Source organism: Entelurus aequoreus, linkage group LG22 (genome assembly GCF_033978785.1).
Source record: "Entelurus aequoreus isolate RoL-2023_Sb linkage group LG22, RoL_Eaeq_v1.1, whole genome shotgun sequence".
NCBI classification, from domain to species: Eukaryota; Metazoa; Chordata; class Actinopteri; order Syngnathiformes; family Syngnathidae; genus Entelurus; species Entelurus aequoreus.
In genome coordinates, this window is record NC_084752.1 from 15424922 (window position 1) to 15549335 (window position 124414).

A 124414-nucleotide genomic window follows, 5' to 3' on the forward strand; every position below is an offset into this window, starting at 1 on the left:
AAACTCAACACAGCCATGACATTATGTTCTTTACAAGTGTATGTCAACTTTTGATCGCGACTGTATATGATGCGATGCATCCACATAGGTTATATGTGGAAAATACTCTGTGTCACGCGTTCACGTGGAATACATATTACTTACATATGTCGGATGAAAAAGTACATGAAGGACTGCCCTGTGGGACCTCTAACCTGCAGCTAGGGAATATGTTCTAATGTAACTGGAGATGTTCTTAAGTACATGCCAGCAACCTTTTCCATGTGCTGACAGAAAAAGAAAAAAAAAAACAATCTGATTTGACATGGATGAAGATAGACTCAATTGTCGTTGACATGCTTTATGTTGTGTAAAAAGACAGTAAGGAAATCACTTCTATGCCACAAATAAGCTCTCTATCAATGCTACTGTGCGGTGCGTCTCCCTCTCTGCGGAGTGCGAGTATTTGGTTTCAAATGAAGGCCACGCCTGCTCCGGACGAGGCCTTTTCACGCAAGTTTGGCTATTTAAATGTCGGAGGGACGCTGGACAGGAGAGGACGCACTTTTTTGGGGGGACTATCCGAACAACACGCAAGAGGGACATTCGTGGATTTGGCGCGCAGCCTTTAATGCTGCGCGTATTGCTGGTGCGTAAAGTTCCTGTGCGTAAACGTTCCATTCCGCAGAACTGTCACTGAGGTGCTTTTTAAACACGCTTTCATGGCAGCACGGAGGCTCTGCGTGGATGTACCGTTTGGATTGACACCATGAAGACAACTGGACTGGAGGTCTTCAATTAAACCCAAACTTTCTGATCCAGCAGCGGGGGAGGGAACTCATTCATTTTCATTCCTGATACGAATCAGCGGAGTATTCATGAATCAATATTTGAATTATTACAAAATGAGGCTGAGAACATCGAGGTTAGGTTATCTGTAAGTACAACGAAAACATACTAAATATGTAAATGAGATATGTTTCCTTCATTATGTGTATTCTTGTCTTTCACAGGTTACTCCAGTTCACAGCACTTTGCTTTTACGCACAGGTAACTTTATTTAGATACAATTATTTTCATATTTTTGTTCATTGGACTTTAAGCAGGGGTGTCCAAAGGGGCCATTTTATGGAATGCTTACAATGAAAACATAAGCCACCTTAAACAGTTATTATTAATGTTTCACAATAATTGAACAACTCTTTTAAGTGGCTTATGAGAACCAATTCGCAGTTCCGAGCAATTGTATTGCATAGGCACCAGAAAATGTTGGCTAATTTTAATTCTAATATTATGTATGTACATACACTGTAGACATATTATTCTTATTTATTATTTGTATATTTTTCTGTACATCTTACTGTACCACAAAGTTTTTTAGGTGAGGTAAATTCAATGCATGTGGGATATGGCACCATTTTATGGAATGCTTACAATGAACACATAAGCCACTTTAAACAGGTATTAATTTTTCAGAATAATTCCCAAAGTATACATTGTAGAAACAGTAAAAAAAAAAAAAAAAAAAAAGCTTAGTCCCCAAAAATGTTGCCATCAAAATAGAAGTGGGTGCTTTTTAGATTTAAAGTAGCGTAAAAACACAAATTTTACAGTACAGTTTTCGAATTTATAGTAACTCCATCCATCCATTTTCTACCGCTTATTCCCTTTTGGGGTCGCGGGGGGCAGTGGAGCCTATCTCAGCTACAATCGGGCGGAAGGCGGTGTACACCCTGGACAAGTTGCCACCTCATCGCAGGGCTTTATAGTAACTAATTTCACAATTTTTTTAACCATAAAAACATGTTTTTATAGTGTAGAGGAGTGGTTCTAAAACAGGGTTGTGAAACTCATTTTATATCGGGGGCCACATGGAGAAAAATCTACTCCCAAGTGGGCCGGACTGCTAAAATCACGGCACGATAACTTAAAAATAAAGACTTCAGATTGTTTTCTTTTTAGTTTTGTTTTTTTAGGTGAAGTAAATTCAAAATGTCAATGCATGTGGGATATAGCACCATTTTATGGAATGCTTACAATGAAAACATTGTACACATTAAAAATGTATTAATGTTTCAGAATAATTCCCAAAGTATACATTGTAGAAACACTAAAAAAATAAAAACTTAGTCCCCGAAAATGTTGCCATCAAAATAGAAGTGGGTGCTGTTTATATTTAAAGTAGCGTAAAAACAAACATTTTACAGTACAGTTTTCGAATTTATAGTAACTCATTTCACCATTTTTTTTTACCATAAAAACATGTTTTTATAGTGTAGACGAGTGGTTCTAAAACAGGTTTGTCAAACTCATTTTATATCGGGGGCCACATGGAGAAAAATCTACTCCCAAGTGGGCCGGACTGCTAAAATCACGGCACGATAACCTAAAAATAAAGACAACTTCGGATTATTTTCTTTTTAGTTTTGTTTTTTTAGGTGAGGTAAATTCAAAATGTCAATGCAAGTGGGATATAGCACCATTTTATGAAATGCTTACAATGAAAACATAAGCCACTTTAAACAGTTATTAATGTTTCAGAATAATTCCCAAAGTGTATACATTGTAGAAACAGTAAAAAAAAAATAGCAGCTTAGTCCCCGAAAATGTTGCCATCAAAATAGAAGTGGGTGCTGTTTATATTTAAAGTAGCGTAAAAACAAACATTTTACAGTACAGTTTTCGAATTTATAGTAACTCATTTCACCATTTTTTTTAACCATAAAAACATGTTTTTATAGTGTAGAGGAGTGGTTCTAAAACAGGGTTGTCAAACTCATTTTAGATCGGGGGCCACATGGAGAAAAATCTACTCCCAAGTGGGCCGGACTGCTAAAATCACGGCACGATAACTTAAAAATAAAGACAACTTCAGATTGTTTTTTTTTTAGTTTTAGTCTTTTAGATGAGGATATACAAATGAAAAATCTCACTGTCAATGCATGTGGGATATAGCACCGTTTTATGGAATGCTTACAATGAAAACATAAGCCACGTTAAAAGGTTATTAATGTTTCAGAATAACTCCCAAAGTATACATTGTAGAAACAGTAAAAAAAAAAATAGCAGCTTAGTCCCCAAAAATGTTGCCATCAAAATAGAAGTGGGTGCTTTTTAGATTTAAAGTAGTGTGAAAACAAAAATTTTACAGTACAGTTTTCGAATTTATAGTAACTCATTTTACAGTGAAATTCTGGGCACTGAGCAGCAAGTTTGGTTTTTTTTACCATAAAAACATTATTTTACAGTGTAGGGCAGTGGTTCTAAAACAGGGGTGTCAAACTCATGGGGAAAAATCTACTCCCATAGTGGGCCGGACTGGTAAAATCACGGCACGATAACTTAAAAATAAAGACAACTTCAGATTGTTTTCTTTGTTTAAAAATAGAACGAGCACATTCTGAAAATGTACAATTCATAATGTTGTTCGGTTTTTTTTACACATTTTCTAAAGACAAATTGCATTATTAGTGAGCTGTATTATTAGACTCAAGGAACTTTATTGTCATACCAGCGCGCATGAAAGGGCATGAAATGTGGTATTTATAATTATGTTTGTCGGCAATAACATAAGCATTCGACATTCAATATTGAAATATAGTTCAACTATAAATAAATAGCAATTAAAAAAAATATATTGAAATAGTTGAAAACATGGTAAAGTTAGATAATTGTGAAAATGTATCAATAAACATATCAATAAATCAATGTTGAAATTTTGACAAGATCTGATTGTGTTGAAATGATCAGTGTGATTTTTATTTATCTTTTTATTTTTAGCTTATATTTGGAAATATTGAACAAAATATATGTGAAAAAAAATATTTGTGTCACATTTACAGCTACTTATATTCTCCTGAGAATCACATTGTAAAAAGTGTCGTCGTAAATTCACAGCAATTTACTGGCTAATAATTGCATTACTTTTACAGCAACATTTACATTGATTTACTGTGAGCTGCCTTTACAGCAATTGACCGTAATTGCAGAGCTGTGGTTTTACGGTGAATTACAATAAAGTCACAATTAAATGCTGTAACTTCACAATTGTAATCACAGCATATACCGCCAGTTACTGTAAAAGAGTGTGCAACGTAATCCACCGAACCCCCTGAGGGTTCATTTGCAGTTTTTAGTTGTGATGTTACAGAGGACTAGGATTATGAGTTTACTTTGAAAAAATTAATTACTGTAAAATTGTATTTTTTTACAGTCATTTGCTTTAATTTTACAGTGAATTTTGATTGCAGTGTGGGAAAAATACTGTTAAATGCTGTGAAATCCTGATAAGTTTACACTGCAGTTGTCTTTTGCTTTGATAAATAGATCAACAACTAAGTTTGCGGTGGTTATTGCATGTACTGTATCACAAGTTAGTACACGCCTGACCCAAATAACATTGCGATAATCGGGTCTGATATTTGGATATTCCATACGTTGCATGCCTGTACATCTGCAGTGGGCTGCAATAATAATGAAGACATTTTATTAGGGGGGCTACACGGCAATTGGCAGAAATTCAAACATCTTGAAAAGTGGCAAGATCTCACTTTGACAGGTGATTGTTAAAACATATGTGGACCGCTGCATTGAAGGGGGGGGAGAAAAGTCAAGAAGGGGGTGAAAGATCACCGGCGGTTAAGGCAAATAACAAGCTGGGGAATTGCCGTCCCCGTGGAGCCCAAATCATCCTTAAAATTGGCCAACCCCACCAAGGACATCAATTAGTAGGATTGAAATCACACATAAAGGCAGCATTCCTCAAACGCATGTGTTTGCTGTTGCCCTGCAGAACACAGTGCAGTCTCCTCCTAATTTCAAGCACCATGTCACCGAGCAGAGCCGGCTGTCGGACCGGATGAGCCGCCGGTTAACGCGGACCTACCAACTGTACAGCCGGACCAGCGGCAAACACGTGCAGGTGCTGTCCAACAAGAGGGTCAACGCCAACGGCGACGACGGGGCGGCCCACGGTAAATGACAGCCATCGCATATTCATCCAGACTGCTATTTAATAAGTGTCAAATTGATATGGAAACATAATTAAGAGGATGTCAGTTCCCAATACTATTGGGATCTTACTATACTAAATATTGTTATATTCTGTCATGAGAACATATTACAAGTCAAATGTGGTATGTATTGTTTATAGCAGTGGTCCCCAAACTTTTTGATCCGGGGGCCGCATTGGGTTAAAAAAAATTTTGCCAGGGGCCAAGTAATATGTACATATATATATATATATATATATATATATATACATATATATACATTATTATTTTTATTATAATTATTATATATACTGGCCGCTCCAGTCGATGTATGTATATGTATATATATATATATATATATGTATATATATATGTATATATGTATATATATATATATATATATATATATATATATATATATATATATATATATATATATATATATATATATATATATATATATATATATATATATATATACACTACCGTTCAAAAGTTTGGGGTCACCCAAACAATTTAGTGGAATAGCCTTCATTTCTAAGACCAAGAATAGACTGTCGAGTTTCAGATGAAAGTTCACTTTTTCTGGCCATTTTGAGCGTTTAATTGACCCCACAAATGTGATGCTCCAGAAACTCAATCTGCTCAAAGGAAGGTCAGTTTTGTAGCTTCTGTAACAAGCTAAACTGTTTTCAGATGTGTGAACATGATTGCACAAGGGTTTTCTAATCATCAATTAGCCTTCTGAGCCAATGAGCAAACACATTGTACCATTAGAACACTGGAGTGATAGTTGCTGGAAATGGGCCTCTATACACCTATGTAGATATTGCACCAAAAACCAGACATTTGCAGCTAGAATAGTCATTTACCACATTAGCAATGTATAGAGTGTATTTCTTTAAAGTTAAGACTACCGGTAGTTTAAAGTTATCTTCATTGAAAAGTACAGTGCTTTTCCTTCAAAAATAAGGACATTTCAATGTGACCCCAAACTTTTGAACGGTAGTGTATATATATATATATATATATATATATATATATATATATATATATATATATATATATATATATATATATATATATATATATATATATATAATTATTTTTATTTTTTTCAATCTATCAAGATAAAAAAAATAATATCAAAATGAAATTACAGGATGTTATTTATGTAGTTTGCTCATTTTCCTCGACTGGTGCACTAATATCATGTGGTTTATTTATTTTTTTACACATGTAGCATCATCTACAAAGATACAAATAATTGCTATTGCGACGTCTAGTGGACACATTTAAAACAGCAGTTTATTTAATAAAAAAATGTCGGCTCATTTTTATACTTAACAAATGTATCCCATGGGCCGGATAAAACCTGTTTGCACGCCTGATCCGGCCCGCGGGCCGTTCGTTTGACACCACTGGTCTAAAAATATTTTTAAACCAAGTACGACCTCAGAAAGCATTCGGCTCTCCAAGTACCACCATAATGACCAACATTGAAATACAGTAGCGTAGTAGGCCTAAATATTAATTATAAACAAGAAAGAGGTTTTATTTAACATGTATATTTCATATTTTGGCCATTGTAACATTATATACAGTTAATGAAATGATTTGTTGGGGTACCACTAGATGGAGCCTGCGTACCACTAGAATCACTGGTGTAAAGAATATATTAGAATATATAATACCGTATTTTCCGGACTATATAATTGTATTTTTTTTCTCAAAACTCGACAGTGCGCCTTATAACCCGGTGCGCCTAATGTAAGGAATACGTTTGGTTGAGCTTACCCACCTCGAAGCAATTTTAATTGGTACATGGTGTAATGATAAGTGTGACCAGTAGATGGCAGCCAAACACAAAAGATAAGTGTAGGCTGCACTATGATGGCAATATGAGTCAATTAAAAACAACACCAACATTTTATATGTTCCATTGAAAATATAGAAAATTACACACGGCGCTCAAAAATCTGTCAAAATGTTTTAGTACGACTTTGGTAAGCTATGAAGCCGCACCGCTTGATGTGAGGAGTATTATTATGGTGTGTGAAAAAGGTAAGACATATTTGGCGTTTTGGTTTGCAATATTATGCAAAAGCAACTTTTCTTACATTCTGGTACCTGCTGATCTGTATTTGGGATCTGCATAAATCCTATAAAAAATTGCGCGCGTCCGCCTTTGTAGTCCGTAGCGACCCCGTAGTCGATAAGCTTCTTCTTGTTCTCTATCTTCTTGTAAAGTGCTTACTTATATCTGTCAGTAAACTCGCCATGAAAGCGCTAAAACATACCGGTGTAGTGAGTTTACATTATTCACCCAAGGAACTTTAGTTATTAGACGGACAGTTTTAGAACTAATTTGATCCACCTCTTATCTCATAACTTTTGCCAGTGATTGTCTCCTTGATTGGAAACACGTTACTTCTGAAAAAAATAACATGTATAATAACGAGCCAGTCCTTTGAAGGCTCTGAAGGGAACGATTCCTCAAGATCTGTTTCCCTTCTGAGCCGTAAATCCCGTCTCTAGTCACACCGCATTCACTGCAAATTTGCGCATGTGCGACACTAACACTACTTGGACAAACTGCCTGGAATGCATTGCCAGGAGTTTTGAATCATTCCGCACTCCAGATGGGTTAACTGCCTTCATACGTTCAATCAGATTATTAATGATACATCCGCATTAAAGCGTAATTTTGACAGCGCTAATATAAATGCAAACATGTCAAACCTTGCAGGGAGTATAAATGAGGTATTATTCCACCAGTCAAATAGGAACAGGGTCTCCCCTCCCTAGGAACCCTGCGATCCGAGCATGAAAAATGTCAATTAATAAAATGTTACCCGAAAATCATTCCTCGCCCTTTCCTGCTCAGTCACTGATAAGAATGTAATGACATTGCTACCATCCGACATGGCGCGCCGCGCTAGTGCTAGTCTTGTAAAGCAGTAGGGTTTGCTCCATCATTGGAGTTGTGTCAGAAAGGCTTGTAAATTTATGTTTTAACTAGGCGATGAGGTGGCGACTTGTCCAGGGTGTACCCCGCCTTCCGCCCGAATGCAGCTGAGATAGGCTCCAGTGCCCCCCGCGACCCTGAAAGGGACAAGCGGTAGAAAATGGATGGAGGAATTGCGTGTGAATGCTCCAATGCTGAAGTTGAACTAAAATCCTGGAATTTTTTTTTAGAATTGTTGAAGTAGAGCACACAATTCCTGAACAGGCTGAATATTTTGAAGTTGGAACAGTTTCAATCAGATGAAAAATGTGGCACTTTAAAGAATGTCTCATTGATTTTAATGGGAGTTTCCAAAAAATTTGGAAATTTCGGTAATAGCGGGAATTTTTTTGAAAATGGTAAACAACTTGAATGGTCTGAATGAGTTGATATGGTTGGTGTAGGAATTTTTCAAATCGGTCGAGAAATATTGAAGTAGTAACATGTTGAATTGAGAAATGGTATTACGAAATTCCTGGAATTTTGGGAAAACCGGGAATATTTCTGGTTCAAAAAACAACTTTGTTTTTTTGTCCTGATTAAGAGGAATGTTTTGATGGTGAAATGGTTGAAATGTGTTAGAAAAATGTGGGAGGAGTAGTGGCCAGAAAAAAGGGTGGAAATAGAGCTTTGGAAAAGCAGGTATTCTGGAAAATCCTAGAATTTTTTTGAACTGGGAAAAATGATAGTTTGAATTTCCAGAATGGTGGAATATGTTGAAGGTGGAATGGTTTGAATAGGTTGAAAAATTTGGAAATAGTGGAAGTTTGAAAAATGGCCAATTCATTTTGAATGGGAAAAATGTCCCGGAAAACCTGGAAATCTGGGAATTTTTGGAATTTGTCAAGGGAAAGCCCGCGATTCCCGAATAGGCTGAACAGTGTGAAGTTGGAACAGTTTGAATCAGATGAAAAATGTGGGAATCGTAGAACTTTGACGAATGTCCCATTGATTTCAATGGGAATTTCCCAAAAATTTGGGAATTTCGGGAAAAGCGGGAATTGTTTTTAAAATGGTAAAAAAAAAAAAAACTTGAATGGTCTGAATGAGTTGCAATGGTTGGTGTTAGAATTTTTCAAATTGGTCGAGAAATGTTGAAGTAGTAACATGTTGAATTGAAAAATGGTATTACGGAATTCCTAGAATTTCGAGAAAACCGGGAATTTTTCCAGTTCAAAAAACAAATTAGTTTTTTTCTCCTGATTAAGAGGAATGTTTAGACGGTGTAACGGTTCAAATGTGTTGAAAATGTGGAAGGTGTAGTTGCCAGAAAAAAGGGTGGAAATAGAGCTTTGGAAAAGCAGTAATTCTGGAAAATCCTGGAAAATTTTTCAACTTGAAAAAATTATAATTCTAATTTCCAGAATATTGCAATGTGTTGAAGGTAGAATGGTTTGAATCGGTTGAAAACTGTGGAAATGGTGAACGTTTAAAAAAAATGGTCAGTTCATTTTGAATGGGAAAAATGTCCCGTAAAACCTAGAAATCTGGGAATTTTTTGATTTCCTCAAGGAGGGGTTACCTACATATGCGGTCCTCTCCAAGGTTTCTCATAGTCATTCACCGACGTCCCACTGGGGTGAGTTTTTCCTTGCCCGTATGTGGGCTCTGTACCGAGGATGTCGTTGTGGCTTGTGCAGCCCTTTGAGACACTTGTGATTTAGGGCTATGTAAATAAACATTGATTGATTGATTGATTGAAAGCCCGCGATTCCCAAATAGGCTGAAGAGTTTGAAGTGAGAACGGTTTGAATCAGGTGACAAATGTGGAAGGTAGAGCACGGCAAAATCTGGAGAAGAATAGTAATAAGTTGAATAATAAATAGATTAATTTTGGTGTAGAAAACCATATGTGTGAATACTTTGAAGCATTCACACAATAATAATAATAATAATGATGAATTAGATTTATGTAGCGCTTTTCTCAGCACGCAAAGAACTGAGAACGCATCATTCATTCACTCCACATACACACTATCATGGTGGTAAGCGACATTTCTAGACGTTAAATGTGTTATTTTATTTCTTATGAATTAGTTTTAGTACAGAACATGCATCAAATTAAATTCAAGTTTGAATTTAAAAAAGCTTAAAAATGTTCCTATATAAATGAAAACATGTGTGGGAAAAAAATATCCTAATAAAATATTGCTCAGGACCCCAGCTTAGGTTCCTGAGTCCATCCAATACACAGTGTGGTAGAATGTCAACCGTAGAATCATTGTTTAGTGGATTTTGGCCGCTTGTGGAACAAACACAAGAGGAACAGTTCCTATATAAATGTAAAAATGTGTGGGGAAAAATCTCCTAAGAAAATGTTGCTCAGGGTCCCAGTTTAGGTTCCAGAATAGGAACCTGGTCCATCCAACACACAGTGTGGTGGACTGTCAACAGTAGAATAAGTTTTAGTTGATTTTGGCCGTTGGTGGAACAAACACAAGAGGAGGGAGTGCAGAACCAGAAGCTTAAAGTGAGGCGTCAACATCTTTTATGACTTTTGTGTGCCGGCGTTCCACAAATGGATCAAGTCTTTGACACCTACTTTGAAGGCGAGCTATTTCTGGCTGGGCTATTGTGGCAACACATAGGTTGCAGAAGTCCTGACCTCGACTTATTTAGGTGCGTCCTTTCAATAGCATACCAAGACTCAGCGTACTCTGCAGTGGACATTTATTTGTCCACTACAGAGGATGCAGGGTCTCAGGAGGTTGAGGTTCATTATGTAAGGAATTCTCATTGCATTGCTTCCGGACTCCATTTAAAAGAGCTGAGGTCAGCGTTCTCACCTCCTTGCCTCTTTCATGTAATCTTTTGTCTTCTTGATTTCCTGACCCGCTCACTAGTTCTCACACACACCTACTAAAAAGGTGTCGCTCTTGTAAACGGCCCAAATCTGCCTCGTTTGAAGACCATCACAGCACAACATGTAGGGAGACTTTGTTTATGTTTGTATGTCTTTTTGGATCAAAGGGCTCAGGAGATGGAATTGATCCTTGCAATTCTGATTCAGTGGATAGTAGGGTTGTACGGTATACCAATATTGGTATAGTGCCGCAATACTAATTAATCATATTCAGTACTATACCGCCTCTAAAAAGTACCGGTCCCGGTTTAAGACATGGCTAACTAGCTAGCGGCTAAAATCCAGCCGCAGTCTGCAGTGTTTTAGCTACTTCTAAATCACTAACCCTCGCCTCCATGGCGACAAATAAAGTAAGTTTCTTACAAGTACCATCCCTGCAGGACGAGGAATAGCTAAACATGCTTCACTACACACCATAGCTCACCGGCGTCACAATGTAAACAAACGCCATTGGTGGATCTACACCTGACATCCACTGTAATGATACCAAGTACAGGAGCGTATCTCGTCGATACTACTATGATTACATCTATATTTTTTATCGTTGCAAAATCTTTTTTTCTTTTTTTAAATGTATATTTTGTTTATAAACTCAGGAAATATGTCCCTAGACACATGAGGACTTTGAATATGACCAATGTATGATCCTGTAACTACTTGGTATCGGATTGATACCTAAATTTGTGGTATCATCCAAAACTAATGTAAATTATCCAAACAACAGAAGAATAGGTGATTATTACATTTTAACAGAAGAGTAGATAGGACATGTTAAAAGAGAAAGTAAGCAAATATTAACAGTAAATGAACAAGTAGATTAATAATTCATTTTCTACCGCTTGTCCTTAATATTTTTTACAAAATAATAGAAAGGAAAATGACACAATATGTTACTGCATACGTCAGCAGCTAAATTAGGAGCATTTGTTTGTTTATTTACTATTAAAAGACAAGTTGTCTTGCATGTTCACTATTTTATTTAAGGACAAACTTGCAATAAGAAACATATGTTTTAATGTACCGTAAGATTTTTTTGTTAAAATAAAGCCAATAATGCAATTTTTTGTGGTCCCCTTTATTTAGAAAAGTATCGGAAAGTACCGAAAAGTATCAAAATACATTTTGGTACCGGTATCAAAATATGGGTATCGGGACAACACTAGTGGACAGGATGTTTCATATATGTAGTAGAATACACCTTCATCACAGCATCCATAGTGTATTGATAGAAAGGAGGGCGGCGGTCATTGGCATTATTGTGATATCACACTATATTTTTGTCTTATCTTCGTTTTTTACGCCACCTTTTCTTATTTTTTAATCTCTTTGTGGTTGCAGCTAAACTAGAGGTGGAGACTGACTCTTTTGGGAGTCGTGTTCGCATCAGAGGGGTGAAGACCGGATACTACATCTGTATGAACAAGAGAGGGAAGCTGATTGGAAAGGTAATACGCACTGTATATATTTGTATATATACTGTATATACAGGGGTTGTCGAAATGAACAAATTAACCAATGTGATTCATCACAAAAAGTATCGCAATATTCATGTACACACTTAGATTAATCATGCCATTTTTTTGACAGTACAAGCTCTTTTGCCTTAACGGTCAGTGATCAGATTGTCATACGTCAGTACAAAAATGAGTGAGGAGACTGCGACTGTTCACTCCGAAATACACCCTGAGAGAACTTTTGATAAAATTGTTACCAAGTTATGTACGAATAAATTACATGTATTCTAATAAAACATCTCAAAACATTCCCGGATGACATTCTGACAATAAAATGGCTTATGGAGTCCTTAGTACAGGCCTGGGCAATTATTTTGACTTGGGAGGCCAAATTTAGAGAAAAACATTTCTGGGGGCCGGTATATCTGATGTTCAGGAACACTAATACAAAACCTCACAATAATTGATTGATTGCTAAAAAAAATGTATCACAGACTGCCTTAAAAAACAGATTTTTTTTTACTGAATGACACACCCAGAATGTACATGAAAATAATGAATGTGGGTTTTACAATATTGACTATGAACGATAAAACACTGAATATTGACAACATATGAACATCACACACCCTCGACATATTTTACAATCAAGCGAAACGCAACAAAAATGCAACAAACAAAGCGAAATATGAACGCGAAGGGTAAAAAAAAACCCCACCTACAATCTGATATATCTGATACATCACTAAGCTTTGGAACTTTGTTGTAAAAATATCCTTCCGCGTCTGTCCCTGACTCCCGCATTTCAGGCTGACACTCTCCACACCACACTGCTTGGTGCCTCGTCTGAGCTGCTGTGACTTAGATTACCATAGTAACTAGTTAGATTACCATAGTAACTAATTAGATTACCATAGTAACTAGTACATCATGCAAAAGCGCAGATTCCAACCGTTGAAATACTTTGTATAGTTCAAGACTCCCGGTCATTTGAAAACATCACTGCACATCATTATGGCAGCTACAGTTTCCATCTTAAAGACCAAAAAAAATGATTTGGGAATGTCGGGCAGGACAGGCGCAAGTCTGCCTTGGTAGGTTGCCGCTACTTTTGTGTGATGTCAAATTTGGTTGAGGTCAGGGTTCATGGAATTGCACTGAGTTTGCGAAAAGAACTCGAATTCATGACATGCCAGTTTGTTATTGTAGGCTGAGTTTACAGGGATGTCTAAAGTGCAGCCTGGGCACCTTTTTTTCGATCCTCTGCATATTCTAAAAATATCATTATTATTCGTAAATTAAATTTTTGCACTATATTATTATTTATTCAATATATAGGGTGGCCATAAATTTACAGTAGAACACATTTATTACAAAAGTAATTGAATTATATATTTTTTTTATAAAATAAGGAGTTGATATTGTAGTTATTTCCTCATTTAATACACATCTCTATGGATACCATTAGTTGATAGGCTCCAGCACCCCCACCCAAGACCCCGAGAGGGACAAGCGGTAGTAAATGGATGGATCGCTCTAATCAATGATGGCGATTGCATCGGTGATATTTTGCTCCAGGGCGTTGATGACCCCCCCCCCCCCCCCCCCCGTGTGAATTTAAAGTATCTCTCTTTCTAGCCATTGATCTTATTTTTGATTATCTTTAACATAAAGGGGACCTATTCTACATATAACACACTTCATTGTGGTCTAGATAATATGCATTGGATATGTTTTGGTGGAAATGTTGCTCCAAAGTCACTTTTATAACGATTTTTTTAAATCTATCAGCAAACCGTTTGTGTGTGGAGGCGTTCCCTTTCATTGCAATTGAGACCCTCCACACCCCACTCCTTTGAAAATGTTAGAGATTTGAAAATGAACACCATCGCTATTTTACTTTGTTTTATTTATTTATTTATTTTAATCACGGTTGCAAATTAATTGCGTAAATATGATTCACTGTAGATCCACCGGTCACAGTAGTAGGTATAAAATACAGGAAAAACCTGCACTCTCATAAAAAAGGAATAAAACAAAAATAAAGAGGTGCACGGTAAAAAGTGTACTTTAAGAAAAAGCAAGGCCAGCAACACAAGTGTCCTTCTTATAATATTAATATAAACAGCACAGGCGCTACCACACACAGACCGGTTTCGACAAAGTCTTCGTCAATGTGCAATTTTGTAACAGGAAGTGATGCACTTGAATAGTCACAGCTGTGGTCAATCAAGACAAACTTCAAAAATAAAAGTGCACAAATAGACTAATTGGAAAATTGTACAAAATAAATCAAAGACTCAGTACAGTATCATAGGTAAATAAAGTAATGAACACATTTTTTTTTTTTTAAATACATTTAATAAAAAAAATGTATTTATCTAAAAAATAAAAAAAAATAAAAATAATGTGTGGACAACCATTATAATAAACAGTAGTAGGTATACCTGCACACTCTGATCGATACAAAGCAAGTGTGTTAAGAAGCATCCAAAACTGTGCGCAATCTCACGTCCAAATTCATTAACCAATTAACAATTGATATTTATTAACACGAGTAGCCAACATTGTAACATTTTTTAAAGGTCAGAAAAGACAAAGTTCATCATAGGTCCCCTTTGGGTTTGGGCTGTTTAAAGGGGAACTGCATTTTTTTTTTAGAATTTTGCCTATTGTTCACAATCCTTATGAGACAAGAAGACCAAGGTTTTTGGGTTTTTTTGTATTCTAATTTGTAAAAAAAAAATTGCTTTTCCTAGGTGGCTAGCAAGGCAGCTAATGGGAGCAATCAGTTCTCCCTTTAAATCACTTTAAATATGCATTAAAAAAAACGCCAGCAATACTTTGTTTAAATTCTATAACCTGTGTCATATCCATACTTTAGCGAAATTGTTATTGTAAGAGCGAACACAGCGTAGGAAAAATATCTGCATGCTGCAGCATTCGCCATAAGTTAACTACGGCAAGAATTATGTTAGTTTCAAAGTCAGCAGCTGTATGGCTTTTATGCTCATAATGCATAAAACAATGCGATTGTACACCAATCTGTACTGACTTAAAAAGATGAACAATCATATTACAGTATCTGTAAAGTGAGACATAATGAATATTAAGGTAGTTTGTCTGGCGAAATCGAAGGATTGACGAATTTAAACGAAATGTATGAGTGTTTGTTTATTGTACACGCTATATCCAAATTACGCTGTACAGTATTGTGTTTTGCCATGCATGATGTGCAGCGTGTATCATGATCAATATTTTAGTGACTGACTCGATGGACAGTAATCTTTTTAGTCCAGCTGGCCGGGGACGTTTTTCCAGTTTATTTTGTGTAAGCACTCCAATTATGTCAAAACAGCATGACTCCAAGTTCCCCTTTTAATGTCTAACCCAGGGGTCGGCAACCCAAAATGTTGAAAGAGCTATATTGGACTAAAAATACAAAAAAAAATCTGTCTGGAGCCGCAAAAAATTAGAAGCCTTATATAAGTCTTATGATGAAGGCAACACATGATGTAAGTGCCTATATTAGCTTTATTAGCCTACTAAAGGCTGACACAAATCTTCATTACAGAAATGTTGCATTTGAATTTTTATTCTACACATTTTTGCAACATTGGAAATCATTAGTAAAATGGAGGCTTCTCACAGGATGAGATAACTTCTGGAAATTACTGGCTCAGAATGGCCAAAGGTATAGATGTGTGTGTCCAAGTTAAAGGAAATGGCAGGCTGTCTTCTTCTAATGGATTTATAACAATCTTTGCAAGATGTGTAACGTTTACTGTGGTCTGGAACAACATGGCACACAAACAACTATCATAAATGCAGCCAATATGACATACAGATAATGTGTCATGACACATGCAAATATAAATTAAATACACAGAGGACATAAGTAAAGGGAATTAAATGAGCTCCAACATACCTACAAACGAGGCATAATGATGCAATATGTACAAACAGCTAGCCTAAAACATTTGGTGGATAAAATAAGACAAAAGGGTGTGGCATAAAACACGTCTTTTTGTGGCAGTATCGGAGAAAGTTGTACATGTAAACAAACTACGATGAGTTAAAGGATCGCTTAAATTAGTAGGAAAAAACGGTGCTTGCCAATTACTCTCATCAGTGAAGCGTGTGTAACAAACAGTGGGATTTATAACAATTAGGAAGGTTTGTGTCATGTTTGTTCTCCTACAGAAAATATAATAAAACAAACAACCTTTTCACACATCACTGAAAGAGGTCCAGGGAGCCACTAGGGCGGCGCTAAAGAGCCGCCGGTTGCTAACCCCCGGGCTAAGTCAATGTCACGGCGACCTCTCTCTCTCGGCTTCTGTCTGCTCCGACGTTTCAGCCTCTATTTGTGCTGGCTTCTATAACCAACAGTTCATCCTCCGTATATTCAGGTTCAAAAAGATAAGGTTGTGAATCCTCATTTGTCCAAAAATAGTAGTCTTCGTTGTCTGTTACCAAGTCTGCCATGATTAGAACACACTCGCGTTTGTTTCCGGGAGTAGGAGCACACATTTGTTGCCGGAAGATGGAAGTGCGCTGCTATGGAAACGGAAATAAATACGCTGAGGAATTAAGTTCTTGTACTGCATAAAATGACCAAAATACTGTAAATATTGAACATATTACCAACCCCGTTTCCATATGAGTTGGGAAATTGTGTTAGATGTAAATATAAACGGAATACAATGATTTGCAAATCATTTTCAACCCATATTCAGTTGAATATGCTACAAAGACAACATATTTGATGTTCAAACTGATAAACATTTTTCTTTTTGCAAATAATCATTAACTTTAGAATTTGATGCCAGCAACGCGTGACAAAGAAGTTGGGATAGGTGGCAATAAATACTGATAAAGTTGAGGAATGCTCATCAAACACTTATTTGGAACATCCCACAGGTGAGCAGGCAAATTGGGAACAGGTGGGTGCCACGGTTGGGTATAAAAGTAGATTCCATGAAATGCTCAGTCATTCACAAACAAGGATGGGGTGAGGGTCACCACTTTGTCAACAAATGCGTGAGCAAATTGTTGAACAGTTTAAGAAAAACCTTTCTCAACCAACTATTGCAAGGAATTCAGGGATTTCACCATCTACGGTCCGTAATATCATCAAAGGGTTCAGAGAATCTGGAGAAATCACTGCACGTAAGCAGCTAAGCCCGTGACCTTCGATCCCTCAGGCTGTACTGCATCAACAAGCGACATCAGTGTGTAAAGGATATCACCACATGGGCTCAGGAACACTTCAGAAACCCACTGTCAGTAACTACAGTTGGTCGCTACATCTGTAAGTGCAAGTTAAAACTCTCCTATGCAAGGCGAAAACTGTTTATCAACAACACCCAGAAACGCCGTCGGCTTCGCTGGGCCTGAGCTCATCTAAGATGGACTGATGCAAAGTGGAAAAGTGTTCTGTGGTCTGACGAGTCCACATTTAAAATTGTTTTTGGAAACTGTGGACGTCGTGTCCTCCGGACCAGAGAGGAAAAGAACCATCCGGATTGTTATAGGCGCAAAGTTGAAAAGCCAGCATCTGTGATGGTATGGAGGTGTATTAGTGCCCAAGGCATGGGTAACTTACACATCTGTGAAGGCACCATTAATGCTGAAAGGTACATACAGGTTTTGGAGCAACATATGTTGCCATCCAAGCAACGTTATCATGGACGCCCCTGCTTATTTCAGCAAGACAATGCCAAGCCACGTGTTACATCAGCGTGGCTTCATAGTAAAAGAGTGCGGGTACTAGACTGGCCTGCCTGTAGTCCAGACCTGTCTCCCATTGAAAATGTGTGGCGCATTATGAAGCCTAAAATACCACAACGGAGACTCCGGACTGTTGAACAACTTAAGCTGTACATCAAGCAAGAATGGGAAAGAATTCTACCTGAGAAGCTTAAAAAATGTGTCTCCTCAGTTCCCAAACGTTTACTGAGTGTTGTTAAAAGGGAAGGCCATGTAACACAGTGGTGAACATGCCCTTTCCCAACTACTTTGTCACGTGTTGCAGCCATGAAATTCTAAGTTAATTATTAATTGCCAAAAAAAAAAAAAAAGTTTATGAGTTTGAACATCAAATATATTGTCTTTGTAGTGCATTCAATTGAATATGGGTTGAAAAGGATTTGCAAATCATTGTATTTCGTTTATATTTACATCTAACACAATTTCCCAACTCATATGGAAACGGGGTTTGTAGTATAGTACCGCGATACTAATGAATCATTTTCGGTACTATACTGCCTCTGAAAAGTACCGGTGCTTACTTACTTACTTGCTTACTTACTACTAAAAGACAAGTTGTCTAGTATGTTCACTATTTTATTTAAGGACAAACTTGCAATAAGAAACATATGCTTAATGTACCGTAAGATTTATTGTTAAAATAAAGCCAATAATGCAATTTTTTGTCGTCCCCTTTATTTAGAAAAGTATCGAAAAGTATCAAAATAATTTTGATACCGTAACAAAATTTTGGTATCGGAACAACACTAATCGGTATCGACCAATACTCAAGGCTCCAATATGAAAAAGTTGCATTCGGACACCCCTACTCATTCGCCAACGCGTGGGATTCCGTGTTTGGGCACCCGATTCCTGGGAATGATACAAAGGGAAATTTAGACTAGTTTGTTGAATGCAATGTGTGGCCGTACAATAACCAATAACCAACCAATGAAATTTAATCAAAAACCGTGTTTAGGGTTGTACGGTATATTGGTATTAGTATAGTCCCGCGATACTAATTAATCATTTTCGGTACTATACTGCCTCTGAAAAGTACCGGTGCTTACTTACTAACTTGCTTACTTACTACTAAAAGACAAGTTGTCTAGTATGTTTACTATTTTATTTAAGGACAAACTTGCAATAAGAAACATATGCTTAATGTACCGTAAGATTTATTGTTAAAATAAAGCCAATAATGCAATTTTTTGTGGTCCCCTTTATTTAGGAAAGTATCGAAAAGTACCGAAAAGTATCAAAATAATTTTGGTACCGTAACAAAATTTTGGTATCGGGACAACACTAATCGGTATCGACCAATACTCAAGGCTCCAATATGAAAAAGTTGCATTCGGACACCCCTACTCATTCGCCAACATGTGGGATTCCTTGTTTGGGCACCCGATTCCTGGGAATGATACAAAGGGAAATTTAAACTAGTTTGTTGAATGCAATGTGTGGCCGTACACTAACCAATAACCAACCAATGAATTTTAATCAAAAACCGTGTTTAGGGTTGTACGGTATATCGGTGTTAGTATAGTACTGCGATACTAATTAATCATTTTCAGTACTATACTGCCTCTGAAAAGTACCGGTGCTTACTTACTTACTTGCTTACTTACTACTAAAAGACAAGTTTTCTAGTATGTTCACTATTTTATTTAAGGACAAACTTGCAATAAGAAACATATGCTTAATGTACCGTAAGATTTATTGTTAAAATAAAGCCAATAATGCAATTTTTTGTGGTCCCCTTTATTTAGAAAAGTATCGAAAAGTACCGAAAAGTGTCAAAATAATTTTGGTACCGGTAACAAAATATTGGTATCGGGACAACACTAATCGGTATCGACCAATACTCAAGGCTCCAATATGAAAAAGTTGCATTCGGACACCCCTACTCATTCGCCAACTCGTGGGATTCCGTGTTTGGGCACCCGATTCCTCGGAATGATACAAATTTAAAAAAAATCAACAACACCCAGAAAATTAGACTAGTTTGTTGCATGCAATGTTTGGCCATACAATAACCAATAACCAACCAACACATTTTAATCAAAAACCTATGGGCCTACAAAAACTAAAACACCACTGTAGTTTAGTTGCATGACGGAAGCAATTTCCACTTTCTGGATGTACAAAACGCATTCATTTTATCTGCCTCTTTTTTTTTTTTTACCCAGAGGAAGGGAAGAGGCAAAGACTGCATCTTTACCGAGATTGTTCTGGAAAACAACTACACGGCGCTCCAGAACGCCAAATACGATGGCTGGTACATGGCGTTCACGCGCAAGGGTCGTCCGAGGAAGGCCTCCAAAACCAAGCAGCACCAGCGAGAAGCCCACTTCATGAAGCGGCTACCTCGGGGCCACCTGCTGAGCGAGCGACGTCCGTTCGACGCTCTCCCTCTCTCCGTCCTCCCTCTCAGCAAGAGGACTAAACATTCCCATCAGCAGCGCTCCGGGGGCCGCTGAGGGCGGACAAGGTGGACGAACCATTACATGGAGTGTGGACTGTTTGTTCTGGGTTCTATGTCTAATCTGGTAGTTATTTCCAACTCAGTGAGAAGATGTTAGAGGTTGCCAATTTTCTCATGAAATTAGTGGGAAATTGAATTAATAGCAAGACTTCTAAAGACTGTTTCAAGTACGAAGCTCGACGTGGCAGCTATCTGAGTTTCAGTGGATATTCTAATTCCCCTGAAAAAGGCATTTTTGGATATTTTATAACCACTTTTTTTTACATATATGAATATATTTTACTGTAAAATATGTAAATTGCATCAAATCGATATTTATTTTAGAGTGTATATTAAAACCACTAAAGAATCCATTCTAAAGCTTTTCTGTCATGTTGTTTTGGAATGGGATGCTCGCATACAAAATGTTGTTTGCCCCCCTCCCTAACTCCCGCCCCGACTTGGAGTCGGAGACCCAGATAACTGAGGGGCAATATCTGTGACAGGCCCCAGGATTCAATGTGCTCAGCAAGTGAGACTTGGGCCTGAATGGCTGCAGCTACGCATTAAAAGCGATGAGGTCAGCCCACCATTTTGGCCCAAACAAAGGTTACCACCATGTCGTTGCATTTCTCACGATCGCACACCGTAACCCTCTGATCAAATGGGCCTTTGTGAAAGCTCATATAAAAGGGCATGTTATACAATAGTGGGTTCGAATAATAACACAAGGAGGGGTCAGTTATCAAAAAGAAGCCAGTCACACAGGGAGGGGTGGGAGGGCGCAGAAAAAACATCGGGGCCTGTGTGGCGAAATGTGGCATGGACTGAAAGAGGGGGAATGGCTGGGAAGAGGCATTCGGGAGTGAAAGGGAGGCAGAAAAAGGAATCCTCTTCCCAGAGGCAGTTGAGCATGACCGTCAGAGGCCAAACGACAGGGGAGGAAGAAGACCCCCGAACACAAGGACCTGGCTGCTCTCACAATGCATGAGTTGGATGGCCAATTTGTTGGCGGCCCAAATAATCATCGAAATTGATGTTTATGGATCTTTTACGTCAAAGTCAAAGACAATCATCAGGAGCAATAACACTCTAAAAAATGATTCATGCCGTTAGTAAGTAAAGCTTGAAATTTTCTGCATTCAAAATATAAGTTGCAATAATTGGCAAATCCTTTTCAACCTATACTCAAATGGATAGACCGCAAAGACAAGATATTTAACGTTCAAACTGGAAAACCTTGCTGTTTTTTGCAAATATTAGCTCATTTGGAATTTGATGCCTGCAACATAATTCAAGAAAACCACTGTCAGTAACTACAGTTGGTCGCTACATCTGTAAGTGCAAGTTAAAACTCTACTATGCAAAGTCAAAGCCATTTATCAACAACACGCAGAAACGCCGCCGGCTTCGCTGGGTCCGAGCTCATCTAAGATGGACTGATGCAAAGTGGAAAGGTGTTCTGTGGTCTGACGAGTCCACATTTAAAATTGTTTTTGGAAACTGTGGACATTGTGTCCTCAGGAACAAAGAGGAAAAGAACCATCCGGACTGTTCTAGGAGCAAAGTTCAAAAGCCAGCATCTGCGATGGTATGGGAGTGTATTAGTGCCCAAGACATGGGTAACTTAACCTAAAACCAGTGAAGTTGGAACATTGTGTAAATCGTAAATAAAAACAGAATACAATGATTTGCAAATCCTTTTCAACCTATGTTCAATTGAATGGACTGCAAAGACAAGATACTTAACGTTCGAACTGGAAAACTGTATTTTTTCTGCAAATATTAGCTAATTTGGAATTTGATGCCTGCAACATGTTTCTAAAAAGCTGGCACAAGTGGCATACACCCCCATAAGTGGCATACACACATCCCTCAGGCAATAGTGCATCAAAAAGTGACATCAGTGTGTAAAGGATATCACCACATGGGCTCAGGAACACTTCAGAAAACCACTGTCAGTAACTACAGTCGGTCGCTACATCTGTAAGTGCAAGTTAAAACTCTACTATGCAAAGCGAAAGCCATTTATCAACAACACCCAGAAACGCTGCCGGCTTCGCTGGGCCCAAGCTCATCTAAGATGGACTGATGCAAAGTGGAAAAGTGTTCTGTGGTCTGACGAGTCCACATTTAAAATTGTTTTTGGAAACTGTGGATGTCGTGTCCTCCGGAACAAAGAGGAAAGTAACCAAGTGCAAGTTAAAACTCTACTATGAAAAGCCAAACTTTTGAACCATGCGTAGGTAAAAAAGTACACGTTTTGCTTCTTCCTAATTTAAAATTGTTGCAGGGTTGATGTCGATTTGACCAGCGAAGGCTGCATGGCTAAGGTGTTTATGTCTGTAACCGTGACTAAACACGTCACAAATATACAAACCCCAGAACCAGTGATGTTGGAACGTTATGTAAATCGTAATAGAATTCAACTTATATTTAATTGAATAGACTGTAAAGACAAGATACTTAACGTTCCAACTGGAAAACTTTATTTTTTGCAAATATTAGCTCATTTGGAATTTGATGCCTGCAACTTGTTTAAAAAAAGCTGGCACAAGTGGCAAAAAGTTTGAGGAATGCTCATCAAACACTTATTTGGAACATCCCACAGGTGAACAGGCTAATTGGGAACAGGTGGGTGCCATGATTGGGTATAAAAGCAGCTTCCATGAAATGATCAGTCAACATGTTTCAAAAAAGCTGGCACAAGTGGCATACACCCCCATAAGTGGCATACACACATCCCTCAGGCAATAGTGCATCAAAAAGTGACATCAGTGTGTAAAGGATATCACCACATGGGCTCAGGAACACTTCAGAAAACCACTGTCAGTAACTACAGTCGGTCACTACATCTGTAAGTGCAAGTTAAAACTCTACTATGCAAAGCGAAAGCCATTTATCAACAACACCCAGAAACGCTGCCGGCTTCGCTGGGCCGAAGCTCATCTAAGATGGACTGATGCAAAATGGAAAAGTGTTCTGTGGTCTGACGAGTCCACATTTAAAATTGTTTTTGGAAACTGTGGATGTCGTGTCCTCCGGAACAAAGAGGAAAGTAACCAAGTGCAAGTTAAAACTCTACTATGAAAAGCCAAACTTTTGAACCATGCGTAGGTAAAAAAGTACACGTTTTGCTTCTTCCTAATTTAAAATTGTTGCAGGGTTGATGTCGATTTGACCAGCGAAGGCTGCATGGCTAAGGTGTTTATGTCTGTAACCGTGACTAAACACGTCACAAAAATACAAACCCCAGAACCAGTGATGTTGGAACGTTTTGTAAATCGTAATAGAATTCAACTTATATTCAATTGAATAGACTGTAAAGACAAGATACTTAACGTTCCAACTGGAAAACTTTATTTTTTGCAAATATTAGCTCATTTGGAATTTGATGCCTGCAACTTGTTTAAAAAAAGCTGGCACAAGTGGCAAAAAGTTTGAGGAATGCTCATCAAACACTTATTTGGAACATCCCACAGGTGAACAGGCTAATTGGGAACAGGTGGGTGCCATGATTGGGTATAAAAGCAGCTTCCATGAAATGATCAGTCAACATGTTTCAAAAAAGCTGGCACAAGTGGCATACACCCCCATAAGTGGTATACACACATCCCTCAGGCAATAGTGCATCAAAAAGTGACATCAGTGTGTAAAGGATATCACCACATGGGCTCAGGAACACTTCAGAAAACCACTGTCAGTAACTACAGTTTGTCGCTATTAAATCTCTACTATGCAAAGCGAAAGCCATTTATCAACAACACCCAGAAACACTTCCGGCTTCGCTGGGCCAAAGCTCATCTAAGATGGACTGATGCAAAGTGGAAAAGTGTTCTGTGGTCTGACGAGTCCACATTTCAAATTGTTTTTGGAAACTGTGGACGTTGTGTCCTCTGGAACAAAGAGGAAAGTAACCAAGTGCAAGTTAAAACTCTACTATGCAAAACCAAAGTTTTGAACCGTGCGTAAGTAAAAAAGTACACGTTTTTCTTCTTCCTAATTTAAAATTGTTGCAGGGTTGATGTCGATTTGACCAGCTAAAGCTGCATGGCTAAGGTGTTTATATCTGTAACCGTGACTAAACACGTCACAAATATACAAACCCCAGAACCAGTGAAGTTGGCACGCTGTGTAAATCGTAACAGAATACAATGATTTGCAAATCCTTTTCAACTTATATTCAATTGAATAGACTGCAAAGACAAGATACTTAACGTTCGAACTGGAAAACTTTATTTTTTTGCAAATATTAGCTCATTTAGAATTTGATGCCTGCAACTTCTTTAAAAAAAAAGCTGGCACAAGTGGCAAAAAGGTTGAGGAATGCTCATCAAACACTTATTTGGAACATCCCACAGGTGAACAGGCTAATTGGGAACAGGTGGGTGCCATGATTGGGTATAAAAGCAGCTTCCATGAAATGATCAGTCATTCACAAACAAGGATGGGGCGAGGGTCACCACTTTGTGAACAAATGCGTGAGCAAATTGTCCAACAGTTTAAGAACATTTCTCAACCAGCTATTGCCAGGAATTTAGGGCTTTCACCATCTACGGTCCATAATATCATCAAAAGGTAAGCCATGATATTACGGACCTGGTTGCAGTTGCCAATCAGGCTGCTATTTATGCCTGCCTCGCCTGTTCCTCAGGGCTCAAGGATTGTGATTATGTTGAGAACCTTTACATGTATGACTGCTTCCTCCTATTTTGAGAGTAATAAAAACTCTTACCTGCACATTGTCCTCCTGTTTCCTGCATCTTGGGGTCACAACTACCGCAGCCATGAGAGTTGGCGACAGTTACAGGCACAATATATGCCATTCAAATATTCTCATTTAAATGAGACATTGACTGACCTTTTAATAAACAGTGATCGTAAAACCTAAATGTCTGTGTAATTTATTCTGATTTAAGATAAATAAGTTACTGCTACTCAAATAAATGGATGTGACAATTTGCATGGACATTTCTGAGTAGAATAAAAATAACTTAGTAAGTTTGAATAACTTACATTACATACTTTATACACAATTTAAATCAAGTTAGTTTAACTTAATTAATCATGTAGATGACAGGGAAAATCAAGGTCCTTGTATTAAAGTAATTGGGTTTGCCTAACTGGAGATGTTTTGGGGCATTTACTGAATAATGGCTAAGTTGAACTAACTTAAAAAGATCCATGAAAATTGTTACATAATTTATTTTGTAAGTTAAACCTTCATTTAGAGTGTAGAGAGGGATGATTGCAGGTTGTTTGCAGTATTGCTACAAGTCAGAATGTTATGATCCGTTGTTTTGTTCTCTTTGACTACCTCAGTCCTGTTTTCAGCACCCTTGGGTTTGTGTTTTGGTTTCCATGAGTGCTGATTAGTTTCACCTGCCTCTGATTAGTGTTCGGGACGCTCACCTGCTCCTGGACACTAATCAGAGAGCTACTTATTCCTATTTTTCGCCACACACTGTCTGGCTGTCTTATTTGCTTCCACGCAACAGTTAGTCTATTCCTACGATTCCAGAGCGAAGCTTTGCGTTTTGTTTGCCGGTTTTTATGCTAAGCTTTCACGCTAGCTATTTCCTTAGCTTAGCTTCTCGTGCGATCTGCACGCTAGTCTTTTTGTAGTTTTGCAAGTTTCATAAGACAATAAATCATTGTCTTACCTGCACCTTGCCTCCGGAGTTTCCTGCTGCGTCTTGGGAGAACGACTCGCGCATAACGATGCGACCACGTCGTTACACAGAAAAGACTGAGGGGTTCATCTGTGCTTTCGCTTTTGCTTTATATATTCAAAAAAGCGGCAATATCTTTATATTGTTTTGGTGTCCACATTTCCAGAAAGCAAAGAATCGTGGGCTAGGACTTCTCTCTTAACCATTAGTCCTATTTGACATTGGCTTTTGGTCTATTTATTTTGACAGAGTTACAGGAGCCCTCTGCTGTTTTTAAAGACCTTTTGCAAAAAAGCTAGTCAAAGATAATTTCTATGACAGCACTCAAGTGTTTTTTAAGAATTTGCTGGAAAAATGTGAGTCTGTCACAAGTTTTGTGAACTGAACTTGTGGGCCACTAGTTGAATAGCGCGAATGATGAAAAAGAGAGGACCTACAATCGAACCTTGAGGGACATCACTAGTATAACTAAAAAAGTTGAACAAATGACTGTTGACTATGTCTACAGCAACACCTTAGTTACAATAATCGCATTACGAAAAAAATGTGTAACAACCAAAATGGAGGGGACTTAAAGAGGTGCCTTGCGGAATGCCTAAACTATGTATGTAAGTTACAAGTTTGGACTCCAGTGTTCTATGTTTGCTAGCAAAATTAAAGGATCTGCCAATGTGTTTACACCAGTCCAAGTGCATCTATACAACAGGAGCACTCTAGTGTTTAGGAATTTGCTGCAAAATGTTTTGCTCCAAGTTCTGAACTGAACTTGGGGGCCAGTATAGTGTCATTTCCAGGCCGGACTTGGCCCCCGGGCCACTAGATGAATAACCCTGCTGTAAAGAATCAGTAGGAATGTTGCATATTTATAAGTCAAACCCTGACATAAGGCACTACAGCTCATAAAGTAGGGCTGTCAATGGTGTCTTGAAATATGTAATGAAAACTGTATTAAGAAACAAAAGGGTTTAGGGATGGGTACCGAATTTGCTACTATTATAGGCACCGACTCGGTACTACCAGGTATCGATATACGTACAATAATTCGGCGCCATATTTTGATATCTTTTTTGCACGTGACGTCACGTCCGGTTGCAGACTTATTCACTTTGCGGGCAAACAATCAATCAATCAATGTTTACTCATATAGCCCTAAATCACGAGTGTCTCAAAGGGCTGCACAAGCCACAACGACATCCTCGGATCAGATCCCACATCAGGGCAAGAAAAAACTCAACCCAATGGGATGACAATGAGAAACCTTGGAGGGGACCGCAGATGTGGGGATCCACACCCTCCCCCGGGCGATCGGTGTAATGGACGTCGAGTGGATCTAGCATAACATTGTGAGAGTCCAGTCCATAGTGGATCTAACATAATAGTGTGAAAGTCCAGTCCATAGTGGGGCCAGCAGGAGATCATCTTGAGTGGAGACAGGTCAGCAGCGCAGACGTCCCCAACTGATGCACAGATGAGTGGTCCAACCTGGGTCCCAACTTTGGACAGCTAGCGCTTCATCTGTGGTCACCGAATCTGTGCCCCCCTCTCCTTCGTGGAGAGGGGGGCAGAGCAGAAAAGAAACGGCAGATCAACTGGTCTAAAAGGGGGGTCTATTTAAAGGCTAGCGTATACAAATGAGTTTTAAGATGGGACTTAAATGCTTCTAATGAGGTAGCATCTCTAACTGTTACCGGGAGGGGCGAAAGGAAGTCCTCAGAGCACACTCAGCCAAACTGTCTTTAGTTAATGTTGCAATTTTTAATACCAACAAAGCAAGTAAGCATGATAAAAAAAAACACTTAAATGTACAGTAAGGCTCTATTTTACTAAATGCGCTAGCTTGATGCTAATTTACATTGGATTTGCCATAGACGTGCTACTGATTAGCATTAGCGATTTTATGAAAACAACTAAGAGGCATGTTAAAATCAAACAGCTGGCGTGTTATAAGTACAATGCTTCAACATAAACACTTTGTAGAGTGCAACAAAAGACTAGATACAACTTAATGGCAAAGACTACTCCCTGACTAGGCCACACACTGCAGCCTATACACTACCGCCATCTAATGTCTTGAAATTGTAACTGCATGCAAAGTATATAACACTTAAAATAATACTGTATAATACTTGAACCTGAGACTCAGAAGTGTAAGAAAACAAACTGTACAGCAGAGTTTTCATAATCAGCTCTCTGTTAAACATCAAAGAAAACAATGAAATAGGTAACTATTCTCAGTTCCGGATATCGATTCCCATGTAAATTAAGTTAAAGTACCAATGATTGTCACACACACACTATGTGTGGCAAAATTATTCTCTGCATTTGACCCATCACCCTTGATCACCCCCTGGGAGGTGAGGGGAGCAGTGAGCAGCAGCGGTGGCCGCGCCCGGGAGTCATTTTTGGTGATTTAACCCCCAATTCCAACTCTTGATGCTGAGTGCCAAGCAGGGAGGTAATGGGTCCCATTTTTATAGTCTTTGGTATGACTCGGCCGGGGTTTGAACTCACAAACTACAGATCTCAGGGCGGACACTCATACCGGGAATTGGTAGGCTGCCGTATCAATTCAAATGTGAAAAGTATCCATCTCCATAGCCATAACCGTGTAGCCTATTCACAATCCTCCAGAACATGCATCTGAATTTAGGTTCGAGTCAAATGATATTGTTGTTGTTAGTCTGGACCCCAGGATGCAGAGACAGCAGATGAAGTGCAAGTACAAACATTTTATTAGGGGAAAACAAAACAAAAATAAGGCAGCAGAAATGTGCACAAAAATCAACAAGGCACAGGGAGCATAAGGAAAGCTATGCAGCACATTGTGGTACAAGGCAACGCAATGTGATCCAGCACAGTTCAGAAAACAGGGCTGACATAGGAAGCAGCCTGATCGGCAAACAGGGACAGGTAAGGGAGCCAGCCCTCAGACTAAAGTGGTGGCAAAGAGAGAAAAACAGGATTTGGAAACAAAGTTAAGAGCGCTGGACAGGAAGTAAAACTTAATACTAATAACCGGCATGTGAGATTGACATTTTACAGTTTCAGAACAAATACATGTAGATTTTTTTTTATGGGGAATGCATGTGGGATTTGTGTTAATAGCATAAATGTAAATAAAGTGTCAACATTTTAACGTGTTCTTTTTTACATTACACATGTTTTCCGTAGCAGAACCTCCAGGTTCTGTAACAGCTTCTTCCCTCAGGCCATCAGACTCTTGAACGCATCATAATAATTCCCTCAATTCCCCCCCAAAAAACGGATTAACTCGCTGGAATACAAAGACAATATAACATACATCCATAAACGCATATGAAAAAGTGCAATATATTTATCTGTACAGTAATCTATTTATTTATATCTGCACCTTATTGCTCTTTTATCCTGCACTACAACGAGCTAATGCAACAAAATTTGGTTCTTATCTGTACTGTAAAGTTCAAATTTGAATGACAATAAAAGGAAGTCTAAGTCTAAGTTTTTTTCCAGATTTTACAAGTACTTTTAGAATGTGCCACAGGCCACAAACAGCCCTTGGGCTGCACTTTGGACACCCCTGCTTTAAATTGTCCATAGGCGTGAATGGTTGTGTGATTGACAGGTGACCAGGAGAGAATGCACCCCACTGCTGGCACAAAGTTGGGTGGGATAGGCTGTAGTTAACCCACGACTCTTAACGAATAGGTTGAATGTATGTAATGCTTTATTTTAAATAAACATTCATTTGGTTTGAACCAAGGTGGCGACTTGTCCAGGGTGTACCCCGCCTACCGCCCGAATGCAGCTGAGATAGGCTCCAGCGACCCCAAAAGGGACAAGCGGTAGAAAATGGATGGATGGATGGATGGTTTGAACCAAACAAACGCAAGTGCTTCCACAAAACAATACAATGCATGTAGCACATTTCAATCAATCAATCAATGTTTATTTATATAGCCCTAAATCACAAAAGTTTGTGTTTTGCTGTCATTTTAGGTTAATTATTTTACAAAATACACAAATAGGTTAGTTACATAACCTAAAACTATGTGGGTTTTCCACAAAATTCAAGAAAATGAAAGTGCATTAGTCCTCATCAGATGCTTGTAAAAACATCACACAGACAGAAATTGCTGTACCACGTGAACAATAGTATTACATCAATTTGGAACAAAGTCTCATATTGTCTTAATCCAAATTTGCATCAGTGATGTTGACCACAAGCCAGGCCTTACGAAACCTCAGGGGCAAAATGGGAACAGTTTGATCACCAAAGTTCCACTAATGGCTCTCAGGGTGGGCCACGACACGCAAGGAACACTAAGGTATTCAGTTAACACAAATGGGACGTGCTCGTAACAGTGACCCTGGAACGAACAGGGATGGGGCTTTGTGTGTTTTGAGTACTTTACAAGGCCATCAATGAAAGGAGAGCGGGTAAGAAACACAGTAAGGAGCCAGCGCAGGGGAAGCATGTAACATGAGGTCGAATCAGATATACTACGGCACTTTTTTAAAAAATCATATTTTTTGTGACAAAATCACTTTTCTACAAAAAAATGTCAATGGGGTGAAAAACGCAAACAGAAATCATCTATAGAGTATTTTATTCGAACAAAGATGAACTAAAAGTGTTTTGATGAACATTCACCCGTCGGAGCAGACTCTTTTTCTTCTCAGTCACAATTCACTGAGTTTTGCAGTCAACGTTCTCTTCGCTGGATCCCTTCAGCTTCTTCAGCTCCTTCATCAGGTTCTGCTCCAGGGTTAAAATCTCGTTGGATTTCTTGTACTGAACAAGAGGAACAAATGAGAAAAACTTAGATCTCGTCCAAAGTAGTCTTGTCCCAATACCCATATTTTGGTACCTGTACCAAAATTATTTCGGTACTTTTCTAAATAAAGGGAACCACAACAAATTGCATTATTGGCTTTATTTTAACAACAAATCTTACAGTACATTAAACATGTGTTTCTTATTGCAAGTTTGTCCTTAAATACACTACAGGCCAAAAGTTTGGACACACCTTCTCATTTCAATGCATTTTCTTTATTTTCATGACTATATTGTAGATTGTCACTGAAGGCATCAAAACTATGACACCTGTGAAGTGAAAACCATTTCAGGTGACCACCTCTTGAAGCTCACCGAGAGAATGCCAAGAGTGTGCGAAAAAGTGATCAGAGCAATGGGTGGCTATTTTGAAAAAAATAGAATATAAAAAATGTTTTCAGTTATTTCACCTTTTTTTGTTAAGTACATAACTCCACATGTGTTCATTCATAGTGTTGATGCCTTCAGTGACAATCTACAATGTAAATAGTCATGAAAATAAAGAAAACCCATTGAATGAGAAGGTGTGTCCAAACTTTTGGCCTGTACTGTATATGTTGGACATCATAAAGTCCAACCTGTGCCGTCCCTTGTTGAAATGCAGCACACAGATCTAATGTGTACCAACTTTTTGGGGCTATATAGAAGTGCGATCTAGACAACAGAACAAAACAGGATACTTTTAGCATCCTGAAGGTGCACTCTGATGCAAGAAAATTATTAAAATCATTTTTGTGCGTTTGGAATGATCCAGATGCAAGAAAATTCATATTGCAATAAAAAAAAATTTGCGTTTGGAATGAGCCAAGTGAAAGAAAATGCATAATGGAATTGTTTTTTTTCAAATTGGAGATATATTATAATCATATATTTGAAAAAACAAACACCAAAACAAATCAATTGCATTTATTTTAATCAGAAAATTATTAAAATCATTTTTGTGCGTTTGGAATGATCCAGATGCAAGAAAATTCATATTGCAATAAAAAAAAAATGTGCGTTTGGAATGAGCCAAGTGAAAGAAAATGCATAACGGAATTGTTTTTTTTCAAATTGGAGATATATTATAATCATATATTTGAAAAAAACAAACACCAAAACAAATCAATTGCATTTATTTTAATCAGCCCCTTAACTCATCCAGCAACTGTGACATTATAAAATGGCATTGCTGGTAGACAATAAGTACAATATTATTTGCTTCTGAGAGTCCAAATATGTTGACGCGCACAAAGGCGGCATAATCTCTCTCAATCATCTGTCTTTGTAGCGCAATCACCTCCTTTCTTACAGCCATTTGTGAGTAACTGTGCCAGTTTGCACGAACATTCCAGACGTGCTAAATATAGCCGCAAAACAGCAGACAGAAGTGAGCATTTTACCTGGTGCGTCACACTAATTTAAGTTTTGTCTGATTTTACTCACCCTAGTGCAAGTGTTTGCTTTATTGGTCTTTGTATTAGGTTTTGACAAGTCATTTTATAATGCCGTAATAAATACAATTTAAGACAATTTCACATTCATATTGACAAAAAGCACCAAAACATGAAGGAAAATTGGATGCCCAGAAACTAATTGTAAGTACCGTATAAGAATTAATTCACTGCTCTTGTACATTGGACAACAAAATTATTAACCCTGCTTAAAACAGGAGAAGCCTTCCTATTGTAAATTAAGGTTTGTTTAAAACGCTGAAATAAATATTGGCAACCGCCAACTGACGTTTTTCTTCAATCAATCCCTGTATAGCTGTGCAGGTGGTTGTTTGTGGTGTTCTGGCATAATTTGACAAGCAAAAATAAAATAAAGTAAAAATATTTTTTAAAGACATTTTATCATCGTATTTAAGACATTTTACGGATTTTTTTATAGACTCTAAAACATTTTAAGGCCATATATTCGAATGATTGGATTTTTTTACTTTTTTAAGACCCTACAGGTACCAAGTAGTTCCTATTCATATCATAGCTCTTTTAAACGATACGCCGTAAATCAATTTATTGTGAAAAAAAATTAATAAAAGTCAGCAAACCCCAGATCCCAGTTTGAGAACCCTTTCCTTTATCTGTCAAGTAAATGTTGAAGCCACAGGAACCAAACACAGAATTATAGTGCAGCAAGTCACACCTGTTGGAAACTAATCTGCTAAAATGAAGTCAACTTTTTGCATAAAAAAAACAAGATAAAGAGGCCAATTTGGTAGACATGATTAAAGCACTGGGATCAGACACTCATTAAGCATCACAGGAGGACTTCCTCTTCTTGTCCAAAGTGAAGCAAGATGCCAAACAGAGGGTCATTACAAACTACCTCTCCCAGTAAAGAATGTGCTGCTCAAAGGCCCGTGATGTAAACTTACGCTCACTATTAAAGTGTTGTTGGCATGAGTGAAGCTTAAGGCAGAGCTGTCCAATGGAAGTTGACTCCGATCCAGATCAGGAATATTGAACTTCTTGTAATACCTGGAAAAGTAAAATATGAACGGTTTAAGTCCAAATGTACAGATAACAGCGCCATCGACAGGAAAAGCCACGTGACTACAAGTTGCGTGCTGCTTGTTTGTTTAAATGTATTTGAAGTGGTGCAAATACACTACCGTTCAAAAGTTTGGGGTCACATTCAAATGTCCTTATTTTTGAAGGAAAAGCACTGTACTTTTCAATGAAGATAACTTTAAACTAGTCTTAACTTTAAAGAAATACACTCTATACATTGCTAATGTGGTAAATGACTATTCAGCTGCAAATGTTAAAAGTTAAAGTTAAAGTACCAATGATTGTCACACACACACTAAGTGTGGTGAAATTTGTCCTCTGCATTTGACCCATCCCCTTGTTCACCCCATGGGAGGTGAGGGGAGCAGTGGGCAGCAGCGGTGTCGCGCCCGGGAATCATTTTTGGTGATTTAACCCCCAATTCCAACCCTTGATGCTGAGTGCCAAGCAGGGAGGTAATGGGTCCCATTTTTATAGTCTTTGGTATGACTCGGCCGGGGTTTGAACTCACAACCTACCGATCTCAGGGCGGACACTCTAACCACTAGGCCACTGAGTATGTCTGTTCTTTGGTGCAATATCTACATAGGTGTATAGAGGCCCATTTCCATCAACTATCACTCCAGTGTTCTAATGATACAATGTGTTTGCTCATTGGCTCAGAAGGCTAATTGATGATTAGAAAACCCTTGTGCAATCATGTTCACACATCTCAAAACAGTTTAGCTCGTTACAGAAGCTACAAAACTGACCTTCCTTTGAGCAGATTGAGTTTCTGGAGCATCACATTTGTGGGGTCAATTAAACGCTCAAAATGGCCAGAAAAAGAGAACTTTCATCTGAAACTCGACAGTCTATTCTTGTTCTTAGAAATGAAGGCTATTCCACAAAATTGTTTGGGTGACCCCAAACTTTTGAACGGTAGTGTATATATACACACTTATAGTAATTTTGTGAATTATTTACTTCTTGTTTGATGTTTTTATGACAATACATCTCTCTGATGGCTGCACTGAAACATGAAAGACTTCTTTGGGATAAGGAAGGTTCCGGATTCTCCACTGAAAACTGGTCTTCGTATCTTTCCGCACTAACACTGGCTGTGGAAACAAAAGGGATTATAATTAGTACATAAATACACATGTTACTGTTTATACAGTATGTTTGTACAGTACGTGTCAGTAATGTGCGGTCAGGGGAGGCTGTCTCGGAAAAGAAAAACAATAATAACAAAATAAATACTAATATCTGTCCATTGAAGTGTGCTATTAATGTATTTTCAGATTAATTCCAACCATTTTAACATTTTCTTAATCATTGAATTGGCACATTTCCTGTTGAAATAAAGGGCAGAAATCTGAGACGAGGCGAATTGTTTCTGTTTGTCAGCATGTTGCCAATATAATATTTGCATAAACAGCTATAATACACCATGGCTTTATACAAGCCTGTGTAATGTTTTTATTTTAAGTATGACATCATTATTCTTGCGATTCGGACAATAACCTGCAGAGAAATGAGATACGGCGTGGCACACAGCTCACCCTGAAGAAGGCGTTGGTGAGCTGGCAGGTGCTTGTCGCTGCCATCTTTCTACAAAAAGGAAAAGCGGAACTAAAATACAACAAGGGCAATGTAACAGAGATTTTCCTGGGGAAGTCTAGTGTGTCTCTAATACACTGTATGAGTCCAACTGTGTTTGGAAAATGTCCTATACAAATAAAGGTTAGACCAGCCATGAACCTCACCGCACGTCACTGGTATGTGCTTGTGTGTGTTTAAACATATACCGGTATGTACCCAACTATTAGGCATATCTACACTATATTGCCAAAAGTATTTGGCCACTCATCCAAATGATCAGAATCAGGTGTCCTAATCACTTGGCCCGGCCACAGGTGTATAAAATCAAGCACTTAGGCATGGAGACTGTTTCTACAAACATTTGTGAAAGAATGGGCCGCTCTCAGGAGCTCAGTGATTTCCAGCGTGGAACTGTCATAGGATGCCACCTGTGCAACAAATCTAGTCGTGAAATTTCCTCTCTCCTAAATATTCCAAAGTCAACTGTCGGCTTTATTATAAGAAACTGGAAGAGTTTGGGAACAACAGCAACTCAGCCACCAAGTGGTAGGCCACGTAATATGACAGAGAGGGGTCAGCAAATGCTGAAGCGCATAGTGCAAAGAGCTCGTCGACTTTCTGCACAGTCAGTTGCTACAGAGCTCTAAACTTCATGTGACCTTCCAATTAGCCCACGTACAGTACGCAGAGAGCTTCATGGAATGGGTTTCCATGGCCGAGCAGCTGCATGTAAGCCATACATCACCAATTCCAATGCAAAGCGTCGGATGCAGTGGTCCCCAACCTTTTTTGCACCATGGACCGGTTTAATGTAGGCATTGTTTTCAGGGACCGGCTTTCCACTTGTGCCAGATAACTACAGTAAAAATAAGTGAATGAAAAATACAACTTACTATAACGCTGAATTAGTGGGAGCCCTGGACTTGTTTCTTTGCAATGAGATGCAGATGGAAATCAGCCTTTGGCTACAATCTGTCACATGTATATCTTGTATGTTCATTAATGTGCATTGTATCATGTCACAAAGTTATAACAAAAATGGAAATGGAAAATTCCCATGAGGAGTTTTATTGGGGACGGCGTGGCGAAGTTGGTAGAGTGGCCGTGCCAGCAATCGGTGGGTTGCTGGTTACTGGGGTTCAATCCCCACCTTCTACCATCCTAGTCACATCCGTTGTGTCCTTTGGCAAGACACTTCACCCTTGCTCTTGATGGCTGCTGGTTAGCGCCTTGCATGGCAGCTCCCGCCATCAGTGTGTGAATGTGTGTGTGAATGGGTGAATGTGGAAATACTGTCAAAGCGCTTTGAGTACCTTGAAGGTAGAAAAGCGCTATAAAAGTATAACCCATTTATCATTTATTATTTACATCTATAAACAAGCTTATTGGTGTGTCTAGTGCAGGGGTCACCAACCTTTTTGAACCCAAGGGCTACTTCTTGGGTACTGGTTAATGCGAAGGGCTACCAGTTTGATACGCACTTAAATAAATTGCCAGAAATAGCCAATTTGCTCAATTTACCTTTAACTCTATGTTATTATTAATAATTAATGATATTTATCTTTGTGGAAACACTGATCATCTTAATGATTTCTCACAATAAATATATATAGAAACAGATAAATATCAATATGCAACACTTTATTTTTATATTTTCTCTAAGTGCACATTTTTCAAATTGAACATTTTCAAATGATCACTTCTTAAACAGTCTTGTGAAATCACAATATCCCATTTTAACTAGCTAGCCACTGAAATTTTTTAACAAATCATGAATTACTTTGCACCATGTTTGTACAAATAATAACTCATGTAAAATACAAAGGTCAACTCTCCAATTTTTAAATAAATCATGTCACACTTTGAACTGATACCAAATCTGTTATCTGTTTCTTTGTCAGTTAGTGGGAAGCCTGGCATTGCATGCTGTTAACTAGTGTGTTGTACTCTGGTGTGTAACTTGACACTGCAACTCTGAGTGAGTCTTGCAGATGTGCATCAGTGAGGCATGTTCTGTGTTTGTTCTTGATAAAGTTCATGTCAGAAAAGGCTGACTCACAAAGATAAGTTGAACCAAACAGGCTTGCAACCTTCATAGCTGCTGCGCATACACCACTGTACTTTTCTGTGTCAACAAGGCACCAAAAGTTTGGTGCAGCCTGGTGGGCTTTGAGGTGGAGGTCATTTTGCAGTGTTACAATTTCCATCTCCACCTGTTCAGCATCCAGGCTGAATGTTGCACTTAACTGCTCAGCAATGCATGATATGTCCACGTTCATGAATGGATTAGAAATGAACGACACACATGGCTCAAGCTGATCCAGGTCACAAAACCTGTTCTCAAACTCTTGTCCAACTCTGTTTATGACCTGAGAGTACTTTTCTGCAACTTTGTCAAAAGCCTCAGATGCAGAAGCATTGTCTTTCAGCACCATCTGCACAGAGGGAAAGTGCAGCACTTTTTTTCTCTGTAAATGTACAGAGAACAGGTTCATCTTAGCTTTAAATGCATTTAAAGCACTTATCATATCGGCGACAGTTTTACCTTTGCCTTGCAGCTCACAGTTCAAACTGTTCAGTTTTCCAGTAATGTCCGTTAAAAATGCAAGGTCAAGTATCCACTCAGTGTCCTCCAGCAGCACGGTGTCCTCACCTCTGGACTGCATGAACTCTTTGATTTCACCCAAAAGTGACAAAAAACGTTGCAAAATTTGTCCCCTGCTGAGCCATCGGATTTCTGTGTGTAGTAGCAGGTCACCATATTCAGCTGACAGCTCCTCCAAAAGTACCTTGAATGTTCTGTGCTGTTTAGCTCTGGAGCGGATGCTGTTTATGATCTTTACGACGGGAGTCATTACGTGCTCAAAGCAGATCACTTTTGCACATAAGGCCTGCTGGTGTATGATGCAGTGGTACTGCAGAAAGTTTGGGAACTCTGGGTCAGCTTTACAGTGAGCAACGAATCCTGTGTGTCGGCCGATCATAGCAGGAGCCCCATCCGTAGTCACTGATACCAGCTTTTCCAGCGGCACCTTTTTTTCCACAAAAAACTCCTTCACTGCGTTATAAATGTCAACTCCCCTCGTAGTTGTCTTCAGTGGCAGTAGTGTCAGAAGTTCTTCTTTTGTGGAGAAATCATCAAACACCATCCGGATAAAGACCATCAGCTGCGCCGTACTGCTGCGGTCCACCGACTCGTCACACTGGATGCTGAACCACCGGCACCTCGCCAGATCACGGTCCAGCTGATCGGTCAAGTTCCCAGACATCGCCGACACTCTTCTTACCATTGTAGTTGCCCCGAGTTGAACATCGGAGAGACTGGAGAGTACATCGGTTCCATATTTCTCGTCTTCAAGCACAGTTTTAGCAATTATCATCATTGCTTCTTTGACAACCTCCCCGTCTGTGAATGCCTTCTTTTTCTTCATCAAGAATTGCGCAGCTCTAAACGAGGCTTCGGTTGCTTTGTGGGAGTTTTTAACCGGTCTAGTGAAGAAAGACTGCTGTTTGCACAAAGCTGCCTTTAACTCGCGGGCTTTTTCTGCGCGCAGTGCACTGCCCGGTGGGTAGTTAGCATAGCTTGTGTGACACATAGTGAAATGTCTCTCCACATTGTGCCGCTTTGCTATTGCCACAGTTGCCCCGCAAATTAAACACACGCAGGATCCTTTCACAGTGGTAAAAAAAAACTCTACCTCCCATTCGTCGTGAAAAATATATGTTTTCTTTCTTTTTTCTGACATTTTTTGGGGTAACTCTTCTCATATTCGCTGCGTTAGCTTGTTTGTAAGAGCGCAACAAACGCTACGTTTTGGTCATGCGCACAATACTGACCTTTGAACTATACTAGGTCAGAGGTAATTTATATTAAACACAAAACACTTTACATTTTAAGTGTTTGTTTGTTTATATATATATATATATATATATATATATATATATATATATATATATATATATATATATATATATATATATATATATATATATATATATATATATATATTGTCATTTGTAAGTTACATGTAAGTGTGATTTAAACAATAATAGCTAAATAAATAAATCTATATACGTATATATATAAAAAATGGGTATTTCTGTCTGTCATTCCGTCGTACATTTTTTTTCCTTTTACGGAAGGTTTTTTGTAGAGAATAAATGATGAAAAAACACTTAATTGAACGGTTTAAAAGAGGAGAAAACACGAAAAAAATGAAAATTAAATTTTGAAACATAGTTTATCTTCCATTTCGACTCTTTAAAATTCAAAATTCAACCGAAAAAAAGAAGAAAAAAACTAACTAATTCGAATCTTTTTGAAAAAATTCAAAAAAGAATTTATGGAACATCATTAGTAATTTTTCCTGATTAAGATTAATTTTAGAATTTTGATGACATGTTTTAAATAGGTTAAAATCCAATCTGCACTTTGTTAGAATAATAAGAATTAAAGTAAGAATTACAATTTATTAATTATTCTTTACAATAAAAAAAAAATTACTTGAACATTGATTTAAATTGTCAGGAAAGAAGAGGAAGGAATTTAAAAGGTAAATGTATATGAGTTTAAAAATCCTAAAATCATTTTTAAGGTTGTATTTTTTTCTCTAAAATTGTCTTTCTGACAGTTATAAGAAGCAAAGTAAAAAAATAAATGGGAACGACGCCGCAATCAGCATAAGGTGCGTGGAGCGCGCAGCTGTGGACAGTGCAATCGCCCTCTCGGACCGTATAAAAGGGCGAGAGACGTGAACATCAAGTGAGGAGACGGAGAAAGACGGCGGACGGGAGGAAACCATCCTCTGCTGCCACGCAAACGACGGCGACGTGCTGCTGAAAAGCAGACGGCGGACGGGAGGAAACCATTCATGTGCTCACGTGAGAAAAAAGGCAGCTGCTGTAAAGCAGCAAAAGACTCTGTGATTGAAATAATGAAGTCTAAATCATCTGACAATGTCTTCCCTGGATCGTCCTGAGAACCCGCGCGACAGTTAGGACTGTCACACTAGTAAATAAATAAAATTTAAAAAATAGAGGCAGCTCACTGGTAAGTGCTGCTATTTGAGCTATTTTTAGAACCGGCCGGCGGGCGACTCATCTGGTCCTCGCGGGCGACCTGTCGCCCGCGGGCGCCGCGTTGGTGACTCCTGGTCTAGTGGGACAGGCGAAAGTTAAGCCGGAGAAAATGCAGTCCTTTATAAATTATTTAATGTTTCTCACGGACCGGTACCGGACCGGTGGTTGGGGACCACTGGTGTGAAGCACGTCGCCACTGGACTCTAGAGCAGTGGAGACGTGTTCTCTGGAGTGATGAATCACGCTTTTTCATCTGGCAATCTGATGGACGAGTCTGGGTTTGGAAGTTGCCAAGAGAACGGTACATTTCGGACTGCATTGTGCCGCATGTGAAATTTGGTGGAGGAGAAATGTGTGGGGTTGTTTTTCCAGGAGTTGAGCTTGGCCCCTCAGTTCCAGTGAATATAACTTATGCTCCAGGATACCAAAACATTTTGGACAGTTCCATGTTTGGATGAACTTGACTGGCCTGCACAGAGTCCTGACCTGAACCCAATAGAACACCTTTGGGATGAATTAGAACGGAGACTGAGAGCCAGGCCTTCTCGACCAACATCAGTGTGTGAACTCTCCCCAATGCGCTTTTGGAAGAATGGTCGAAAATTTGTGAAAAAACACACAACCTTGTGGACAGCCTTCCCAGAAGAGTTGAAGCTGTAATAGCTGCAAAAGTTGGACCGACATAATATTGAACCCTATGGGTTAGGAATGGGATGGAACTTCAAGTTCATATGTGAGTCAAGGCAGGTGGTCAAATACTTTTGGCAATATAGGGTATATTCAAAAGAAAACCTACATTGGAACAATTCTCTTTTATCAAGTCAGCATCCAAACTGGTGACAGGACTAACAAGTGTTTCTCCAACTTCTTGCTGCCATTGGCCATGTGCTCCAAGAGTACTTTTGTGACGCCACTTTCGTACTGTAAAGCAGCAAATGTTCCATTAAATACCGGTACATACTCTCTTATGCAAAATGGATGGCTTTTGGATGACGTGCTACTCACTGCTTACCAATCAGTTCATCTGTTCTCAAGTCATACTCTTCTGCCATTTCTTTTCCATCCGTAAAGAGGTAGTGGATCTTCCGTTTGCCTTCAATTTGGAATAGAAAAATATGAAAATGTATTATAGTACTTGATCATTAATATATTTACATGACAATGAATGTATTATTTGTTCACAAATACTCTATATTATTATACAGTATATACTGTGTAATCGAGTGTCCATCCATCCATTTTCTACTGCTTGTCCCTTTCGGGGTCGCGGGTGTGCCGGAGCCTATCCCAGCTGATTTCGGGCGGAAGGCGGGATTCACCATGGACAAGTCGCCACCTCATCACAGGAACAACACAGATAGACAGACAACTTAAAAGATTAAAAGTGTTGTGTACCTATGTTTTTAAAATTGAGTTGTGTATAATGGTGTAGTACATATGTAAATTACAGTGTGTATGTTTGTGGTTGTCTATGCTCTGATTGCACAATATTAATATTACAGTATTGATAGAACAATGTACAAAGTAGGCTGTTTATTTTTTTATTGTGTTTTAATACTTTTATCTACATATTTTTACATTAATGTTTGTATTCACAATGTATTCTTTTTAGCACATACTGTCTGTAAATGTGCCAATTGAATATTTTCCTGCAAAATGGCAAAAACATTTGAGAAAGTAGGTAACATTATGGAGGTTAATTTGTGTCTTTATTACGAAATCTTCTTTTTTAACACTGAATTTTTTGCGCTTAGACTTTGTAAACTGTTTTTTTTACATCATATTATGCGAACAATTTTACCAAAAAAAATATACAGTAGCAATATGTTTGTGTTTAGAAATTAAATGTTTTAAAATTCAGTGCATAAATATTCAGTGTTTTAAAATTCAGTGTATAAAAATTATATGGTTTAAAATTCAGTGAATACAAATTCAGTGTAAAAAAATTCTGTGCAGAAAAATATGCTGCTTCAAAACGCAAGACCCACTTTCGGTAAATCAGGGCAAAACCAATTGATCCTGTCTCAGAACCAGCCAATGTGGTGTCAAGTTTGACGCCACATGACTTGGGTCTAGCAAAGCATAAAAAAGGCAGTTCACGAGGCTACCTGAGCATAAACATTTCCAATGTGGCTCACTTGATATTTCCAAACAAAATAAATTCTTCCAATGGTTAGAATATGCACTTTTGAGTGACATATGGGTTACTATGCAGACGAGACATGAAGCAGAGTGGGTGGGGTTTGTTTACACAGCAACAAGCCTGAGACTGAGAGTGTCAAACGGAGGCAGATTTCTACAAAATAATTTGTACAAAAGTGATATTATATCAAATATGTGGATGCTTTTTTACCCTTCGTGTTTATGTTTTGCTGTGGTTGTTGCCTCTTTGTTGTTCTTGCTCGATTAAAAAAGATGTCGAATAAGGAAGTGGTCTAGGATGATTACTTTTTCTTTCCTTTTTTTGCGGAATCTTGGGATTTTTTCACTGATGCACAGCAACTCCCACTGTTTAGTTCACAAAAAGGGATCCAAGCACATACAGCAGATTACATTGGCCTGTAGTGCTGCATAACCTGTCTCTTTGAAAGACCTGTGTCACATGACTGCAAACTTGACCCCTCATTGGCTGGTTCTGAGACAGGATAGATAGCTTCAGTCTTAATTTACCAGAAGTGGGTCTTGCGTTTTGAAACAGCACATTTTTCCAAGTACATCTATCTGCAGACCACAGACACTTTAAGTCGCACCCACTCTAACCCTTGATTTCCACAGGACGCATCACGGCTGTGTTGCGTAACTGCCAATGCAGACTCTTTCCTATTTTATTCAAGTCAATTAGTCCATTTCCACGGCCTGCAGTACTGCCAAGGCCGTTCCGGATATACACGCAGAGCTTCTGTTTTTGCCGGTCGCCGCAACACGGCAAATCAATTCAGCAAAAGTATGCGGCGTGGTCCAGCAACTTGAAGGTTCCAGGTTCGATCCCCGCTTCCGCGATCCTAGTCACTGCCGTTGTGTCCTTGGGCAAGACACTTTACCCACCTGCTCCCAGTGCCACCCACACGGGTTTAAATGTAACTAAGATAATGGGTTTCACTATGTAAAGCGCTTTGAGTCACTATAGAAAAAGCGCTATATAAATATAATTCACTTCACACTTCACTTATGCCTGTGTTGGACAGGAAGTCATGCACAATTACAAAATATATGACCCGGTTTACTTCCAAAATGAAATAGTCAGTGGTGATCACGCATCACAGCCGTGGCGCTTCTTGTTGAAATCAGGGGTAAACCGCACCCCCTAAAGACGCGGCCCCTTAAAGACGCGCCCACAGACAACAGAAGTGAAGCGTGTCTTAAACGGAAGTGAAGCTGAGGAGACAATACATAATACGGAAATCAGAAATAAATAAAACAAAAACAATACTGCTGAAAATAAATTAAGGTTGGGTTTTGGTTAGGGTTGTACATAATCAGGCATAAGAGCAATACATTCAACAACCGAAATAATAACAACCAATGGTGCATTTCATTAGCCATCTTGGATCACGTTACTAATCAAGTGTCCAACGCCACTATGGGCATGTCTTTAAATCACGGTTCACTTCCATTATTGTTACTCTTGTGAGCGCAACTTAAAGTGGGCACGACCGCAGCTATACCCTTCTCATCCCAACTGCACTTGGGCAGAAGGCAGGGTACAGCCTGGACAAGTCACCACCTCATCCCAGGGCCAACACAAATAGAAGACATTCACACACTAGGGCCAATAATAATGTTGCCCATCAGCCTATCTCCATGTGCATGTCTCCTGAGGTGTGAGGAAGCCAGAGTACCCGGAGATAACCCACGCAGTCACGGAGGAGATAATGCAAATGCCACACAGAAAGACCCCAAGCCTGGAAATCGAACCCAGGACCTCCTCGCTGTGAAGCACAAGTGCGAACCACTGTGTCACCATGCTGCTCGGGAAATCGAAAATAAAAAAACTGCTAAAAATAAGTTAGGGTTAGGGACCGGGTTCCATATAACCAACATAATAACAACCGTAAGCTGTTTATTAACCTTGTTTAGGCCAAGATTGGATAAATAAGCCATCTTGGATGAAGTTACAAATCCGGTGTCCACTCTGGCGTTGTCAGCGCCAATGTATGTCTTTAGGACACAGTTCACTTCCATTGTCGTCACCCCTGCGGGTGCAACTTTGAGTGGGTGCAACTTTCAGTAGGGGCGACTTTGAGTAGGGGCGACTTTGAGTGTCTGCAGCTCAACCAAGCCATCAAAGAATGGAATGGTCTCCCATACAATCTAAAGAACAACTCAAGTTTTCACAGCTTCGCACAAGCAGTCAAAGACTGGCTTTTAGACCACCAGTCCTGCTCACATTAGCAATACCAGGCAGGTCGTTGACTATCAGATGATAACCTGGCGGGAGCAGTCTGATGGCCGCCAGAGTACCATTCCAAATCTTGTAACATCGCAAACTTCTTTTTTACGTATGCAGTACCAATGGGGTATATGGCTGTTGAATGATACCCTTATGGGTATCATCTGATGGCTACTGCACTGTATGTGGACTTTGATAAACAACTGTTGCACTTTATATACTTCTGCACTTTAAATGAAGCTGCTAAAATACTGTAACTTGACCGCCCACTGATGTGTAACTCACATACCCTCTATGCATTGTACTTGTATTTTAAATTGTTTATCATTATGCAATTTCAATTTTGTTGTGTATTTTAAATCCTGTGTAATTTAATTGCGGATGTTAGATGCACCATAAAAGGACTACAGATGGAAATCAGCATGGTGCTAAATCTGGTGCAGCCATCTTCTTAATGTAACTCCTTGTCCTTCAAATAAACAAATAAAAACAAATACAAACAAACAAACCCATCTCTATTTTTCAGCACTGAATTTTTCAACACGGAATTGTCAGTGTCCTAGAGGTTAGAGTGTCCGCCCTGAGATCGGTAGGTTGTGAGTTCAAACCCCGGCCGAGTCATACCAACGACTATAAAAATGGCACCCATTACCTCCCTGCTTGGCACTCAGCATCAAGGGTTGGAATTGGGGGTTAAATCACCAAAAATTATTCCCGGGCGCGGCCACGGCTGCTACCCACTGCTCCCCTCACCTCCCGTGGGGTGATCAAGGGTGATGGGTCAAATGCAGAGAATAATTTTGCCACACCTAGTTGGAGTGTGACAATCATTGGCACCTTAACTTAACTTTAACTTATATAATTAATTGTTGATCTCTGAATTATTATACACTGAATTTGTACGCACTTAATTTTAAAAACACTTTTTAAACACATGCATTTTGCTACACTTTTTTTTTCACAGAAATTGTCAGCATAATTTGAAACTTGAAAATTAATTTTTATTAAAAAAAAAAATTATAAAATAAATTTTTTTACATAAATTCAGTGTCAAAAAAAAGATTTCGTAGTCAAGACCCAAATTGACCAAAACATCCAAATGCTTGTCGTGTTCAAACGTGTGAGCTTTGACAAGTAAACAAAAGGTAAAGTGTTGTGTTAAAACTATAATTTAAATTATTTTGGTGGTTGTTGTTGTTTATCTAACAGTATAGTCTCTTACCAATAATGTGTCCTTTTCCAACAAGCCCCGGTTGCTAACAGTGAGTCGGCGGGAGCAATTACAAGTTAAATACAATACCAATCGTTACCAAATATGGCTAAATCACAATTGCCGTTTTTACTAGGACACAGTTTCACCTAATTTTACTCACCATCGTGAATCAAAGCCGTTTTCTTTGCTGATTCTAGAATATCGATCCAGTTTTGCGAAGCCATGAGTGTGTTGTTATAAACGACTTCCGGAATCAAACAGTAAACATGACAACGATCCGGAAGTGGAAAAAAAGGACTTCCCTTTTAATAAAGACAGGAAAGTTATATTTTTACCCTAAAACGATTTTTTATAGCACAGATAGATTGTAAAAACCAACGTCACTTTGTTAGGTTACCAAAAAGTAGAGATACAAAATTGTTAATGTGAAAATTATACTCTCCTGTCCTCTTTTTTTCCAGCTATGAGTTTTTTGTCTTCCATGTTTGATACACAAGTGAACACTGCATGACAAGAAGACAATATAAAATAGGTAGACCATGTATATATATCTAAAGTTTACATTGTATTGCATAGATAGTACTTACGTATTCGTTACCAAGTAAAACAAAACAGAATGACCCGGAAGGGATTGCTTGTAGTACCTTTTGACTTCCGTTTTTAATCGTATGGGTCCGTCTGGAAAGGGGTAAGCAGCAAAGTACTGACAAACTAACTATTAATGTGGCTAACATATTTGCTTTTCAAATACAAACGTTTAAATTTGTATGTCAAAATGAATGAATATGGTGAAATGATTCCGCTTTATCTGGAAGCACAGTAGTGTGTGTGTAACGTCAACACCAGCGAGGTAGATAACGCAGATTGTAGCAGTAGCTTTTGAAATAGTCCAAATACTACTACAGTTTGTAGTGAATATCAATATCCTTACAATATTACATTTTAAGGACGAAGCTTTAAGAATTTACTATATGAAATGTTATATTATAAAAATATTATATACGCGAAGGGGCGTACACGGAAGTATATGTATGGTGACGAAAGTGTCGAAACACCTATTGTTCTGTTAATTCATCTATGCCAGTGGTTCTTAACCTTGTTGGAGGTACCGAACCCCACCAGTTTCATATGTGCATTCACCGAACCCTTCTTTAGTGAAAAATAAAATGTTTTGTTTTTTTCAAATTCAAGAAAAATTTATGTTTTTTTACTGGTGCACAAAATGAACCGTGCATGAACATCACCTTGTTCAAAGAACAAAACCAACCCAGTGCATGAACTCACAACAAATTACACACCTTACACACATTACCATGAATTGATTAACGTGGACCCCGACTTAAACAAGTTGAAAAACTTGTTCGGGTGTTACCATTTAGTGGTCAATTGTACGGAATATGTACTGTACTGTGTAAACTGTATTGTTTCATATAATGTATTCTCTTCCTTTGCAATCTGCTAGTAAAAGTTTCAATCAATCAATCAAAAAACCTGCAAATTAGATGGAAAATTAGAGGGAACATTGTTTGGGGGTATCCATAATACGCCGATAGGGAGAAGTTTTTATTTACACGATAATTTGGATGTGTCTATACCTCCGTGGCGGAGGCTCCGCCGAATCCCCTGAGGCCGACTCACCGAACCCAGGTTAAGAACCACTGATCTATGCTCTTAATCCACCTTGAATCTTAACCATACTTATAGCTAAAACATTTGGACATGCTGTGGATGGGTTTGGTTGAAGAACAAAACAGATGCAAACATTTCTCTACAAAATGGATAGGGGAATCTCCTATTCCTACTCAGATTATTACATCCATTCAGTTTCCATTACTGCAGTCCATTCTGTGTTTGTTTAGAAGGGTGCAGTAGCACTTAGGAGTCATTTAGAAGTAATATCGAACAGAAAACTTGCTTGAGCTGAATTGGTAAACTCTAGTGGTTTTCAATCAATCAATCAAAGTTTATTTATATAGCCCTAAATCCCAAGTGTCTCAAAGGGCTGCACAAGCCACAACGACATCCTCGGCTCAGATCCCACATCAGTGCAAGAAAAAACTGAACCCAATGGGATACAATGAGAAACCTTGGAGGGGACCGCAGATGAATCTACTTGTTCATTTACTGTTAATATCTGCTTACTTTCTCTTTTAACATGTTCTATCTACACTTCTGTTAAAATGTAATAATCACTTATTATTCTGTTGTTTGGATGCTTTACATTAGTTTAGGATGATACCACAAATGTGGGTATCAATCCGATACCAAGTAGTTACAGGATCATATATTGGTCATATTCAAAGTCCTCATGTGTCCAGGGACATATTTCCTGAGTTTATAAACTTACTTTTCAGAGGCGGTATAGTACCCAATATGATTCATTTGTATCACGGTACAATACTAATACCGGTATACCGTACAACTCTAGTATGATTCATATCGTATTGGATCAATATCAGTATCGGCCAATACTCAAGGCTCCAACATCCGTATTGTATCGGAAGTGAAAAGGTTGTATTGGGATGCACCTACAACACATGATTAAAAAACGAAAGGACGGTAGAGAGACCTTGCGCAATGGTCCAAAACAACTGCAGAAGCGTGTGACACAATGTCAGAGTGAATATGTGCTGTAATTATGGTCTTAAAGTCTGATGAAATATTAGTGTGCATGTGAGAACTTTTTTTGGTGTGTTTCAATAATTCACATTCGCTTTGCAGGCCCTCGGCTTGCCCCTTTTAGCCTGGACCATGGAACCTTGTCATGGAATTATGAAAGCTTTCCCCAAAGTTAAAAGAGCCAGAGTTTCTCAGGGAAAGGATTCTCCTCTTTTAAAGAAGAAAGCTGATCAATTTGATGTGACAGGTTGGTATAGTTATTCATCCATCCATCCATTGTCCACTGCTTATCTGCATTAAGGTCACAGGTAAGCTGGAGCCTATCCCAGCTGAATTCGGGCAAGAGGTGGGATACATCCTAGACTGGTCGCCAGCCAACCACAGGGCACGTACAGATAAACAACCATTCACACTCGTATTCACACCTATGGACTATTTACAGTCTCCAATTAACCTAACATGCATATTTTTGGAATGTGGGAGGAAGCCAGAGAAAACAAGTATAGTTTATAGTAGTATATTTTTTGCATGTGTATTGTACTTGTAAATTACCATTAATCGAAGGATAGTTTAAAATGGCCGTGTTTCCCATACATTTTCTTAGGGAACGAGGAGGTATTCTAGAAATTAGGTTAAGTAAAAATTCTTATTATGCGAAGCCTGAGATCAGGGAAATACAGGGTTTTCCGTTCCAAAAAGAGAGGAAAGTCCAACTCTTTAAGTCCGTAACCATGGTCATTTACTCTATCAACGTACTCTGCATCGCTGGCAGGTTTTCTTGAACAAACCCTGAGTTATTTTAAACTGACCTCCCTCCTGATAAACGTTAAGCAAACTGTCAGACATCTGTATGTTCCTTTGTAACCAGTAGATCCATTCATCCATCCATTTTCTACCGCTTTTCCCGTTCGGGGTCGCGGGGGGTGCTGGAGCCTATCTCAGCTGCTTCGGGCGGAAGGCAGGGTACACCCTGGACAAGTCGCCACCTCATCGCAGTAACCAGTAGATGTTAAACACAATTAATTCCTGAAGGATTATGTCAGAGGATTTTGAGGTCATGGTTAGTTAGATATACTATCATTATACCAAACAATATATTGTTCATCCCTTTAAATATCCTCGATTCTAGATATTTAATATTAATTTAATTGGTTTGGATTAAAAAAACATTTAACAAAATATAATGTAATGTAATATAACGTAACTGTAACCAAAACCTGTGATTTATCCTATACCAGGCCTGGGCAATTATTTTGACTCGGGGGGCTAAATTTAGAGAAAAAAATGTGTCTGGGGGCCGGTATATCTGATTTTTTGGAACACTAATACAAAACCTCACAATAATATCTGAATGCTAAAAAGGTTATGACAGATCGACTTAAAAAACGGAATGGAATTTTAAATTTTTTTACTGAATGAGACACCCAGAATGTACATGAAAATAAAGAATGTGTGACTTACAATATTAACTATGAACGATAAAACACTGAATATTGACAACATATGAACGTCACACACCCTCTCGATCGACATATTTTACAATCAAGCCAAACGCAACAAAAATGCAAAATATGAACGCGAAGGGTTAAAAAAAACGCACCCCACCCACACTGCTTGGTGCCTCGTCTGAGCTGCTGTGAGGTAGATTACCATAGTAACTAGTATATCATGCAAAAGCGCGGATTCCAACCATTGAAATACTTTGTATAGTTCAAGATTTACGGTAATTTGAAAACATCACTGCACATCATAATGGCAGCTACAGTTTCCATCTTAAAAATCCCAAAACATTATTTCTGAATGTCCGGCAGGCCTTAATTTGCACAGGTCTGTCCTATACTGTTAGCAAAAAAAGAAATGTATATTCTTTAACTTGATTTCAGATATTTATTCTGTCATAATTACATTTGTAATATTTTTTTTATTAAAAGTAGATTTTTGGGGGGTAATTCATCATTGTAAATATGAATAATGTGTGATCTGTATTATTTACAGTAAGCAAAGTAATCTGCTAACAAACCAATGACACTTTGGATTATTCTTTTTTAATAAGTATATCTTAGATTTTAGTACATACAGGATTCAGAAGGATGCTTTATTATTGTCCATTCTTAACATGTACAAGACATATAAGAACTGAAATTACATTTTCGGCACATAGAAATATGATAGACAAATTGTTTTAAAAGAAAGTGCCTTGTTAGAAAAAAATATATAGCCTCTCAATGATATTTGAATTGACTTTATGTGTCACATATAATTAAAACAAATTTGAAATATTATGTTTTTGCCTCCTCTGCGTATGTTATTTATTTTTTTTACTGGTGGGATTGCACTTAAATGAAAATTATATTTAATCCATATCATTCCTCCACTTTTTTTTTTTTACCTGTGGGCTAATAAGAAAACATAACGTTAAATCAATAAACTCTTGCAGTAATTACAGTTGTGGTCAAAAGTTTACATACACTTCAGTGTTTCCCATAAACTGCCAAGATACTTGTGGCGGTGGGGGCGTGGCTATGGGCGTGGTCACCATGACATCATCGAGTAATTTGCATAATTTACTACAATGATATGATTTTCTCTAAAAAGGCTCAAAAAATTTATACTTACTAATTAATAATAACAGTTTTGTTTTAAACGTCCATCCATCCATCCATTTTACAATATAATTACAACACTTTATGTACATATTTATATACAGATTTGAACAATAAGTTATTCACTGAAATATATTTATTAATTGTGGTTCTTACAAAAAATATGTCTTATAAAATATAAAAGCTAAAATGTCTCTTAAAGCTCTGCCCCTTTAATTAGTGCATACTAAATAATTTAACTTTAGCCTACTACTACAACCATATTATTTACCAGCAACATAAAGTGAAACAGAGGCAGAGGTGTCCTGCCACAGTCAGTAACAAATAAACAGAAAACAGTAGTGGTCAAATACAAATAAGGCAACAAGAGAAGTATTCTACACTTCTCTTTTGTAAAGTAAATCTAAAGAGCCTATATGGGCATCTACATCAACTTTATGATTTGCCTGAGAAGCTGGACAGGACAAAAATAAAAAAAATATTTTATTTTATTTTTAATTGTTTTATTTGTGGCGGACGTAATTCTTTCGTGGCGGGCCGCCACAAATAAATGAATGTGTGGGAAACACTGCACTTGTTAAGAACATAATGTCATGGCTGTCTTAAATTTCCAATAATTTCTACAACTCTTATTTTTTTGTGATAGAGTGATTGTAGCACATACTTGTTTGTCACAAAAAACATTCATGAAGTTTGGTTCTTTTATGAATTTATTATGGGTCTACTGAAAATGTGACCAAATCTGCTGGGTCAAAAGTATACATGCAGCAACATACATTATACATTTTGGTGATGTAGAAAAGTTAAAATCATATCAAATTAGCTTCATGGCATGACCTCTTAACTTCATGTGAGTGACTATGATTGACGTCCAAAATGTTTTTGCTTTTTTTACTTTTCATACTAACTTACGCATTAACACTTTCATTTCCAGTTGGGTAAAGAAAGACGACCTTTTCTGTCTCCAGTTGCTATGGTGAATCATAGAATGAGCGCTTCATTGAACATGGCTTATTTTTTTTGTCTTAATTCAGAGTCAACATACACAGGATTAAGTTTCCCATTTTAATGTAAATCAACTTTGTCAACTTTAGGTTTAAACTCAGTGTTTGTTGAACACCCGACCTTGAATACCCACTTGGTCTGCCAGAGAATAAGACGTAGCGTGAGGGATCAGTGTTGCCAACCAAGCAAATATGTAACTATATGGTATTCAGACCGACAAAATGATAGAAAGTGGGAAATCTAGCAACTTGTTCTGGTTTTATTGGACATGTTTGGAAACTTAAACGAAAGCACATCTCAATAGTAGGTGCTGCCCTAGTAGGCCTTTCCTTATCTAAAAGCACTATGTCTTGTTTGTGACCCTTTTGTCGTCCCCTTTTTCAGGAAATACATTTAGAAGCACCTCAGTCTACATCCTGCCTGCTGGAATCGGAAATGCGAGATGTGAAATCTTCCAAAATCAAATTCAACAGAATGGAGGCCGGACAGAGAGGTCGTTGTGTACAGGTGTCACTCATGTTGTTGTTGATGACAACATGGAGCAAGACCGAGCTCTGCGCCTCCTTAAGGTGGATGCAATGCCCCCTGGCGTCCATCTAGTGAAATGCAGTTGGCTAAGCGGCTCTATTAGTGAGAAGCAACTCTTGGAGGAAACAAGCTACAGCATCATTTTATCAAAAAGGTACATGTCTAGTATTTTTTTTTTTTACTGATTTGGTATAACTATCTGCATCAACGCAATTCTATCTTAATATGGCTACAGTCGGATTTAGATCTAGTATAACAGTTGCAAATATTATCTATATTGCAAACAGCCATCTCTCCTTTTATTAGGTCATGTGTTATTGTCTGTCTATGATTGTATATGTTAATATATATATGTATATATTAATGTGTGTATATATATGTATATATATACAGTACAGGCCAAAAGTTTGGACACACCTCCTCATTCAATGTGTTTTCTTTATTTCCATGACTATTTACATTGTAGATTGTCACTGAAGGCATCAAAACTATGAATGAACACATGTGGCGTTATGTACTTAACAAAAAAATGTGAAATAACTGAAAACATGTTTTATATTCTAGTTTCTTCAAAATAGCCACCCTTTGCTCTGATTACTGCTTTGCACACTCTTGGCATTCTCTGGATGAGCTTTAAGCACACCTGGGAAGTGAAAACCATTTGACAAACTACAGTGTAAATAGTCATGAAAATAAAGAAAACGCATTGAATGAGAAGGTGTATTCAAACTTTTGGCCTGTACTGTATATATATATATATATATATATACACTGTATATTCATACACATATTGTTGTATCCTTTCTATTTCTAGCGATCTTGAGACTCCACAAGAAAATAACCATTTGTTGGACGACAAACCCACAGCTGAAATTACTGTAAAGCCAGAGTGTGATCAAAGCAAGGAAGAAGAAAAAATAGACACGGTTGGTGGCTATTACATTTGTAGAAAAACCATCAAAGTGTTAACCACAGGACTGTACTCTATTTGTGGTGGTGGGTTGCAGGGGTTCGCCGCCTTCCATGAGTGCTTGTAAAGTAAATGCATGACACACGAAACACTTTGTCTTTCACTTTTAATGTTGGAATTATGCATTAAACCAAAGGTTACGTACCGAAAAATATGAATGCATTTGCCATAGGGTTACATGGTATACGACATCAATTTGGCCACCGCCGAAAGAGCTTTTAATGCTGTTGTTATAGCGTGATAATGCATGTTGATGACACATTCGAGCAGTATCCTGCAAATTTGAGAGCGACAAGCGAATGAGTGCGTCCTCAATGCAATGTAGCGTCCTCGCTAGCTGCTAACATCCCTCCACAGTGCAGCTTCTAAATCGCTGATCCTCGCCTCTATTGCAGCAAATAAACTGTTTCTTACTAGTATCATTATCACTGAAGAACAAGGACTAGCTACACAACACACCGTAGGAGGATATGCTAACCGCAAGCTAGAGCTCTTGAATGTGAGCATAACTCGCCGGATCGGTACAAATATCGACAGTAACGATACCAATTACAGTACCACTATAGGGCGATACTAATGTGGTTAAATACATTTAAAAAATGTATCAAAAAAAACATTGTGTTTTTGTTATTGTTTACAAACTCAGAAAATAAGTCCCTGGACACAGGAGGGCTTTAAGGGGAAACTCCAAATGATTTACCACAAAGCCAACAGCAGAAAATATTTTAAATATCTAATTGATATTGTTACACCATTATTCTGTGTTTTTGTCTGATTAGAAGTGTGGCCAAAAATTTAATCATTCAATTATCCTGAAAATGTTAAGTATCAGCATTGGTATGACCAATACTGCCCCTGTAATTACCTGGCATTGAGTCGATACCTAAATTTGTAGTATCACCCAATATTAATCTAAAGTATCCAAACAACAGAAGAAAAAAGTGTAGATAGAATCATGTTACAACTAAATGTAACCAGCTATTAATAGTAAATTGCCCTAATAAGTAGATTAATAACCGCTTTGACTAAATAATACAACTGGAAAAGACGCAATATGTGAAGACATACTTCAGCAGCTAAATTAGGAGCCTTTCTAACTTGAAATAGTTCTATTATCATGAATATGTCAAATTATATATTTGGATATACATTGTTATTGCAAGAGGCTGCAACATATATCACAAAACAGATTTTGGGCCATATCGCCCATCCCTGTCAGTAATGAAATGTAAAATTGTCACGTTAGTGTTGTCAGTGTCACTTTATAATATTGTTATTCATTTTCAGGGTGGAGCAGACAAAAAAGAAGTGGTGCGAGGAGAAGACGACAGTGTCTCTCAGATACACCTGGAAGCTCTAATCACTGGCCAGCACCCAAAAAATGAGACTCCTGGGCTCAGCCTTGACCCTGGTCCTGACACTGCCACACATACGGCAGTCTCGGGGAAGTGGGTCTGTGCCCAGTCTTCTCAATCCAAAAGTAATAACTTCAACAAACACCTCACTGACAAACTCGAGCTGCTGGCCAAGGCCTATACACACCAGGGGGACAAGTGGAGGGCACTGGGCTACTCCAAGGCTGTCAATGCACTGAAGAGCTATCACAAGACCGTTACATCCTATCAGGTAAGCTAAAGTAGATGCAGTGGATAGGTTTGTGTCATAGGTTCGTCGGTGGGCTGGATATTCTTACATGGGTACAGATTCAAGGAACTGTAGTGGCATACCAGCACACATGAAATTGCACAAAATTTAGTATCCAATGTCCCAGATTTAGCCCAATGAGTACCACAAGTACAATAGTATGTATATAGTAATTTAAATAGAGTAGTTTATGAATAACATAGGTTAATAGGAATATATTAAAAATACAATAGAATAATTATAAACTATTGTAATACTGTAGTGCAGATAAAATGTAAAACAATGACAGCAAACAAAATAAACATTTTGAATAATCCTTGGAAATAATGAAAATGTAAAATTGACTTCTTTAAATTAAATGTATTTTCTTCATGTCATTAAACTTTGTATAACTTGCTGAATTTTATGTAATGACAAAATGTATTGATTTTTCTTCTTTTCTTGATTGGAGGGAAAATAGGGCATCTAGTTCTGGATTCATAAAATATTAATTTTGAAATTATTTTCTGGCAGGCAGGTATTAAACATGATTAAAGAAAATAATCAGATTAATCACGCTCAAATTTGGACTAATCATGATTTTTCACAGGTTATTACTCGCTTGCATAATATTTTGACACATATGCAATTTTATTGTCAGAACATTTTTAAAATGTTTTTCTTGAATGCACGTCATTTATTTGATCAAAACTTGCCAACAGTTTTATCACCCGTCGGGTGTATTTTGAAGTGAAATTTGCAGTCGGAGTCTCCTCATTCATCTTTGCACTGATGTATGCATTGATCTGATCACTGACCATATAACAACCTTTCAGGTAACCATTGGCTGTTAAAGTAAAGGAGCACATGTGGTAAAAAAAAATTGTGTGATTATTCTGTGTATTTACATGACTAATCCAATCATTTTTTTGTGATTATTTACAAGTTAACTTGTTATTATGTTACAGCTCTAGTCTAAACAGTTCATTGTTGATTTTTGAAATGCTATGTGTTCATAGTCTTACTATACACTGATTAGTAGCACAGTAATAGTTTCCTCCACACACAAGGCAATTATTCTCTCAATGCGTCATATTTATTTTTCTACATGTCAGGAGGCGTGTCTTATACCAGGGATTGGCAAGCGCATGGCGGACAAAATAGATGAAATTATGGAAAGCGGTCATCTGCGCAAATTAGATCACATTGGGGAGGCTGTGCCAGTATTGGAGCTTTTCACAAACATCTGGGGTGCAGGAGCCAAGACATCACAACTGTGGTACCAACAGGTAAAACATCCTTTCTTCATCAATTCAGATGCCATGCTTCTTGTTCATAGCAGGCTGAACAAGTTTATCCCCGCTGACACAGGTTGGTGACTGATTTTGGGTCAGTCGCAGGACTGGCACAAAGTGACAATCATTCACGCTGCAATTTACACTAAGAGGCATTTTAGAGCCGGGGTTCTTAAACTTTTTGACGTCGCAACTTAACTTTTCCACTACAAAGGCGCCCATGGCCCACTCAAATATTACCACTGAATTAGTAAATTTACTTTTGATTTCAATAGTGTTTAATAATTATGTCTAACCTACTTACCGTGTACAATCTTGTCCAATGATATGAAACCATGTGTTGATCACAAATAGTATAAACATAAACATTAGGCTTAGGTCAGGATGATTAGAAAAATAAGTACTAACAAAATATACTGAATAAGAACAATAGATTTACATACAATTACTGTATGTGGTGGTAAAATAAATTAACTAAATTAATAATGCATATTTTTTCCAACTGTCAATAAAATTTAAGTGCAAATGAAAATACAGCTTCACCACTTTAGTCATAATGTTGAGTTTATTTCGAACATGCATGCATACATAATGTTTGCGCTTAAGAAACTTCTGTAGGACTTTAGCTCCAGACTTCTTTACGAGTATGCATGTTTTTCCCCATCTTTATCAAAATATAACTATAGATGTAAAAATTGTGTATGTGCCTAAAGCTTAATTTATAATCGTTGTATTTGGGTAAATGGTTAACTCTTTTAGGTTTTGCTCACATTTGATTTATTTTATTTAGATTCACTGAGTTGGTGCTTTACGGAACACTGGTAGCAAACATTTGTTTTAAAAATACAAATAATATCAAGATAATACTTAAATGGGAAACACTAAACGTTAAAAGTATATCAAACAAACCTTTAATGGAGTAGTCACCGCAAACCAGTGTATTTTTCGGCTCTGCTACCTTTGGAGTGAGTGGTACTTTTGTTGTCTTTTTTTCATAAAATCTTGCACTCTTCCGCCATTCTTGATTACCTCTCGAGGAACTCTGATAAAACATTTATCCTTTTTGTGATTCAAACGGTTCGTACAGCTGAAAACAGGGCAAGCATAGGGCATTTTTCTTTGAGAAAGGCTAAATGGAGCTTAGTACCCATTGAGAACAGACGCTGGCTTGACCACCACTGTTATTCAATGAGCCGGATGTTACATCATTTTGAATCCAAGCAATACACTGCTCTGATCAATGGGCCCTATGGTTAAGAAACACTGATTTAGAGCCTTCTATTGAACATGTGTTTGTACTGTGTTTGTCTAATACTTGATTTGGTAGGGATTCCGTACTTTGGAGGACATTCGCACCAAAGCCCACTTAAGCCATTCTCAGAAAATAGGACTCAAGCACTATGACGACTTTCTGGACAGAATGCCCAGGGACGAAGCTGCAGCCATTGAGAAAGTGGTACGTCGCTTTCTTTGTCTTCAACAGTTAGCATTCTGACTCCCAAACATCTCAACGCAAAAAGTTCATGTTTGGGGGAAAAAATGGTGAGCTTTTCTTTAAAATGTGATAAATAGGCCACACAACAAATCATCTCAGAGGGGAAAATTAACTCTTTAATACTTGTCTTAAATTAGCCAGATACAGTCACACCTCGGTTTTCGTTTACTGTCTCTGTTATCATTATAGCTAAACATTGCGTGTCACAAATAAATCGGTTTGAGGCCAAAGAAAGTTGCGTGTGCCAGCACTTTTGATGAAGAAGGTGAGAAACACTATGGAATTCAAGAATTAATCCACAGTAAAATACGAAGATGGTATCTACGTAACTTTGCCCTCCTCTATTTCTTGTCTGCTCATTGCGGTCTTCCCCAAAAAGAGTCTTCAATAGATGTAAAAGTAATGTCAAATGTTCATTCATCCATTTAATTTGTCATGTATATTTACTTTGCAATGTTTTGTGCACGTAAAATTATAATTATTCTTCATAAAATTAATGTTTCTGGATGTCTGGAACAGATTAATTGCATTTACATTATTTATTAGGGAAAAATGCATTCAGTTTTCGTACAAAACATGTTTCTTCTAGCTGCCAATGCCTGCATTTTAGATGACTATGCAGCATGTGCCAGTGTCATGTGATGATTTAATAGGTTGACCTCTCAGTAATTAACTTGCAGAAGGCACCCTTGTTTATGACACTGAGGTTTTAGAAAAACGCCACCTTCGATGCGTCCACACTGGAGAATAACTAAAAAAACTAAAATAATAATATAAGTTATATGTTGAAATGTACGTAAATATAAATAATACATTTGTAAATAAATAAAAACGTAAAAAAGTGAGAATAAAAGCACATTACTATAGTCTAAACAACAGGGGGGAAAAGCATGCATTAGTACCTCTGTGTTGGCCTGAGAGATAAAAAAAATATTTTTTTTTTAAATGAGTTTATTTCTGTCATATAATCAACCATTTTGTGTGATCAAATTAACAGCACAGATTATACATATTAACAATAATAGACATACACACACAAAAAGAAAAATAATGACCAAAAAAGGAATAGGCTGAAGCCAAGGCTTATATTTGCCTATTCTATACATTCACTGAAAATTACATTGCCTGGAACATCAACATTCAAAAATCAATGGGATAAAATTAATCGTCGCTATTTTTGATCATTTTACATTATTTCACCTTTCAAGGCTTTCTTAAACCTTAACAAAGAACTAAATGGTAAATGGGTTATACTTGTTTAGCGCTTTTCTACCTTCAAGGTACTCAAAGCGCTTTGACACTATTTCCACATTCACCCATTCACACACACTGATGGCGGGAGCTGCCATGCATGGCCCTAACCACGACCCATCAGGAGCAAGGGTGAAGTGTCTTGCTCAAGGACACAACGGACGTGACGAGGTTGGTAGTAGGTGGGGATTGAACCAGGAACCCTCAGGTTGCAGGCACGGCCACATTCCCAACCTCCCCATGCCGTCCCTAACTACATGTCTTCAACTCATCACTGAGCTTGTTTCACCATTTAACTCCTAAAATTGAAATACATTTGTATTTTATATTCGTTCTTACTTTACATATTTCAAAAGTCAATACCCCCGTAAATTATAGTTTTCTCCTCTTAATTTAAATAACCTAAGAATACAATCTGGAAGGCTGTTGTTCTTTACTCGAAACACAATTTCCATTGTTTTTAAAAACACAATATCTGAAAATGTTAACACATTAGAACTTATGAATAATGGATTGGTAGGTTCATAGTATCACGCTTTGTGTATTATTCTAATTACCGGTACCCTTTTTTGAAGTTTAATTATTGGGTCTATGTTTGTTTTATAAACATTTCCCCAAACGTCAACACTGTTAGATATGGAACAATAAAATAATAATAAATGGGCGGACTATGTTCTTCAAATGATAAAACCATTTTTGTACTGTTTTTGTAATGTGGGATAAAAGTCAGCTCCGAGTCAAAAAATCTAATAAATATGGTTTAAAAACTAGTAATTTTTGTAAAGGTTTCTCTTTCTGGCTTCAGGACCTATAACTAAAACCTATGTTTTGTCCTGGTTGAGCTGTAGGAAATGCACTGCCATCCATGACTTGATGTCTAAAATGCAGTTGAAAAGGGTATGTATTGGTCCTGTGTCATCCGTTGTTTAGCCCCATATCGCCATATGTAAGGTTATGGAGATCATCACATTTGATGGCAACTAATAAGCCTTGTGTGAACGTCAAAAAGCGCAATATGAATATGTATTAAATTTGGCAAGCCACAATTTTTCAACTTGGCCTGATGGCCTTACTTAGGGCACCCCTTTGCCAGATAATGGATAAAAAATCCCCCAGATCCCAAATATTGTAGGAAAAATGGAAGGCTACCCTCAAAGACTTTCATATAATCTTTCATTTTCAGTTGGCCATGTGTCTTACTTTTATTCATATAAATAGTGACTCTTGTATGTGTATTTCTGGGATATGCAGGTAAGGGATGCGGCCCTGGGTATAGATTCCGGCCTTGTGGCAATGGCATGTGGCTCCTACCGCCGAGGAAAGACCACATGTGGAGATGTTGATGTTCTAATATCACACCCTGATGGGAAGTCCCACAGGGGTATTTTTAACAAAGTGCTTCAGGTCCTCCATGACAGTGGTATGTTCTGTCACATTTAACAAGTAGAAAATGTTCTCGTCCAACTAAATACGCTCAAATCATGTTGAATGTTTCCATGCAGGCTTTTTGACTGATGACCTGGTGAGCCATGAGGAAAATGGAGATCAGAAAAAATACATGGGTGTGTGTCGTCTGCCAGGAACAGACCGCCGCCATCGTAGGTTGGACATTATTGTGGTGCCCTATCAAGAGTTTGCCTGTTCTCTAATGTATTTTACTGGCTCTGCACACTTTAATCGCTCAATGAGAGCCCTGGCGAAAACCAAAAATATGAGCTTGTCAGAGCATTCGCTTAACAAAAGTGTAGTACGCCAAGGTAGCGCCAAGGTGCATGCTGGCACACCTCTACCTACACTTACAGAGAAGGATGTGTTTAATCTGTTGGGTATACCATACAGAGAGCCTGGTGAAAGGGACTGGTGATGGTTTCTGGGACATTTGAACTCTTCACAACAGATTGTTGATTCTAGCGCCACCCATAATATTGTCTGCCTCTAGCGGATTTGTCTGCTTTTTTACACTATCATCATGCACACATGGAAAAAACTAGCTTCAGAAAGTTTGGTATTCAAGCTTAATGAACATGCACATGAAAAATACATTGTTTTTATTTGCACACTATTTTACTCAGCTCATACAATGAACACAATCTTAAATCATTGAACCTGTCACTAATAAAATATTTTCAACAAAGTACATGAAATCAAAGTGGAATATTTAATACAAACACAATTTTTTGCTAAATATTTCTCCTTGTCCTTTTGAAGTGACTTTTCTAATCCCTTTAACAGCTCAGTACACTGAAAAGTGTCACACAGTATATGGTTGGTACAAAGGGATGTTTATTTGCCTTAAAATGTGGCTAAAAATATTATGGTTTTAAATGTTTATGTGACACTTTTTGTCAAACAATGGTTTGTAAAGACAATCATGTTCATGTGTAAAAGTGATTCCCTCATTAGGACTTTACCCTGGCTGCCTGCTAATTCACCCCTTGACCATCTGAGGCTCCTGATGCTTGTCATTACTGCTGCTGTTGCCAGGCAACACCTCTTCCTGCATTCCCCTTTGACTTGTCTGATGTGCATACAAGTTGTTACTTGGGTTTCTAGAACCACAAAAGCACGTCTAGCAGTGAGTGTTGCCTCCTCATCTTTCTCAAACCAAAGTATGTCATTTATGTATTATATTTTGATTAGTGTTGTCAATTAAAAATATTTTAATCACATATTTGCATTTCGATTAAATGTGATTAATCACAGTAAATTACAAGACCCCAATATTTTGATGTAAATTACACGCATGTTAAATTTGAAATAACTTTAAAAAAGACACCAATATTTTTTATTGTCAGAATGTTAAACAGTAACATTTAAATGTTGCATTACTTTTATTTGTTCAAAGCTTGCTTACAGTTTTATCTTAAGTATTGTATATTTGGGCTGACATATGTATCACTTACCATAGAGCAGGAATATTCTACTAAATTGTTTTAAGGCTACATTTATAGAAAGCTCAAGACCGGGGGGCCATACTTCTCCCTTTACTGTTGTTCTTATTTTGTATACCGGTAATCCGTAAAACAAACTTGAATACACCTCACGGTGATGCTTGGACACGTCATTTGATACACCCAGGGTCATAGGGTGTTTCGGGACTTTAATCATCAGACACACTCGCCCGGGCGACCCAGCCGAGATTGATCAGACCCCGGCCTGTGTCCAAGTAGCGCACCACGGATCCACAGCCACCAGCGTCCTATGCGATAGACATTTGATTTTGGTATTTTTATTTTATTCCTACTGTTTTTAAGGACCTTCTGTAAAAATGTGAGTGCTTCACAAGTTTTTTTAACTGAACTCATGGGCCACCAGTTTAATAGCCTAAATGATAAAAAAGAGAGGACTTAAAACGGAACCTTGAGGAACAATAATGGATTTATAAAGCACTTTACAGTGAGAACTAAGAACCCATCATTCATTCACTCTGCATTGACACTGAGGGTGGTAAGCTACATTTGTAGCCACAGCTACCTCTGGGAAGACTGACGGAAACATTAAATGGGAAACCTTGGTGCACAGCCATTTTCAGATTTCTCCAGATATGTTTCATCGGATTCAAGTCTGTGCTCTGGCTGGGCCACTCAAGGACATTTACAGATGTGTCCTGAAGCCATTCCTTTGATATCTTGGCTGTATACTTAGGGTCGTTGTCCTGCTGAAAGATGAACCGACGTTCCAGTCTGAGTTCAAAGCGCTCTGAAGCAGGTTGTCATTCAGGAAGTTTCTCTACATTGCTGCATTAATCTTTCCCTCTATCCTGACTTGTGTCCCAGTTCCTGCCACTGAAAAACATCCCCACATTATGATGTTGTCACAACCATGCTTCACTGTAGGGATGGTATTGGCCTGGTGATGAGCGGTGCCTGGTTTCCTCCAAACATGATGCCTGTCACACCAAAGAATTCAATCTTTGTTTCATTAGACCAGAGGATTTTGTTACTCATGGTCGTAGTCTTTTACATGCTATTTGGCAAACTTGTACTAGGCAGCACGGTCGGAGAGGGGTTAGTGCGTCTGCCTCACAATACAAAGGTCCTGAGTAGTCGTGAGTTCAATCCCGGGCTCGGGATCTTTCTGTGTGGAGTTTGCATGTCCTCCCCGTGACTGCGTGGGTTCCCTCCGGGTACTCCGGCTTCCTCCCACCTCCAAAGACATGCACCTGGGGATAGGTTGATTGGCAACACTAAATTGGCCCTAATGTGTGAATGTGAGTGTGAATGTTGTCTGTCTATCTGTGTTGGCCCTGCGATGAGGTGGCGACTTGTCCAGGGTGTACCCCGCCTTCCGCCCGATTGTAGCTGAGATAGGCTCCAGCGCCCCCCGCGACCCCGAAGGGAATAAGCGGTAGAAAATGGATGGATGGATGGATGGTACTAGGGAATGGCTTCTGTCTGGCCAATCTACCATACAGGCCTAATTGGTGGTTTACTACAGAGATGGTTGTCCTTCTCTAAGATTCTCTTCTCTCCTGCCTCCACATGCTGTTGCTCTGACAGAGTGACCCTTACTGAGCTCTTCTCTCCCAATTTCTAAGTTTAAAGTTTAAACTGTGCTTAATGGGACCTTCAAGGCAGTAGGTATTTTTCTGTACCCTTAAACCAGATTTGTGCCTCGAGACAAGCCTATCTCAGAGGTCTACAAACAATTCCCTTGACTTCATGTTTAGTTTGTGGTCTGTCATGCACTGTTGGGTGTGGGACCTTATATGTAGACAGGTGTGTGCCTTTCCAAATCATCTCCAACCAACTGAATTTACCACACCAAATCAATCTTTAGGAACATCTCAAGGATGATCAGTTGAAACAGGATGCCTGTTCTTCTATATAACAGGAGCAATCGAGTGTTTTTTAAGAATTTGCTGCAAAATTATTGCCTCCCAGGTTTTGAACTGGCCAGGGAATAACATCATTCCCTGGCCCGTGGGGCCAAGAATGGCTCTGCCGAATAGCAACCTGCTCTGCCTTTCAGGCAACCATCCATTTTTAAGGTGAAGGAGCATGTACTGCCAAAATAAATTGCGTGATTAACCTGCATACTGTAAATACATGATTATGCAATGGTTTTTGGTAAATAATCGCATGAGTTAACACATTAACTTTGACAGCCCTTGTTTTAATAGATAACCTTTACCGTAATAATAAATTATTATTGGACTATGATTAGAAAAACATGAAGCACAAAAGAATACTCAAGAATTAGTCATCCTTTGGAGGACTAAAACAAGAAAATAAATTGGTGATTTGGCAGCAAAGTCTGTGAGTCCTCTTTGAACATTTCCCGCAGGAGCCAGTGGAAGCCGGTTTAGTATCTTGAATGAGTCTGTCCCGATCTGAACAATGGGACTGTGTATCTTTGTCTTTGCGGTATTCCTCTGGCTTACCCTCCAGCATGCTGTGAGCGTTGCAACAGTAGTCTATGCTCTGGTGGTTGGAAATGTTCAGGTGAGCTATTGTAATGAAAGACTGCAGCAAGACCTGATGGGGAGAGATCCTTTGACCCGCGGCAAGGTGCAACATCCATTTCAGCAACTCCACAAATGGCAAATGGGTCGTACTTGTATAGCGCTTTTCTACCTTTTTAAGGAACTCAAAGCGCTTTGACACTATTTTCCACATTCACACACTGATGGCGGGAGCTGCCATGCACGGCGCTAACCAGGCCCATCAGGAGCAAGGGTGAAGTGTCTTGCTCAAGGACACAACGGACGTGACTAGGATGGTAGAAGGTGGGGATTGAACCAGCAACCCTCAGATTGCTGGCACGGCCACTCTCCCAACTTCGGCGTGGCGAACAAATGTCTTCTGATCGTCCGCCTCAGCAACCTGTCCAGGATAAAACGTGGCCAAGTCATCTAGACAGTTAGGGGTTTTAATGAAGCCACTCCACTCCAGAGGTTTAACGTGGTTGGCTGCTTCATACTCTTCTGGTGTCCTCAGTCTGTATAGCTTAGACCTCCACTGGCCTCCCTAGTGAAGAAGCGCTTTGTATGTTTCCCAACACTGAGCAGGTGGTCCTCTGGCTGACCCAGAACCTCCACCATACACCACACTGCCGCCATTCCCGCCCAACCACACGCTCGCACACAAAGGGAGACATCGCTTATTATTATACGTTACAAATTTCAGCACAAATACACCCTTTTAAACAACATACTTCGATATTTCTATATTCAGAAAAGCTTTGCTTGGAGACAAATGTGTTAATATTATCACACTTTACCGACCTGTTTTATAGGAATAAAAAGAAGACACAAAGTGCTTGATTGCGTTCTCATCGCAGGCTATGACCTGACTGAGACACGGAAGCACTAATAAGTACCTCCCGTTTCCCTCCTTTCCTATACGAGTGCTTCTCTGCTGGCATGGCGGAATAACATGTCTTATGGCATTCAGCTTGGAACCATACACATTAACTGTGACTTTAGATATGAAAATTCCTCAAACTAAATTAGAATACTCTATTTACACACTAATTTTACAAAACAATTGTGACTACTAATTGCTATTTTCTGAAGCTATCCTGTAAGCTTCAGTCGTGCGTTCTGCCCATTTCTCAGCATACATTTTGGTTGGCTGCGGTTCCTCCCGGTGAGTCATCTTGAGGAGCAGGTCTGTCGGCAATCGTGGATGATGCCCGAAAAGCAAGAAGAAAGGTGAGCAACCAGTTGCTTCATGACGTGTGCTGCTGTATGCACTGACAATCTGGGGTATGTAATCTTTCTTTTCCTTCTTTTCCTCACTCAGGGTTCGCAACATTTGCAGCACTGTGCGGTTAAAGCGCTAGGCCGGATTACCCTGAGGGTGGTATGGGGTCCACCGGGAATGTCCCACTCCGCTCAGTTGCCTTAGTGTTCGGAATAAATAATTTTCAAATTTGCGCCCTTGGTCATGATGCAGTTTCAAGGGATAGCCAAATCTAGGGATATAATCATTAAAGGTTTTCTCCCCCGCAGTTTCCTCTGACTTACTACAGGTCGCATAACATTGTGCAAATCTGGCAAATTGATCAATTACCACTAGGATATATTGGTAGCCTCCTCTACTCTGTTCTTAATGCAAATAGTCAATTGAGACAAGCTCCAGTGGAGAGTTGGTTGTGATGCTACTCATTGGGGTTCGTACGTGTCACAGGTTGTGTTTTTTTTATGCACTGGCATTGTCTGGTAACCTATGTCTCAATCTCCCGCCTCATGTAAGGCCAATAAAACCTCTGCCTTGCTAAACTAAGTACTCTTTCAGTGCCTACGTGACCCATGTCGTCGTATAAGAGAACCAATGCTTTGAGGCTAGCAGGTAAAACTAGTTGACGTCGCTCTGCGACTCTACGATAGAGGATTCCATCTTCGATGTGCAGCCTTGTCCACTCATGCATTCCTTTTCTGCCTAACCCTTGCTGACTCTGCTTCATGCTGTCAGTCAGTGTTGCATTTGACTCTTTCAATCGTAGAACATTTCCAATCACTGGGTCCCTTTGCTGGGCATGTTGGAGTTCAGTGAGACTAAATGGTGTCAATGTTTCTTTGGTCTTGGGTTCAAGTTGGTCACCCTGGGCCAGAGCCAAAGCAGCTATCCAGGCTACATCTCCCCTTTCGCCTGCTCTGCACTCTCCCCATGTTGTGGTGACAACTTCTCTGGTCAATTCCTGTGTACACTCACTGACATATTTGTTGATATATAGGGGGCAACGTGAGAGTGAATTAGCGTCAACATTTATTTTGCCTGGCCTGTACCGTATATCAAATCTAAAATCTGACAGTTCACCCACCCATCTGTGGCCTACTGCATGTAATTTAGCAGTGCTCATGACATAAGTTAAAGGGTTATTATCAGTGTAGATAGTAAAGTGTGGGGCATAATACAAATAATCCCTCAACTTTTCGCAGACTGACCATTTGAGGGCGAGGAATTCTAAGTTGCCTGAGTGCAGTCTGTAGTTTTTCTCAGCTGGTGTGAGAGTCCTCGATCCATACGCAACCACTCTGAGCATTCCATTCTGTCTCTGATAAAGAACCGCTCCAAGTCCCTTGTCAGAAGCGTCTGTGTGGACTATGTAAGGCAGTTCAAAATCTGGATATGCCAGCACAGGGGGCTCTACCAACTGGTCAATCAGCTTGCATAAGACTTCTTGATGCGTCCTGGTCCATTCAATTGGGGTTTTGGATGGCAATTGAGCACCTTTTCCTTTTCAAGCCCCTGAACTATCCAGCAATGGTTGTCTTAAACTTCTCCCTGGTTGGAAGAGTTCATAAATGGGGCTTGCCATTCTGTAGAAATCCTGTATATAGGACCTGTAGTAGCTCAAAAAGCCTACGATCCTTCTCACATCTCCGATTGTAGTCGGAGGGTCTTTCTTCAAGGCATACACTGCTTCCAAGTCTTTGGGGTCAATGCACACGCCTTCGGCTGACACCAAGCGACCGACATATCGCACTTCTTTTTTAAATAGGTCACATTTTGTGGGCCTGAGTTTCACTCCATGGGTCTGCAGGGCTCTCAAGACTTTCCTGAGCACTTCAATGTGATCTTTAAGGTCTTTGCATAACACAATATGTCATCCAGGTACGGGATGCAACACTCATCCCTCAGGGGTGCAAGCATTTCTCCATACTGCGCTGAAATGCAGCTGGCGCATTTGTCAGACCAAATGGTATGCGTACCCACTCAAACAGACCCCATGGGGTGATAAAGGCGGTCAGATGACGTGAAGCTCCTGCAATAAACCCTCGATGGTAGGCTTTCCTTGATCTAAGATGGCGAACCAAGTATATCCCCCCAGGGTGTCTGTGAGATCTTGGATCCTAGGAAGGGGATGGCGGTCAGGGACTGTGCGCTGGTTCAGAAGGCGATAGTCAATACATAGTCTAAGTGTCCCATCCTTTTCACGCACACAAATGGCTGGTGCGGAGTAGGGGGATTTAGACTTAACAATCCATCCTTTAGCAAGGAGCCTCAATATACTCCTTGACCTCCTTGTACAAGGGTTTCGGAATGGATGCATAAGATTTTTGAACAGGGGTATTGTCTTCAAGTGCAATAGACATTTCTAAACTTTTGATACACCCAATGTCATTGTCATCTCGAGCAAATGCTCCTGCCTCCTCTCGCAAGAGTTGTTTGGCTATTTCCTGTTGTTCCTTTGTCAGGTGGTCAATGTTAACAGGTGGGTCCTATGGCTCCATCACACAAGATCCTGTATCCTGTTTGGTGTTTTGAGACTCAGCATTTGGGGACTCAAAAGGAACTTTTATTTCAGTCAGCTGTGGTTCATCAGTTGATACTATCTTAACAACAGGCTAAATGCTGCCTAATATCGTTTTACAGGATAATGTGACCTCATGCTTGTTGTGGTTACCTATGGGGATTCTCAAGCAGGGTACTTTTGCTTGGTTAAACTCTAAGAGACTGTCACCGACATCAAGCTGCTGTAACTGTGGGTTACTTTCATTGGGTTCAAAGAGCACCAGGGGGTTTGATGTGTTAAACATAGGTGGAATCCTGCACTTTACTTGTCTGACCGCACCGGCTAAAATAACAACATCATGAAATCCCACTTTAAGCATACCATGTCTGAAATCATTATCATGAGAGGCATGTGTCTGAATCAGACAGACAAGTGCTATGGCTTTGTCATTCTCTATGTTTAAGGCTCCACGTAGGAGGGTCACAAGGGCTGATATGAAGTCATGCTCACCCTTTGGTCCCATTATCAAGCATTCAATCACGTTAAAACCAATAAGGGGGCGGTCCATGGGCACACTACTTACTAAGAAGGGTACCTGTATTGATAAGTTTGGGTCGCTATTATCGGGGAGACTCACATTCACTCCCACCCACCCGTCATACGGCAAGGGCTCCCCATTCACTGCGAGCACACTTAGAGGTTTACGCCCTGTGAGATTTGCTAATGGGCGTGGCTTATGGTCGGGAATGGTAAGTTTCTACCCACTTACGATCAAGAAGACTCACTTGAGCACCTGTGTCAAGCAAACAAACTGTAAAATTGTTAATGTTGCTCTTGACCCTGCATTTCTTCCCTACTAACTGGGCTACTTGTTCCCGCACCTCAGTGTTTTTGGACTGAAGAGAGGACATTCCAATGTTTCTTACATGTGCTGGTCTCTCCCCTGGTGTCTTCACCTCTGTAGATTTCCAGGGGCTGCTGTTCATTATGGTGTGGACATCAGCAGGGGGTTGGTTAGCACTCTTGACAGGAGGCCTCTTGAGACAGCCAACAGCTCTGTGCCCGACCTCCCCACATAGAAAACAATGGTGACATGGGCTTGTGCCTTCTTCAGCACACTTGGGGCAGCTATATTGTCTTGCTGTTTGCCTGGGCCTTGGTCTGGCATTTGTGCATCTACAGGGTTGTTCGAACGTTTGGTTAGCTGTGAGAGACTCACCCAGTTTTGTTAGGGTATCAACTTTGGAATTAAGTTCCTCTATCACATTGCTTTTATTCTTTGTTTCATGCTGTAATGTTTTTTCTATAATCCTTATTAGTCTCAAGTTGGGCACTGTGAGCGTGTGTTACCTTATGACGAGATCCGTGAGCAAGTCTTCGCTACCTCTCACTCTCTTCACCGCACACCTGGCTCACATGCCAAATTAGTGCTTCATCTGACACAGCATAGTCGGACAACAGTGGTTTAAGTTTGGTGCAAATGTCACAAAACTTACTTTCACTTTTTCCACTTAAGTGAGAGCGCAAAAAGCTTCTGAGCTCACAGAGTGTTGAATCATCCTTGTTAACTGGCATATCTTTGAACTGTCCGGGTCTGACAATAAGGAGGATGCCCTGGATGATTTCACCTTCAGAATGACTTGCTTTGAGCCCCTCATCTATCTGTTTGCAAAATCCATGGTAGCTAATATCTGACACATGGTACACCAACTGACCCCCGTGAACTTAAAATTCTCTACGCTGAAGTAGGGGTATATCTCGTAAAGGAACCATACTACTAGGGCGAGCATGAGAAGCGGCTTGATGTAGTGTTTGGGTACCAGCAGAGGTGGGTGTGTGCATGGCGGTATGAGCTTGCCGTGTATCAGTCAAAGTAGGCATGTTTGTGGAGTCGTACGTATGTGTTGCGTTATACGTGCGTGTCTTCTATGTTTCATATTCAGATATCTTTCTCCCCAAAGACTCATAATTGGCCAGTAATGTTTGGTACTTGAGTGCTTGTGGGTCAGCGGAAACATGTGGCAATGTGTCATCACTGTTATCCCTATGTCCCTGTTGTATAGTTGTCAGTTGTAAGGGTGGTGGGTTAATGACAACAATCTCTGTTTGCTTTGCGTGACGGACTTTTCGGCGAAACGACTGGCCCTGATGTCATTAATAGCATCTCTTAGAGATAGAAAGCATGCAATACCTTGATCTTCTGACTCTAGTAGTGTCCTACAGTTTAAGTAAACACATATATTGTCAAAACAACTCTTTTCATCACCCTTAATTACCCCAGAAGAATCAACATCTGGTACCGGTGTGATGTCCTCAATAATTTCAAAAAGTTCTTGTGCTGTCAACTCGTGGAGTATTTTCTTTACCTCCTACGTCAGCTCTTTACGTACATGTTCTCCCATGTTGATCGTGTTACTCGACGACAGATTGTAGCTTTGTTGTCTTGGGCAAGCGGTGCTGCACTCCTCCAGCAAATCATCAATCAATCAATCAATGTTTATTTATATAGCCCTAAATCACAAGTGTCTCAAAGGGCTGTACAAGCCACAACGACATCCTCGGTACAGAGCCCACATAGCAAAGGTCCCTCTCACACGCTTTGGTCCTGTTGCTGCCTCAGTCGCACGCTGCTCCCACTTGCTTCTGCCGTCACGTCTGCCTTGGATTCATAGATTAGGAAATCAGCATTTTTTTGGATGCAAATCCCAGCGGTGCCTCCAGAATTCTGTTACAGGCCTCGCACTGAGTAGCCTGGTCCCAGTGTTCGAAATGGTGTGTCCTGTTTTATAGGAATAAAAAGAAGACACAAAGTGTTTGATTACGTTTTCATCGCAGGCTGTGACCTGACTGAGACATGGAAGCACTAAAAAGCACCTCCCATTTCCCTCCTTTCCTATACGAGTGCTCCCTCTGCTGGCGTGGCGGAATAACATGTCTTGTGGCATTCAGCTTGGAACATACACTTTAACTGTGACTTTAGATATGAAAATACCTCAAACTAAATTAGGATACTCTATTAACACATTAATTTTACAAAACAATTGTGACTACTAATTGTAGGTGTCACACACGCGCTGCATGTTGGCATCTTTCAAAATGACTTTAAGTGTTGTCATTCTGTGCATTTGTCCAATCGCAGGTGTTGTGACTTTTTGTTTTAAATGTAGTCTACCAGTTTCTAACAGGAAAAACTATGTGACGTTATATGCAGGGCCGTCAGGGGGGCGTGGCCAGACAGAGCATCAGCGGCATCAAGGACAGCGCTGCAGTAAACAACAATCTTTAATGAACATCCATTTTCTACCGCTTGTCCCTCTCAGGGTTGCGGGGGTGCTGGAGCCTATACCAGCTGCGCTCGTAAGTTACGTTATTTGCTGTAATAAGAATGGAATGACCAGACGAATGGCAGTCATACATGAGGACCACAAGTCAAGGTTTGAAACAAATACCAACTTGTTTTGAGACGACTCTGCTAAAGACTATACGAGCGGTCCCCAAACTACGGCCCGCTGGAAGTCCCAAGTTTTAAAAAAATGTTTTTTTGTTTGTTTTTATTATTAGTTTTTAAAATCTGTCCTTTCTAATCCATTTTCTACCACTTGTTACTCTCTGTGTCTCCTAGCCGCTCAGGCAAATCATATTGTCTAAAAATGCATTTTCCCAACGATAACGTGACATCATCGTGCACAATATACTGTATATATATATATATATATATATATATATATATATATATATATATATATATATATATATATATATATGTATATGTATATGTGCTACACCCCGAGACACAGTATTGCTCCTTGTGCTATATAAGGCATTGATGCTTCATTATCATTTTCCCCATCACGACTGGTTTCTCCCACCCACACTGTAGCTGCCGTTTGAGGCAACTCATACATACAGTATATTATTCATTGATTTAATGTACAAATAAAAAATGTAAACAATACATACAAATACCTTTTAACTGATCATGGCAGAGCTGCAGTCGAGTTTGTTAACATGTAGACATTCTCACTACTTTTCTTTTGTCGAGCACAAAGAAAAGAACATTTTAGTCAAATGTAAGTTGTGTCTTGGATCAAAGATCCCATCTACTGCCCAAAACAGCAATTCAAATCTGCTGAAACAGCTACAAAAGCAACATGCTTCGACGAAGCTAGTAAAGAGCTAGTAAAGAGAGACACAGACTCTGATGCCACTTCCCCTCCACCACCACCACTTAAGGATTAACTCTGCCTCTGCTCATCATTCAGCACTGAAGGTACACACACTGTCAATTCTCTTATATACTCTTTCATTCTAGACTTCTAGAGTGTTTGATTATCACATCACTCTAAATGTATAGACTATAAAGTTCACAAACATAAAGAGGGATCCTAGTGGGCCAGGCCAATCTTTCCTTTTCTCTAAACTAAAACTGGGGAAATGCGTAGAGTGTTCTGGGCTTCAGACATGATTTTGTTTCAGAATTCCTTGAGAAAAAAACGCCTGGTTAGGCTTTGTGTATGTAGTGTGGGCCTTCCTTGCTTTACAGCTATGTTGTTATTATGCTGTTTGTTACTTATGTATGTTATGTTGCAGCTATTTAAAATGGTTTTGTCAACTTGTTCTGGCCTGAAATAAATTGGCCCTTTGAAACATATCTTTGTTTGTGTGTGTTGTATGTAAACCACATTGCTTAGCAGAGTTCAGTGACGCAAATGCATGTCAAGTTGATCAACACATTGTATTATTCTCCAGTGCAATAACAGTACTGAAATGAAGGCTAAACGGGCATTAATGGAGCTTTAAAAAAAAAAAAGAAGTAACTAGTTACTTTTCACAGTAATGCATTACTTTTTGGTGTAAGTAACTGAGTTACCGGTACTTTTGAAATAAAGTAACTAGTAACTGTAACTAGTTACTGGTTTTCAGTAACTAACCCAACACTGGCCATAACTACTATATAAATTGTTATAAATCTTTCCTGTGATTAAATGGCAACCAAGGTAATCAAAAAGGTCAACGAACGAACGAGATTTCTCTATAGAATCTCCTCTCTGGTCAACAAAAGCACCATGAGATTCTAGCGGGAACTCTCGTTCAACCCTTTTTCGATCACGCATGCACCTCCTGGTACCCTAGCACCTCCAAAACCCTCAAATCTAAATTCCAAACATCCCAGAACAAGCTAGTCAGAATACTTCTAGACCTCCACCCCAGATCACACCTCACTCCTACCCACTTCTCCAAAGTGGGCTGGCTCAGGGTGGAGGACAGAGTAAAACAACTTGGACTGAGCCTAGTCTATAAAATCCGCTACACCTCCCTGATACCAAAGTACATGTCAAACTACTTCCTTAACGTAAATGACCGCCATAACCACAACACCAGGGGGAGCTCCACTAACCACGTTAAACCCAGATTCCGAACTAACAAAGGTCTTAACTCATTCTCTTTCTATGCCACATCAATGTGCAATGCGCTCCCAACAGGTATAAAAGAAAGGGCATCTCTATCCTCCTTCAAACCCGCAATAAAAACTAAACTAACACCCTCCCCGGATTGTTAATAATCAAATGTAAACAATCAAATGCAGATACTTTTTCTTATGCCTTCTGATCTCTCTCTCTCTCTCTCTCTCTCTCTCTCTCTCTCTCTCTCTCTCTCTCTCTCTCTCTCTCTCTCTCTCTCTCTCTCTTTCTTTCTCTCTCTTTCTCTTTCCCTCTCTTTCTCTCTCTCTCTCTCTCTTGTTTCTCTCTCTCTTTTCTCTCTCTCTCTCTCTCTCTCTCTCTCTTTCTCTCTCTCTCTCTTTTTCTCTCTCTCTCTCTATGTCCACTGCTTGCTGTACATATACCAAGTCAGACCTACACTGTTCCAAAATCCATTTCTCTGTTCTCAATTGTTGATGACTGATGATAACAACCAAACCTAACACCCCCCCTCCACACCCCGGATTGTAAATAATGTAAATAATTCAATGTGATTATCTTGTGTGATGACTGTATTATGATGATAGTATATATCTGATAGTATATATCTGTATCATGAATCAATTTAAGTGGACCCCGACTTAAACAAGTTGAAAAACTTATTCGGGTGTTACCATTTAGTGGTCAATTGTACGGAATATGTACTTCACTGTCATAGGTGGATTAATGACCGGGCCTACCGGGCCCAGGCCCAGGGGGCCAGAGGCCCCAAGGGGCCAGGCCAACTTGGCCCCGCGGCCGCGACCCAAGCAAAACTACTTTTGCAAAAATAATAATCTTAAGCCCCAAGGGGCCAGGCCAACTTGGCCCCGCGGCCATGATCCATAGAGGGTAAGAGGCCCCAAGGGGCCAGGTCAACTTGGCCCCGCGGCCGCGACCCACAGAGGGCCAGAGGCCCCAAGGGGCCAGGCCAACATGGCCCCGCGGCCATGATCCATAGACGGTCAGAGGCCCCAAGGGGCCAGGCCAACTTGGCCCCGCGGCCACGATCCATAGAGGGTCAGAGGCCCCAGGGGGCCAGGTCAACTTGGCCCCGCGGCCACGATCCATAGACGGTCAGAGGCCCCAAGGGGCCAGGCCAACTTGGCCCCGCGGCCACGACCCACACAAGGCCAGAGGCCCCAAAGGGCCAGGCCAACTTGGCCCCGCGGCCGCGAGCCACAGAAGGCCAGAGGCCCCAAGGGGCCAGGTCAACTTGGCCCCGCGGCCACGATCCATAGAGGGTAAGAGGCCCCAAGGGGCCAGGTCAACTTGGCCCCGCGGCCGCGACCCACAGAGGGCCTGAGGTCCTAAGGGGTCAGGCCAACTTGGCCCCGCGGCCATGATCCATAGAGGGCCAGAGGCCCCGAGGGGTCAGGCCAACTTGGCCCCGATCCATAGAGGGTCAGAGGCCCCAAGGGGCCAGGCCAACTTGGCCCCGCGGCCACGACCCACAGAGGCCCCAAGGGGCCAGGCAAAATTGGCCCCGCGGCCATGATCCACAGAGGGCCAGAGGCTCTCAATCATTATTATCAAAGCTAATTCTCAAATTGGATGGATCACACAACCTCACTCACATATTCTTTATCAATTATTAAAGGTTGTTTCTGAATTTTGATCACAGAACTTAATGCAAATATTCTTGATTGATTGACAAAGCTCATTCTCAAATTTTGATTACACAACCTTACTCTGACAAATTATCATTATCAAAAAGCTCTATCTCGAATTTGGATCACAGAATCTCACTCAAGTATTCTTAGCTGTGCCCCTCCCCCATCAAGTCTTTCATAAACCGGTCTGTTCTTTTAGAATCTCCTCATTTGGTATTTTGAACTCGTGAGAGACTGCTCAAAATTTGGTTTCCTTTCCCTCAGTTCAGACTCAGAGATAATTTGAAATCATTCAACAAGAAGTTTAACGCGCGCACACACACACACACACACACTTGAGTTGAGCATTACTTGGAAATTCTTATATTTTCCATTTTGCTGTTATTATCAGCATCTTCCCATTTTGTCCTTTTCTTTCGAGAAAGTTTACAGTCTGACATTTGTCACTGCTGTCAGTTAATAACTTTTTGGTCTTTGACCCATTTTGTCATTTTCTCGATTCGATCGTCACTGACCACTCTCTCCTGTCTGGCAGACATCGTTGCTGCCATCATAGCTAGCAAGCTGCCTGCAGCGGGTCGTCCCTATGTTCCCCGTCCCTATGTTACCCGGGTCCTATGTTCCCCTCTACCGGGGAACTAAGGACCCTTTTTAAAAAAAAGGGTTCTATGTTCCCCGCTGCGGGGAACGTACAACACTTTTTCCAGAAAAGGGTTCTATGTTCCCCGCTGCTTCCAATGCGCGACTAAGTAAGACGCACGCAGACACGCATGACAGAGACGCGTTTAAGTTGTCGAAGGAAGGAAGTTCGCGTTTGAGTTGCTCTATCTGCTGCCGCACGCCCTGTGACAGGTTAGGTTTAGGGATGGTTTTGGTCAGGGCACAATTTCGCCAAAAAAGTGCTCCACAACGCCCTGTGACAGGTTAGGTTTAGGGATAGTTTTGGTCAGGGCACAATTTCGCCAAAAAAAAGTGCTCCACAACGCCCTGTGACAGGTTAGGTTTAGGGATGGTTTTGGTCAGGGCACAATTTCGCAATTTCGCCAGATACAATGCAGGGAACATAGGACCCTTTTTTAGAAAAAGGGTCCTAAGTTCCCCGGTCGCATACAAAGACCCAGGAACAACCGGGGAACATAGGACCCGGGGAACATAGGACCCGGGGAACATAGGCACGCTCCCGCCTGCAGATAGCAACATTTTGGTGTCCTTTGGGAAAATATTTAGAAAGAAGACAAAAGTACACACAGTTGTACAACTATTATCTTTATGATCTTTTTTTTGTTAGTTTCTCTGTTACTGTGTGTGGCCAATTAAGCGACTTTTGGCCATACCTGGCTGGTGACATTTAGCGACTTTCTGGTTGATGTTAAGATTAATAATAGCAACAGTTCTCTTCATCTTAATGCAATTTATTGTGTCTGTCTCTCCACATTTTGCCATTAGGTACTTTGAGCTCTTGTTGGTCAGTCACTCTAAGGTACATTGTTGCTGCCATCATAGCTAGCAAGCTGCCTGCAGATAGCGACATTTTGGTGTCCTTTGAGAAATATTAAGAAAGAAGACAAAAGTACAAGACATTGTACGATTACTATCTTTTTAAAATTATTTGTTTCACTGTGTGATTGACCGACTTTGCCGCTAGATTTCGCGTCTTTTGGCCATACCTGGCTAGCGACTAAAAACATCATTTAGCGACTTTTTGGTTGTGAAGATAAGTGGTAAAAGCAGATCTTCCTGTTGGTCTTCCCACATTTTGCCATTTGGTACTTTGCACTCTTCTTGGTCACTCCAAGGCATTTGTCCCTGCCTTCAGCTAGTCACTTGGCTCTTTTGGAATATATTTCACTGTAATTGGCTCTCTCTCTCTTTCTCCTCAGTACAAATCAGCCTGTTCCCTTGCCATTCATCACTGACCACTCTGCTCTCCTGTCTGTCAGACATTATTGCTGCTTGCAGATAGCTTGGGGTCCTTAGAGAAAATATCAGAAGAGAAAAGTACACAATTATCTTAATTATCTTTTTTATTCAGTCAGTCCTTCAGTGAGTCCCAGTGTGTTGGCGATTAAGCAACGTTGGCATTCAATTAGCGACTTTTGGCCATACATGGCTGGCGACTCAAAAAACTAGAAAAAAAGTACAAAAAGTTGTACAATTAATATCTTTATTATCCTTAATTCCCCTGAATCCTAGAGTGTGTTGCAATTAAGCAACTTTGCTGCTAGGTTTAGCGACTCTTGTTTTGGGCATACCTGGCTAGCGACTACAAACATTATTCAGCAACTTTTTGGCTGTTAAGATTAACGTTAATAAATTAAATCCTAATACAATTTATTGTGTTGGTCTCGCCATCTTGCTATTAGGTACTTTGAATTCTTGTTGGTCTCTGCTAAGGTATCTGGCTGTTGTCTTTGCCTTCAGTTAGTCACTTGGCTCTGGAATATATTTAACTGTACTTGGCTCTCTCTTTCTCCTCAGTACAAATCAGTCTGTTCCCTTGCCATTTAGACATTTTCTTGATTGGATCATCACTGACCACTCTGCTCTCCTGTCTGTCAGACATTATTGCTGCTTGCAGATAGCTTGGGGTCCTTAGAGAAAATATCAGAAGAGAAAAGTACACAATTATCTTAATTATCTTTTTTATTCAGTCAGTCCTTCAGTGAGTCCCAGTGTGTTGGCGATTAAGCAACGTTGGCATTCAATTAGCGACTTTTGGCCATACATGGCTGGCGACTCAAAAAACTAGAAAAAAAGTACAAAAAGTTGTACAATTAATATCTTTATTATCCTTAATTCCCCTGAATCCTAGAGTGTGTTGCAATTAAGCAACTTTGCTGCTAGGTTTAGCGACTCTTGTTTTGGGCATACCTGGCTAGCGACTACAAACATTATTCAGCAACTTTTTGGCTGTTAAGATTAACGTTAATAAATTAAATCCTAATACAATTTATTGTGTTGGTCTCGCCATCTTGCTATTAGGTACTTTGAATTCTTGTTGGTCTCTGCTAAGGTATCTGGCTGTTGTCTTTGCCTTCAGTTAGTCACTTGGCTCTGGAATATATTTAACTGTACTTGGCTCTCTCTTTCTCCTCAGTACAAATCAGTCTGTTCCCTTGCCATTTAGACATTTTCTTGATTGGATCATCACTGACCACTCTGCTCTCCTGCTGTCTATCAGACATTGTTGCTCCCATCATAGCTAGCAAGCTGCCTTGGTGTCCTTTGTGAAAATATTTAGATAGAAGACTAAAGTGCACAAAGGTGTACAATTATTATCTTTTCAAAATATTTGTTTCACTGTCAGTGTGATTGACCGACTTTGCCGCTAGATTTCGCGTCTTTTGGCCATACCTGGCTAGCGACTGAAAACATCATTTAGCAACTTTTTGGTTGTGAAGATAAGAGGTAAAAGCAGATCTGCCTGTTGGTCTTTCCACATTTTGCCATTTGGTACTTTGCACTCTTGTTGGTCACTCCAAGGCATTTGTCCCTGCCTTCAGCTAGTCACTTGGCTCTTTTGGAATATATTTCACTGTAATTGGCTCTCTCTCTCTTTCTCCTCAGTACAAATCAGTCTGTTCCCTTGCCATTTAGACATTTTCTTGATTCGATCATCACTGACCACTCTGCTCTCCTGCTGTCTATCAGACGAATCAGTTGATTCTCTGCTCTCAATTGTCTATGCTAGTAAGCTGTTATTCTCTGCTTTGGAGTGTTGATGCTGGGTTGCTAGTTTTCTAAATCACCTCACACACTTGAAGGAAGCAGCACCGATCATAAACACACAAACAAACTCACACACACACACACACACACACACACACACACACACACACACACACACACACACACACACACACACATAGTTGGTTTATCTGTTGTGATAGGCAAAGAGCCAATGTGCAAAGAAAGAAGGGAAATATGGATCATAAACGTTTAAGTGGAGGAGCTAGAAAAAAAATTCAGCAAGAAAAGAAAAAAAAGGAATCAGTTTTACTTGAGAGTGTTCCAAATATCTCCAGCTTCTTCAGTACAAAGACATCTGCTGAAAGCAATTCTATAAATGCTACTGCAAATTCAGCTAAGGTTAGCAATGCACCTGAGCTAGCATGTAGCTCCCAAGATCCTGAGACCACTACAAGTGTAGACACTGAACCAAATGCTTCTGATGCTTATGATTCAACCAATTCAGCAGTAGCCAGTTGTTAAAGTAGCTGTGTGAAACCTGTGCTTGTCAGTGTCTGTGTGGTATACCTAATAGTGTGTGTGCAGTATGTGCACTCTTCTGTACAGTACAGTGTGCATGTCTGTTCACAGTATACAGTATTTCTTGCATAGTGCGTGCGTGTGTGTGCGCCCACACGCGCGGGGGGTTGAGGGGCCAAGACCATGTCAGGCCCAGGGGGCCAAAATTTCTTAATCCGCCCCTGTTCACTGTGCAACCTACTAATAAAAGTCTCAATCAATCAATAAGTAACTGAGTTAGTAACTGAGTTACTGTTGAAATAAAGTAACTAGTAACTGTAACTAGTTACTGGTTTTCAGTAACTAACCCAACACTGGCCATAACTACTATATAAATTGTCAGCCCTGCTTCAGATCATGCGGAAAAGACGCATTGATGTGTGATTGGTCGGCCCACGCTGCGCTGTCCAATGGCGCTTGAGTCCGTGAAACCGGTAAGCCATCCACGCAGCTGCGAGCCATTCACGTTGCGCACGTGGACCGGGTGGAGGCGACCACGCCACACCCAGCAGACGCAGGCCCAGCCCTCACGCGGAAGGAACAGATTGTGCAACAGCTGAAGAAGCGGAGCTTCACTAGTTGCTCCCTCCGTGTGCCTTATCCACTGCACCACCATGCCGGGGAGTGAGCGCACTCAGCCGCCCTTCCGCGCCGGGGAATTAGTGGAGGGTGTTCGAATGTGAAGTGGATGTTTTTTCCCGTAGTTGTCGCAACTTTTTTCGGGAGGAATGAGAGGTGCGTGTGTGGCTCTTAAAATGGGATTGTTTTTGCACAACGCGGCGCCTGTCACCCCCACGGCCGCCACCGCGGAAAGGGTAAGCTGCCGTAAACACGTCGGTCTTTGACAGGGATGCTAGCATGCTAGCTGAGAGTTACCTGGCTAACTTACTGTTAGCATGCTGGCGATATAAACATTCACTCCTTCGTCAGACGTAAAGATAGCTGGACACATAATGTATAATGTTGTTAATGTTAGGATAGCTTTAAGAGACACTGTCCTGTCGAAAAGAAGAATGTACGCTCTCTAGTAGCGCTAGCTAACTCACCTAGCATCGGAGGACTCAGGGCCTTGCTATGGTGTTGTTTTGTTGCTTTTTGCCTCAGGAAAGTCGATGTAACTTTATTTTTGAGTGTCTACGTATACACGTGTTGATGCAGAAGTCGTTTACCTTCCCCTAAGGTTTTTTTTTTTTTACACGTGCTTGTCAATATTGTGCACTCTTATTTTAGTCCATGCAAATGTTTGTTGTGTAACATTAAAAATGTGACTTATGATTTCAAAGCAAGTTCTCCACCAATTTGGATGTACAAAAATCTAAATAGCAATTGTGTAATAATATGATGAGGCGATTATACAAGCGGCCCCCTGTAGCTGTAGACAGCCATAACTACTATGGCCACTTCTGAGACACGTGTGATTTAGGGCTATATAAATAAACATTGATTGATTAATTGATTGATTCTACACTAAGCCGGTTAAGGTTATCCAGGGTAAATCCCACCTAACCATATCCTTGTCCACATACACACAATGGTCGTTTAAGACCCCCTCTGTCCGCTGGCGTTGCCGACCTAGTACGCAGTCCTATCCATCCATCCATCCATTTTCTACCGCTTATTCCCTTCGGGGTCGCGGGGGGCGCTGGAGCCTATCTCAGCTACAATCGGGCGGAAGGCGGGATACACCCTGGACAAGTCACCACCTCATCGCAGGGCCAACACAGATAGAGTCACCTCCAATGTTGCTTTGTGTGCAAGTTCTTAAATTGAACTTATCTGAACAATATCCAGTGTTGTGGTATTTCAATGAACTGGAATCCAGTGTGCTCTGGGGTCATATTGTAGTGAATCACACCTGAGCCATCATACATTAATCAAATCTTATAATGGCGTTAATGATTGGATAGCTTTAAGAGACACTGTCCTGTCGAAAAGAAGAATGTACGCTCTCTAGTAGCGTGAGCTAACTCACCTAGCATAGGAAGCCTCGAGGACTCAGGGCCTTGCTATGGTGTTGTTTTGTTGCTTTTTGCCTCAGGAAAGTCGATGTAACTTTATTTTTGAGTGTCCACGTATATACGAATGACGCAGAAGTCGTTTACCTTCCCCGAAGGTTTTGATTTTTTTAGACGTGCTTGTCAATATTGTGCACTCCTATTTTAGTCCATGCAAATGTTTGTTGTGTAACATTAAAAATGTGACTTATGATTTCAAAGCAAGTTCTCCACCAATTTGGATGTACAAAAATCTAAATAGGCAAATGCATGGTAATTGTGTAATAATATGATGAGGCGATTATACAAGCGGCCCCCTGTAGACAGCCATAACTACTATGGCCCTTTCTACACTAAGCCGGTTAAGGTTATCCAGGGTAAATCCCACCTAACCTTATCCTTGTCCACATACACACAATGGTCATTTAAGACCCCCTCCGTCCGCCGGCGTTGCCGACCTAGTACGCAGTCCTAGTCACCTCCAGTGTTGCTTTGTGTGCAAGTTCTTAAATTGAACTTGTCTGAACAATATCCAGTGTTGTGGTATTTCAATGGCCTCAGGAAAGTCGCATTAACTTTTATTTTTGAGTGTACACGCATAGATGTGTTGATGCAGAAGTTGTGTACATTCCCTAAAAGTTTTTGTTTTTTTAGACGTGCTTGTGAACTCCTATTTTAGTCTATGCAGATGTGTGTTGTATAACATTAAACATGCGCTGTGAATATTACATCATTCTTAATGCCCAATGTTGTCTAAATCACCTATTTTCAACCTTTTTTTAGCCAAGGCACATTTTTTTCATTGAAAAAATCCAGAGGCACAACACCAGCAGAAATCATTAAAAAAATGTAACTCAGTAGTCTATATTGACAATGAAAAGTATCCATATTTGTTTATTATCATGTGCACACACAGCCAAATTAGGATATCCTGCAAGTTGTCTTGTCGTGCACATGTTTTATTGGTTCATGAGTTTTAGTGGTAGTCATGAAACACAGCTCAGGCCGCCTTCCATGGTCCTTGACAGATTTGACATTATCTGTTTACGGTATGTGACACAATATCATATGTATTTTATCGGTCTATCAGCCTCATTACTATAATTAGTTACCACCATCATAGATGATCATCAACTTTTACTAGCTTTCTTGTGTCCGTCATTCCGCCCCTTATTAAAAATGGATCTTCCAGAGGCACATCTACTGATCGGGAAACATAATCGTGAGGGTGTTGTGTTCCATATTGCTATTTAACAGGCAGATTGTAGAAAACCCAAAACCAGTTAAATTGGCACGTAAATAAAAACAGAAAACAATGATTTGCAAATTCTTTTTTCAACTTATATTCAATTGAATAGACTGCAAAGACAAGATATTTAATGTTCAAACTGAGAAACTTAAATTTTTTTTGCAAATAATCATTGACTTAGAATTTAATGGCAGCAACACATTGCAAAAAAGTTGGCAAAGGGGCATTTTTACCACTGTGTTACATGGCCTTTCACAGTCTAAATGTTACAACTTCATGTCAGCATAATGGAATGTATCGGTCAAGTTAGCACTCGAGTTCTGCTAAAAAAACTGTTTTTATTGAAGTTCTCTTCATAATGTGAAATATATCTTTTTTTTGGCAAATTTTAACCTTTCTTTGTTGGCCTTGACTTGTCATCAGAAGAGTTTGAAGTTCTCCAAAATGTTAGTAATCCTTATTGTCCACAGTCCAAGTCAAGTGTTTGTGGGCATCCACAGGCAAAAGGACAACAGTTATTTTTGTTCATCACCTGTTGTATCACGTGCAGTATCCATATTTGTTTATCATCATGTGCACACACAGCCAAATTAGGATATCCTGCAAGTTGTCTTGTCGTGCACAAGTTTTATCGGTTAGTGAGTGTGAATTTATCGTCCTTTTCAGTGGTAGTCATGAAACAGCTCAGCCGTAAACCAATTTGACATTATTTGTTTACAGTACGTGACACAATATCATCTATATTTTATCAGCCTCATTACTATAATTAGTCAGCACCGTCATAGATGATCATCAACTTTTACTAGCTTTCTTGTGTCCGTCATTCCGCCACTTATTAAAAATGGATCTTCCAAAGGCACATCTACTTTTCGGAAAACATACATGTTGAGGGTGTTGTGGTCCATATTGCTGTTTAACAGGAAACCCAAAACCAGTGAAGTTGGCACATTGTGTAATCCGTAAATAATAACAGAATACAGTGATTTGCAAATCCTTTTCAACTTATATTCAATTGAATAAACTGCAAAGACAAGATACTTAATGTTCGAACTGAGAAACTGAATTTTTTTTTGCAAATAATCATCAACTTAGAATTTAATGGCAGAAACACATTGAAAAAAGTTGGCACAGGGGCCTTTTTACCACTTTGTTACATGGCCTTTCCTTTTTAACAACACTCAGTAAACGTTTGGGAACTGAGGAGACCAATTTTTGAAGCTTTTCAGTTGAATTTTTTTCCCATTCTTGCTTAATGTACAGCTTAAGTTGTTCAACAGTCCGGGGTCTCCGTTGTGGTATTTACCGCTTCATAATGCGCCACACATTTTCCATGGCAAACAGGTCTGGACTACAGGCAGGCCAGTCTAGTACCTGCACTCTTACTATGAAGCCGTGCAGTTGTAACACGTGGCTTGGCATTGTCTTGCTGAAATAAGCAGGGGCATCCATGATAACGTTGCTTGGATTGCAACATATGTTGCTCCAAAACCTGTATGAACCTTTCAGCATTAATGGTGCCTTCACAGATGTGTAAGTTATCCAATTATCCAAATATGTTGGCCTGTTCTTTCACCTTCGTCATTATCTTTCTCTGTATGCTCTACTTACCCTATATAAAACTCTTTTTGAACCACATCTAAACTACTGTAATGTCATCTGGTGTAACACCTTCCCTACCTACCTTCACAAATTACAATCCATGCAAAAGAAAATCATACGGGCCCTGTCATGGTCCAAGTTTAATGCCCCCACTTGACATCTATTTCATAATTATCATCTTTTAAGACTGACAGAGTTCAATATTTATCAAAATGCTTGTTTAACCTATGAAGTCATCCACAGGCTGAATCTTAGGCTCTGTAGCTTGGTTCCTATCTACCATCCCCAGCATGCCCACAACACTCGTAACTTAGATCTGATATCAGGTAAACATCGTCTACTGGCTTGTACCGATCGAAGTGTTATATGCAGGGGACCTAAGATTTGGAACCGGCTTAATGAGAGCCTCAAGATGCTCTATCCATTCTCCAACTTCAAAAAGAAACTGAAAACTTACCTATTAACCACCTATCTCTAATGCCTCATGTGGGGTTGACTACTGTTGGGTTTTGCATGGTCGAATGAATGTATGTGTGTATGTGTATGCGTGCTTTAGTATTATTATCTTGTGTTTTTCATATAGTGTTGTTGTTGTTTTTTTGTTGTTGTGCTTGCTACCATTTTTCATCATTCTATGTATATACTGTCCTCTGGACCCCCTATCAAATGCTTCTTCTAGCTTATTTGGGGGACCTTTTCACTTACCAATATCTTTAAATGATATTCACTACTATTGTAATTGTTCTATGGTATTGTGAATAAACTTGAAACTTGAACTTGAACTTTAACTAAGTTACCCATGCCTTGGGCACTAATACACCCCCATACCATCACAGATGCTGGCTTTTCAACTTTGCGCCTATAACAATCCGGATAGTTCTTTTCCTCTTTGGTCCAGAGGACACGTCGTCCACAGTTTCCAAAAACAATTTGAAATGTGGACTCGTCAGACCACAGAACACTTTTACACTTTGCATCAGTCCATCTTAGATGAGCTCAGGCCCAGCGGCGGCATTTCTGGTTGTTGTTGATAAATGGCTTTCGCTTTGCATAGTAGAGTTTTAACTTGCACTTACAGATGTGACGACAAACTGTAGTTACTGACAGTGGTTTTCTGAAGTGTTCCTGAGCCCACGTGGTGATATCCTTTACACACTGTTGTCGCTTTTTGATGCAGTACTGCCTGAGGGATCGAAGGTACGTAATATCATCGCTTACGTGCAGTTATTTCTCCAGATTCTCTGACCCTTTTGATGATGTTACGGACCGTAGATGGTGAAATCCCTAAATTCCTTGCAATGGCTCGTTGAGAAATGTTGTTCTTAAACTGTTTGACAATTTGCTCAAGCATTTGTTCACAAAGTGGTGACCCTCACACCATCCTTGTTTGTGAATGACTGAACATTTCTTGGAAGCTGCTTTTATACCCAATCATGGCACACACCTGTTCCCAATTAGCCTGTTCACCTGTGGGATGTTCCAAATAAGTGTTTGATGAGCATTCCTCAACTTTCTCAGTCTTTTTTGCCACTTGTGCCTGCTTTTTTGAAACATGTTGCAGGCATCAAATTCCAAATGAGCTAATATTTGCAATATCTTGTCTTTGCAGTCTATTCAATTGAATATAGGTTGCAAAGGATTTGCAAATCATTGTATTCTGTTTTTATTTACCATTTGCACAACATGCTAACTTCACTGGTTTTGGGGTTTGTGCAACATATCACCTTTATAAGTCTTATAGCTGTCTTTTGTTTCTTCACTCAGCTTTTCATGCAAAGTGTTTTATATCTGCCTATCGTTATTTTGTTATATTTTTTATGACTTATTAAAAATAAGGACAAAGGGAAACATGTATTTATTGTACACATTTTTATTTCAAATGTAACTTTCCTCTGATTGTAATCCACTCAGCTATCAAGGCAGAAAGGAAATGTCAACACACAAACAAAATTCTAAAATCACTTTAAAGACTTAACAATAACCTCTTAAACCTAAAATGCAAACATAAGGGATATGTAAGAAACGCATAATAAAGTGTAACGAAAAAGTACATAGTGTGAAAATGAAAACAGAGAGAAACCTGAGAAGAAATATTTTTTGCAGGTTTAGTTCCAGGAAGGTACGGCTATGCAACATTTAGTTTGGTCTGTTGTTCTTATTTAAGTATGGAAATGAATTTGTTATGCTGTAATTATTTAACTATTATTGGACCACATTGCTATTATTTTAAAGTAGCACATTTGTTATTTATTTTATTTTTACAGCCCTGCCCTTTAGTTCCTACCTGTTGTTTCCGTATACCCGAATAGAGAACGGACAAGGGTTGAAAAGAGGTAAACTCGGCGGAGGACTACGGTCATTTTGGAAAAAATCATGTAACAAACCAACAGCGAGATGGTGCAACCAAACTTGATACTGTTGGCTGTTCCGGTGTCCCTCCCAATGCTCAGTGATTACCTCCCTGTTTTGTCAGATTACCAGAGCGCGATTGCCTTTGTTCAGTCGACCAACCTTGCTTTGTAACTTCCGTTTTTTACAGACCAAAAATATGTATATTTATCCAACGTTTTATCAAGCCCTCTGATTGATAAACACCTGATTCCAGGTGGGGTTTTTTTCAGTAGGTTTTCATGGTGAGTCTATTCTATTGGCTGTACAGTGTTAAAACCATCAGGCTAAAACATGAATTATGCTCCTGCAAAGTCACTGTGCTGATCTGCTCGTTTAAGCCCTTTGTCTGGTTTGAGTGTGTGACGTGTAATTCTTTGCTAAAAACACCAGGGGCGGTGTGTTATTAAAAGTTAAGTCAGTAAGCAGCCACGGCACTCGCGGACAGTTTTATTGAAGCTGGATCTAATCCATGTGTGTTAGGATTTACCATCTAAAGATACAGTAAAGGCCAAAAGGACTCACCTTCTAATTCAATGGGTTTTCTTTATTTTCATGACTATTTACATTGTTGATTGTCACTGAAGGCATCAAAACTATGAATGAACACGTGGAGTTATGTATGTTACAAAAAAAGGTGAAATAACTGAAAACATGTTTTATATTGTAGTTTCTTCGAAATAGCCACCCTTGGCTCTGATTACTCCTTTGCACACTCTTGGCATTCTCTCGATGAGCTTCAAGAGGCAGTCACCTGAAATGGTTTTCACTTCACAGGTGTCATAGTTTTGATACCTTAAGTCAGTGGTCCCCAACCACTGGGCCGCGGCCCGGTACCGTTCCGTGGATCGATTGGTACCGGGCCGCACAAGAAATAAAAATAAATATATATATTTTTTATTTTTTATTATCTTATTATTTTTGCCAAAGAACCCTATTGTGAAATAAGCACCAAGTGATATTAATGCCTCTGGCTACATTTTACTGTCAAGCTTGTTTTAACGCTTGTAGTGCTGTCAAGCGATACGTTGTTTAAATCACATTATTCACACGTTTGTACTTAGATTATTCACAGGTTATTACTTGCTTGCACGATTTAAATTCATTTTAAAACAGACACCAATATTTTGACATAAGCAATAAACTGTCGTTTTTTTCTAAATGCTCATCATTTACTGTAGTTGTTCAAAACTTGGTAACAATTGAATCTAAAGTCCAGTCAGTGTGTGTGTTTGAAGAAACATTTGCCAGCGAGCCCTCCAGTCAGAATCTGCTGACATATGTATTGACCTAATCACTGACCGTATAACAACCCTTTTCTGGTAACCATCCACTAGAGGAAAGTAGCATGCACGGTCAAAAGAAGTCGTGTGATTAATCTGCAATTACACGTGATAAATACAATATTTTGTGATTTAATAACATACGTCAGTGTTACCTTTTTAACTTTGACAGCTTAATTAGGTAACTGAACGATATTTACAGATAGTTTCAGGAAACATTAGGTACACATGATGAGATCTATTACAACAGCTGTATTCTGATACTTTGCAAAGATGATAATTTTTAGTCTTATACGGATTAGGGATGTATCGATATCAAAATCTGAAGATACGATAACATAGTATCAAGGCCACTGTTCGATATTATTGTTGTATTTGTCCAAAAATAAATAGTGCCCTAGTGCAGTGGTCCCCAACCACCGGTCCGTGGATCGATTGCCGCACAAGAAAAAAATGAAAATAACTTTTATTTTTTATTTTTTATTAAATCAACATAAAAAACACAAGTTACACTTACAATTAGTGCACCAACCCAAAAAACCTCCCTCCCCCATTCACACTCATTCGCACAAAAGGGTTGTTTCTTTCTGTTAGTAATATTTCTGGTTCCTACGTTATATATCAATATAGATCAATACAGTCTGCAGTCCGTACGCACACATGATTGTATTTTTTTATGACAAAAAAAACAAAAAAAAGCCATCATTGAGGGGTCTGCTGTTTCCTCGCTTCCCTGCTCTCTTAAGTTTTTTGTAGATCATAAATCATGCCTCTCACCTGGAAAGTAGATGGCTGAGACTATAATCTGACAAGTTTGACCGCCATTTAGGACCTGGAACTGTCGAACGACACGAAAAGCGTTTGTTCCCCCCCACCCCACACACCGTATTTTTGCAAGGATTATGGGACATTTTTCATGTAAATGGGAATATATGAACATCCCAGCAGTCGGCATCCTAATGGCAGCATACTTTGTACAGTAAGTGATGTTTTATCATGTTTGGTGGCTCTCAAAGTCTGCAGTCAGCAGAAGAAATTAGTGATGGAAAAGAAAAAAACCAAACGCCGTGATGCGTTTTTTAAATGATTGCACCGCATATTCTTAAGATGGTCAAAACACTTTAATATTAAATGTTATAAATGTGCCCTTTAATACATTACATATATACCGTAGTTTCCGGACTATAAGACGCTACTTTTTCCCCTCGTTCTGGTCCCTGCGGCTTATACAAGGGTGCGGCTTATTTACGGCCTGTTCTTCTCCGACACCGACGAAGAGGATTTCGGTGGTTTTAGTACGCAGGAGGAAGACGATAACACAATGATTAAAGACTGACTTTTCATATACCGGTAGGCTGGTTATTTTGATAACGTACAGGCGAGCACTTTGTATTACTTTGCACCGTTGTATTATTTGTACTCTGCACGAATGCTGTTCGCCATGTCAAAGATGTGAAAGTTTGATTGAATGATTGAAAGATTTATTGTTAATAAATGGGACGCTTTGCGTTTCCAAACAGTCATCTCTGTCCCGACAATCCCCTCCGTGGTAGCAGGAACCCCTATATACTACGGTAATTACACATCAAAACCCTGCGGCTTATAGTCGGGTACGGCTTATATAAGGAGCAATCTGTATTTTCCCCTAAATTTTGCTGGTGCGGCTTATAGTCCGGAAATTACAGTACTTACATCATGTATACTGTATAAAACCATAATGGAGGTGTTTGGATGTTTTTTTTAAGGGCTCTATTGACAAAATTAAACAACTTCCACAGGTTCTGTTGTAAGCGGACTTTTGATCGAATCCTTTTAATATTTAGAATGCATTTTTAAAAAAAAAATCAATTCGTCATGCCTTTTATAATTGTAAACGATCATAGACAAAATTACAAAAAAAAAGGGCAGTTCCCCTTGAAGTTGAAAATAACCTTGACTATAAAAGCACCTTTTATACAGCATAATAAATGAAAGCTTTAACTAAGTGGGTCCACTATGAATGTGTAATCAAGTCAGGGATTACCTAACTTGATCCACTTTCATTAAGCAACAGTATTCGATGGCAGGGACTTTGGTACTGTCCTTGTTGTCTCCTCGTTTTCAACAGCCTGTAATTTGGAGGGTTTACAGAGTTTAATAATACAGCGAGTACACTGTTGCCTGACGGATGATGGATGGTGGAATCCAGTTTGTCCAGATACATCTCTCCTACATTTCGTCACAGTTTAAGTGTTACACCACAAATACTTTATCAGGCATATGTACAGTATTATATAAGCACGAACACAATAAGGCAATTTGTGTGCATTGTTCAGTAGATCTGGGGATCGGTGCTTCGAGCTGGAATAATTAATGTTACTGTAGCCAATAAAGAATTGTCATTTACTAACAATGTAATTATAACTCACACTGTTCAAAATGTTACTGTTGACTAGGGCTGATCGATTATAAAAATAGTTGGCGATTAATTTAGTCATCGATTCCTTGGATCTATGCTATACGCATGCGCAAAGGCAATTTTTTTAATTTACTTTTTTTTTAAAAAATGTATACACCTTTATGTATAAACTGCAACATGTACAAACAGCTGAGAAACAATAATCAAAATAAGTATGTCGCCAGTATGCTGTTTTTTTCAATAAAATACTGGAAAGGATAGAAATGTAGTTTCTCTTTTATCCGATTATTAATCGAAGTAATAATCGACAGATTAATCGATTATCAAATTAATCGTTAGTTGCAGCCCTAATGTTGACCTTGCATTTTCCTAAAAAAAATAGTGCTGTAAACCAGGTATGTCCAAAGTGCAGTCAAGGGGGCATTTTCTTACAACAAGGCCAATAATGAGATATTGTACATTGTGTATTAACTGGCATTTAGCTTTTTCTGATGCAATACATATGAAGAGGTGTGTGTAACAAGACTACATTGTATTCCTATACTACTTTAAAATGTACACTCAACATACGAGTATCTTTGAAGGTGAACAGCACGTTTTTTTGTGGAATTTTGCCAATTGTTCGCAATCATCATGAAAGACATTACTGTTATGTTTTTTATTCATTCTAACTATGCATGGGCGATATTGCCTACAAATAAAATCTCAGATTAAAAAAATTAAATTCGATTTTCAATTGTTTCAGATTTTTTCCCCAATTTTTTAAAGAAATTAATATAAGATTAAGATTAAGATTAAAGTACCAATGATTGTCACACACACACTAGATGTGGTGAAATTTGTCCTCTGCATTTGACCCATCCCCTTGGGGAGCAGTGGGCAGCAGCGGCGCCGCGCCCGGGAATCATTTTTGGTGATTTAACCCCCAACTCCAACCCTTGATGCTGAGTGCCAAGCAGGGAGGTAATGGGTCCCATTTTTATAGTCTTTGGTATGACTCGGCTGGGATTTGAACTCCAACCTACAGACATAGATAATCCAAAATAAGTTTTGCTTTTATTTGATAAAAAAAAACGTATTAGTTTGAAATGACATTGCATACACTGCATCTTACCCTTAGCAAATTGTAGTTTTTGTATATTTTATGGAATAATTTAAAAATAAAAATAAAATAAGAGATTCCTCTGGAAAACTGTCTCAAATAAAATACTTCTGGTCACAAAAATGTAGCATTGCACATTGCATGCACATAAAAAATAATCTCCAATATTGAGATTAATTATGTGAAAACGTAAAATTTCTGTCTTGAAAAAATACTTCTGTAAAAAAATGTTGTGTTATTACAAATTGTATGCAAATAGATAATCAAGTAAAACATTGAGAAGGCCATATTATAGTTTTAGTAAGTGGATAAAGGCAGGCTTTTTCATTCGCACATCTTGCCGGTGTGCAGAGCGACTGCTTTTAGGAGTAATTCTGTACATTGTGCTTCTTTGTCATCATACATGGCATCATCATACATACCTGGTGTAAAGGATTCCACCACAGTAAGATGCATTTTAACCAGAGTTTGTTTGTTGTTGCGGTCTTGTTCAGCTTGTAGAGTTGCATATCGCACTCGAGTAGAGGCTTTGGTTTCCGATGCTGGAGTAAGTTTGTTGTTCAGCTGACTTTTTTAAACAAACTTCGTACGGTGCAGTCATTCGTTCCACGCATGTTGCCGCAAAACGCTTTTCTTTGGACAAAACGTCTCGCTCTCATTACCATCAGCGAGGGCGATGGAAACTCATTATTAACACTCAAACAAGTGCAAGTGAAACACTTATTTAGTGAAACAAAGATATGTAAAACCATCTATACACATCAATTAAACATGCATCAATAATCAATTGTTAGTCGAAACGTAGCTCTTGAATTGTGATCAAATTGTGAGGTGCCAAAGATTACCAACTCTACTTATAGTCAGAATAGAACGGCTCACATCAAGTGCCCCTGGCTGCAGCCCGCAGATCGAGGAGGGGCTTATTTTCCCTAAATGTGGGCTGGTCTAAACGTTTAACCCATGGGTTCACCCCCGCGGGCTCCATCTGGTGGCGGAGATCCGGCAGCACATTCTCAAACGTCAATAAAGCACAGCAAAATGACTTAATATGGAAAAAGGTTCATGTATTTGATAGACTTAGACATTCCTACTTTTAACTTGTCAAATGTATTTTTTTACCATGAAAAAAAATATATATAAACCATAGCATTTCCATAAGAATATAGACACATATTCTTTAGTACACTCAATTATATTAGCTAAGTCAAATAAACCAAAGACAGAAGACATATCGAGTTTATTTAATAAGACCGGAAACCATAGCAACGCCGGTAAACAAACCCCGAGAAGCCCATCCCTATGAGTGCTCCCTGCACTACGGTCATCCGGAGGCACACAGAGCTTTTGGGCGTGATATTATATATATAATCATATTATATTATATACTATTATATATAAAGCTCCGGGAGTCGCAAACGGCAACAATCACTTTCTCCTCCATGCTGCAGTTCACCCCGGACTGCACTACACTGCACTGAGTTTGACGGTTGAATGCTGATTGGCTGTTACTTGCATGAATATTTTAATGATCGACTTGTTTGTCTATCCATACATTAGTTTATAATGTACAATATCGAAGTTGGTCTTTATTCGTTTCGAAACCGGGTTGCTTTCGCGGTTCAAGGTAGTCAGAGAGCGGCAACTTACCTCAAGGCAGAAAAGCGCGCAGTAGTATGGACTCAGACGGAAATACGTTCTCCCGCTTTCTACTTAAACGTTTAGACCAGCCCACATTTAGGGAAAATTTAAGCCCCTCCTCGATCTGCAGGCTGCAGTCAGGGGTTACTCGCTCACATAGGGTACATTGTAAGCAGAGTTTTGAGTGCATTTATTTACGAGTTAGAATGCATTGAAAAAAAATCATACATCCGTTATGTCTTTCATTTATAACACATATCTACCGAAGCAGAAAACAAGTACAAATTGTATAAGAACAAGCTAACTGGCATACTACGAACATGCGGAAAATAATATTACAGTCAATTATTGGACCAGAACAAAAACAATATGAGAGCAACATGGGGCATCCTAAATAGCATTATTAAAATGGTGCTTAGATGAAAATGTAAAAAATTACAATATGAACGAAGTAGTTGAAAGCTTCAATAAGTACTTTGTGAACATTGGACCAAATCTTGAGGAAAAGATTCCAGATCCTGAGTCAGTTGAGGATTTGAATGACAACATAGATAGAAACCCCAACTCTATGTTTCTAAAAGGAGTGACAAAAGAGGAAATAGTCAATATTGTGAAAGAAGGTCAATCCAAGACCTGAACTGATTGCAATGAAATTGATATGAAAACAAAAAAAAAGGTTATTGAAGAGATTTCAGAACCTTTAACATATCAGCAACCTATCATTTCAAACAGGCAAATTCCCAGATAAAATGAAAATAGCAAAAATCGTACCTATTTATAAGACTGGAGACAAACACCAGTTTACAAACTACAGACCTGTTTCTGTACTTCCACAATTTTCTAAAATCATTGAAAAACGGTTTAACAACAGATTAGACAAATTCATAAATAAAAACAAAAGACTCACAGACAACCAATACGGATAGAGAGCCAACATCTCAACATCAATGGCATTAATCAAAATAACGGAAGAGATCACAAATAGTAAAAAAAAAAGTGCTGCTGCAGTGTTTATGGATTTAACAAAAGCATTTGACACAATTAATCATGGCATCTTAATAAACAAATTAGAATGGTATGGCCAACAAGAAGCAATACGTGAAGATAGGCGAACACACTTCCACAGAGCTGAAAATATTTTGTGGCATACCTCAGAGATCAATACTCGGAGACAACATTGTTCAATCTCTATATAAATTACATTTGTAAAGTTACACAGGACTTAAAGTTAGTATTGTTTGCAGAAGATACAACTGTGTTTTGTTCAGGAGAGAACACACAGAAGATAATACAAATAATAACAGAAGAATAACAAATTAAAAAGATGGTTTGACAAAAACAGACTATCTTTGAATCTCAGTAAGACTGAAATAATGCTTGAAGAGAAAATCAAACACAAATACAAATAGACGGATAAAAAAATTAAAAGGGTAAAAGAAAACAAATTTTTGGGTGTAATAATAGATGATAAAATTAATTGGAAATCTCATGTCAAAAATATAGAACATAAAGTAGCAAGAAACACCTCAATAATGAATACAGCAAAACATGTTGTAGACCAAAAATCACTTCATATTCTCTACTGCTCGCTAGTGTTACCATATCTGAGTTATTGTGTAGAAATATGGGGAAACAACTGCAAATGTGCGCTTCATTCATTGTGTTACAAAAAAGATAAATTACAATAATACATAATGTTGGATATAGAGAACATACAAACCCTTTATTTATTAAATCACAATTATTGAAATTCCATGATTTGGTGCATTTGCAAACAGATGAAATGATGTTCAAAGCAAACTATAACCTGCCACCCAAGAATGTACAACAATTCTTCTCAACAAAAGAGGAGAAATATAACCTTAGAGGAAAATCTCATTTAAATCATTTGTATGCACGTACAACACTTAAAATCTTTAGTATATCGGTATGTGGAATTAAATTATGGAACGGATTAAGCAAAGAAATCAAACAAAGTACCAATAGGTTTCAGTTTAAGAGGCTGTTCGAACTACAAGTGTTCACAAAGTACACAGAACAGGAATTATGTTGAACATCTTGAACCCCTTTTTTTTTCCTTTTTTTTTATTGAGACAAATATTATTTATGTATGTATTATTTGTTTGCTTAATATGGTATATTATTTATTTATTAGTTCACTGTTCTGTTACAGAGAACAAAGAAATGGGATAAAATTGCTATGGTATGAAAAGGGGTAGGATTAAATAAACTGTGATTCTTCCTACTCCTTTCCGAATGTGCTGTTATGAAACAACTGGAAATATGTGATGCATTACATTGTATCGTATGCATGTTCGAAATAAACTGTAACTGAACTGAACTGAAGTGCAGTTCCCCTTTAAAAGCATTTAAAATTGTGAGAGGCTTTTCTTTAGGCGGCCAAAATGTTAACAACCTGAGATACGTGCTTGACACTGCACAACTGATCTGCAAAACCTATTGCTTACCATCAACAATACAAAACAATATACAGAATGAAAAGGCATATTAAAAAAAGGCATACCATGCATATTACAAAGTACATCAAAATGCCCACAATTCATATAAAAGTAGATGGAAAAAGCTGACAAATAAGTATTTAGGGCAAATAACATCAATAGAAATAAATTAAAAGTAAAATAGCTATACATATACATGCAGTGATATGTACTTAAGATTCAGAATACTTACTGGTAAGTGCTTTATAACATCGAAGCCTGGGCAATATGGCATACAAATAAAATATTTTTTATTTTTTCCAAAAATGCTGTTCTTTTTAAACTAGATATAAATTGCACTCTGTATGGAATAATTTTCAAAGAAGTAAATTAAGAGCGTCCTATGGAAGGCAATGCTTCTGTATTATAAATGATAAATGGGTTATACTTGTATAGCGCTTTTCTACCTTCAAGGTACTCAAAGCGCTTTGACAGTATTTCCACATTCACCCATTCACACACACATTCACACACTGATGGAGGGAGCTGCCATGCAAGGCGCTACCAGCACCCGTCAGGAGCAAGGGTGAAGTGTCTTGCCCAAGGACACAACGGACGTGACTAGGATGGTAGAAGGTGGGGATTGAACCCCAGTAACCAGCAACTCTCCGATTGCTGGCACGGCCACTCTACCAACTTCGCCACGCCGTATTGAGTAAAACACTTCTGTAAACAAAAATATAACATTGCACATTGCATGCAAATAAATAATAATGTCCAACATTGAAAATAATAAACTGCAAACTTAAAACATCTGTATTGAATAAAATACTTCTGTAAACAAAAATGTGGCATTGCACATTGCATGAAAATAAGCTCCAATAAATCAGTCAAGATTCCAAAAATCAATAAATACTTAAAATAAATAAATCAGATCAATAAAGCGATATATAAGTTCTCAAGCAAATTGGTGTATGTTTAAATAAAGTGAAGTGTGAAGTGAATTACATTTATATAGCGCTTTTTCTCAAGTGACTCAAAGCGCTTTACATAGTGAACCCCAATATCTAAGTTACATTCAAACCAGTGTGGGTGGCACTGGGAGCAGGTGGGTAAAGTGTCTTGCCCAAGGACACAACGGCAGTGACTAGGATGGCGGAAGCGGGGATCGAACCTGCAACCCTCAAGTTGCTGGCACGGCCGCTCTACCAACCGAGCTATACCGCCTAAATAAAGTTGTAGTCACTCTCCAGTCGCCAAATACAGTCACTGACCAAAGCATTGCATCACTTGGGAGTCGTAGTCTGCACCGCGTTGCCACATTTGTAAAAATGGCAGGGAGAAGACACAGTCAAAGTGGAGGCATGTAAATAAGACCACCCACAAAACAATGCATCCTGAAAAGACTGTCACAAAGCTAATCTATAATCTATGCCAAATTGTGACCAGAGTACCACCATTACATGTTACATAGAGCACAAGGAAGTGTTTTACAGGTGGGAAAAAATTATAATATGACCCATTTAAAGAAAATATCATCGCAGATTATGCAAACTATATGACGTCATATTGACCATGCCCCCTTTGCCACAGATATATTGCCAGTTTGGGGGAATCCCTGCAATATATTACATTAGTTTTAATGTTAAAAAAACCCACTCATTTTTAAGGTGTGGCAGCTTTTAATTTGCTGTGGCAGGGAGTCACAATCAATTCCATGTAGGAGAAACACTGATGTGCTTGTGTAGTGTAAATGTCAAGTATGAAGTAAATAGTATTTACTTATTGATTTTATATTCTTACTTTTTATGGGTTTCACTTTCTGCTTTAAATAAAATGTCATTGTATATTATTTACAATAAAAATTAAGGGTATCTATCCATCTATCAATCAGTCTGCATGTCTTAAACTGATCCTTACAAAGTTGAACCTGATTTATGTAAGGTTTTGATATGCATTTCAAAAAGATGGCTTTACCCAAAGTCAGTATTTTTTAGTGCTTGAAAACTAATTTTGTTTTGTGGGATCTCCTCTCTTTGCTGTTATGTAACTCACCTTTTTAAGGTTCAAATGTTTAATCGACATTGCTTGCTTCATCACATTCTCGTTGTCCAGCAGGGCATGTTTTTGTAGAAAAAGGCTGTTTGCAAAATCCCAACCCATATCAGTACAATGGAGCTCAGGCTGAGGACCCAAACAAACTGTGGTTACGCGTATCAAGTGGCAAACACGGTCCAGGCGGCCATAATGAGAGCATAAACTGGGGGAAAGCCAGCAGATCAGTGAAAACAGCTGAAGTTATCTGAGCTGCCACGGCTGGACATAACATCATGTGTTTATTACACAGTGATTTAAATGCGTCTATGTTAAGCCTCATTTTAGAATATGTCAAAGAAGTAAAAAAACAGTGTTTTGGGTTGATGAGTCAGTTTTAGAATATGTCAAATAAGTAAAAAAAAACAAAAACAAGGTGGTTTGGGATGATGAGTCTTATCAGGTGCGTGGTTGTGGTCAATTTAGTGCTGAGCAAGTAGACTGTGTGGATTGGTGTTGACGCTGCTCCTTGGAAATTTCCGTAGAGCAATCCTTGTTGGTCCGAGACTTGAATATGTGTGTTTTAGGGCGGGGGTGGGTTTGTGTGAGGCAAGAAGGGGGTGGCAGCAATACAGTATATTTGAGAGCTGTTTTATGTGTGGAAGTGAGACCAATGAGGTGGTGGGGCTAGTCTGAGATTTTGGACTCTGGATTATCATGAGTGTGGGACCTATGATGGTAATTTTACATAAAGTATACACTTATCTCGTACACATCTTTCTTTGCTAGCTAATTTAAAATTAAATACCTCCTAGAAAAATCCCATTTTTGATTAAGATTTTAATTTGTGTACTGCCTTTTTTGCTGCTGTCATCATTGATTAGATAAACTATTGTGCTGCTCATGTACTTTCATGTCACACGAAATGGAGGTCAATGGCAAATAGTAATTAGGGCTGTGAATCTTTGGGTGTCCCACGATTCGATTCAATATCGATTCTTGGGGTCACGATTCGATTCAAAAACTATTTTTTACCGATTCAAAACGATTCTCTGTTCATTCAATACATATCATTTTAGCAGGATCTACCCCAGTCTGCTGACATGCAAGCAGAGTAGTAGATTTTTGTAAAAAGCTTTTATAATTGTAAAGGACAATGTTTTATCAACTGATTGCAATAATGTAAATTTGTTTTAACTATTAAATGAACCAAAAATATGACTCATTTTATCTTTGTGAAAATATTGGACACAGTGTGTTCTCAAGCTTATGAGATGCGATGCAAGTGTAAGCCACTGTGACACTATTGTTCTTTTTTTTTTTAAATTTTTATAAATGTCTAATGATAATGTCAATGAGGGATTTTTAATCACTGCTATGTTGAAATAGTAACTAATATTGATACTGTTGTTGATAATATTTATTTTTGTTTCAATACTTTTGGTTTGATCTGTGTCGTGTTTGTGTCTCCTCTCAATTGCTCTGTTTATTGCAGTTCTGAGTGTTGCTGGGTTGGGTTTGGTTTTGGAATTGGATTGCATTGTTATGATATTGCTGTGTATTGTTTTGTTGGATTGATTAATTTAAAAAAAAAAAAAAAGAATAAAAAATCGATTTTTTTCGAAATGAGAATCGATTCTGAATCGCACAACGTGAGAATCGCGACTTGAATTCGAATCGATTTTTTTCCCACACCCCTATTAGTAATGTTTTTAGCTTTGGTTTACATCAGATGTGTCCAAACATTTTCCAGCGAGGGCCACATAGAGAAAAATTGAAGGATGTGAGGGCCACTTTTATACATTTTGTATATGGAAAATACTCAAACCAAAACAATGTAGGTGAACATATGCTAACATTTGAAAAACCCTTCTACATCTTAGCTTTGTGTTATAGATAACAAAGCAATAAAATCATTCATGATTATTTTAATAATTATTTTATTTGTATTTATGTTAGCTGTGCTCTAAAGTAAGTTTGTATTTACTAATATTGCTATTATACCGTCAACTGAAATGCTTTTGAGGGCTTTAGTACACTCAAAAACATATGTCTCACAAGAAGTTTGTACACTTTTTCATCATGACAGGACACACGGAAATCATCAAAAACCTTATACAGTAAGACGCTCAGGTTGTTGGCCATTTCGGTTTTCAGGTCCCATTTTTGGGGGATTTGGTCCGTTTAATTTTTCATAGTTTTTTATTCTAATTTGATTGATTTGAGTTTTTTGTTCTAATTTTGGACCTGTTTAGTTTGTCTATAGAATGTGTCGCGGGCCAATAAAAATCGCGCTGTGGGTCGCAAATGGCCCCCGGGCCGCACTTTGGACACCCCTGGTTTACAAGGTAGTCACTTATTATGGCAGATGTGAATGCTTTGAAACTGGACAGGCACCTTGTTGATTAAGGAGCAAAGTTGACTACGGTATATGACAAAGGCCTCCTTTTCAGTTTTTTGGTGTGTTAGATTTAAAAAGAAGTGTTATCAATTGTAAACACTGAAATTGCAACATTTTACAAGCACACGTGGTTTGCATTTGTTTACCCCGCACACATGGCTAAGAATAAGTGGCTGCCACCTGCTAAGTGATATTGCCTCATTACAATTTTTCCTTTTAGATCAGCGCTGGGCATTCCATACATGCATACATCTGTTATTAATTTGTATCAAATTAAGACCTTTTCATTTTGTATTTATGGACTTGTACCTCACTATTGTCTTGAGTACGATAAACAATGTTTTTATGCACAATGAAACCAAATGCTTTTGCATGAAATGATACATCATAACAGCAGTTAATGAGAATGTTCATTTCTGCGTTGCAATTGTTGTTGTTTTTTAATAACTTAAAAGGGCCGAAAATGTTAATTAAGTTGATGCAGATGCTTCTAGGGATGATGTTTGTTAAGAAATTATCGATTTCGATGCCCTTATCGAACCGATTCCTTATCGATTCTCTTATCCAATCCAGATAGATTGTTGTATATGGAAAAAAACACAATACTTGGTTTAACAAAAGCTCACTTTTATTTTTTTAAGAAAAAAATAAAATAAACAGAGCAAACACTGCCCTGGTCACTCTGGCTAGCATAAATGTCATCATCTGAAATAGGATAACGTTACATTATCTTAATTCACATCTTGCAAGCACTAGTTTATTAGACAGACCTGCAAACTCTGGAGTGGTGTAGGCTACAAGATACCGTTAACGTTATCATACACATACAAAAAGGCTAACGTTACCGTTAGCCACTGACTATGCTTAGGTAACGTTAGTGTAGCTAACATTACTGCAGTCCTGGTTGACATAAGAGGTAATGTTATTTTAGCCTAAAGGCTACAAGTGAGCAGATATGGAAATTAACCGGCAACAGTTAACGTTAGTTATTCACTGGCACGATCACTGGGACTGCAGGTTGAAGCAGAAGAAGAGGGGCGTGCTTCGTCATCTCTCTCGCTGCTTCTCCACGTGTCGAAGACACAACAAGTTTCTCTAACCTTCAGGCTATGTACGGCCTGAACATGTTTCAACAGGTTTGTTGTACTGCTCCCCTTACAGGAAAGCGAAGCCTGGCAATAATTGCAGATAGCCATTTCCTCGTCGTATTTATTAGTAAAGTGAAGCCATGCCTTGGAGCGTTTTTCATTGTTGTTGTTGCTTCTGTATCTGCCGCCGAATGACTGAGCTACGTAATTTCCTGTGAACGAATCCCGTGTCACAGGAAATGTCCTGTGACATGGGATTCGAATAAAGAACCAAATATTTTTCTTTACTATAGTGGCTTCGATAACGGGAACCGTTTCTCAAAAAGGGATTCGAATCCATGGAATCGGTTCTTTTCTTATCGAACAATCGGGAGAACCGGTTTTCGAACATCATCCCTAGATGCTTCCCTCATACAGCTATCGATTAATTTAAGTGTTATTTTTTATCCATGTTATTTTTTATGTATTTTCTACAACCTGTGGATTCAGAATTCAGTATATATGTTGATTTTATTACAATTTGTAGCTTTTATAAATAGCAGACTGAATTGTGGTAAAAAAAAAAATTTAAAAAAAGGGTTGAATCTAGTCTAAATTGGTATTTGGGGTTTTTTTTTCGGGTTTTTTTTCAATTCTGTTTTAAAATCCGACTTCTTTCTACTTATCTTGCAGAACCTGCTGCTCTGTGAAGGTGCAAACAACCAGAGCTACATGTGCGAGTCAGGTCACTGCTGCGGAGAATCTCAGTGCTGCAGTTACTACTATGAGGTCTGGTGTAAGTGTTCCGCTATTTCTAGACCACATTCTCAATAGACGGGCATAGAAGATTTGATTACATACGCTTGCTATCCATGTGAGCGTCATAAAGATAAGTCATCTTTAAATTCCCATCTTGCAAAGTATCCAATTGATGCGATAGTGCTATAATATTCAGCGCAATCAGGTTCCCATGAAGATACAAAACTGGCATTTGAGACATTTGTTTTGCTCTGATTGTCTTGAATGTGAAGTATAAAAAGAGGATATCTCTCTCATGCTAGCTAGTGAAGAGCTAGTGCAAATATGTTTGCAACTCTTAATGCTAAAAACTGTTAAAATAAAAATGTGGTATGTTGGTGATTGCCTAATTGCACATCAGGACTATATTATGTATTTTATGCCGCCTCTTATTTGAGATGAGCTGATGTAAACCATTCCAAGATCCAGTCACAAATGCAGGCTCAGTAAAAAACAAATAGTTTTCATCAGATGCGCATATTTTCCCTTGTATTATGGATTATAACTTCTGTTTTTTGCCACAAAATTATCACAGCAACAATGAACTTTAAACTATTGACTGGCATCTCGTTTAACGCTATAGACAAAAGTGTTTACCTTGTCTGCTGCATTAAAATGTAATCTTGTCTAAAGTACGTAGCTCGGGCCAATTGCATATGATCTTAATAATTACGGATAGAACCATTGAAATTGTGAAAACACGGATATGCAAGATGATGGATGGGCGTTTGTCATAAAAGTGTGGCGCTGCCAACACTTTGGTTTCTGCAGGAGACTTTTGAAAATTTCCCTGCTCTCGACATCCCAACCGAAGTTAAAAATACAGTAGTAACTCAACACAGGATTTTAACGGATTTCTATGACTGAGCTCGTTACTTCATACACTAACTTCATTAATTGAAATTAAATTAATCAGCGTTTCGCCCAAGACTCCAACATTTTAACATGTAACATGTCTTTTTAAAAGAAAAACTACCCTCTAAATAAGAAATATTGTACGGAAAACAATACAATAGAATGTGCTGTACTACAGCAGTGGTTTTATAAAGAAATGTACTGTATGTACTAACAGTGGTTTGGGTTTATGAAGTAATGTACTATACTACAACAATAGTGGTTGTATGAAATAATGTAAAAATGTACAGCGTTAAACTTCGAGAGCGACCGCGGTAAAGTTGGTTTCACATTGATTGATATTCGTCTCCGTAGCTACAGTTGTGCCCAGACTACTGTGAAATGGTACGGTGTGCTCGCACGAAAAGGGCCCCTATAAACGCTAGTCATTTATACTAAGGACAGCGGACTTCTACTGTAGCTCCTTTGAGCTGCTTCTCCGTCAAACACATCATCAGCAGATTTTCATAGATAAAATTATTCTGTTTAGGCAGCTTTTGCTGGCACTAAAATGTTGCTTCTGCTAGGGCTGGACGATATTGTCGAAAATGTATATCTCGATATATTTTGACTTGAACTCGATATTCGATATATATCTCGATATATTTTCCGGTGAAAGTATACATATAAAGATATTCATTTTTGAGCGAGATTCAGTGAAATTGAAGTGAATGACAACTGTCCTGTAAACAGTCAGCGGCACTTTTATTAACCCAGTTAGTCAAGATAGGTATTAACAACACATAAAAAAAACTGTTTAAGTAGCATAGAATTACATAACATAAATACAATAGAAAAATATTCTTTCTACGTAAAATAAATAACATAGCTGTGCAAATAATACATTTTTTGCAGCATTTCTTGTGCGAAATATGCCCGGCTTGTCAACTGGAGAGCAGTTTGGATTTGGGCTTACATGGTAAACAACTCAAAGGAATGTTTTATCCAGACACATACATTTGTCCAAATGTGGCCAAGTAGACGCATAGTGGGTTTCCTGGACGTCGTCTACATCGCTAAAAGAAAAATCTAAAGAAGAGAATCCCTCTGCTATCTTCCACTAGTTTTTTAATATATAAATTGCTCTTCTCTCCTACGACTCTCTCGTCGTCATTTAGGATGTCTGTTGTGATTTCCCTTCCTGGTTCGATGATCTGCCCTATCTTGCCTCTGATTGGTCTTATCTCAACCAATCGGGACTCATCATAGTAAAAAACCAACCAATCATGGATGTTCTTATACGTGCAAGCACGTCTTGGAAGGAGGAAGGGGAGGGGTATAGTAGCCCATGAGAGGGAGTGAGGAGCGGGGGAGAGCAAGGAACACAACAAATAAGCGGCGTATGGTCATTTTAACGTGACTTAAATTGTATCGATATTACGATATTTTCTTAATTCATATCTTGTTTAAAAATATATCGATATATCTTACAAACTCGATATATCGCCCAGCCCTAGCTTCTGCTTCATTATGGTGCAGGGTAGACCAGCACTACATGCTACACTCAGAACTGCCTCGCCTTTATGGTCGTCATGTTTTGATTATTTATTTCTTCAACTAAATTAAAATCATCCACTTTCTTCTTCTCTGCACTCTCCTTCACACTCCCATGGTTGGAAAACAAAGTTATGTCGATCTCTAGCTATAAGCTAATGCTGACGAGTAAGGCTGAATCTTTCGGTGGCTAAACTTAAGAGGGTTCATTCTGTCCTTTGCTACACCAACTCGCGGTGAGAGGGCTCCTAACGCAAATTTATGCTTGCAACTTAAAGAATAACAAAAACCAAATACCTTAAAATACTCGTAAATTGAGGTACTGTACCACTGTATATCAGATTACTCGCACCCTATCTTAACAGCTCTAAAAGCAAGGAAATCCGATTTAATGGAGAAAAGAAAAGGTGGACTGTGCGTCAATGTTGCGTCAATGTACCTCCTGAAGTCTTTATTTTAGAAACAATGACGACAAAACTGTCTTGAAAGACAATGTACAGGAAGCCATGGAGCTCTGTTTTCATGGAGTTAGTAAAGAGTTTTCACATAGTGTAAAACAAGGGTATCCAAACACATGCCTAATCTTTTTGCCTGAGGTTTTTTTGTCAAATGTTTTTAAACTTAGTAATACATACCTGTTAGTCATATAGCAGCTTGAGTATAGTAGTATAGCCTCTGCATTTATTACTGTTGCATTGATGTCAGGATGACTGACCTTCAAATTAGTTATGATTTAGCTGTCATAAAAGTGTTTGCATTGTACTCCATCGGGTCAACCATGAAATGTCAATATTTCTACATTTCTTTCTTCCAGGTGTAGACCTATTGCATTTTGCTTCCGTATTTTACCAAAACAGGAGTTGTACCGTATTTTTCGGAGTATAAGTCGCTCCGGAGTATAAGTCGCACCGGCCGAAAATGCACAATAAAGAAGGAAAAAAACATATATAAGTCGCAATTTTTGGGGAAATTTATTTGATAAAACCCAACACCAAGAATAGACATTTGAAAGGCAATTTAAAATAAATAAAGAATAGTGAACAACAGGCTGAATAAGTGTACGTTATATGACGCATAAATAACCAAGTGAGAACGTGCCTGGTATGTTAACGTAACATATTATGGTAAGAGTCATTCAAATAACTATAACGTATAGAACATGCTATACGTTTACCAAACAATCTGTCACTCCTAATCGCTAAATCCCATGAAATCTTATACGTCTAGTCTCTTACGTGAATGAGCTAAATAATATTATTTGATATTTTATGGTAATGTGTTAATCATTTCACACATAAGTCGCTCCTAAGTATAAGTCGCACCCATGGCCAAACTATGGAAAAAAAACTGCGACTTATAGTCAGAAAAATACGGTAATCTCATACGTAACGAACCGCATCTCCCTCTGAAATAGGAATATACCCAATCACAACTAACTTTTCTTACCCACAACATATGATTAGATTTAATTTCTGTCAACATGTTTATAAATTACCCAATATGTCAGTTCATTTTGTCAGTTTTTCTTAACAAGCCTTTGTTTTAGTTAGTTACGGTCTCAATTTTAGTCATGAGTAAAAAGGTCGTTGAAAGTTATTTGTCAACAAAATCAATAAAAAAAAAATTATACAGTCTTTAATCACGAGTGCCTCATAACTTTACAAACTTACGACGACACATCTGTGCAAGGGAAAACTCAAAGATCTCCAAATGGGGAAAAGAAGAATCCTTGAGAAGGGATTGCAGATGTAGGGACCCCCTTTCCAGGGTGACCAGCTGCCATACATGTCGAGTGGGTACAGTTATTGGATTGTTAGATTAATTAATTGTTAAATTGATAGATAAAGTGGGAGTCCAGTCCATTGGGAAAACATGTAGTCATGGGGGGGGCTTCTTCCAGGCTCATCTAGTTAGCTACACAGAGATGTCTATAGCTGTGATGGAAGTGTTGTCCAACGAGTTGTCCATCTCGAGTCTCAATTCTGGTCAGCTTGAACCTCCTCTAGACTGGTACTTCTCCAGAAATTAACTGTGGCCATCAAGCAGAAGACGGGGACAGAGCAGAAAAGCGGCAGATCAACTATTTAAAGGCTAGAGTATATACATGAGTAGTAAGGCGTGACTTAAATGCTTCTAAGGTAGTTAAATGCTTCTAAGGTAGCATCTCTTAATTGTTGCTGTTAAGGCATTCCAGAGTACTGGAGCCTGAGGGTAAAACGCTCTAAAGCTTGCTGACTTTTTTTGTACTCTGGGGTCACGAATAAGCTGGCGTTTTTCGAACTTAGATTTCGGGGTGGAACATAGGGTTGAATAAAATCAGCAAGTGCTAGTAGTTTGTACATAAGTAATAAAACCTTAAAATCGCACCTAAAGTGTACAGAGAGCCAAAGTGTTACTCTGGCGTTGCCTCCTCAAAGTGAGAGTTTATTTGAGAGAGCTTTTGCCCGAATACCCACAATATTTTATCTTCGTAATTAGAACCCAATTGAAGCTGGCACATGGTGTCTTTAATCTCCTTTCTCATAAGCTCAATTTTCTCAGTAAATAATTGGAGCTACTAGTAGAAGACCCTTGTTGGGTTAGCAAAATGAACAAAGGTTACTAATTACTTACTACGCAGTACTAAATAGACCATTTTCTCGATATGAAAAAATAGATAAGTTGCAGGCTTGATTTACTATATTAAATACCATCCACTAGAAAATCTTTAGAAAGCCACTATTAAGTGTATCCATCCTTTTGTCACTTTTAGATATGCAATATGCCAAACTCACCACACTAACATTTCTCCCACTGTAGGGTTTTGGTTGGTGTGGGCCATCATCTTCATTTTGAGCTGCTGCTGTGTGTGTCACCACCGGCGCACCAAACACAGACTGCAGCAACAGCAGCGACAGCACGAGATCAACCTCATTGCTTATCGTGAAGCACACAACTATCCCTCAGTGCCCTTCTACTTCAGTAAGACCTACTTGTATTCATTCACACATGCAGACAGATTATCATTTGTTGACCTAATTGTTATCCTTACCTGATAACTTTAAGCTGGGTGCAGATGCTCAATACATTTACATGCACAAAAGAAAACCAAATTGTTGCATGATTTGGATGGAACCAACTATCTAAAACACATAAAACACCTTAATAAGATTATTTTTTTATTTTTATTTTTTAAATCGGATGAATATACCGAGATACCTCCTCTTCATCATCCTCGTCCTTTTTCTTCTTCTCCTTCTCCTCCTCCTCTTTTCAACCACTAAAGCGAGTCTCCTTCCCTTTTCCTATGTTGCCAAGATGGCGATGATTGAGGGTGGTTAGGGTCCATTGCCGGACACTAAGCGAGACCACGAGTCGACATCCAACAGCAAGTTAGACTTGGACTTAGACAAACTTTATGGATCCACAAGGGAAATTGTTCCACACAGTAGCTCAGTTACAAAGGATAATGGGAACGAAACTGAAGTTAATGACCTTTATTTAACCAGGAAGTAGACCCATTGAGATTCAAAATCTCTTTTGCAAGGGTGTACTGACCAAGATAACAGCACAATCTGATTGCAATTTACTTGCATTTGCGACTATGAATAGATAGTGCGACTACAAAAAATAAAACTGTAGCACTTGTGCGAATCTGGATTTCAACTCTTTCATTCTCATTTTGCTCCTAAAGTAAATCCATTAAAAGTGGATCAAATAGACAAACATTTGGAGAAAAGAAACATTAGGCCATAGGCCTTTTACAGGAGCTTTCCTATTTACCCGTGTAAATAAAGTTCCCTCTGTGTTTCCACCAAAAACTACCTGGGTAGATTTAGTTTTTCAGGAACTTTTTGGAGTTCTTCCCAGCTAGGGAGGACTTTTGGAAGGTTCCCGGAACCTTTTCAGGGGCAGGCTGTGTTGTCAAACGCTGATTGGTTGAACACAGTTGGGGCCGTTCCTAATACTTCTTTTTCAAACACACGACCACCATTAGAATATGCACGGCAACTTGTTTACTTATTATTTCCTGTGTATTTCTGTCACAACAAACTTGACAACGGAGAGAAAGAAGAACAAAAGCAACTATCAACTTGCAGGAACTTTTGTGGGGTATCTTTGTGCTGAAGAACGCTAATCAGTGGAACTATCTTGCAGTGTTATTAGTCAGCCGTATTCTTTAAACTATATGCAGTTTATTGTTGTTTATTTTTCTCATGAATTTCATTACGTTACGCGGAGCTACGAGAAGTGAACAGACTCTTTTAAAAGTATTTACACTGAAGTATAAAGTCGGACTGGAAGCAACAACCTCAGCAGCTTACTCTTCTGACTTTTTTGGATGAATGTAAACTAAAGGAGGCACGAGTGGAAATTTAAAAAAAAATCTAATCAATTATTAACTGTTTAACTGTCATTTGGCTCAACCCAGAATGCTAATATGTTAACAAGCTATTGCTAAAGCCGATATGTTCGTGTTGTCGGCATAAGATAAACCCTGACAATTATCAATTAGATGTTGTTTACAGCTAAAATGGACCAAAAGGAATCATGTGACCCTGATGAATTCATAATTTACCAAGTGGGTGACTTTCTGGAGCCTAAGTCAGCTGCACTTAGTATTTAAAAAAATAATTAGTCAAGTAGATAGTTATGAACATTGCTCAAGCAACAGCCCATTTTCCCTCCTTGTGAAGAGTTACTTTTTTTCACTGCAGTGCTTACACGGACACACGTTCTCTTTCTCGTGCAGTGGAGGTCGCTTGTACACAATATGTCTTCTGAATCGCTTTTAAAATGTCCAGGTTTTTTCCGTGAAATCCAGTTTTTGTCCTTCTTTCCCGGCATGTTACCAGTTCCGTTTTGTTTCGCTACTGCAACGATGAAGCTTCCGTCCGCAGAACTCGGGAGTGTGGGCTCATTAAAGGAGCGTGGCAAGTTTCAGGTTACGTGATTCAATCAAATAACATGACCGCCATGGATGGACATTAAGATGACAGAAAATAAACCCCAACTTTGTGTAAATATATGGACAAATGGGAGACTTATTATACTGTATAAGTAAAGAAGAGGCAGCATTCTAATACTTTCTGTAACATCCAGTGGATGTTACAGAAAGTATAAGAATGCTAGATGCTTGAACAACGTCTCATCTATAAGCTACATAAAGAAGCCTAAAATTGATTTTATTTAAATGTTAGCAATGTTTCAGGGTTCTTCACAAGGAAACCTTACAATGTATTAAAACCATAAACTGCTATGAAATTGTTGAAAATTGAGTAGATGGCAAGTTATTGTAACGTAGAGGAATCCCATATTTTAAAATGCAAATGTTGCTCCTCTGACACGCAGCATTAAACATACGTAAAAATGGTGTTCGTGAAATCCCCTCATGTTGTTTGGTGCTAAATTAACCTCAACATTAGTGCCCACTAAACGTGTTGCTAGTGGTCCAACGTTTCCTCAAAAATAATGTTTAAAAAAAACAAAAACTTAAAGCCTTGTCCAGCTGTTTAATTACGTATAATATTTATATTTAAATAACCTTCACTGCATATGAATATCGGCTTCAAATATTGGTTATCGGACTCCTTGACTGTTAATGATCAGTATCGGCCCTGAAAATAACAATTGCTGATATCTAATAGATATTATTTTCCACTTGAAGAAACAATACCAGATACAGAATCAGAAATAATTTATTAATCCCCGAGAGTAAATTCAGATTTTCAGCACACTCCCATTCAAGGGCAGACATACATTATTACAGGGTCATAGTATGCAGTGATGGAATGTTGCTATACAAATACACTTTCACTTGCAATCCTCTTCTTATTAAAAAATTGCACTTTTCAGACTTTGGGGGAAGTTTGAGTTGTCCAAAGTTTGTTATGAAGAAGGAAAAAAGTACATTTGTATTTTGTAACAGATTTGACATATGTTCAATATTTAAGTGTATATCAAATTGTTGATAACCGATTTAGGACCAACATCTAATTGATTTGGGAAATAGCCAAGAGGGTAATCATTTTGGGTGCGGCACACAGAGAAAGGAAATCAGTCCATCCAAAATTGTGATTAACGGTTCATAATTGCAACACAAGTGTGTTAGGCTGGCTTACATTTTGTCTGTGACACATGGCTTTTTCTTTTGTAAACCAATTGTTTGTTGTTGTTTTTTATCTTCCTCCCAAGGGTTTCTACCAAGCTACCTCCTGCCAGATTATGAAGAAGTAGTGAATCGGCCGCCTACCCCTCCCCCACCATATAGTGCCTTACACACAGGACCATCCACAGCAACCTCACAGCCTCATCCTGAGCAGCAGGAAGGACATTGTCCCGCCACTCAACCCATGCCAGTTCCTCCAGACTCTGAGCGCCATTGTAGCAGACCCAATTCGGAAGCGCAACGACCCCCCCCTACTTTAGATTTAAGTCCCAAGGCGGACAACAAGCCGGTGCAGACCACACAAGACTCGAGCATGATACTTTTGTCCGAGGGGCTCAGTAGAGAGGGACTCGAACAAGAGGAGAAAAGAAGCGACTGCAAGGATCCTCTTCTGAAGGATCTGTCCGATGACAAAGATCGACTCCCTAATGGCAGACGACGACGATTCACCGGGGACTCCGGGATTGAGGTGTGTGTGTGCGGCTCACGCGGGAGCAACGGTTGTGGTGGAGCAGGCAGCCAAGAAGGTAAGGAGTTGCGGGAGCTGGACAGCCTTCTGGGCCGCGAGGGAGACGAGGAGGAGGCTGGAGACTTCTGTGACAGCTGTGTTCAGCGGTCCTCCTTCACCGTGGAGGAAGAGCGGGCGCTGGGCGCCTCAGAGAGGAGAGCAGCATCAGGATCCTCTCAGGCGCCTCACCACACAGGCAGCGCCTCACCGTACCCTCCGGTGTGTCTCCTCTTGCACACCATCAGCGAGCAGGACGGTCCTTACCAAAGCACCAGCACAGAGGCGCAGGGTTGAAAGAAACCTTGGTAACCGCAACAAAGGACTTAGAAACCTTATATGTGTGTCAAGACTTTTAAAAGGTGTGGTGCAGATACCCTGTAGAGCTTCAAAGCTAGGACTGAGTGATAAGAAAACAGCCCTAATACACACTGGAACATGAAGCAGCCTTAGTTAGACAGGAGACCTCTTCTGAAGCAGCTCGGTCAGTGGCTTTGAACCCTTTTGCACACTTGACACATGCCAAAGACTAGACCACTAGAACAGAAACGGGAAGATGGCTAATCTCATTAGGTGTATACAACTAATTGCAACCGTTTCTATTCGCCTGTGTCACACATTCAACAGGTCCTTCCAGCATAAATGTGTGTTTGAGCAAGCAAGAACATCTGACCTGCACCTGAAAGTGCTTTTTTTCAGCAATTTCTCAAAATTGCTCTGCTTGGGTCCTATTTCTTGCGCTCTATCTGAACCACTAGTTAAAGTGCATTAACAAGTCGTCATACGATGAGCAGTTCCTATTTTGCACAAATTGTATTTATATTTTATAAATTAAGCTTTTAACAAAAAAGACCATCGTTCTGTGTTTCATCAGTCTTATATGGTTCATTTCAAGACTGGAATGGAACGGAATAGTCACTTGTTGAGTCCTAAATGGTCTTTTTTGGTAACTTTATGAATGTTAGCAATATGTGCCTACAAGAAAAGCTGACAAGGAGAGCATGTACCAAAATAATTCTTAAAGATACTAATGAGGCGGACATTACTTTCGCTCACATAAGCAGATGATCCTGTTCACCAGCTGCAGCGTTTAAAAGCACTGATCTCAGTGGCTGCATTTACAGTTATTATATATTATATTAACGGACTTACCGTATCGTTCTCCTACAGTGGTATTGAGAAGTTACTGTCATTTAACAACAAGTGCGTGCATAAGCCATAATTTGCACAAAACGATGCTAAACATTTTGCCCGTCTTCTAATGTGTGCTGTTTAATAACCTGAGGGATGAATTGTGCCTTTTAAAGGGTGCTGAAGGCATTTTTTTGTTTTCTTTTACCATGGTTCAAATGGTGTTAATTAATGTCTTACTGGACTCGTCATGAAGGTTGTAGTAGTAATCCTCAATATAGTACACATGGCACACAATGGTACATGGCAAAAAGACTCTGCATCTTGGAAATCGTATAGAAGATACAAAACCTGTTAATAAAATGACTAAATTGTACAAATATCCTATCCATGAATACAATGCGTCTGCAAAGTATTCACAGCAGTTAATTTTTACCACATGTTATGTTATAGCCCTATTCCAAAATGGTATAAATTCATTTTTGTACTTAACATTTTACACACAATATCCAATAATGACAATGTTAAAAGTTTTTATTTTATTTTGCAAATGTATTAAAAATAAAATGCTAAAAAGTCACATGTACACAAGTATTCCCAGCATTTGCTAAATATTTTGTTGATGCCCCTTTGGCAGCAATTACAGCCTCAAGTCTTTGAATACAATGCCACAAGCTTGGCACACCTATCTTTTGGCAGTTGCATGCATTCCTCTTTGCCCATTCTTCTTTGCAGCACCTCTCAAGCTCCATGAGGTTGGATGAGAAGTGTTGGGTTTCATCCTGGATGTCTCTTTATTCATCTTTCCCTCTATCCTGACGAGTCTCCCAGATCCTGCCACTGAAAACCATCCCCACAGCATGATTCTGCCACCACCATGCTTCACTGTAGGGATGGTATTGGCCTGGCATTCACCCCAAAGAGTTCAATCTTTGTCTCATTGGACCAGATAATTTAGTTTCTCATGGTCTTGGGGGTCTTTTAGGTGCGTTTTGGCAAACCTTATACCAAGAAATGGCTTCCACTAACATATACCATACAGGCCTGTTTGCTGCAGAGATGGTTGTCCGTCTGGAAGATTCTTGCTCCACAGAGAAATGCTGTAGCTCTGACTGGTCTAGACTAAGATGAATGCAGCAATGTACAAAGACATCTTGAATGAAAACCAACACTTCCCATCCAACCTGATGGAGCTTGAGGTGCTGCAGAGAGGAAAGGGCAAAACTGCCCAAAGATAAGTGTGCCAAGCTTGTGGCATCGTATTAAAAAAAGACTGTATAGCTCGGTTGGTATAGCGGCCGTGCCAGCAACTTGAGGGTTCCAGGTTCGATCCCCGCTTCCGCCATCCTAGTCACTGCCGTTGCGTCCTTAGGCAAGACACTTTACCCACCTGCTCCCAGTGCCCCACACTGGTTTAAATGTAACTTAGATATTGGGTTTCACCATGTAAAGCGCTTTGAGTCACTCGAGAAAAGCGCTATATAAATATAATTCACTTCACTTGAGGTTGTACTTGCTGCCAAAGGCGCATCAACAAAGTATTGAGCAAAGACTGTGGATACTTATTTTTAAATAAAAACATTTTTACATTGTCATTATGGGGTATTGTCTGTAGAATTTTGAGAACAAAAATTAATAAGGCCGTAACATAAAATGTGGAAAAAGTTAGGTGCCGTGAATATTTTCCAGGTACACTGTGTTTGCCTCGCAGTTTAAACGTGACCATCATGCACTACAAAAAGCAAATGGTCACATGTCAAATACAAACGAACTGTACCCTAACAAAATCTCCCACTAACTGTGAGATGAATGTGCATGGAAAACATATGTTACAAATATTGCATCCGGGATAAGCCCCAGTCGAAAATGGAAAGGATTTTTGCAGACCGAACATTTAGCAAACTTTGCAAAGCACAATGTTTTCAGCTAATGTAAAAGTATGCATACTCTGAAACACGAAGCCCCTTCTCAAAGCGCTGTCTGTTTTAGTACCGTTAATTGTGTGATTCCATATCATTTTACCCATCAGACATACACATTGTTGTTGTGGTACAAGTACAGTAGTGTAAAGAGTTATTTTTCCATTGATAACTTAAAAAAAACCTGTCATATTTAAATTTAAAAAAAAAGGTGTACAATGACAGGACATGTTCTAGCCAAACATGAAAATAAAAATCATTAGCTTTATTTGTGAAGGGTACACCATGATTGAACATGCATGTTTGAAGCACATAAGGAGAAATCTTGCCAAAGACTTGTTTTGTTCATCATTGTGTGGAAGTGCACATATCCTTTGAATGTCAACTACGCCAACATCAACCAAGGTGGATGTACTTTCAATAAACATTTTGATTTAATCTGATTATTGTCTCCGTATGGTAAATCTTTCCTAGTCTAAACGTTGGGATGACTCATGCATGTTGTGAAGCAGGCAGTGTTCTCTTGTGCAGGAAGTGAACTCTGAACCTTCTCTCGCTATGCAAACGTAAGTATCGCACCGATGGCAAGTACAGGAACAGTATTGCCGATACTAACACTTTTAACTTGAAATATTTCAAGATTTTTAAATGATGATTATTAGAAGAGTAAAACACAGGACAAACAAAAAATATAACCAACATTTGTGGTCAATAGAACCAGTGATGTGTGGTCAAGGGAGGCAAAATCTCACTGTTATGAAAAATTAATAGCAAGATTTGAGCATTGGGCTGTGTTATAAATGTATTTTCTTTATCATTTCCTATTAACTATTGCAATTCTCTCTTCACTCTCTCCAACAAGTCAACGCTAAAGAGACATCAGACGGTACAAAATGCAGCTGCCAGACTTTAGACCCAGAACAGCCCAAATCACCCCCATTGTATCCAGTCTTCATTGGCTTCCAGTCAAATTCCGCATTGAGTTTAAGATTGTAGTCCTGACTTTCCGTGCGTTGCATGGTTAGGGCCCCTCTTGTTATGTCCCTACTCTTCAGGGCGCAGCCTCCGGTCTCCAGGCCTGGGTATTCTCTAAAGATCCCAAAAACTCATTTTAAAACCCATGGAGACCTGGCTTTCCAGGCTATAGCTCCCAGACTCGGGAACAACTTGCACCAGTCATCTCCGGGATCTTGACTGTGTTGACACTTTTAAGAAAAATTTTAAAAGTTCTCTTTTTAGTAAAGCTTTTAGTTAATGCACCTTTTAACTATCATTTTCAATACACTTTGTATCCTTTTTATGATTTTGCCCCTGTTTTAATTGAATTGTTTTACTTCAACTAGGTTTTGTAAAGTGCTTTGTGATTTTATCTGTGAAAAGCGCTTTATAAAAGTTTGCACACACCTCATTCAATGGGTTTTCTTTATTTGCATGACTATTTACATTGTAGATTGTCACTGAAGGCATCAACACTATGAATGAACACGTGGAGTTATGTACTTAACAAAGAAAGCTGAAAAAACTGAAAACATGTTTTATATTGTAGTTTCATCAAAATAGCCACCCATTGCTCTGATTACTACTTTGCACACTCTTGGCATTCTCTCGATGAGCTTCAAGAGGTAGTCCACCTGAAATGGTTTTCACTACACAGTTGTCATAGTTTTGATGCCTTCAGTGACAATCTACAATGTAAATAGTCATGAAAATAAAGAAAACGCATTGAAATGAGAAGGTGTGTCCAAACTTTTGGCCTGCACTATATATAAAATGCACCATGACTTTCTAATGTCTTTAAAATAAGTGAGACATATCATTCTTGCTAATCGGACAATAAACTGCAGGAAAATGTCATACGGTGAGCTACCAGGTGCTGGTCATAGCGATTATTTTACAGGAAAAGGAAAAGTAGCTTTTAAAACTAAATGAAAAAAGGATCTTCAACAACAACATTACTGAGCTTTTCCTGAAGAAGTATTCAATTATCTTCTTTTTTTTGGTTACCAAATGAATAACATTAGAAGGGACAAGCAGTAGAAAATGGATGGATGATTTGAGCACAAGAAGAAAAAAAAAAGGTCTCGCCATTATGTGCCTCACCAACCACGTACCTAACCCAGAGGTCGGCAACCCAAAATGTTGAAAGAGCCATATTGGACCAAAAATACAAAAAAGTAATCTGTCCGGAACTGCAAAAAAATTAAAAGCCTTCTATAAGTGTTGTAATGAAGGTAAACACATGATGTAAGTGTGTATATTAGCTACATTAGCCTACTATCAAAATGAATGTGTCGCAGGCTGACGCAAATCTTCGTTGACAGAAATGTTGAAATGTAATATTTATTCTACACATTTTTACAACATTAGTCAAACTTCTCAGAGGGTGAGATAACTCCTGGAAATGACTGTCTTAGAATGGCCAAAGGTATAGATGTGTGTCCAAGTTGAAAGAAACGTCAGGCTGTCTTCTTCTAATATCACAAATGCAGCCAATATTACATACAGATAATGTGTCATGTGACATGCAAAACTAAATTAACATAATTAAATGAGCTCAAATATACCTACAAAAGAGGCATAATGATGCAATATGTACATACATCTAGCCTAAATAGCATGTTAGCATTGATTAGCTTGCAGTCATGCACTGACTTTACATGTTTCCGTCGTGTAGTGGTTATCACGTTCGCCTCACACGCGAAAGGTCCCCGGTTCGAAACCGGGCGGAAACATCTTTACCATGAATTGATTTACGTGGACCCTGACTTATACAAGTTAAAAAACTTATTCGGGTGTTACCATTTAGTGGTCAATTGTACGGAATATGTACTGTACTGTGCAATCTACTAATAAAAGTCTCAATCAATCAATGACCAAATATGCCTGTTTAGCACTTCATAACAAGTCAATATCAACAAAGGTTACCTTTGTGCATTCATGCACAGTATAAAACGTTTGGTGGACAAAATGAGACAAAAGAGTGGCATAAAACACGTCTTTCTGTAGCAGCGTCGGAGAAAGTAAACAAACTGTTGAGTCACGGTCCACACAACGGTGAGTTCAAAGGCTGCTGAAATTAGTAGGACAAAACGGCGCTCGCCAAATACTCTCATCAGTGAAGCATACACACAAACATATTAAATAGTGGGCTTTCTAACAATTAGGAAGGTTTGTGTCGTGTTTGTCCTCCTACAGAAACCATGTTACAACAAAAAATATATTTTTCACCCCATTTTTTTTTCAATTTCCATACATTTTTTAAAAAGCTCCATGGAGCCACCATGGCGCCGCTCTAGAGCTGCGGGTTGCTGCCCCTGACCTAATCCAATATACAAACACAGCAATATAAGACATGTTACTATATCAACCAAATATCTCAATTCGTTCTTTTTACTACATGCAATTGTTAAAGCGGGAAAAAAATAAGTAAACAAAAGCCAAAATGATTGGTTCTTAACAAAGCCTTTTGTCTTTTTCCCTTAATAGCCCTCATGTCCAAGAATGTATTCCCTGAGATTGTAGACAATATCAACGATATGACTAAAACAACAACAACAAACACAGATATGTGTCAAAATAAACACAACAGTGCGCTGGTAAAACATAACAACTAGGGCTGTGAATCTTTGGGCGTCCCACAATTCGATTCAATATCGATTCTTGGGGACACGATTCGATTCAAAATCAATTTTTTTTTTTTCAATTCAACACGATTCTCGATTCAAAAACGATTTTTTTTTCCCGATTCAAAACGATTCTCTGTTCATTCAATACATAGGATTTCAGCAGGATCTACCCCAGTCTGCTGACATGCAAGCAGAGTAGTAGATTTTTGTAAAAAGCTTTTATAATTGTAAAGGACAATGTTTTATCAACTGATTGCAATAATGTAAATTTGTTTTAACTATTAAATGAACCAAAAATATGACTTATTTTATCTTTGTGGAAATATTGGACACAGTGTGTTGTCAAGCTTATGAGATGCGATGCAAGTGTAAGCCACTGTGACACTATTGTTCTTTTTTTTTCTTTTTTTTTTTTTTATAAATGTCTAATGATAATGTCAATGAGGGATTTTTAATCACTGCTATGTTGAAATTGTAACTAATATTGATACTGTTGTTGATAATATTCATTTTTGTTTCACTACTTTTGGTTTGTTCTGTGTCGTGTTTGTGTCTCCTCTCAATTGCTCTGTTTATTGCAGTTCTGAGTGTTGCTGGGTCGGGTTTGGTTTTGGAATTGGATTGCATTGTTATGGTATTGCTGTGTATTGATTTGTTGGATTGATTAATTTAAAAAAAAAATACATATAATAATAATAATTAAAAAATCCACACAAAAAAAAAATATTTTTTAAAAATGAGAATGGATTCTGAATCGCACAACGTGAGAATCGCGATTCGAATTCGAATCAATTTTTTCCCACACCCCTAATAACAACCATAGCCTCCTAGTATTGTTCCGATACTGCTACCACCGTGGTATCGACACGCCGACCCGCCCACCTGTACCTCCCAGTATTGTTCCGATACTGCTACCACCCTGGTATCGACACCCCTCCCCGCCCACCTGCACCTTCAAGCCGACTCATGTCCTCGCAGCTCAAGCTCACAACAACACAACTTTTACTACACGACTTTCTCCTGCTTATCCTGGACTTTTACCCGCTATAATGTCGGATAAAACAAGGTCAGAACAATCTACAAACACAGCATCTTGTCGTTAGCTTAGCTTAGAGCATGTTAAGCTAGTGGCCATCGTTGCTTTTCACTGTTTACATGACACGACACATAGTTTATATAATATGCACAACTTAAAAAAGAAAAATGACATATTCATCGTTCGACTTACTAAGTTGTACAAAATACACAGCAAACACACATTTGATTCAATATATTTAAAACTTGATATTTTGAGCTAGCTGCGGTTAGCATGCGAGTGTTATCAGCTGCTGTACAATAAGCGATATGACGTATTAGTAATATAGTTTATAATGATTTCATTTTGTTTTTTAAAGCTTCATGGACACCACCATTCACCTGGATGTCAAGGTACGTAGGATAAAGCCTGTTTAAAAATGATTGTACCGACTCACTTCCCATGTCTTATACTTATAACAAGCTGTATATGTTGGCTATATATTCTTATATCATTTAGTAGGTAGGCTGCTAGGGGAGTTTTGTCTCAGCCAGTAAAGTTCATTTGTTTGTTGTTCTCACATATACAGTGTATATATATATAGTTTTTAATTTTTTTAATTATTAGAATTTTTCTGTATATACCTCCATCCATCCATCCATCCATTTTCTACCCCTTATTCCCTTCGGGGTCGCGGGGGGCGCTGGAGCCTATCTCAGCTACAATCGGGCGGAAGGCGGGGTACACCCTGGACAAGTCGCCACCTCATCACAGGGCCAACACAGATAGACAGACAACATTCACACTCACATTCACACACTAGGGCCAATTTAGTGTTGCCAATCAACCTTTATTTATAAAGTTCAACATTTACAAACAAACATATGAACAATAACAACCAAAACAAGTACAAAAACCGTACAAAACAGTTCAATACAGCGCCAGGGGGTTGTAAACTCAATAAAGCAACTACGGTAGAAGGCAAAATATATATATACCGTATTTTTCGGACTATAAGTCGCAGTTTTTTTCATAGTTGGGTGCGACTTATACTCAGGAGCGACTTATGTGTGAAATTATTAACACATTACCGTAAAATATCAAATAATATTATTTAGGTCATTCACGTAAGAGACTAGGGGCCGTATTTATCAAGCGTCTTAGAGTGCCATTTTACACTTAAGTCCTGAGAATTTGCGAAATTTAGTCCTAGGCAAGGCAAGGCAACTTTATTTGTATAGCGCTTTTCATACACAAGGCAGACTCAAAGTGCTTCACAGACAACAAAGTGAAATGAAAGAAAATAAAAGCAAAATTAAAATGCAGACAATAAAAATAAAAACAGTGCAGACGTTAAAAGTTAAAAGATTAAAAGATTTAGCTGAAAGCTAAGGTGAACATAAAAGTCTTCAGTCTAGTTTTAAAAGTAGTCAGAGTTGGGGAAAGTCTGACATCTTCAGGAAGTTTATTCCAGCTATTTATTGCACAGTGACTGCATGATGCTCTCCCTTGATTTGAGTTTACTCTTGGAACCGCTAACAGATTGGTCTCAGAAGATCTTAGTGATCTAGAGGGCTTATATAGTGGAAGCATATCTGTAATATACTTCGGCCCTAGACCATGTAGTGATTTATATGTGAGCAGGAGGATTTTGAAATCAATTCTCTGATGTACAGGGAGCCAATGTAAGGATTTAAGAATTGGTGTAATGTGCTCACATTTTTTGGTCTTTGTTAGAACTCCAGCAGCAGCGTTCTGAACAAGCTGTAGCTGCCTGACAGTTTTTTTGGGAAGACCTGCAAGGAGACCATTACAATAGTCTAGCCTACTGGTAATAAAGGCATGTACAAGTTTTTCAAAGTCCTACTCTCAAACTTAAGAATAAAAGCTATTTATCAACTTTCTTAAGTCTAAGAATCACTCCTACTCTCCACGATATTTAAGAGACCTCCGGAGGTGTTTTAAGTGGTTAGGAGTTGCCAGCGGGGGATGGCACTGAGGCGAGAGAGACGTGCGCAAACGTTCAGGGAGCGGAAGGATGTCCTGGCTTTGTTTGATGACGAGCAGCTGACCAAACGGTATCGTTTAGACAGAGCGGGTATTATTTTTGTCACATATTTAATAAGGGGCGTCATCTCATCAGCAACATCACGCTTTCAGTTTCAAATTAGTTGCCTAATTAATGAATTGGAAAGAAAAGGAAACATTTATTTTTGAGTCATTGCCAGTATTGTTTGTTTGTTTTGTATTATTTTGTAGTTTATTGTCAAAATATACACTCCCATTGTCCACTTAAATATTTCTAAGATATTTCTTTATTCTTAGACAAGGGATTCCCTTCCGTGATTGGTCATTTCTATGGACACAGAAATGACGTCACCTAAAATTCCGTTTACGGCACATAGTAATGTCGTAATTCAGCTCTGAGTGTGACACTTAAGATTCAGTCCTACACGTCGCTGAAAGTGTGAGTAAGACGCTTGATAACTAACTTTTAAGTGCAGCTTTCAGCGAAAAATTTCTTTACTCATAAGTCAACTCTTAGCAGACTTCTTAGGAGTAATTCTAAGAAGCTTGATAAATACGGCCCTAGACGTATAAGAGTGACAGGAGTATTAGGAGTGACAGATTGTTTGGTGAACGTATAGCATGTTCTATATGTTATAGTTATTTGAATGACTCTTACCATAATATGTTATGTTAACATACCAGGCACGTTCTCAGTTGGTTATTTATGCGTCATATAACGTACACTTATTCAGCCTGTTGTTCACTATTCTTTATTTATTTTAAATTGCCTTTCAAATGTCTATTCTTGGTGTTGGGTTTTATCAAATAAATTTCCCCCAAAAATGCAACTTATACTCCAGTGCGACTTATATAGGTTTTTTTCCTTCTTTATTATGCATTTTCGGCCGGTGCGACTTATACTCCGGAGCGACTTATACTCCGGAGCGACTTATACTCTGAAAAATACGGTGTGTATATATATATATATGGTAAATGGGTTATAAATAATTGTATAGCGCTTTTCTACCCTCAAGGTACTCAAAGCGCTTTGACACTATATAGATAGATAGGTCTTTATTGTCATTGCACAAGTACAACGAAACTTAGTTTTCAGCACAAACCCTTTCAAGATTAGATAAAACAACCAGTGTACAGGGTTACAGAACAGGAACCCACCATTACCACATTCACCCATTCACACACACATTCACACACTGATGGCCCTAACCGCGACCCATCAGGAGCAAGGGAAAACTTAGCCAATAGTATAATGAAGTTGTAAAGGTAAAATTCCTTTTCAAATGTTTTCTCATACTGTCTATATCCAAATAGCACATCTTTAAGACAAAGCACACATTTGTCATGAATATTGTCCGAGATGAAACGACTGATGCCTTGCCATAGTGACCGAGTGCTTTCACAAGTCCAAAACAGGTTTGATTTATTGATTGATTGAGACTTTTATTAGTAGGTTGCACAGTGAAGTACATATTCCGTACAATTGACCACTAAATGGTAACACCCGAATAAGTTTTTCAACTTGTTTAAGTCGGGGTCCACTTAAATTGATTCATGATACAGTTATTTACTATCATATATACTATCATCATAATACAGTCATCACACAAGATAATCACATTGAATTATTTACATTATTTACAATCAGGGGTGTGGATGGGGGCGGGGGGGGGGGGTAGGATATGGGCAGCAAGTAGTGGACATAGAGAGAGAGAGAGAAAGAGAGAGAGAGAGAGAGAGAGAGAGAGAGATCAGAAGGCATAAGAAAATGTATCTGCATTTGATTGTTTACATTTGATTATTAGCAATCCGGGGAGGGTGTTAGTTTAGGGTTGTAGCTGCCTGGAGGTGAACTTTTATTGCGGTTTTGAAGGAGGATAGAGATGCCCTTTCTTTTATACCTGTTGGGAGCGCATTCCACATTGATGTGGCATAGAAATAGAATGAGTTAAGACCTTTGTTAGTTCGGAATCTGGGTTTAACGTGGTTAGTGGAGCTCCCCCTGGTGTTGTGGTTATGGCGGTTATTTACGTTAAGGAAGTAGTTTGATATGTACTTCGGTATCAGGGAGGTGTAGTGGATTTTATAGACTAGGCTCAGTGCAAGTTGTTTAACTCTGTCCTCCACCTTGAGCCAGCCCACTTTAGAGAAGTGGGTAGGGGTGAGGTGGGCTCTGGGGTGGAGGTCTAGAAGTAACCTGACTAGCTTGTTCTGAGATGTTTGGAGTTTAGATTTGAGGGTTTTGGAGGTGCTAGGGTACCAGGAGGTGGTAAACAGTCTCTGGATTCATGTTACATAAGGTGCAGGTAACATCAATGTCCTTCTCGTAACTAACCATCACAGTCTTTACAGGGTAATAACCATGAATGATTTCGAAAGAAATCTCTTTGACTTTGTTGGTAAGTAAATACCTGTTAGGAAGAGACCACGTTTTTGACCCAGCAGATGTCATTCACAGCATTATTCCAGAGCGCAATTACATAGGAGACAGACACACAATCATTTTGGAATAAGCTGTGGATTTTTGTGTTTTTTTTCTGATAAAAAAAAAAGGAGTGTCAAGTGGATCATTCACAATTGTTACGACAGAAAGAGAAAATGAATAACCCCTGTACAACTTACCTGTTGAAATGTCATCAAACACAATGGCAAATTGTTTGGGAGTCACAGGGACCTTAAAATGGTTGAGAAATGTTCTCAAATAAATGCACTGACCGAACGTCACTCTGTGACGTCATCATATCTGTCTTCTCATTTAGGATTATTATGGAAAGACGTTGAAGAACACCTCAGACCTGAAGAGCAATGCCTGTGTGGCTCCAGCCCGGCCGCTCCCAAAATTCATCCTCCAAGCTCTGAAGAAAGTCCATCCTGATGTCACCGACAGGTTGTATTTGCATATATTGACATATCGGTAATATTCCTGAACGGGCTTCTCGGTTCTTTAGATACTATGGTTGTGGTCTGGTGGTGCCAGAGTGTTTGGAGGGCTGCAGGATTCTGGACCTGGGCAGTGGGAGTGGTAGAGACTGCTACATGCTGAGTCAGCTGGTGGGAGAGACGGGCCATGTCACTGGTATCGACATGACTGAGGATCAGGTAGACTACCGTGTGTTCGAGTAACACAATTAATTTAGTGCTCACACTAGGCCAGGGCTATTCAGGGCCATATTTCCATAAACACTAAAGACTGTCACTGTCATTCTTATTTTGAGAACCAGCATTATCTGTTGTGGACATTTGTTTATGTTTAGTTATAAATTATTTCAGAAAATAATACTCCTGTCATGCAAAATACAATGGTCCACTGCAATGGACAGTGGCCTTTAGGAGTTTAAACTATCAATGTGTTTACACAAGTCCAAGTTTCTTTATACAACAGAAGGGCTTGGGTGTTTTTATTATATTAAATTTGCTGCAAAATATTTAAAGTTTTTTTCCCAAGTTAATTTTTTATTTACAAAATCACATAGAATGTTAATCAATCTAATAAAATAATTAGAGCAATTCCAGCCTTATAATACTTAGGATACAAATGTACAAAGCAATTTAGAAGACATACAAATACAATTAATACAATACTAAATGAAGGAAAACATAATAGCAACATCAATA

The 124414-nt window shown here is 38.9% G+C and overlaps 5 protein-coding genes and 1 non-coding gene across 10 annotated transcripts in view; 5 read left to right on the forward strand and 1 right to left on the reverse strand.

Annotated features, from left to right (window-relative positions):
* The first annotated feature begins 530 nt into the window (after nucleotides 1-530).
* On the forward strand, nucleotides 531-20941 carry fgf8b (fibroblast growth factor 8b). Of its 2 annotated transcripts, none has more exons than XM_062033480.1 (5): nucleotides 531-916; nucleotides 993-1029; nucleotides 4772-4952; nucleotides 12179-12285; nucleotides 20235-20941. In XM_062033480.1, exons 1-5 carry the CDS (start codon nucleotides 858-860, stop codon nucleotides 20523-20525), a joined length of 675 nt encoding a protein of 224 aa, XP_061889464.1. In that variant the 5' UTR covers nucleotides 531-857; the 3' UTR covers nucleotides 20526-20941. The 2 variants fall into 2 exon arrangements, with proteins under 2 accessions (XP_061889464.1, XP_061889465.1); XM_062033481.1 differs by having other exon boundaries at nucleotides 4820-4952.
* An 8029-nt stretch (nucleotides 20942-28970) lies between these two features.
* dpcd (deleted in primary ciliary dyskinesia homolog (mouse)) lies at nucleotides 28971-46246 on the reverse strand. 2 transcript variants are annotated; one of them, XM_062033149.1, is made up of 6 exons: nucleotides 45919-46246; nucleotides 41168-41248; nucleotides 40952-41076; nucleotides 34459-34592; nucleotides 33363-33459; nucleotides 28971-30955 (listed from the first exon to the last, which is right to left on the reverse strand). In XM_062033149.1, the coding sequence occupies exons 1-6, from the start codon at nucleotides 45980-45982 to the stop codon at nucleotides 30851-30853; spliced, it is 606 nt and encodes a 201-aa protein (XP_061889133.1). In that variant the 5' UTR covers nucleotides 45983-46246; the 3' UTR covers nucleotides 28971-30850. The 2 variants fall into 2 exon arrangements, with proteins under 2 accessions (XP_061889133.1, XP_061889132.1); XM_062033148.1 differs by having other exon boundaries at nucleotides 28975-30955; nucleotides 33357-33459; nucleotides 45919-46241.
* A 108-nt stretch (nucleotides 46247-46354) lies between these two features.
* poll (polymerase (DNA directed), lambda) lies at nucleotides 46355-66909 on the forward strand. 3 transcript variants are annotated; one of them, XR_009823829.1, is made up of 11 exons: nucleotides 46355-46446; nucleotides 48480-48624; nucleotides 52370-52667; nucleotides 53328-53439; nucleotides 54771-55109; nucleotides 56222-56395; nucleotides 57729-57857; nucleotides 60399-60567; nucleotides 60650-60745; nucleotides 65707-65802; nucleotides 65894-66909. XR_009823829.1 is itself a non-coding variant. In XM_062033147.1 (10 exons), exons 2-10 carry the CDS (start codon nucleotides 48510-48512, stop codon nucleotides 61592-61594), a joined length of 1476 nt encoding a protein of 491 aa, XP_061889131.1. In that variant the 5' UTR covers nucleotides 46355-46446; nucleotides 48480-48509; the 3' UTR covers nucleotides 61595-61857. The 3 variants fall into 3 exon arrangements, 2 of the variants coding, with proteins under 2 accessions (XP_061889131.1, XP_061889129.1); XM_062033147.1 differs by lacking the exons at nucleotides 65707-65802; nucleotides 65894-66909 and adding an exon at nucleotides 61551-61857; XM_062033145.1 differs by lacking the exons at nucleotides 65707-65802; nucleotides 65894-66909 and having other exon boundaries at nucleotides 46356-46446; nucleotides 60650-61525.
* A 13208-nt stretch (nucleotides 66910-80117) lies between these two features.
* Nucleotides 80118-114573, forward strand: wbp1lb (WW domain binding protein 1-like b). The gene is made up of 4 exons (XM_062032443.1): nucleotides 80118-80465; nucleotides 101935-102037; nucleotides 107227-107388; nucleotides 110602-114573. The coding sequence occupies exons 1-4, from the start codon at nucleotides 80379-80381 to the stop codon at nucleotides 111375-111377; spliced, it is 1128 nt and encodes a 375-aa protein (XP_061888427.1). The 5' UTR covers nucleotides 80118-80378; the 3' UTR covers nucleotides 111378-114573.
* Nucleotides 114574-116789: 2216 nt separating this feature from the next.
* Nucleotides 116790-116862, forward strand: trnav-cac (transfer RNA valine (anticodon CAC)). The gene has a single exon. It is a non-coding gene; the product is annotated as a tRNA-Val (tRNA).
* A 1803-nt stretch (nucleotides 116863-118665) lies between these two features.
* LOC133639286 (arsenite methyltransferase-like) overlaps nucleotides 118666-124414 on the forward strand; it is an 18123-nt gene continuing 12374 nt past the window's right edge. The window contains exons 1-4 of the mRNA XM_062032495.1: nucleotides 118666-118822; nucleotides 119151-119184; nucleotides 123559-123686; nucleotides 123748-123898. Of these exons, the coding sequence (XP_061888479.1) occupies nucleotides 118806-118822; nucleotides 119151-119184; nucleotides 123559-123686; nucleotides 123748-123898 (330 nt within the window). The 5' untranslated portion in view covers nucleotides 118666-118805. The remainder of the gene's footprint in view (nucleotides 118823-119150; nucleotides 119185-123558; nucleotides 123687-123747; nucleotides 123899-124414) is intronic.

Coding starts and splice junctions, on each gene's coding strand:
- fgf8b (XM_062033480.1), top strand. CDS start 858: ATGAATCAATATTTGAATTATTACAAAATGAGGCTGAGAACATCGAGG. Junction 1,030..4,771: donor CACTTTGCTTTTACGCACAG/GTAACTTTATTT, acceptor GTTGCCCTGCAG/AACACAGTGCAGTCTCCTCC. Junction 12,286..20,234: donor GAGGGAAGCTGATTGGAAAG/GTAATACGCACT, acceptor TTTTTTACCCAG/AGGAAGGGAAGAGGCAAAGA.
- dpcd (XM_062033148.1), bottom strand. CDS start 45,982: ATGGCTTCGCAAAACTGGATCGATATTCTAGAATCAGCAAAGAAAACG. Junction 41,077..41,167: donor GAGAACAGATGAACTGATTG/GTAAGCAGTGAG, acceptor GCTGCTTTACAG/TACGAAAGTGGCGTCACAAA. Junction 30,956..33,356: donor ACAACACTTTAATAGTGAGC/GTAAGTTTACAT, acceptor CCTCTTGTTCAG/TACAAGAAATCCAACGAGAT.
- poll (XM_062033145.1), top strand. CDS start 48,510: ATGGAACCTTGTCATGGAATTATGAAAGCTTTCCCCAAAGTTAAAAGA. Junction 53,440..54,770: donor AAGAAGAAAAAATAGACACG/GTTGGTGGCTAT, acceptor ATTCATTTTCAG/GGTGGAGCAGACAAAAAAGA. Junction 55,110..56,221: donor AGACCGTTACATCCTATCAG/GTAAGCTAAAGT, acceptor TCTACATGTCAG/GAGGCGTGTCTTATACCAGG.
- wbp1lb (XM_062032443.1), top strand. CDS start 80,379: ATGAGAGGTGCGTGTGTGGCTCTTAAAATGGGATTGTTTTTGCACAAC. Junction 80,466..101,934: donor CGGCCGCCACCGCGGAAAGG/GTAAGCTGCCGT, acceptor CTTATCTTGCAG/AACCTGCTGCTCTGTGAAGG. Junction 107,389..110,601: donor CTCAGTGCCCTTCTACTTCA/GTAAGACCTACT, acceptor CTTCCTCCCAAG/GGTTTCTACCAAGCTACCTC.